The sequence below is a fragment of the Lissotriton helveticus genome, chromosome 4_1 (genome assembly GCF_964261635.1).
Source record: "Lissotriton helveticus chromosome 4_1, aLisHel1.1, whole genome shotgun sequence".
Lineage (NCBI taxonomy): Eukaryota > Metazoa > Chordata > Amphibia > Caudata > Salamandridae > Lissotriton > Lissotriton helveticus.
In genome coordinates, this window is record NC_136063.1 from 15,499,489 (window position 1) to 15,643,667 (window position 144,179).

Here is a 144,179-nt window from a genome sequence, read left to right on the forward strand (position 1 = left end):
TGTACTATGCCGGTACCAGTGTTACCTGTACTATGCCGGTACCAGTGTTACCTGTACTATGCCGGTACCAGTGTTACCTGTACTATGCCGGTACCAGTGTTACCTGTACTATGCCGGTACCAGTGTTACCTGTAGTATGCAGAGTCCAGTGTTACCTGTAGTATGCAGGGTCCAGTGTTACCTATGCAGGGTCCAGTGTTACCTGTACTATGCCGGTACCAGTGTTACCTGTAGTATGCAGGGTCCAGTGTTACCTATGCAGGGTCCAGTGTTACCTGTACTATGCCGGTACCAGTGTTACCTGTACTATGCCGGTACCAGTGTTACCTGTACTATGCCGGTACCAGTGTTACCTGTACTATGCCGGTACCAGTGTTACCTGTACTATGCCGGTACCAGTGTTACCTCTACTATGCCGGTACCAGTGTTACCTGTACTATGCCGGTACCAGTGTTACCTGTAGTATGCAGGGTCCAGTGTTACCTGTAGTATGCAGGGTCCAGTGTTACCTATGCAGGGTCCAGTGTTACCTGTACTATGCCGGTACCAGTGTTACCTGTAGTATGCAGGGTCCAGTGTTACCAATGCAGGGTCCAGTGTTACCTGTACTATGCCGGTACCAGTGTTACCTGTACTATGCCGGTACCAGTGTTACCTGTAGTATGCAGGGTCCAGTGTTACCTGTACTATGCCGGTACCAGTGTTACCTGTACTATGCCGGTACCAGTGTTACCTGTAGTATGCAGGGTCCAGTGTTACCTGTACTATGCCGGTACCAGTGTTACCTGTAGTATGCAGGGTCCAGTGTTACCTGTACTATGTCGGTACCAGTGTTACCTGTACTATGCCGGTACCAGTGTTACCTGTAGTATGCAGGGTCCAGTGTTACCTGTACTATGTCGGTACCAGTGTTACCTGTAGTATGCAGGGTCCAGTGTTACCTGTACTATGCCGGTACCAGTGTTACCTGTAGTATGCAGGGTCCAGTGTTACCTGTACTATGCCGGTACCAGTGTTACCTGTAGTATGCAGGGTCCAGTGTTACCTGTACTATGTCGGTACCAGTGTTACCTGTAGTATGCAGGGTCCAGTGTTACCTGTACTATGCCGGTACCAGTGTTACCTGTAGTATGCAGGGTCCAGTGTTACCTGTACTATGTCGGTACCAGTGTTACCTATGCAGGGTCCAGTGTTACCTGTACTATGCCGGTACCAGTGTTACCTGTACTATGCCGGTACCAGTGTTACCTGTACTATGCCGGTACCAGTGTTACCTGTACTATGCCGGTACCAGTGTTACCTGTAGTATGCAGGGTCCAGTGTTACCTGTACTATGTCGGTACCAGTGTTACCTATGCAGGGTCCAGTGTTACCTGTACTATGCCGGTACCAGTGTTACCTGTAGTATGCAGGGTCCAGTGTTACCTGTACTATGTCGGTACCAGTGTTACCTATGCAGGGTCCAGTGTTACCTGTACTATGCCGGTACCAGTGTTACCTATGCAGGGTCCAGTGTTACCTGTACTATGCCGGTACCAGTGTTACCTGTAGTATGCAGGGTCCAGTGTTACCTGTACTATGTCGGTACCAGTGTTACCTATGCAGGGTCCAGTGTTACCTGTACTATGCCGGTACCAGTGTTACCTATGCAGGGTCCAGTGTTACCTGTACTATGCCGGTACCAGTGTTACCTATGCAGGGTCCAGTGTTACCTGTACTATGCCGGTACCAGTGTTACCTGTAGTATGCAGGGTCCAGTGTTACCTGTACTATGCCGGTACCAGTGTTACCTGTAGTATGCAGGGTCCAGTGTTACCTGTACTATGTCGGTACCAGTGTTACCTATACTATGCTGGGTACCAAGTGTTCCCTTTACCGTGCAGGGGTCCAGTGTAGCCTGTAGTATGCAGGGTCCAGTGTTACCTGTACTATGCTGGGTACCAAGTGTTCCCTTTACCGTGCAGGGGTCCAGTGTAGCCTGTAGTATGCCGGGGCCAGATATTACCTCGGTGTGTGTGTGCTCGTGTGCGAAGCTCAGTCAATACTGTAGGAGGGTGCAGGAATGCGGGGCAGTGAGGCCAGAAGGGCAGAGCTGCGCAAGTCCACACCTAATATCAGTGAACCAGGCTCAGGGCAGTTTTTCGTGGTCCAGGCCCAGCAGCAAACATATTTGGAAGAAGCAAGAATTCAGGAAGGGCAGGCTCGGGGGAAACTGCAAAACTGTAGAAAGTGCTGCAGAAAACGAAGCAGTGTGAAATGATGTAAGATGCCTCAGACTGCAGCAAAGGAAACCGGACCATGAAACCCCTGTGCACTTTGGTGATGGTGGGGAGGCCAATAAGAGGACGGGGGACACGTGGAAGTGTTGTTTGGGATCGTAATCCCTTTTGTTTATTGTTTTCTGGAATAAACAGAGAAAAAACGAAATAAAAGGTAGCTGTAGGGAAGTAGGATCTGCTTCTTATGGTTACCCCCACTTTTTTCTAAATGTGATGCTGTTTGTGACTAGTCTGACTTGGATCCTGCTAATCAGGACCCCAGGCTCTGTGCTTTCTCCCGGATGTATGTCAGTACAAAGCGATCTAAAAGATCGCGGTACTTGACAACACGGGTATTACAACGCAAGTCGTTACAACGACTTGCGTTGGAGGGCGTGGATTTTGAAAAAATTATAATTTTATATTCCAACACCAGTCCACGTAACAGTAGGGAAGGTGTTGGAATATAAAATTACAACATTCCTTGCCCAACAGCGCCATCCAGCGCAAGTCGCAGTAACGACTTGTGTTGTAATGGCATCGTTGTAAAAGCACTGCGTTGTAAGCACCGCGTTGTAAACTATGTTTACCCTTTCTCCCTAAACTGTTGTGTTCAGTACCTAGGTACATCCCAGATTATATCCTGGGGTACCCTTGTCAGTCCCTAGTATATGGTACCAATATAGCCAGGGCATAGGTACTCCGGAGGTCCCACATGGGCTAAAGCAAGTATTATGCCACCCATGAGAGGCCATGCAAAATGGAACTACAAGCCTGTCATTGCAGCCTGTGTAAGTCGGTGCATGCACCACTTACTAAAGATAAAGGTTCACTATATCCAAGGGTCATTTAATTCCTATAAGTCACCCCTAGAGCAGGCCTTTACAATCTTAAGTGCAGGGTTCTTGGTTCTAAGAGAGAGGGTGCCTCTGCATGAGCAGGACACCCCTGCAGCCTTCAGAGGCCATTCTCCCGGGTCAGTGATGTGCCATAGATTAACATATAGGGGCATTATGCGACCGCGTGATGATCATCTTGAAAATGGCTACAACGCACCCCTTTCATGTTTGGTGTCAAACATGTTGGAATCATACCTCCAGTATGGGAGGCATGATTCCACCCATCAGAAGTGTCCTTCGTGGGGCTCCTGGTGTTCCTGGTATCAGCCTTCGAGTCCCAGACCGCACAACATGGTTCCTGCCGTTCAGATACACATTTCTGCCCTCCTGCTGTGGAGCCAAGCTTGAACAGAGGAAGGCAGCACAATAGGCATCCTGTCACAGGGAGGTGCGACCACCTCCCAGACATGATTTAGTGTATTGGGGCCGGGTGGGTGCGCTTATCAGCGCCTGAAAGTCTGCTCACAGTACTCAGTGGTTATATACAGGGTCTCCAATGTTTCCCACACTGGCAGACTTACTGATTATGTATCGGCAAGAAATCCACAGCCACCCGTAATGAGAATGTTGAGTGATCATATATCTGTAGGGTCTCAATTATTCTCCCAGACTGACAGTATTGAGTGACAACATATATGCAGGGTCTACACTGTGTAGGAAAGTGCCCCATTTTGCATGGTTACCCTCCACACTTTTTTTTTATTTTTTATTTAATTACATTTGTAGAGCGCTAATCACCAAAGGTCTCTAAGTGCTGTGTCATAGAGCGGCCGTCCGCATTCCGTAGTGCCACTGAAGCCTAACAAAGAACCTAATAGACCTAATCAAATGCCTCTAAAAACAGCATTGTCTTGAGCCTTTTCCTAAATGGAAACAGTCTATCTTCCTGGCGCATGTTGTCAGGTAGCTTATTCCACATCTGGGGGACACAAACTGAAAAGGCTCTGCCACGGAAAGTCACCATGCTGACACGAGGACAGGCAAGGAGACTAGCCTGTGATGAACGAAGCTGACAGGCCGGTACATAAGGCTTCAGATGGTCCTTGATGTATTTAGGGGCTGCACCAAACAGGGATTTGTGTGCGATACACAAACCCTTGAAACTAATCCTTTGTTTAATAGGCAACCAATGCAGTTGACGCAGCAAGGGAGTAGCATGTGCTCTGCGAGGCAGTTTGAAAATCAACCTGGCAGCGTCATTCATCACCACCTGGAGCTTCCTCAGAAGAGTGCCAGGCAGACCGATGTAAACTGCATTGCCGTAATCCAAACGAGATAGTATTAGAGCAGTCACCACCGACTGCATAGTGGTGGAGGACAACAAAATCAATAGTTTCCGGAGTTGGCGCAACAGCCCGATGCAGCTTCCCACAACAGCTGACACCTGAGTCTCCATAGTCAAGCCGGAGTCCAGTTTGATGCCCAGGCTTTTCACCACTGGCACTGGTGTTGGAGCAGTGCCAAACTCTTGGGGCCAGAAAAGACTGGACCACGGAGAGGAGGCTGGGGAAAGTACCAGAACTTCTGTCTTATCAGGGTTCACCTTTTGCCTGGCCTCTGAGGCACGTTGTCTTGATGTGCCCAGGGTAATGTCAAAGATTCACAACGGCAGACCACTGTTACTGCACCTCCCACTAGTTCCAATATATTGTATTCCTGTGCAAGACTGCCCTGCGCCAGCTGTTGCGGACGCCCCTGTTTTCAGATCAAAGATTGTTTTTAATGAGATGGGGGTGCACCAGGAGAATGAAGTCCAAAAATCATTGAGTAATGTCAATAAAGTTCTTTATTTTCAAATGTCACAGATTGCATCAAAAGTATGTAAGGCTCAGCCAACGCGTTTCATTCCCTCACGGGAACCTTCATCAGGGCTCAAAGATAATAAGAGTCAAAATCAGAAGCTCCAACTGGTTCCACTGAGGATTCCGTAGTGGCACACAATATAGGAACTCCCTGTTGTGTCTAAAAGAACCAAAGATCCAGAGTTCAAGCACCTGTACTGTCAATGGGCCGGAATAAGAGATTCATGTGGTCAGTCCAAAAATCGAAATCCAGTGTAATATGCTGGAACAGTCTGAAAGGCTTGCAGGTAAAATGAGTCCTGCATAAGTAAATCTGTAATTTCAAAAAGGCAGAATATAGGAGTTCATAGGGTCAGTCCACACGGATGGTGTGCAGACGGGAGGTACTTGTCTTGCTGTGCAGGACTTACTATACCTGCAAACTCTCCAGAGTGTTCCAGTCTAATACACTGGTCCGAACTGACCCCTGTGCCTCTGATGGTGCAGCTTTTTTGCTGATCATTGGCCCCTGCAGTTCTGACCTTAACCCCAGGAACTTTGCTCCCACACCCAATTGGCCGGCTCATAAGCAGTCCCTAACCGAAGGCCCCCTTAGCCCCATTGGCTAACATAGGGCACCCTACCACCCCAGTGCCACTGGTGGTGCAACCTGAGTACCTACCTAGACCTTGAGGAACCTTGGTCCTAACCCCCAACTCCCACTTGTAAGAAATGTACTTACCTTTGAAACCGATAACCATTTCTTCTGATAGGGACCTAAGGTATGAGTTTTTGGGCATGAAATGTTCTAAGTCTTTAACTGTGTTTTGTATGAAGGAAAGCGTCAGTATAACTTAACCAAAGAAAGCCTTGCTTACTTTGTATTTTGAGATCCCTCGATGTGTTATCTAGGCATACCACCCCGGTACTCGATGTAGAGACAGAATATCAAGAACTTTTCGTGTGCCTCGGTAGAATCGAAGCACAAGCCAAGAGAAAAACTAAGGCACAAAACAAGAAAAGTGGGACCCCCTATGCCCCCTAAGCCTGGTCAGGGGGCCCACAAGGACCCCAGGGCCAAAAAAGCATTTTATTTTAAAATCGCCCTAATTCGCGATGAGTGTGTGAATCCGGCCGTGAAAATGGCGAATGGCGCATTTTAAGTTTGGGAATTAAGTCCCCTTTAATCCTCAGAGTCCCTGGGTCCAAATAGCCTTTCTAGACTCTGGGAACCGGAGCAGGGAGATGGGTCTGTAGTTCTTGAGGTCGGCGGGGTCCGCAGAGGGTTTGTTCAGGAGGTGGTTGATCTCATCATGCTTCCAGTCATAGGGGAAGGAGGCATTCACAAGGGAGCGGTTGATGGGGTGGCAAAGTATGGGGGCGATGGAGTTGAAGATGTGATGGGCACAGATGTTCATGGGGGCCCCGGAGTGGATTGACTTAATCGTCTTTCATGTGTCTTTGGTGGTGAGGGCTGTCCAGCTGTCAATCATTGGCTTCAAGATGTCAGGTGGTTGGTGAGGGTTCTGTGTGTTGGCTGTCTTCATCAAAATTGATGATAATGTTCTTGATTTTGTGGTGGAAGAAGGTGCTGAGTTTGTCGCAGAGGTCTTGTGAGGGAGGGATCTCTGTAGACTCGCTGATGGGTTCGGCAAACTCCTTGAGGATGCTGAAGAGTTCTAGCTGTTGTGCGCGTGATTGGAAATTCTATCTTGGATCGCTTTTTTTTTGGAATTTTTAATGAGTTGGTGGTGAGCGTTGGTGGCGGCTCTGAAGTTGTTGTAGGTTTCTGTAGATTTGGAATTCCTCCAGGCCTTTTCGGGGCTGCAGCATATGAGTCTGGACTCTTGGAGTTTGGTGGTGAACCAACTGGATTTCCTGATGTGCATGTCCTCTCTACTTGAGGGGGGCTATGGTGTTGGCACAGTCAGAGATCCATCTGTGCATGGTTTGGGCTATGGAGTTGGGGTCCTCGTTGTCCGTGATGGTTGGGGTGGAGTTGCAGAGTGTGGTGGTGAGCTGGTCATTGGTGGTTTTAGTCCAATTTCTTCATCAGAGAATGTGTTGGGTTCTGTGGATGGTAGGAGTTCTAAAGGGAAATGGATGCAGCGATGGTCTGTCCACATAAGTTTGGTGGTGTGGCTGAAAGTGATGAAGTTTCCTGTGGTGAAGATGGGGTCGAGGAGGTGTTCTGCTTGTGAGTTCGTGAGCTCAGTCACGATCTGGAGGAGTCCTATGTTGTGGAGGTTTTCCCGGAGGGATGTGGTGTTCGGGTCTTGTTGGCTGTTGAGGTGGAAGTTGAGGTCTCCCAGCAAGGTGTAGTTGGTGGACGCGATGGCCTGCGGGGTGATGCTGTCTGTGATGGAGTTGGTGAATGGTCTGTGGGGTCTGGGGGTCAGTAGATGACGGTTCCCCAGAGGGTGGTGGTAGGGCTGGCCTGTATCTTGAAGCGTAGGTGTTCAATCGGGTCGGTGGGCTCGTCAAAAAATGTGCAGAGTAAGAGGGTGGATTTGTGAACTATGGCGATTCTCGCCCCAGGCTGAGTCGGGCGGTCCTTCAGGGAGATCTTTTATTCTTGGGGAATGGTGATGGCGATGTCAGGTCCCAAGGTAGTGTTAGTCCAGGTTTCAGTGAGGAATGGGTGGTGCTGTTGAGGAGGTCCCAGATTTCTGTGGCATGTTTGCGGAGGGCTATGAAGATAAGGAGGATGCATTGCAGCGTCTTTGGTGCGGCTTCGTTGTTCCGAGTGGGTTGTGCTGTATCGGTGGTCCTGGTGGTGCTGCAGGAGTGGCCGCAGCGGTGACAGCTGAAGGGTCTGTGGATGGCGGCTGGTGATGCTAGCATGCAGTTGTTGTTTGGACCAGGATTGAGTGCATAGAGTGCTGCTGCGTTATCGTGTTGGTGGTTCGGAGGTCCAGGGTTCCTGGCGCTGGGTGCGTTCAGGTCGCAGATGGGCACAGATGGGCGCAGATGGGCTTGACTTTGGCACCCCAGCGGCGTGCCGGCGCAGCAGCCACCATTAAGTAGGGAACAGTAGAGGTACAACAATGATAGAATATAGACCGCGTTGGGTTACTATATAAATCCAATGTCCAGCCGGACATGGAGCCGGACATGGAGTTTTATTCATACAATGTGGAAAATAAAGTCAAAAATAGTTTTGAACAACAATAATAGTGGGGCACCAGCCTGTACCCTGAAATGAACGGGAAGTGTCGGGGAATGGGGTAACAATACACTTGCTTAACACATCTCGCAATTATTCAGGTACAACCCGTTACGCTTGTAAATCACTTCCCAACGTAAATTCACGTACTCTATAGCTCATAGACCTCTTCCGCAACCCCGTCGCACTCTCGCCGCACTCCTGACTTCAGGAATCCACCGGCCACAATTAGTACTGCATGTTCAATTTCCGACACGCGTCCTTAGACTTTATTCTTGTTTACCCACAAATGCTCGAATGATCACCAGGTGCAATTACGCAACCAACTCGCTGGAATTTATGTATTTCTAACAAATGTCGCTCATTGGTTCTCATAGGCCATCTTCTTCTCTTTTTTCTCCCTGTTTTTATTCTGACAGGCACCAAAATGTTCTAAACCAGGCAAATGTTATGTTCTAGTCCTGATGATGATCTCGTTTTAACTAATGAGCATGGGATCGAAACATCGACATTTCTAAATAGTGCCACAGATGTCCACTGTCTCTAACTATTGTGGTATCTATTTTGGTTGAACTTGCTGCTATTTACCTCTGAATTCAAGTTACCGCAGCTCAAAGTCTTTTGCCTGTATTTGTATTTGTTTTTGTTTCTTGACTCTATTGTTTGTATTGTTACCCCATTCCCGTTCATTTCAAGGTACAGGCTTGTGCCCCACTATTATTGTTGTTCAAAACAACTTTTGACTTTATTTTCCACATTGTATGAATAAAACTCCATGTCCGGCTGGACATTGGATTAATATAGTAACCCAACGCGGTCTATATTCTATCATTGTTGTACTTCTACTGTTCGCTCAGGACCTTTGTTCACTGAAATATAATTGCAACCCGTGGTCCTCAGCCATTATTTCGGGTCCCCCTTGTTTGTTTAAAAATACCATTAAGTAGGGGTCAGGGAGGGCTGGACAGCTGGAAGGCGGGAGCGGGGAGGAGAAACTTTCTTGGGCTGGTCGCGAAGGGTAGGGGCCGTGGGAGGAGCAATGGCACAGAAAAAGTTAAAAGGAGGATGGAAAGTGCTAGAAAGAGAGTGACAGTAAAAGGGTGAAAAGGTGAAAAGGTGAAAAACGGAGGTGAAAGGAAAAGGCAAGCAGGAAAAACAGAGCAAGAGAAAGTGTGAGAGGTCCACTGGACCACCAGGGATGAGGAGCAGGTATAGCCTGAGGGTGGAGGAGGGCCTGGAACACCAACAATCAAGAGTGCCGAGGCTCAGGAAGGTTGATGGTAGAGCCTCGAGGGTGGGAGAGCAATTTTACTGAGTCCACACTGAAAGTATCCTCAGATTATGCATCTGCAGGGTCTCCACTGCCTCCCACACTGACAGTATTGTGTGATAATATATTGTCAGTGTCTTAATGACTCTCATACTGACAGATTGAGTGCTGATATATCTGCAGGGTCTACACTGCCACCCACACTGACAGTATTCACTGACTCTGTGTCTGCAGGGAATCCTCTGTCTACCACACTGACATTAATTCATGATTATGTATCTGTAGAGTTTCTACTGCCTCGCACACTGACAGTGTTATGTGATAATATATCTACAGCATCTCTACTGACTCCCACACTGACAGCATTGGGTGATAAAATAGCTGTAGGGTCCTAATAAATCTCACGCTGACGGTGTTGATTGTTTATATTTCTGCAGGGTCTCCACTGCCTCTCACACTGACAGCATTTACTATTTATCTATCTGCAAGGTCCCCACTGACTGCCTCCTCTCTGACAGCATCTCTTAACTCCCACACTGACAGCATTTACTGATTATGTATCTGTAGGGTCTCAGTTGCTCTCACACTGACAGTTTTGAATGATTATATATCTGCAGGGTCTCCACTGCCTCCCAGTCTGACATTATTTACTGATTTTATATTTGCAGGACTCTACTGCCTCCCACATTGATAGTATTGAGCGATAATGTTATGTTATGTTATGTTAACCGGATTTATTACGCGCACAGATGCCCCAGCAAAGGGGCGTCCTGGCGCGAGAACACAACCAAAAACCGGACAGAGACTAAGAACACAACACAGCAGATAAAACTAGGGGACCAGGGGAAAGAGGAAGGTTTTTACTGCCTTCCTAAAAGCAAAAAGCCCCTCAATGGCACGGATATGCACAGGCAAAGAGTTCCACAACTTGGCGGCAAGAACTTGGAAGGAACGTCCGCCTGTCCTGGATCTCTTAAAGCGAGGAACAACAGCAAGATGAAGAGCAGAGGACCTCAGAGTACGAGTTGGCACATAGGGAGAAATTAAGTGCTGAAGGATCGGAGGGGAAGAAAGTTTAAGAATCTTGAAAGTTAGGATCAAAGATTTAAACTTTATTCTCTGTGCCACCGGGAGCCAATGAAGATTATAGATGGTTTTCCTGGCTGAACAGAACTTGGGCAAGCCAACCAGAGCCCTGGCGGCGGCGTTCTGAATACGTTGAAGGCGAGAAAGCTCAGCCTGGTTGACTCCAAGAAAAAGAGAGCTAACATAATCCAGTTTGGACAGGATCATGGCTTGCACGATAAGCTGACGAGTGGGAGCGTCGAAAAATTTGAAGGTGGACCGAAACTGACGCAAAATCCCAAAGCAGGAAGCAGCGGTCTTTTTTGTGTGGGTGGTGAAACTCAAATGGGAGTCAAACCACACCCCAAGATTCTTTACTTCAGCAACAGGGATAGGAATAGGTCCGAGCTCTTGAGGCCACCAGCTATCATCCCACAGATGAATTTGCTTTCCCACAATGAGCACCTCGGTTTTTTTTGCGTTCAATTGTAGGAAATTGTCATTCATCCAATGTGCCACAGAGATAAGTCCCTCACGGAACTTGGCAGCCTCGAGATCGGAAGCCCCACTAATCGCAACCGCCAGCTGAGTGTCGTCTGCGTAGGACACGATGGAGAGGTTCCCACGCATGGCGACATCAGCTAGCGGCTGGACATAAAGATTGAATAGTGTGGGGCTTAGAGCCGATCCCTGTGGTACTCCCTGGGCAATCGCATGTGGTTTAGATTCGAAGGGGGGAATGCTGACCCTGAAGGAGCGATCAGATAAAAAAGATCTGAACCAATCAAGGGCCACCTTATCTACCCCAGCCTCAACCAGACGTTGGAGTAAAATGTCATGGGAGACAGTGTCAAAGGCGGCACTTAGATCGAGAAGCACAAGTGCCGCCGTATGACCCGAATCAACCAACATGCGAAGGTGTTCAGCCATGTACAGGAGCGCAGTCTCGGTACTGTGACCGGGCCTAAAACCATTCTGCGTAGGATCTAAAATATTCGCAGAATGGAGATGGTTTGCAAGAATGGCATTTACATGAGCCTCAGTCAGTTTGGCAGCCCACGGGAGGAGAGAAATGGGACGATAGCTTTCAGCTTTACCAGGATCTAAAGTAGATTTCTTCAAAATAGGAATTACCTGCGCCTGCTTCCAGGCGCAAGGTACGGAACCCGAGGATAGAGACAGATTGATAAGCTCACAAAGCGGGGGAAGACAGAGAGAGGAAGATTCCCTAAATTGTGAGGGCCGCAAAGGATCTTTAGGCGAGCCTGATTTCACTCTAATAGCGAGCTTATCAACTTCTTCCATAGAAAGCTCTGGAAAATAGGATAGTGCCATGGAGGTTTTAACCGTAGCCGTACTATACTGCCGAGAGCCAGTAGAACTGGGAAAAGTGCGATAAATCCCTTCCACTTTATTGATGAAAAAGGTGGCCAAATCCTCGCAATGAGAGGGGGAACTGATCGCCCTATTGGAAGCTCTACAGGTGGCAAGGTCTTTCAGTGCTTTAAAAATAAGTTTGCTAGGATTGCTACTCGCACTGAACTCACGAGAAAAATACGAAGCCCGGGCCCTACAAATGGCTCTATGGTAATTTTTGGTGGTAGTGCGGTACACAGCTTTACTAACCGGGTCGTAAGACTTACGCCACAGTCTTTCGGCTAGTTTACAGGATTTTTTTAGTAGCCGAAGAGCGCCATCATACCATGGACTGGAGTGGTTGCGCTGTTGTTTGGTCAGAGTAAAGGGAATAAGTTTATCCAGCGCATTGGTAAGCCAGCTACAATAAGAATTGTAGCCGGACTCCACATCTATAAAAGGGGCCAAAGGGACCTCGCCTAACAACTGGTGAAAATCTTGGAGTTTTAACTTTTTCCATGAGCGCCTAAGAATGGCAGGAGTAGAAACAGCTATAGGAGGATCACTCAGTAGAAGATGACATTCAATTAGGTGGTGGTCTGTCCAAGGCATCGGTCTGGGAGGTAATACTTTGGCCGATGTTATAGAGGTGAAGAAAGGATCAAGGATATGACCACCAATATGTGTACCATGTTGGACTAGTTGAACGAGTTGGAGAGCCTCCAGGTCAGCACAAGTACTGCTGGCTCCCGAAGGACAAGGAGAGTCAAAATGCCTGCAGGGTTTCTTCTGACTCTCACACTGACAGTATTGAGAGATTATGTATCTGTGAGACTCCACTACCTCCCACACTCACAGTATTGAGGGATTATGTATCTGCAGGGTCTCCACAGATTCCCACACTGGCAGCTTTGAGTGATTATGTATCTGCAGGTTTTCAACATCTCTCAAACCGACGGAAATAAATGATGAGGGATCAGAACGATCTCCACCGACTCACATTGTCATAAGTGACTTTTGTTTCTCCAGAACCTCCTCTGATGGTCACATGGATAGGACCGAGTGACCTGAATCTGCCAAGCATCTGCTGAGACTTGTTTTGACACGAATGAGTGCTTTTGGGTCTTTATGGACCTTATTGCCTCCTGTACAGACAGGAATGAGTGATTATGTATCTGCCAGGATCACACAGACTCTCACAAAGAAAGTAAAGAGTTACACAGATCTGAAGGCTGCCCACTTACTTTTGCATTGTAATGAATGATTAGGGACCACATTTAAGGCCCTCAGTCGCTCAGGGTAGTAGAGATCCTTGTCTCCACCACTGCGGGCGGACTACCACCTTCCCCATTAAGAGATCACATTGGGCCCTCTGAAGGTACTGAAAGCTTAGTTCATGAGTACTAGAAACAGAGGGCCTTATTTATGAAGGCCTTGTGCCGCCGGTGTGTCACTTTTTCCCATTTTAAAAGTAGCGCACCGGCGGCGCAAGGCCTTCATAAATAAGGCCCAGAGACTCTAGTTGGAAGTGGTGTGCACCCTGTCCAAGTAGGGTAAGGGTATTACACACCTAAGATAGCCCCTATCACCCCATGGTAGTTTGGCACAAGCAGTCAGGTTTACCTCAGAGGCAATTTATAAAGCATTTGAACATACACACAGTATACAGTGAACACACTACACATGGATGCCACACCAGTTTAGAAAAACAACCAATATTTAAAACAAGATCAAAACGAAAAAAATCCAATATACACAAATCCAGATATCACTTTAAAAAATATTACTGTAAAGAAATATAGCTCTTAGAAAACAATAGCTCCATCCAGGGCATTCTTGACGTTGTGACATGTACTAATCTAACAGTTTGGCGCTGACCCCAAGGAGTGTGGGCGGCCAAGGAGTAACATGGATCCCAAAGTAACAGTACCTTGAAAGCGATGAAATGTTGCACAGAGTCGGGGAGGTGAGGCATTACTTGTACCGGTTTGGCATCCTTTCCTTACTGCCAAAGGGAAGGTAAGGTGTTGGTTCCTTACTGCTATGCAGGGGAGGTGAGGAGACATTTCCTTACTGTGCAGAGAACCTTATGCAACGTTAATGGTGGTGCATTGGTTCCTTACGACAGTGCAGTGTTGAGGAGTTCGGGAGGTCACTCACTTCGGTTTTCTACTCCACAATGATGCAGTTGAGACGCTGGTGTCGGCAGGCGTGGGGGCTGCAGTGCAAGTCAGGGCAGTGAGTGGTGCATTTCACAGGCAGTGTCCTCAGCTCACGTGTAGGCAGTGGCCTCGATGACAAAGTCAATGTCAATAAGTTGCTGTCCTCAGCAACACCAGGGCTGTGGTATAAGTCGAGGTAGTGCATCGTGCTCTTCACAAGCAGTGCCCATGGCTCCAGTGCAGGCACCGTCGTCGCTGACAGAGTTGATGTTGCTTTTCTTTTGTTGCAGCTTCAGGCACATGATTCCAAGGGCCTAGGAATAGGGGTTGGCACCACTCGGCAATCATGGCTCCCTGCAGAGAAGCCCAGGTGCTGTTAGTAGTATGCAGGTAAAGTCTTTGGTGACCCTGAGACTTCATAACAGGGGACAAGCACGCACAAGCCCTTGGAGAACCTTGTAAGCAGGAGTCAGATAGCAAAGACTAGTCCTTTCTCTCTCAGGAAAGAAGCAGCATGCAGCAGGTCAACCCAACAAGGAAAAAGGCAGAGTGGCAGTCCCTCCTACAGCATCAAGTGCTTCTTCCTAGCAGAATATCCTCAGTCTAGAAGTCTTCTGACTTTGGGGTGTCAACGGTTCAGTACTTATTCCCCTTTCTGCCTTTGAAGTAGAATTTCCATGGAAAGTGTTTGCAGTGCACAGCACTCTGCCTTTTCCTGATCTGGCTCAGACACACAACTGGGAAGGGGGAAGGAGGAGAAAGCTTAGTGTGAGTGATTATGTATCTGCCAGGATCACACAGACTCTCACAAAGAAAGTAAAGAATTACACAGATCTGAGGGCTGTTCACTTATAGAGTAATGAATGATTAGGGACCACATTTAAGGCCCTCAGCCCTTCAGGGTGATAGAGATCATTGTTTCCATCACCACAGGTGGACCACCACCGGCCAAATTAAGAGATCAAATTAGGCCCTCTGAAGGTACTGAAATCAGGCACTGCCCTATTTAGGTGTCAGTGAAAACTTCTCCAAAAAATCAAGCTCAGGAAGGCCTATCAGCCTGGTGATGGGCCAACAGGATATGAAGGGCACACCTCGGCTTCCTTTGCTTGACTCTCTAGACGGAAAGCACAAAGCCCAGCTGTTACCCTGACCCAGATGTGTGTTCTAGGGACAGACAGAGGCAAAGAATGGTTAAAGTAAGAAAATGCTAACTTTCTAAAAGTTTTTTTGTATACAAAACAACAGATGGTTGTGAGAATTAAACACATCTTTACTTATCCATGAGATACATTTTACTCAATAATCATGACCTCAAACTTGTTTTAGTAATGATAGAACACATTTTTTTTAAACTTTCACATTTAGTGCGATAAAAGAAAGGACAATACACATTCAACTCTAGTCATGTGTTTCTGATTTATTAACCGTCATCAGTAGAGAATACAGTCTTGTATTTTGGGGTTTGCTGAGTAAGCTGCCAAACATTATATCAGGTCCGGTACGTTTCACTGGTGTGCAGGTGCTTCATCCACGAGCTCGTCAGCTCAATGACTCACGGGAGTACTTTAAATAGACAACAGGATGTGGGAGCACACCGCTGACCTCTCAGGCAAGGTTCGCCCCTGGCATTCTGGGAAATGCATTCTCTTGTAGCTCGCTCCGATATTTTCGAGTATTTCGCCAAGGTTGGCACAGATAGTGCTGATTTCTAGACACGTGTTTCTGGTTTTTTAACCGTCATCAGTAGAGAATACAGTCTTGTATTTTGTATTTGAAGCACCTGCGAGCCAGTGAAAGGTACCAGACCTGATATAATGTTTGGCAGCCTACTCAGCAAACCCCAAAATATAAGACTGTATTTGTTGGGATTCAGGGGCAGCGGGTGCCATCTGTCTAGTTTCCCGTCCTCCGGTCTTTCCCTGTGTACCAAGTGCATGCATAAATTTATGGACGCTCCCTTGGGGTTGCTTTAAAAGGGCCTACCTCCAGGAAACCGGTGCTTGGTTTCTTTAATGGTCCCTTGCCTTGGGTTTCCTGTTCCTGTTTTCTTCCCTAGCTCTTTCCTGAGAGAGGTCTACATCTGTTGTCCTCTGGAGGGCGGTTTGCTGATTCCCTTTTTGCCTTCCCTCCCTTACTTGTTTCTTATCCTACCCCTCTTGCTTTTCTTCAAGTCAGTTGGGACCTTTTGTTATCAAGAGACGCCAGTGATCACGCGGCTGCGTGTTCCCTTAAGTTCTTGGCGTTTCTTTTACTTCCTGGGTTTTTGTAGTCAACCGCCTTGTTGTGCTTCATTTGGGTGGTTGTACGAAGGGGCTGAACTACGGCCGTTTTTTGTGCCTCCTACGTGTATTTATAGCCAAGGTTTTTTTTTGGGTGTTTTCCTAGTCTTGTGGACACCTTTTTTCCCCTTTTCTGGCCCCTACCTTGCCCCCCTCCTGTTTAGGCCACTTCCCCTTTTTTGCCACTCTCAATATTCAGCTCAGAGGGTGTGGCTGGTCTGGGTTACCGGGCGGAGCCTTGATACCGGTAAACGTCATTCCCCGGTGTTTGTTAAGGCTACTCCTGAGTAGTGACCAGGGTAAGCGGGGAAGTGGTGGGTTCGTGTACGTACTTGGTACACAGTAGGTGGGTTCGGTGTGTGTAATCTTGTTCCCCTTTTTGTTTTTAAGGTCCCGGCTGAGGTCGAGTTGTCTGCTGCTGGGGGATCTGAAGAGACACGCCGCGTTACCCAAAACCTTGTGTTTCCCTGTTTTGTTTACCCACCCTCTCCCTGCGTCGTGGTTTTCCAGCACCTGGAGTTATACTTGTGGGTGTTGGAGGGCCACGGTAGAGGTAGGGGATTGGGACATTCTTCGCTCCTGCGGTGTCGGGCAGGTTGGCAGGCGGAACAGAAAACCAAGCCCACGAATTGAAACACTGCCTGAGTGAAGAATGGATGAAGAGGCCGGAGGAGGGATTCCTTCTGTACAGGACTTGATGCAGGCCATCGCGTCCTTGCAGCCGGAAGTACAGTCCCTTAGACAGGAAAACCATGGGTCACAGGCTGCCCTGAGTAGTGTTAGTGCTAAAGAGAACACTTGGGGGAAAGGGGGGAATCCCTCGGTCAAACCCAAGTCCCCAGTGTTACAACCTGCTACCTTCCAGTATGAGCGCGGTTTGGGTCAGAGTGGGCCTCCTGTGTCGGCCACCGTTAATACCCCTATACCGGTGCCATTAGCAGCTCCTGAGAGGTTTTCTGGGGATAGCAGCAGGTATGCCATATTCATGAATCAGTGCCATTACACTTTATGTGTAGGCCAGCTGCTTTTCCCGATGACACCTCGAAAGTCGCTTTTGTGATTTCATATCTCTCGGGGACTGCAGCCGGCAGGGCGGTTCCCTTAGTGGAAGGAAATTACCCTGTATTGAGTAGCTTTCCGGCTTTTAAACTCCAAATGCATAGCTTGTTTGCTAAGCATGCGTTTATGCAAGCAAGCGATGCAGAGTTATCAAAACTAAGGCAGGGAAAGCAGGAACTCCTCGTGTATGTGGCCACCTTTAACCCCCTTGTAGCAGAAACCCAATGGTCTCCCGCTAAAAGGACGTCTTTATTTTATCAGGGCCTGTGCGAGGAATTAAAAGATATCGTCTCGCAGGTGGTAGATCCCCCCTGAGGACTGCGTTGAGTTTATCGATATGGTTGTAAAGCTCAACCATAGGTTGTCTGAGAGGAAGGGGGAGAGGACTAGGTTTCATCCATCCCATATCATTGTGACCAAGAGAGAGACATCTGAGGTTGGGGACACAAAGTCGGACCCAGAACCGATGCAGTTGGGTGGGGTACGGGGTCCCTTGACTAAGGAGGAAAAGGAGCGGAGAAGGCTACTGCAGTTATGTTTATACTGTGGGAAGAGCGGACATTATGCCCGAGAGTGTCCAGTGAAGCCGTCTTGGTTGAATTTGAATAAGGCAGTGGCCTTTGTAGAAAGAGAGGCCTTCTATCCTGGAGAGTAGCAGTAGCAATCCTTACGACATACAAGGGGCAGTTCAGAGGGTCCCCCGCCATTTCACTGTGTCTGCCTGCTTTGCTTTTTCATCTAGCAGTAGAGCCACCTTGTTGGTGTTATTGGATTGTGGGGCCACTGGGAACTTTTTGGACATTGCCTTGGCCGAGAAATTGAGGGTTCTGTGTGTCATGAAGAAACACCCTGAACCAGTAAGGGCCATCGATGGGACGGAGCTTTCCTCTGGGTCTATCGTTCGGCAAATGGAACCTTTGTTGATGACCTTCGATAACGGGCATTCCGAGACCATTTGTTTCGATCTTATCGACGCACCTGCGTTTGGTGTGGTTCTTGGGGTGCCATGGTTACAGGCCCACAACCCTAGTATCGATTGGGCACGGAGGTTGGTCACGCTAGACTCGTAACACTGTCTTCTGCACTGTTACTGTGAGGTGACCGATTGGGTGACTCCTTTATCTTGTGCGGCAAGTGGTAACGTTGAGAATAGGCTACCTTCTTCTCTGGTTGCGTTCAAGGATGTTTTTGACAAAGATCAAGCTTGTATTCTGCCGCCTCATAGGGCTTTTGACTGTCGCATCGATTTGGTACCGGGGGCGGTTTTGCCCTGTAGTCGGGTATATGAGCTGTTGGAGCCAGAGGAGAAACACTTACGGCAGTACTTGGATGACATGTTGGGTTTTGGTTTTATTCGTCCTTCTTCTTCGCCTGTTTCTTCCTCTATCTTTTTTCATACCTAAGAAAGAGGGAGATCTCCGCTTGTGCGTGGATTACCGGGGGTTGAATAAGGTAACGATTAAAAACAAGTACCCACTGCCTCTCATACCGGTGTTGCTGGACCAGCTGCGACATGCCAGGGTTTTTACGAAGCTTGACCTGAGAGGTGCTTACCATCTCATTCGCATCCGTGAGGGCGACGAATGGAAAACGGCGTTTCGCACTAAATTTGGTTTATTTGAATATTGCGTTATGCCTTTTTGGTTTATGTAATGCCCCTGTCGCTTTTCAGTTCTTTATTAATGAGGTTTTGCGTGAGTTTTTGGATATCAGTGTGATCGTTTACATTGATGATATTTTGGTTTTTTCCCACTCCCATGAGGAACATGATACTCATGTTGCTCAAGTTTTGTCTATTTTTTTTTTTTGACAAGCAAGTCAAGGAAATCAACATATCAAATACATAATCTGAAAAAATAAATCGAATTCAATTTGATGCAGATACATATTGGAAAACTAAAAACACAAAAAAGTAAAAGGAGTAGTTCCTACTCAGGAGAAAAAAAAAAACATACATGTTTCAAATCATTGCCGACATAGCAAAAAAATTACCCCACATTTTAATAAACTTAATTTTGGCTTTGGTTCCTCTATTCCTGGCAATAGCTTTTTCCATAGTATGAATTTCATAAACCAATGACCACCATTCAGTTGTATGAGGAGGATTCTGAGAAATCCAGGCCCTTGCTACCACCAGTCTTCCACAAGCCAATGTAATATTTAGCAAATCTTTATAAATAGGACTAACCGGGTATATAGCCAAAAGTACCGCAGCGGCATTTAATGAAAAATTGATCAGTTGATTATGGATTAAAATATTTTCTATGTCCAGCCAAAATTTTGCTAATAATGGGCACAAATAAATCATATGTGTAAGGTCTGCTGCCACCAGACCACATTTAGGACATTTAGTACGATCATTGTTGGAATTATTTTGCGCCCATTTTGAAATTTTTAATGGAGTGTAGTACAGTTGGCTAATCGTCCTATAAGATTGGAGTTTCAAACTGGAAGACTGGACGGCTTTACTGATATTGACTAAGGCAGCGGAGATATTCTGGGTTGTCACGTTAGATCCTAAGCTGGTAGTCCATTTTAGTGCCAATCTAGGGGCTTCATCAGAGCTATTTTGGCTGAGACACTTATATCCCAAGCTAATTAGTGATTTTCTATGCACAGAATAGAAACATGTCCATATATCTGAGCTGGTAATTTCTACCAGATTCATTTTGCGTATTAAATAGTCCTTAACTTGAATGTATTTGTATCTCATTTTTTCGGGCAATTTATACAAAAGTTGTAATGTTGGAAATTGTAGAAACCCATCCGTACCATAGAGATCACCTAGTGTCTCAATACCATAATTGGCCCATTCTCGAACAGTTTTATCTCTAAAAATATCTGGAAGCCCAGGATTATCCCATATTGGCAGCTCTTTATGAAAAAACGAAGTATTGCATTTAGTCAACATCTGTTTCCATATAAATACCGCATCTCTCGCGGTCTTAAATTTTACCCGTTTGAAGTAATTTGGGTCTTGTACATTGGCCAGGAATTGTTTTGAATAACCACTTAGCATAAATTGGTGAAAAAAATTATTGGTTATTAGCGACAAATAAACTACGAAGCCGGCCTAAAAAAGAAGCAATAAAATAAGCTTTGAAATCCGGGAAGTTTAAACCTCCTTTCTCAGGTGGGAGTATTAATATTATCATAGACCTACGAGCCTTCTTATAGCCCCAAATAAAACTACTTAAAATGCCGTCTAATTTTTTAAAGAATAAGTTATTAACGCGACAAGGTATTGAACGGAAAAGATATAAAAACTTCGGCAGTATGTTCATTTTGATCAAATTCATACGACCTATGAGATTTAATGGAATCTTGTGCCATTTTTTCAAAAGATTAGTCACTTCTTTTAATAAAGGATCATAATTTAATGAGTTTATATCAGCGATATTAGATGATATCTTTACCCCTAGATATACTGCAGATTGACAAAGTCCTTGCACTGGTAAATTGGCCTTATAGTTCATAATGACTTGTGTTTTGTTTATATTTAATTTATAGCCAGAGATAGATCCAAAGTTTTTAGCTTCTGTCGTGATCCCTAATAGTGCATCCACGACGTTGGTGGTGTAAATAGCTAAGTCATCTGCATATGCGGTAATTTTAAGAGATTTACCTTCATGGAAGATCGGGGCAATCTTAGTTTGAGCTTCCAGAGCGTTGATAAATGGCTCCATGGAGAGAGCGAAGAGCAGGGGTGATAGCGGACATCCCTGCCGCGTCCCTCGTAGGATTGGAAAAGCTGATGAGAGAGCCCCAGCATAGCTGATTTTGCCATTAGGGTCCTTATACAACGCCTGTATACTTCTCACAAAACGCCCTCTAAAACCAAATTGCCTTAAGACGCCCCACACATAATCCCACCCCACTCGGTCAAACGCCTTCTCCGCGTCTAAAAGTATCATACCGAGTGGGGTGCGATCAGTTGTAGCAAAGTCAAAGGCAGTAATAGCCATATTGACATGTGTAGTGGTGTCTCTCCCAACAACAAAGCCATGTTGTTGATCATTTACCAAATGGGGCATAAGGGGAGCTAATCGCATTGCTAAAAGTTTAGAATAAACTTTTGCGTCAGTATTTATCAGAGAGATAGGTCTGTAAGACCCACACTCCACCGGAGGTTTATTTTTTTTTAGAAAGAACATAATTTTAGCTGTCTTCCATGAATCTGGAGCCTTCCCAGTAGCAGCAATTGAATTAATGACCAAACGGAGCAGTGGTAGAATTTCATCTGCGCAAGTTTTATATAGCTCTATGGGAAGTGTATCCTCGCCAGCCGCTTTATTAGATGGAAGAGAGGTAACAGCAAGACTAAGCTCAGATAATGTAACCTCCTCTTCCAATTGGTCAATTAATGTTTGTTCCAAGTATGTTCCTGCAGGCAAATTCTTATTACTATAAGATTGTTTCTGGTCTTCAGTGCATCTGCTCTCGGGGGTATATAAATTTTCATAGTATGAAACAAATTGTCCCAGAATTTGAGCCGATTGAGTATATAAGATATTATGGGGACCCTTAATTGCTTTAACTAGGGTTGTTGCGCGATCATCTGCGACTTTATATGCCAAAAGCTTCCCAACTCTATCACCACATTCATATTGAGATCATTTATATTTGATAATTTTCTGAGAGTTTTTCTCCCTAAGAGAGCTTTTAAGAATTGAGCGCTGACTTGCAAGTTTAATTTCTAATTGAGCTATACTTTGCGCATTCGTCTCATCAGCTCTACGTTTTTCAACTAACTGATTTTCTAATGATAAAATATTGGCTAATTGAGCCTTGGTCTCTGCCTTACGGATAGAGTTTTGTCTGAGTACATATTGCTGCGCAAATCCCCTGATAAAAGCTTTACAAGCGTCCCAAACTGATAGAAGGTTAGCAGTATTGATATTAATTTCAATATATTCTTTTATATGTTCCTTAAGCTTAGCTACGAATACTAAGTCAGTTAACAAATATCTAGGGAACGTGAAGGGTCTAAAATCGGGTGCCCTTTGAGCGATATTAAATATGAAAAGTATAGGGCTGTGATCGGATGAGATCCTTGGGAAAATCTCCATATGTCCTGTATTGATAATTTCATCCGACGCCCAAGCCAGATCTATTCGTGAGCACCGTTTATGGGGTGGGGAGTAGTATGTGTATCCAGGTATATCGGGAAATAGATTTCTCCACACATCTTTAACATTGTGTATCCTTGCTAATTCTAAGATTGCCGCCCTAGTTTTACGCATACCTCAAAATGTACCTCTCTTTGTAACATCTTGATCATAGTCTAACACACAATTAAAATCTCCCATCACAATAAGTTCCCCCTCCCATGCAAGTAGTTCCAAATTTAACCAATCAAAAATATGTGGGTCATCAATATTCGGCCCATAAATAGCACAAAAAACAAATTTGGGTAATTACCCAACGGCCACCCTTGTCCGCCGCAGATTTAATTACTTCTGCACTTAATTGTCGCTCAAGTTTTGTCTAAGATGCAGGAACACCGTTTGTTCGTAAAGTTGGACAAGTGCACTTTTGGTGCCGCACACGTGGAGTTTTTGGGTTTCTTGATCTCGGCGGATTGAATCAAGATGGACCCTCGGAAAATCGATGCCATTATCAACTGGCCCATTCCCGCGTGTGCAAAGGATATACAGGTCCTCCTTGGTTTTGCCAACTTTTATAGGCGTTTCATCAGTCATTTCTTGGAAATTGTTTCACCTATGACATCTTTGTTGAAGAAGGGAGTTATTTTTGTGTGGACACCGGCGGCACAGTCTGCGTTAGAGCAGTTGATTGGGCATTTTACATCTGCCCCGGTGTTGATGCATCCTGATCCTGTTCTACCGTTTTACGTGGAGGCTGATGCGTCTCAATTGGTAGTAGGGAGTGTATTGTCCCAGCGCGACAGTGTAACAGGGCTCATGCATCCTATCGCGTTCTTCTCCAAGAAGCTGTTACCTGCAGAGCAGAACTACACGGTGGCGGAGAGGGAGTTACTGGCCATTAAGCTATCGTTTGAGGAATGGCGCCATTATCTATGGGGGCTCGGCACCCCATTACGATTTAAACCGATCATAAGAACTTGGAATTTTTCCGGTCTGCCATGGCTTTGACACCAAGGCAAATGAGATGGGTGTTGTTCTTCAACTAATGCGATTTCATCATCACGTATAGGCCAGCTGCCCAACAGGGGAAATCCGATGCCTTGTCCCGGATTCATGTAAGTCCAGTAGAGGGAGAGCAGGGTAGTGAGACCCAATTAATGATACCTCCTGAAAAGATCGTAGGATGTGCCTACATGGACAAATTCTTGGTTAAGGTACAGGAGGAAGTGGAAAGGGTAGATCTGACTCCGTGGTTGTCTGATCCAGGGTTTACGTTACGATACGAGTTGTTATACAAAGCAGACAAGTTGTTTGTCCCCCCTGAGTTGCATACACTGGTTCTTACATGTTGTCATTCTTCGTCTTTGGTTGGGCATCCCGGGGTTAATAAGACCAAGGAGATGTGTCAGCGTTGGTTCTGGTGGCAGTCCTTAGCACATGATGTGTAGGTGTTTGTGGCCTCTTGTCCTGTGTGTGCTGTTAGTAAGTCCTCGCACATGTCTCCATCCGGGTTGTTGCATCCATTGCCGGTTCCTCCCTCTCCCTGGCATACTATCAGTATGGATTTTGTGACCGATTTACCACCTGATTCGGGGTTCACGACCATATTGGTTGTAGTGGATCTTTTCACCAAGACGGCACATTTCATCCCCTTACTCAAGTTACCTACGTCCAGAGAATTGGCCGAAGTATTCATTGCTCAAGTGTTGCGACTGCATGGGGTGCCTTCTGCCGTTGTGTCAGATAGGGGGGCCCAGTTTGTGTCTAATTTTTGGTCTGCCTTATGTCTGGCTCAGCAAATAGAAGTAAGGTTGTCATCGGCCTATCATCCACAAAGTGACGGGCAAACGGAAAGTACCAATCAAACCATGGAACAGTACTTGCGATGTTTGTTGGCATCGTTGACGGGCAGTTGGGTACGTGCCCTCCCTGTGGCTGAGTTCGCCTATAACAACAGTATGCACTCAGCCTTAGGGATGTCACCGTTTTACTGTTCCATGGGGTTCCACCCTAAAACGATTCCCATTCAACCATCTGAGAGGGTGCCGGCTGTGGACACCCTCAGTAGGGAATTGGTTACGATCTGGAAGACGGCCCAACTACATTTGCTAGCCTCCAAGACGAGTATGAAGGCTCAGGCAGATAGGCATCGACGTCCATCTCCCCCTTACGCGGTGGGTGACAGGGTTTGGCTCGCAACGAGACATCTGCGATTGCCGGGGCCGAGGAAATTACAGCCACGAATTGTTGGTCCCTGTGTCATCCAGAAGGTGGTGAATCCTGTCGCCATGAGGCTGACTCTACCGCATGATTATAGTATCCACCCGGTGTTCCATACATCATTGTTGAAGCCATATGTCATCACTACTCAGGTTGTGCCACCACCTCCTCCTCTCTTGATTGATGATATCGAGGAGTATGATGTTAATGCAGTTCTTGATTCTAGAAGGAGAGGGGGCGGTTATACTATCTTATAGACTGTAAGGGGTAGGCCCCTGAGGATCGTACCTGGGAACCGGCGAGTCAGGTGCATGCAGCCAGGTTGGTGCGGTTGTTCCATCGTCAGCACCCTGGAAAACCTAGGCCTGTGGGAAGGCTTTTGGGGGTGGGTACCGTTGGGATTCGGGGGCAGCGGGGGCCTTCTGTCTAGTTTCCGTCCTCCGGTCTTTCCCTGTGTACCAAGTGCATGCATGAATTTATGGACGCTCCCTTGGGGTAGCTTTAAAAGGGCCTACCTCCAGGAAACCGGTGCTTGGTTTCTTTAATGGTCCCTTGCCTTGGGTTTCCTGTTCCTCTTTTCTTCCCTAGCTCTTTCCTGAGAGAGGTCTACGTCTGTTGTCCTCTGGAGGGCTGTTTGCTGATTCCCTTTTTGCCCTCCCTCCCTTACTTGTTTCTTATCCTACCCCTCTTGCTTTTCTTCAAGTCAGTTGGGACCTTTTGTTCTCAAGAGACGCCAGTGATCACGTGGTTGCGTGTTCCCTTAAGTTCTTGGCGTTTCTTTTACTTCCTGGGTTTTTGTAGTCAACCGCCTTGTTGTGCTTCATTTGGGTGGTTGTACGAAGGGGCTGAACTACGGCAGTTTTTTGTGCCTCCTTCGTGTATTTATATCCAAGGGTTTTTTTGGGTGTTCTCCTAGTCTTGTGGACACCTTTTTTCCCCCTTTCTGGCCCCTACCTTGCCCCTCGCCTGTTTACGCCACTTCCCTGTTTTTGCCACTCTCAATATTCAGCTCAGAGGGTGTGGCTGGTCTGGGTTACCGGGCGCAGCCTTGATACCGGTAAACGTCATTCCCCGGTGTTTGTTAAGGCTACTCCTGAGCAGTGACCAGGGTAAGCGGAGAAGTGGTGGGTTCGTGTGCGTACTTGGTACACAGTAGGTGGGTTCGGTGTGTGTAATCTTGTTTCCCTTTTTGTCTTTAAGGTCCTGGCTGGGGTCGAGTGGTCTGCTGCTGAAGAGACACGCCGTGTTACCCAAGACCTTGTGTTTCCCTGTTTTGTTTACCCACCCTCTCCCTGCGTCGTGGTTTTCCAGCACCTGGAGTTATACTTGTGGGTGGTGGAGGGCCACAGTAGAGGTAGGGGATTGGGACATTCTTCACTCCTGCGGTGTCGGGCAGGTTGGCAGGCGGTTCAGTATTCACTACTGATGACGGTTAATAAACCAGAAACACGTGTCTAGAGATCAGCACTATCTGCACCAACCTTGTCGAAATACTAGAAAATATCGGAGCGAGTTTCAAGAGACTGCATTTCCCAGAATGCCAGGGGTGAACCTTGCCTGAGAGGTCAGCTGTGTGCTCCCACATCCTGTTGTAAATCAAATATACATTGTGATAACACAACATTAATACATGAACTAGGCTAAAATTGCATCCACAGTGGTAAGGGCCGAACCCGCTAATTCAAACAAACCCTTTTTAAAGTGGTATTTCCAAACACGCAATTTAAAAACCAACTTCATCAAAAAAAGATGTATTTTTACTTTGGGAGTTCAGAGACCCTAATCTCCAAATCCCTATGTGTTCCCAATTGGGAGATACACTTGTAAGATGCTACAGGCAGCTCCAACAATAACCTATGGGAGACATAGGCCTTGCTGTAGCGATAAACAAAATTAACAGTATTTCACTACCAGGACATGTAAAGCACAAAAGTACATGTCCTACTTTTAAATAAATTGCATCCTGCACATGGGGCTACCATGGGTCTACCTTAGGGGAACCATACATGTAAGAAAAGAGAAAGTTTGGACCTGGCAAGTGGATGCACTTGTCAGGTCGGCATGGCAGTTTGAAACTGCTCACACAGATGCTGCAGTGGCAAGCCTGAGAAAAGTTTATAGGGCTGTTCTTGTGGTTGACACAACCAGTGCTGCAGGCCCACTAGTAGCATTTAATTTACCGTCTCTTGGTACCCATGGTGCACTTTACTATGGACTTACTGGTAAAACAAATATGGCAATCATGAATAAATGAATTGCCATTATAATTTACACAAGTAGGCATGTGCACCATAGCACTGATTAGCAGTGGTCAAGTGCCCAGAATCCTAAAGCCAACAAAAAACGGTTAGAACAATTACAGGAGGAAGGTAAAAAGTTTAGGGATACCCCTACAATAAAAGCCAGGCCCAACAATGACAGCCATCGTGTATGTGTCTGTGCGGGAAAGCTTTTGGAAACAAACTTCCAAAGAGAAAATAAATATTGACCTTGACATTGTGGGAATCTGTTGGTCTGAACGACTTGCTGCGACAGTCCCTTCTCTCCTGGGTCATTCCCTCTCGACTAACAATGGAGTGGGCATATCCAGAGACGGACTGGCGGAGCACTCCATCACATGTATGACTAGATTCAACCCATATGCCTGCGTGGACCCACACACCGGCAGATACGACTGATTATGGATCCCCAGGGTCTTCACTGACTCTCACTTTGACAGTAATGAGTGAATTTTGGAGTCGAAGGATCTATACTGACTCACACTGAAAGTCCTTAGTGTTTAGTGAAATCTTTTCTAGAGCTGTCCAAGACAGCATGCCCACCAGCACCCATCAGGTATATGTCTGAGTAGCTGAAATGATAGGAGAGTAAACTAATCCTTGTGAATTTTTAAAATATTTTTTAGCTGGATCCATGTTGAATTGATGGCATCAGACGTTTCTTCCATCATTACACGAGCAGCACTTGGCCGGCCAATTCACCTCGGGGCGCTGTATGACTGCCGCAATGATGTCATGATTCCAGGTAAAGAATAGCAGGATGTATATTTCTGATTCATTTTTGGTCTGACACCATTTCTTAGTATGGTACTTTACTGAGAGAGAGAAAGAGGGAGACAGAAGAAAGAGAGAGAGAATCATTGTCTCTGACTCTCTTCCTCTCTCTTTCTTTGACTAAGTGCCATGTCAAAACAAATATAAAGATAATTAACTGACCTTTTGATAGGGCTAACATCTTGCATTTGCAGACTTTCGTGCTGACCGCCACTTCTTCTGACGGGCACCAAATGATGCGGTTTGAGCCTGAAATCCGCTCTCCTGACAATCGCACTTTGCTACTTGACTATTCTCAGAAAGGTGTTGTTTGGTGTTTACTGCTGCAGCCACGTGCTTCATGGGAATAAGGGGCTTATTGCACCACCGCAGAGTCATTTTGTTTTGAGGTACTGGTGGCACAATGGGCTTCCCCATATTTACAAAGCCATGTTAAAATTATGGTGCATGACTTTTCACGGTCTTGTAAATATGTTTCCCTTTCACACATATCTCTGCTGGAAAGGAGCGTTCCATGTGTGTTGCTGTGAGTGTTCCCACACAACACCCATGGATTGTGCTGCATCCCCTTCCTGCACAAAAGCAATCATCCCCTCAACGCAGGCACCCTTTCAAAATGACACTGTCTGTGCACAGGCGCAGGGGAGTAGGAAGGAATGCTCCGTATCTTGTAGATACAGCTCATTGCTCCCCTTGTATTTGATGTACTGCAGTGCATCAGGAAGGCTTGCTGCACTGCTGTGTGTCAACATATTGTGAATGAAGCCTAAATACCAGTCCCTTCTATTTCAGTTACTTGTTAAGTTGTGTTTGTCTTTTTGATAAATGTAGTTCCTACACACAATCACAAGTTAAAATGTGCCTAATTAGGCATTACATTGATGCCCATGTACAATCCATTCACCAAAGTGCTGCGGTTTTACCTCGCGAGAAGTGACAACATTTGATCGCTTAGCGAGTGACATGACAGGACTCAATGTGAGGAGTCACTCCCCAATGTGGTTCCTACTTTCTTCCAGGGTCCAGCTTAGCTTGGATATTCTAGCTGCAGAGCAAGTACATCTCACCATAAAATAGTTGACGGCAGCTCATTTAGTATTCTAGATTCATCTTCAGTATATTGTAGTAAAAGTAAACAATTGTATAAAAATTGTAAAATGGGACGAAAACTATGTAATTTAAAATCTCAGTTTAACCCCTTCCGTGCGGGGCTGTTTCTCCCCGCTGTGCTGGGGGGCGCGTACAGCGCCCACATGCTCATGATGAGGTCAGCTCGTCATGAGCCACGGCGCTCCGGTGCTCATGACGAGCTGAGCTCGTCATTGCCACACCTGTTCCCATGGAACGCTCAGCACAGCAGGGGAATCAGCCCAGCGTGCGAGCGTTCCACGGAACGGGCGCGGTCATGACGAGCTCAGCTCGTCATGAGCACCAGAGTGCCGTGGCTCATGACGAGCTGACCTCGTCATGAGCACCCAAGGAGTTAATCCCAGGGACCGGTTAGCCAAGTGTGAGCTATCGTTTGGAGAGGAGATATGTTCTTATCTCATGTTGGTTGTAATGCATTCTCTGCACACCTTCTCTGTTTCCCTGCTCTGCTCAGCCTGTGTATGATGTAATGGAATGTTGGTGAGAACTGAAGGAGTTAGAGAGTGGGCTGAGCAGAGAGGGGGCTGCTCCAGCTGGGGTTCCCTATTAAGTAACGTGTAACCTTTCCAATAACCCTACAACCTGCTATCCTAAGTGAACTGCCTACTCAACTTCTACTTATAAAGATGAATCCTTTTTAATTACAAAACTGGTGACGACTGGTAGACGACTTAAAAACTAACCTACGAATGGAGATTTTAAATAAGATGGGGCTAAGGCTCAACCGAAGTTTCCTGCATCACTGCGCATTATGTGGAATAACCACATGTATATGTTCCCCTGAGTTGAAGAGGCGGATGCTCTTATAGAAAAAATCAAACTGGGGTGTAAGTAAGAGTAGGTGGAAGTAAGGAGGGGCCCCTTGTTATTGAGACCTGTGATAGTAGCATTAAATCATTCTTTCCTATGTGGTCCAAGGGACCGAGGCCGAATAGGCTCCAGCCTAATAGAAGGGAGGGTTTCCCAAGGGGGTGGGTCACATGGGGGGAAGGAGGGTGTGGTGGTGAGGTGCACCAGGTGGGGAACAGTGGGTAAAGAATTTTAAAAAATCCTCAATCTCACATTTGTAAGTGATTGGCTACTTTGGATTTTACCACCGGATGGCAGGTATACCCCCTTTGGGTAGCGAGGTAAAGTTTATCTTGTGGAATGTCAATGGGTTAAGGTGCCCCCGGTAGACATCAATTGGTGATGAAATATTTAGAACTATCCCCTGCTCAAATTTGCCTTATCCAGGAGACAGATTTAAGCCATGCAGCGTGTTCTATTATATTCTCTAAATACTCTTGGGTAAAATATTTTTGCTCTTCTGAGCAGATAGTTCATAGCAAGGGGGTGGCCATATTGATAAAACAGGGGGCAGGATGCTCCATTAAATCCATTCATTCCGACCAGTCAGGGAGGTGGATAGTGGCCATTTTAATTGTGTAAGCCTAGAACTAGCATGTGCTTCCTTCTATGGTTCCAATACCGACAACCCGATGGATATTTTAAAATTACAATCCAAACTGTTTGAAATTGTCTCACCAATAATCATAGGAAGCGATTTTAATGTTCTTCTTGACCCCGTAAAAGACAGATCCAATATGAGCCATTATTTGGGAGCCCCTAGAGTACAACAAGCATTGGAAAACATGTTACACGATCTGGAGCTTGTGGACGTCTGGCGGGAAAGATGGGTGATAAAAAGGGATATACAATTCATAGTAAGAAGCACGGCCATTCTTCAAGAATTGATTATGTTTTAATGGATAGGCCAAGCTTAGATAATATGAACCGTATACCTGTCTTGCCTAGTCACATACCTTTCCATGCCCCCAGTGTTGTTTTCTTATGCAGGAAAAAAAAATGATGGATTTAGGCCCAGATCATTGTACTGGGGTGAATGTATGACATTGTTCTACATTCTTTCCATCAACTGTGTTTTTGCAATTTTCACCCCGAGTGGGCTGGGTATGCTCAGACGTGAGTCCCAGGCTCTCCACACCACTGGAGTCAAGCTATCCAGGCTGATGAAGGCTGATAGCCAGAAACCGGTCCTTGGATGCTTGATTCCGGTCTGGGAAAGACATGGCTTGGTAGTTCGGACTGGACTGTTCCCATGAGGCACAGGGTCAGAGCTGATTTGCATAGAGCCAGTGTCTAACCCAGGGTGGTGTGGAGTGCAAAAAAACGATGGATTTAGGCCCAGATCATTGTACTGGGGTGAATGTATGACATTGTTCTACATTCTTTCCATCAACTGTGTTTTTGCAATTTTCACCCCGAGTGGGCTGGGTATGCTCAGACGTGAGTCCCAGGCTCTCCACACCACTGGAGTCAAGCTATCCAGGCTGATGAAGGGTGATAGCCAGAAACTGGTCCTTGGATGCTTGATTCCGGTCTGGGAAAGACATGGCTTGGTAGTTCGGACTGGACTGTTCCCATGAGGCACAGGGTCAGAGCTGATTTGCATATAGCCAGTGTCTAACCCAGGGTGGTGTGGAGTGCAAAAAAACGATGGATTTAGGCCCAGATCATTGTACTGGGGTGAATGTATGACATTGTTCTACATTCTGTCCATCAACTGTGTTTTTGCAATTGTCAGATGTGGATATAGCAAGGGCTCTCAAATTGGCTACCCTAGACTATTTTTCTATAAATATGGGTTCGTCTTCTATGGTCTATGTTTAGGATGCCTTTAAGGCTAATATAAGGGGCCTGTTGCATAGTCTTATATGTTCAAAGAATAGGGCAGAGACTCGGGAGCTACGGTCCTTGGTGGGGAAAATCCTTTTACTGGAGGAGGAGAGGTCCTGGATCAGCTATGGGAATCTTGAAAGACTCTCATTAGTCCAGAGAGATCTGGAAAAGTCTGTCAGGAGTGTATTGGTAGGTTGGATCATAAATGTAGGCACCATTGAGAACTAAACACATGCAAAACTTTGAGTATGGAGATAGGGCAGGTGCCCTCTTGGCCTGGAAAGCAAGAGTAGATCGCTCAAAGAATAACATTAATGAACTGATAACACATGGAAGAGGGGAGAAGTCAAGTAACCTGGAGGACATGCAATCCTGCCTTTTCTCTTTATTCTCAGATCTATATAGGTAGGAGACGGTGCCTAATACTGAAATCCTTCAAAATTGGCTTAGAGAGAAAACTTTGCCATCTTTAACTAATGAGGGTCGTGAATGATTAGATGCTCCAATTACTGAGAATTAAATAGGAGACCAAATAAGTAAGTGCAAAAACAGTAAGGCGGCCGGCACTGATGCACTTCCCAGTGAGGTTTATAAACGCCTCCTGATGAACTGGTCCCAATATTGGGTATTCTATTTAATTTGGTGTATAGGTTGGAAGGACAGGCTGCTAGCTCTTGGAAAGAAGCAACCGTCGTATTGATACTGAAACTAGGGAAAGACCCCCAAAAAGCAGACTCCTATAGACCAATCTCCCTGATGAATGCCAATTTTAAGATCTTCATGAGTGTTCTTGCAGGAGATTAGTGAAGTAGTGTGGCTCACTGGTTAGAGGCGGCAGACCCGAGAGCAGAGGACGGCCCGTGACCAGGGTTCGATTCCCGGCGCGGCAGGTTTCTGGACCAGGGTCAGCGGACTCGATAATTCTCTCGCCTCGGTGCCCACTCTGATCAGCGTTCACACTCGGCAACTCTGGGCATTAGCTTGCCTCATCTTCACTAACGGCCCCACCAGACCGCCGGGGATGCCTGGTCTCACCCTGGAGATACCCATTAAGGGACCATCTCTCAGGGAAGCCAGGAAGGGTTTCGCAGCGGTCGAAGCGCCTTGGGACCCTACGGGTAAGTAGTGCGCTATATAAATGCCTATACATACTATACATTTACATTGGTCAAGTTGGACCCTCGGCTGTGAAATTCTGACCAAAAAAGTTTTATTCCCAGGAGATATATACAGTAGCAGACGCACCAGCTAATTGGAAACATCGATTTGGCAATGGGGTGATTGGATCCCCTGGCCATAGTGGCACTTGATGTGGCTAAGGCGTTCAATAGAGTATGCTTGGTATACCACTGGGAGGTACTTAGGGTGATGGTTTTTGGTCCTACCTATGTTCAGACCTTAATGAAGTGTTATCAAGGTGCCCCCGCAAAAATTTTGTTGAATGGTATGTTAACTTCTAGTTTTAACATCCATAGAGGAACAAGACAGGGTTGTCCCATTTCCCCATTGTGTTTTGATGTCTACATAGAGCCATTAGCACAAGCAATATGATTGGATGACCTGATTTCTCTTTTTTAATCTCAGCAATATAGCAGCAAGCTGGCTCTTTACGCTGATGATTTGCTGTTATACACCAATGATACGGGTGGTTATACCTAGGGTTGAAGCATATTAGGAGAATTTGGTTCCCTTTGGTTTTGGTTTGAGGTGATGTGTTGGAATATCGACAACTGGGAGGGTATTACGAGCAATGAGTTTAAATTCCCTGGTATCATCATTGTTAACGTTCTAGATAAAAACCCCCAGCTAAACCTGAATAGGACTAAGTAGAATGATTATTTGCTAAATGGAAAAATCTCCCCTTAACAATGTTCAGTCGAGTCAATTTGGTAAAAATTGTCATTCTACCGAAGTTGACATATCTGTTTAATCCGATCCTTCTTGATTTCCTTAGTAAAGATATTTGTAGAATACAAAGTAAGATTGGAAGCGTCATCTGGGTAAATAAAGGTGCTAGATTGTCTGGAAAAAGCAGAGACACAGGCTTACCAAAGGGGGGCTAGCTGACCCAGATATTAACTGGTACTCTGTTGCTTTACAATTTAAAAACATCCAGATGTTACTTGTTCAACCAGAAGAGACATCCTGGGGGAGACTACTTGGGGTAATGGTGAAAGCAGACAGTTTTGGTGGTGGGGAAGGTTTCTTGTACAAATTTCGGGCACCTAGGTTCTTCAAAAGGGTACGCTTGAAATTTCTGAGGGCCGCCTGTAGTCTTCGGTACAAGGTTCTAAGTAGATGGAGGATTGGGTATTATTCAGATCTTGCCCAGATCTTGCCCCGATTTGGGATTCCCCGGGGACACCGATATGTTTGAAGGATAGCCTAGCGATCCCTATTAAAAGGGTGGCTATTGCTATCTGGTCGGAGCTTAAATCCACTGATGGAGTGCACCCTTGGGAGGTTTTAAGAGTGAAGGTTGGCAGTAGCGTTTCGGGATTTAAATCCTTTCAACTAATCTCCTAGTTTACAGTGGAAAAGGAGGACACAAGAGGAGATTGGGAGACAGCACAGTCCTTGCAAGATGTACATCCCAAAAGAAAGGAGGTTCCCATTTGGTATAAAAAGTTACTGGTGGTGAAAATAGGGAACAACCTCCGCAGCACGCAGTTTGGAATCAATCTCCCTTTGAGTCCGAGATTGAAGACCTATATCAACCCTCCTTTAAGCTCCTTTATAAATACGTGAAACCAGCTAGCCTAAAAAAGAACCATTTCTTTGTCATCAATAGGCTTTATTATACAACTGCAAAGATTGCTTAGTTTGCACCACTATCCTCCCTCAAATGTCCAGGATGTAACCTCCTCAACACTGTTGATATCCAAATTTTTCATGAGCGCCTCGAACTTAGAGCTTTCTGGAGGGTGAGTGGGGGAAGTTCTAAGTGGTATTTTTAAAATTAAAATCAAGGTAAATGTCTCACTGGTAAGTTTTGGGGATGATGGGGTGGTTCGAAAGAATCTTCAGCAAAAACAAAAAGGCTGGCTATTATACCTGGTTTTAATAGCCCGAAGAGAAATCTGCATGAAGTGGAAAGAATCGCTGCCTCCAACGCGTGAGGATTGTTTAAAAGCTACGTTTGCCATGGCCTGTCTGGGCCAGGGGGAGAGATTGAGAATGGGTTGAATATTTGGTTTGCCCTGGTATCCTGGGGTAGAGAGTGGAACCTTGTGTAGCTCCTCTTTGGCTCTAACTGGTCCAATGATTACACCAAGCTTTCAACAAAGGAGGTGGCCCAGTTTGACCTAAGCAAATGCAGCAGCCGCAGGGCGCACAGTGTCGAACGACGGCTTTTTTTAAAGAAATGGCAGACGCTTATTGGTGAGGACAAAAAAACAAAAACCTAACCTACGCATGAAGGGAGCTCATGCAAAAAATAAGTGATGGTACACTGAAGACGCAAGAAGAGAAAACAAAAGACACAGAAACAGAGAAGCCCTGAACCCCACCACTGTCTTTTCCATCAGACAGCCTTCCGCCGATGAAACCAATGATTGTAAGCCTAACAGAGTGGCTTCTGGACTCTGTACGTTTACAGAAACAAAGAGAATCAGCTAACCAGCACCAATATTGAGAGAAGCTGGCTTGTCATTATTGAAATTGGAATGGTATTTGAGTTTGACTTTCAGCACATTTGTGGCAGTGAGTGAATTCATGGGTTATTGTGGAATTAGTCTCACGCCTGTGCTAGAATAATTATGTCATGTTATGTTACAACCTATTCATAAAATGCACCTACACCAAGAATAATTCTTGGCGCTACAAGCACAGCGGCAAGAGAGATACTGATCTTAGCCGTACGCTTGTCTTATAAGCCAGAATTTTAGCAGAGACCTAAAACTCGCATACGTGGTCATGCGTCTGGTGTTAAGGGGCAAGGAATTCCAAAAGAACCTGGATCAACCCAGTCCCTTCCTATTAAACATAAGGCCTCTAATCGGTTTTGGAGCGCAAACTTCAGATTGCAGTTGAGTAAATAGTTTAGAAATTCTGGAGGTCACGAAAGATGGGCTTTTGCCATAACTAGATTTGAGACGCGTACACCCTGTTATAAACAAGGGTTCTCTGGGCGACTAGAAACCATTGTAGTTTTCCATAAAAAGTCTAGCGTGACAGAATCCGGGCTGATGACAGGCAAATCCAGCCGCTTGGTTTTGGACCAGCTGAAACCTCTAGCTCAAACCCTTGATGAGGCTCAGGTAGAAAGCAGTTGCATGATCAATTTGTGATATGACAAGGGCAATTATAATCTAAATGATGGCCTAGGTGGAAAATAATTTCCTATTTTTTCCCCTTTTTGGAGGAGAAATAAACAGTACAAGGTCACTGCACCTATCTGGGGCTTCAGCGAAAGGTCTCCATTGACTAAAATCCCAAGGCTTTGACTGAAGGCGCGTCCACCTCCAATAGACAGAGGGATTCGAACTATGCAGTTTATTTCTAGTCATAACAATCTGAGTTCAGCTTCAGCTGACGACAGTTCAACCAGTCACAGATGTTGAGCATAGTGCTCGGAATGAACTCCATAGATTCTGGTCAGTCATCAACGTTGAAGAGTAGCTGCATGTCATCAGCGTAGGTATACATTTTCACTCTTCGCTTATGAACAGAAGTAGAAATTGAATAGCAGGACAGACTGAGAAGAGCCCTGAAGCACTCCACAATCACGTCTGACCTTGGAAGAGCAGAAGGGAAAAGGGTGGACCGACTGGTACTGGTCTGAGAGAAAGGATGTCAACTAATGCTATTCCCTGCAAACCAGTGGCCTTGACATAGTCAATTAAAATGTCATGCTCCACTGTGTCAAAGGCGGCTGATAAGTCCACAAGGACTAATGCCTGAGCCCTTCATTTGACTGCTTCGTCTCTCATATGACAACTAGGGAGAGTATGACAGCTTCTGTAGGATGAGTGGGTCGAAACCCGCCTGATGAGAGCCCAGGAAGGAACGGTATTCTAAGAAAGAGGAAAGATGATGGGGAATGTGAACCTCTAATATCTTAGCTGTTAGAAATGGGGTAGCGTGGTGCAGAGCGGGTGGGCCAAACTCCAGAGGACATGTGTAAAGCATCCACGCAGCACACACATACGACACACAAGGCACACTACAAAAAGAGGCCACACCAGTTGGGTGAAAAAAGTTTAAAGGCATAACCGTGTGGCCCTGAGTCATATAAGGCAATCAGACCCAACATGCCCATGGGTACAGACTCATCTCTGGTGCCACCACACTGGTGGAAACCCCTACTCTGGGTCTCTCCAACGGGAAGATGCCAATGTTGCAGCCTCCCGGTACTTTGGTGCAGCTTTGACCAAAAACAAGGACTGGGGTGGTGGGGTCCCTCTCCGGGGACTCTACAGTACAGAAATGTGCACTTGAAGCAATATCCAGCAATGTTGGTGTCCCCTCCGGGACTCTGAAATCCCCAGTGATGTGTCCCACAACTGTGCAGCGGCCCATATCTGCGGTGCTGCTATATGGTTCTATAATCCAGGTACCGGGGCGGGCACCGGCAATGTGTCCTGACACACCTCGAACACAGACTGACTGAGCCCTCACTCCGGGCGGCTGTCAGCATGCGGGTACTTCAGTGCGGTGTGGGCAGGCACCGACCATGTGCCTCGAGCCCCCCCTCTGCCGTACTTCTCCTGAAGGCTGCTCTCCTCTGATTCCCAGGTGGCTCCGAGCTCTCGGCTTGACTCGGGCAGGGAGCAAATCGGAGCGCGGCTTCCTGGGGGCGCGGCTGAGGATGCGGCCAGCACCTTGGTCACCTGGCAATGCTCCTCTTGCGCTCTTCAGGCCTCACAGACACCTCGGCGGCCCTCTCTTCACTCCGGGGGGCCGCAGTGGGATTCCGGGTCATGCAGCCATCTTCCTCCTCAGCACCGATCCCGGCCCAATATGGGCCCCAGGCGGCAGCGGCGGTAAGTTTGGGGCCAAGCAGCGCTTCTTCCTGCCTTGGGGCAGCAGTCCCGGCGTGGCTCTCCTCACGTCTGCAGGGTCGGCCGAGGTGATCCAGGGCAGACCAGAAGTGCGGGGTGGCCTCCCACCTTCCGATTTTCAAGGCGCCAGCATGCGGGTGGGCACCCACTTTTCTGCATGCACGTGGGGTAGGCTCACGCTGTCTTTTAAGGCAAAAAAAAAGGCGCGAATATGCGGAGTGGGCACCCGCTCAATGTAACATCACTCCAAAAATGCCGCCATTACACGGGGTTAGCTCCCGCGGCGCTCTTCAATAAAAACAGATCTTCCTGGCCCCACAGCGCTACTGGGTCCTGAAGTATAGCGCGTAATAGGCGCTAGGCAGCCCCACCAACTTTAGGGGCAAAAGACAGTGCTCCTCTTCTACCGGGCAGTCAGTACATAGCGCCACCTACACCAAGCATAGCGCCCCCCAATATAGCGCTCTTCTTCCTCAGGCACTAGTCAGCAGAGCAGCGACACTACTGGGCAAGGTCAGCAGTCAGTGGGCACTCATCAGGACAGGGCTGAAGGTCCTAGGAACCATCCTCCTCTGCAACGTGGCACTCCTCCTGATACAGCAGCCTTTACTCCGGCAGCGTGGCTCTCACTTAGCCCTGTGGTCAGCAAAGGCGTACAGTTGGGCACAGGGGCGAGCACATAGGCCCAGGTGGTGGTACCTCCCGGCAGTAGGTACCCACAATCACGTCCCCGCTCTGTCTGTGCACATGGTGGTACAGCCCCCCTATTTATACGCCCCTCACCCCACCTACCAGACAGTGCCAGAAGCTTCTAGAAGCATCTGGGGAAACCGGTTCTAACTGGTGTAGGGGGAGCAGTAGAGCACCCTGGGTGCCAGGCTTTCCCTCCAAAAGCTGGGATGGCTGGGAACCGAACAGCTAGACTGCTAACCCACCACAGTCAGGTGGCACCACACATAGCTATGGCATTCATTTCAATAAGGTGCATTCTTACAATGGAGGAATTACAGGTGTGCACACCATTGCAGCACATTTACTATGGCATCTCACACCACACATGGCCTATACATTTCTCTACCATGGTGAAGACATCCTCTAATATGGGGGGGGGGGGTGAAAAGCGAAACAATTCAGGGAAAAGAGGGCCAAGTACAACATTAGCCAAATAGAGAGGTAAGGAGATGGATTGATAGTTCTTTAAAAGTGATGAGTCAACCTCAGCTTTTTTTTAGCAGTGGAACAAACACTGCTTCCTTTCAAGTATGGGGGACCATGCCCTGACTTAACGATAGGTTGGGAACCAGTGTGGGCAAGTATCATTAGGTGAGCCAGATTTTACTGTAGTCATCAGCTTTGAGAGATCATCTTTGAATATTGCTGGAAATGCTGTAAGTTTGTTGGGTTTATGTCTTCCACTGGTAAGCGGGCTAGGAGGCATATTATCTTTTACCATTGGAATTTTTTCGATAAAGGATAGATACAAGTCATCACACAATTTTTAAGTGGGGACCACCAGGCCATTTAAAAGGTCAAGTTTGGAGAGTTCATTAAGCGTGTCGAATATTATTTTGGTTTTATTTTCAGAAATGAATTGTGTAGAAGTAGGTAAGTTTAGCCTCCCATGTCAGTGCTTCAAGCTGCATTTGTATGAGTGGCAGTCAACACTTGTTGATCAAAATTCAGACTAAACAGAATGTCAGTAAGATCAGAAGTAATGCAGCCACCATTTTCCTTAGTGGTCCACAGGATAAAGTCTTCAAGGAATAATATTTTTGCATGATCACTAGCTAGAGCTAATAAAGTATCAGATGTAAAGCAAACTGGGGCATATATCCCAGGGGTCTGTACATGACTATGCATGTTAGATGGGAGGTGGACGAATCTAATTTATTTGCCAAATTTTCTACCATCGGAGCGGTTGGGGGGAAGAGTTTTGCGAGGGAGAGGTGCTTTTTTATAGCTGCAGCCACACAGCCACCTTTTGTACCCTGAGGTCTGTTAAAGTTAACTAAATAATAATTTTGTAGATGTGCCGCTTCAATATCAGACTCAGAGTTCTCTGTGAGCCAAACTTCCATTAGAAAAAATATAGCAGGGGATTTTACCTCAAGAAGGTATTATATCTCACGTTGAAGCTTAACCAAAGAGTATGTATTGGGGAAGGCACTGTTTAGATTTCTTACATTAGATTTTGGCATTTAACGAGGGCCATTATCCACTGTGGTAGTGGTGTATGTCAGCAACCTCTCCGACAGTGAAGAGATTGATTGTTGGAGTTTAAACACGCGTATTTTATCCAGTTGTTTTTATAAGGGGTACTACAAGATGGAAATTAATAGTAAATAAGTGATCTGAGGTCTTTGAAGAGTACACCAAGTTTTGTTCATAATGACTGGCCCCTGAACCCAGACGGATATGATGGGCACAGCCGGGCTTGCCTTACACGCCTTCAGCACACTAGTGGCACGTCAGCACTTCTGCCAGGTTTAAGAGGGCCGGGCGCTCTGACTGACACTTACCACACAGCAGCCCGATTGGCCAACCCCCAGCCAATCGCAGGCTATTTCAGCGTGTCTGAAGGAGTGCAAAATTGCATTTCCCTTAATTCTGGAAGCACAATCCCTGAGGGATCAGGGTTGGCATGCTCGATAGTTACAAGAAACTATTCGCTCCTTGGTAAGGTTGTTTGGCTGAGAGTGGCACTGTGAGCTAGCTGGTCGACAGACTAACATATACTTTGGGGGTGTCTAGAATCAGTCTGGACAGCAATACCTTGGTTTATGTTGTCTAAACACGGAGATCCTATATAGATTTATAGGAACTACACAACACTATCATACCCCTGGACAAATATTGTCAGAGCTGATTCAGCATTCAGTCCCCGAAGCACAAGTCTGTTTGCTAGGCAGACCTCATGGAATCACTTGAACACACAGCTTCATACCCGGCTCCCCTGTATATTGAGCAAAAAGTGACCCATGCAGTTTCTTCTACACACATTTAGAGAGCATGCACTGTAATACAGAGGTAGTTGAGTACCTTTAGGTTTCTGTACATGTGTCACCATGCCCTTAAAAAGGCACCAACACACTCATTGAGAACTCTCGAAAGATGCTGGCACTGAGAAGAAAGGCAGGACGGGAATCAGCCTTTCATTTTGGATTAGGCCTGGCATGGAAAGCTTTACCTCTCTAATTAAAATGGTAGACAAAAGTGAGGTTTAAAAACATGTTGCCAGACATATGAACCTCTATCCTAGTCCATATAAGAAAGGTACACTGCAAGAAAGCAATAGATAGTGAGGTGTGTGCTATAAACTGAAAGCGTGCCCTGCCAAGTTTGAATGTCTGACTGCTACCATGTCTCGGGTTTGTCTCTATGTCTCTACTTGTATGTGCAGTCAGACACGTGTGCTGCAGCTGATGACCTTAACTTAAAAACTAGACAGTATATTATACCCCTGCACGAATTTGTCAGAGCTACTTCTGCATTCAGTCCCAGAAGCAGAGATCTGTTTGCTAGGCAGGACTCATGGAAGCACTTGAACACACAGCTTCATACCCGGCTGCGCTAAATAATGTGCAGAAAGTGACCCGTGCCGTTTCTTCTACATACATTTAGAGAGCAGGCAGTGTAAAACAGAGGTAGTCTAGTATCTATTGGCTTCTGTACAAGTATAATCTTACCCCTAAAAGGCACTCAGAAGAGTGATATGACAGAAGTCAACCTTTTATTTAGGCTTAGGCCTGGCTTTCCGGGCTATTTCTATCTGGACTATCCTCTATCTGAGTCCAAATAAGTCTCTGCAAAGGAACAATTCAAGAAGGCAGAGATGGAGTGGTACGTGCTTTGAACTGAAGGCATACTCCGTCAAGTTTGAATGTCTGACCCCTACTATGTCTCAGGTATGTCACTACTTGTATATGTAGTCTGACGTATGACCTGTAGGTGATGACCCTAACTTACAAATTATACAGTCTATCATACCTCTAGTTAAATATTACCGGGGCTACTTCACCTTTCGGTCCTAGAAGCACCAATCTGTATGTTAGGCAGACTCATAGGAGCACTTGAACACACAGCTTCATACCAAGCTGCCCTGTATGATAAGCAGAAAATTATCCATACAGCTTCTTCTACATACATTTACAGAGCATGCAGCGCGAAACAGAGGTAGTCTAGTACCTATACCATATTTTACATGTGTCATATTACCCCTAAAAGGGGCAGACACTCTCATTAACGGCTCTAACAAAGAGGATGACAGTCAAAAAAGCAACATGACAGGAAGTGATTTATCATTTTGTACTAGGCCTGGCACAGCAACATTTCTCTTTAAAGAAAGTAGTAGAGAAAAGTGAAGTTCAAAACTTGTTGCTAACTGTATTAAACTCTGTCGTATTCCATATAAGTCTCTGTTAAGATGCACTGCAAATAGGCTGTAGATAATGATGTGTGTGCTTGAAACTCAAAGAGTACACTGTCAAGATTGAATGTCTGAATGCCACCGTATCTCGGGTATGCTTCTACTTGTACATGAAGTATGACATGAGGTATGATATGAAGTATGACACGTGTGCTGCAGCTGATAACCCTAACTCACAAACTATACAGTCTATCATTCTCCTGCACAAATATTGTGAAACAGAGATAGTCTAGTACCTATAGGCTTCTTTACATGTGTCATTTTCCCCCTAAAATGACACTCAAAAACTTATTGAGATCTCTACCAAGATGCCAACACTCAGAAGAGCGGCATGAAGGGAGTCCGCCTTTCATCTTGGCTTAGGCCTGGCATTGTAAGCTCTGCCTCTCTATTGAAACTGGTAGAGAAATTAGAGGTTTAAAATATGTTGCCTGGTTTATAAACCTCTATCTTAGTCCATTTACGTCTCTGCAAAGGTACACGACAAAAAGGCCATAGATAGAGAGGTGTAAGCATCAAACTGAAAGTGTACTCTGCCAAGCTTGAATGTCTGGCAGCTACCATGTCTCAGGTATGTCTCTAATTGTACGTGTAGTCTGACAAATGCCCTGCAGGTGATGACCCTAATGTAAAAACTATACAGTCTATCACACCTCTAATTAAATTTTGTCAGAGTTACCACACCTTTCAGTTCTAGAAGCAAAGATCCATTTGCTAGGCAGGCACTCATAGAAGCACTTGAACATACAGCTTCAAAATGGAACTTCTAAATGGAATCATAAAGAACATTTTACCAGCAACTGTGATCTTTGCAATGGGGGTGTGCAAGACTTGAAGCATGCACTGTCGGTATGCCCAAACCCAATACTGGTTGAGGCAAGAAGGTACTATATAAAACCAATAAACCCCGCCACCCCGCCCTTTATTCACTTTGGTACAGCCCAGTGCAGAATATGTGAACATTCCATAGCTGATTCTGGCTGACTGGATCCTGTGATGGTGTTGAGACTGAATAAAGAAGACTCCTGATAATCTACCTGTACGCTTCTTCTTTGTAACACTGGCGACAAGGATGGGATAGTCGTTAGGGAATCAAGTTGTCTTGGATGCTAAAGGACCTTGGGGATCAAAAGCCCTCCTGGTAATGCCTATAAGTCCTACTCCGCTCAATTTCTGAGAGCTGATCAGAGGCCCTGCCCCCTTTCCACACCATTCTGCAAAGACCATTGCTACTTAAAGAATCATGGAAAATCACTGAAAAAGCAAAGGTCACAGTTAAGTTACAGTTAGGAATTAGCATTTTAAAAACCTTAGAAATTCACTGAAAAGACAAAGGTTACAGGGCTGTTATAGTTAGGAAATGGGATTAAAAACACCTTAGATATTCACAGAAAAAAACTGGGTTACAGGAACATTTCACTCGTACAAAACCAGAGAAATTCAGCAGTTATAGTTAGCTGTGCTAACTATAACTCATGCCCCTTCAATGCACTACTTACAACCTCACATATTACATCACTCATGAAATGGTTGGTGACATCACTGAAGACATCACTGATGAAATCTCAAATGACCTCACTGATGACATCCCCAGTGAGTGTGAGTGTTTCTAAAATGTTTATGAGTGTTAAAAATATTTACCAAGGGGTATTGAGGAATCAGTGGGTGCATGAGTGCCTGTATTGATGATCTCAGTGAATGTATGGTTCACCGACTAGGTTGTCTGAATGTCTGTATCAGTCTGTCAGTTGGTGTGCAAGTGGCTGGATGCGTTGGTGAGTATGTACATGTATTGGTGTATGGATGATTGCTCTGTTGTCTGAGTACCCATATGGGTGTATGAGTGTCTATGTGTGTGGGTGAGAGGGTGTGTTACTGAGTGCAATAGTCGAGGTGGCTGGAGATGAGTGCCTGCGTGATGGTCTTTTGAGCATTGATTGGGATCCATTTGAAAACTCTGCAGAGCATGCGAACGGTGTGGAACCAGGAGGAGGTGACTGCATTGGCTTTTCATTTCGTGTTCAGTTGGATGTCGAGGATGATGCCCAGGTTGTGTGCATGGTGTGTCAGTTTGGGTGTTGGTCCAAGTTGTGGTGGCTAACAACTGTCATCTCATATGGAGGTGTACTTCCAGAAGATTAGTACTTCTGCTTTGTGTCTCATCCAATCGGCACATTCTTTCCGGTGTTGCAGACGTTGGTTTTGGTGTTGGTGGGGTCCTCTGTGAGTGAGAGGATCAGTTGAGTGTGGTCTGCGTAGAAGATTATGCTGAGTCTGTGGGATCTGCCGGTGTCTGCAAGTGGGGTCTTGTAGATGTTGAGCAGGGTGGAGCTGAGGGATGATCCTTGGGGCACGCCACATATGATGTCCTTGGGTGCAGAGGTGAAGGGGGTAGTCAGATACTCTAAGTGTGCTCTGTGAGCTAAGATGTGATCCACATGAGGGTACTTTGCTGTATACAACTGCTGTACTGTCTGTCGATGAGGGTGTCATGGGAGACAATGTCGAACACAGCATAGAGAAGGTGGAGGATCAGTGCCAAAGTTTCTCTGTGGATAACATCAATTGCTGGTCATGGGTCCAGAGGTAATGACACATTTAGGCAGGACTTCGAGGGTGATCTACCTGTCATATCATTCAAACCATGCCCACTTTTGGAGTTTGATCGACGGTATCCCTTCTTAGTAGTCATATTTCAACAGTTTGCATTCATCTTTACCTCAAAAGCACAATGTAGCATCTAAGAAAGACTTAGGTACTCTGATCACCAGTGAAAGATTTGTAAACGCTAGTGAACATCTAGTAAAAATCTTGTGAATTATCACAACATGATAAATACTGAAAAGAAGACATTACTTCCAATTTGGCGCAAAAGAGTGGAACCTATTGTAAATCACAGTACTATTGGAGACTAAATGAAATGCATGTTCTTGTTTTTTCAGGTGTTACTCTATGGGATAAGAAAAAAATTGAGAAATACGCTACCCCTCAACCGAAAACGGATTTTCACATCATTGCCTCTGACAGCATAGAAGACAAAACATCTGCCCTCAATGTGTCCGCCTCCCTAAAGGCAAGTTTCCTGGGGGGCCTAGTTGAGGTGGGAGGAGCAGCAAAATATTTAAAGAAGACAAAAACTTCTAAGCAACAAGCCCGAGTGACCCTACAATATTCAACTACAACTAGGTATGAAGAACTGACCATGACACAGTTAGGACAAAACAACATCTCTTACTCAGAAATATTTGACCAAAAGATGGCAACCCATGTGGTCACTGCTGTGTTGTATGGGGCGCAGGCATTTTTTATGTTCGATCAAGAAGTGTCTTCATCTGAAAAAATTAAGGACATCCAAGGAGAATTAAAGGGTGCAGTTGACAGAATACCTAAGATTGCAATCGGAGGGCAGGGAGCTATTAACTTTTCAAAAGATGACAGTTCTAAATTTGAAAAATTTCGCTGCACGTTTTGCGGGGATTTTGCTCTAACAAAGAACCCGTCCACTTATGAGGAGGCCATTAATATCTATAAAAGCCTTCCATCACTCCTAGGTGCAAATGGTGAGAATGCAATACCCTTAATGATCTGGCTGTATCCACTGAGCAAGTTCTCAGCTGATTGAAGATGCTCAAGCTGCCATGGAGGAGCTAAATGATGTTGAAATGGTGTGCAATGACCTGCTGGCCCAGCCGGCCGCAGTACACTTCCCTCACATCAAAAGTAGAATCGAAGAACTCAAGAAGCTATGCAGACAGTACAGAATGGCCTTCCAAGCCGACCTCGCTAGAGTCCTGCCCGCAGTTCGAGGAGGCAAAGAAGAAAGCGCACTGGTGGACATTTTAACTGCCAAAGAAATATCCCCATTCAATTGCACACAACTTTCTAAATTTCTGAAATCAAAACAGAATGAGGTCAACTTTGTCAGTGGATACATGGACTTCCTGACAGAGTCAAATGCAGTAAAAATTGTACCTTCTCAGCTGGAAATGAATAAAGTGTTACGTGACCTCAGAGTGGAGCTTGTGATCGCACTCATGTTCACTTCCCTAGGAGAAGAGGAACCATTTTTATCAGAATTAATTTCCTGGATTAAGGAAAAAAAGTGGGAACCCACCCACCCATCCTCTGGAGATTGGTTTAATGATGCTGATGTGAACCAAAGATCTAGATCCCTCATGAATGAGTTCATGGAGTTTACAAGGCTCAATGCCTCAAACAAGAAGATCCAGTTTGTGGTGTCCTCCGTTTGTGATCCAAGCAATCCAGGGGCTTCAATTTATTTGTTTGAACATGGGGAACTAAAAGACAAAGCCTTCCACCCCCCAAGGCCTGACACCCCTAAAATACCTCAAGTATCTCATGACAGTGTGCAGGTCACCTGTGCACCACTGCCTGCTGGGACAGACTCGGTGTGGAGGTATCAGGTGGAGTACAGGACCAGCAATGAAGAGAGCTGGATTTGTGTGGAAGGAGGGGATAACAACCACATGGTCGCACTGAGAGGTTTGCGCCCTAACTACCTGTACCAGGTCAGACAAGCATTGGTGTCTGCTCGATGGGTCACTCTACCAAGTCAACCTACCCACATGATCAAGACCCTTCCATGCAGCCCACCTGAGAAGGTGACAGGCCAGCTGAAAAGTACTGGAGGCATCACCCTCACCTGGAGGGAACCTGACACCATTGGTGCTGGCACCAGAATAAGTGCCTACAAGGTGGAATTCACACAAGAACCTACAAATACAAACACCTGGAAGGAGCAACTGACTTTGATGAAGGTCGAGACCTGCACTATCGAAGGAGTGAAACCCAAATCATCCTACAGATTCCGAGTGTCTGCAGTGTGTGACAACGCTGGAAGCAGTGCCGCGAGTGAGGAGTACCTCTTTTGTAGAGATGAGGGTAAGTAACTGTGCTGCACCTGGCTCACGTCAAACATCTCAGGAGCACTATGCACACTGCACTTACACTTAGACATGTTAATCTGCCCAGATCACAGTACAGCATCTCAGCGAATTAAACCTACAGGGCCCGATATACAAAGGGCATTTTGTAGTAAGTATATTGCTACATATGAAGACATGTGATTCACACACTTCTGGTTTTATACATCTCCTATATTTTTTGAGGGGAGATTCTCACAGTTGTACGTTTATTATGTAGTAGCAAATGTGGATGAGACACAGGGCATACGTACTACTTAATAGGAAGCAGATTGCCTTTCCCGAGGCGGAAAGCCAGGAATAGGAGCTAAGCTGTTCTCATTTTTAACTGTGTGTGATTTTAAACTTATCGCACTTTCTTCACTCACTTGCACCTATGTGCGTCTCATACCCTCAGCCAATTAGGCACTGTCGGGGAGATCAGGACGGAACGCTGCTCATCACTTGAGCCGCCATCTTGGGGGAGAATGTAAGGTGGAGGACTAGTTGTCTTGGCACCACCTGCCCTCACAAGGATAAAATGATCTTACCAGCCCGGATGTGCAGCGGACGCGCCGCCGGCGCGCTAAAGGCACGCCAAAGGCAAGCCCGTCTGCACCAGACCGGGCCCAGGTGCCAGTCCGCCTGCTCGAACGACTACCTACTCCTCCGAGGACCTAAGAAGGATACATCATGTAGACCTTTCGCTCTGCCCCGCCACTCACGCACGCCTCAAACACCTAGCCATCCTTCAAAAGCAGAATACACATCTAGGACTCCTGCCTACCGTCCCTCGCCATGGCCAGAGGCTCATCCCGGTGCAGGTCAGAGACTCAAGGTTACGCATTTCCTACCTCAATACTCACTCCCTAGTTAAACATCAATTAGACATCTTCCTTTTCCTCCTATCAGATTAACCTGACATCTTTTTTATTACTGAAACATGGCTTAACGCTGACTCCTCCCCGGACATCCTGGCAGCCCTCCCAGACACTTATCACATTCTGCATGTCGACCGGGCGTCAGGAAAGGTGGGAGGTGGAGTAGCGGGCATCATTCACAAAGACCATGTCTTCACTTCTATGTCCCCCTTAAACCTCCCTGCAGCAGACAATCTGATTATTAAACTCGATTCTAAGGCTGGCCCAATAATCTGTGTCCTAATATACAGACCCCCTCAATACATGTCCTCATTTCCTCTCTCACTGTGTGAGCAGCTGGCAACTGTGGTCAAGGATTATGCAAAAATACTCCTACTTGGCGACCTTAATTATTGGTGCAACGATGACTCTGGCGGCCCCCATGCCAGCGAATTAATGGAACTCCTCTCTGATCTCAATTTCAGTCACCATATCATCTCCGCTACCCATGTCAAGGGACACACTCTGGACCAGGTGTGGAGTACTAACCTCACTTTCTCCACACCTACCATATCTCCTTGTATATGGTCCGATCACTAATTCATTTTACCAGCTCTATCCCTACCTGTAGCAAGCCCCCAGCAATTGAAGGGGGTCTAATCAGAAAATGGAGCACCCTTGATAAACAAGCTTTCCTGGACAGTCTAGATAGCTCCACTCCTGCAGACAATCTAGAGGTAGATGTGGCTGAAGCCAACATTTCGGACTGGCAACTAGCAGCAAGTAACACACATGTTCCTCTCAAAAAACTCAAAATCGCCCACTGCACGGAAGCCCAGAAGTGGTTCTCCCATGACCTGAGAGCTCAAAAATTAGACATCCGCCAAAAAGAGTGGAAATGGAGACGGCCCTATGACCCGGACGCTAAACTTCTACATTCGGCCGCACGAGCAGACTATAAAAAAGCCATCATCTTAACTAAAGCCGCCTACTTCTCGGAAATAATAGAAAACTCAAAAAATAAATCCAAAGACATATTTGCAATTGTCAACAAGCTATCTAACACCGAGAGTACCCTCCCTAAACTCGTGGTCACCCAACATCTGTACAACTCTGTAAAATCACCACCAATAAAGCCAGTATCCCAGGTACCGATTTCAAGTCGGATCCCCCGGTGCTTATACCTAGCACCCCTACCTTTGACCACTTCCCACACTTAGGCGTACATTCTCTACAGGCCCTACTGACCAGGGTAAAATCCGGCTTCCGTAGGGACTGCTGCCCCCGTACATCCTAAAGGACATCTTTTCGGTTCTCTCATCTCCCATCTTGACCTTCCTCAATGAATCCTTGTCCCAGGGCAGGGTTCCTAAAGCCTTTAAGGAGGCAGTTGTTGTCCCCCTCCTGAAAAAGCTGGGAGCAGACCCCTTAATCCTTTCTAATTACAGGCCTATCTCCCTTCTCCCCTATCTGGCTAAATTCCTTGAAGCGCACGTAACTACTCATCTCTCCAACTTTATAGAGCAGTCCAACTACCAAGACCCCCATCAAGCTGGGTTTCGCCCTGCTCACTCCACCGAGACGGTCATCACTGCAGTCATGGATGCCCTTCGAGGTAATGCAGATAAAGGAATCCCACAGGCCCTGGTCCTTCTGGACCTCTCGGCCGCGTTTGACACGGCCGATCATACCATCTTATTGGACCGTGTCAAACAGGCCGGCATCTGCGACTCAGCTTACAGTTGGATCAGGTCCTTCCTTAGTGACCGCACTGAAGCGGTCCGCCTGACCTCTTTCACTGCAACTCCATATATCCTGTGGGGTCCCTCAGGATTCCTCACTGTCCCCCTTATTGTTTAATCTGTATTTGTTTCCTTTGATTCAGTCCCTGAAATCATTTAAGGACATTACATACAAATATGTCGATGATCTTCAACTGATCTTTACAATAGATACCTCCCCTGAATCCATCTGGGTGTTCCAGGGCACTATGCTTCATATCCGTCAATGGATGGATCTTAACCATGGAGTTCTGGACTTTTCGGTACCTTCCAGAGGTGTCAGGGACAACACCCGAAGACCCCTGAGTTCTACCTGTCTCGGTGCACACATAAACAGAAACACGGGCTTCTCGATGGTGGCGTCAAAGACCAAAGGTTTATTACTGCAGGGACACAGAAATCACAGAATCTACACACGGGCAGAGTCTAGGAGACTGTTCAATTTGTACAAAATGGGTTGCTCCTTAAATACTATATTTTCAGCTTGGGGCAAATTCTTTACATACTAGTACGTTTCTAAACCTTTGTGTCTTAAACAATAATTATTTGGCGTTACACGAGAATCGTCCACAGTATCTGATGTCAAAATATTACGAACGAGGGGTTCCCACTGTTCCATCACAATCCCACGTCAACTTTTCATTCACGAGCCGGACCGCCTCATCGTAAATTTCGTCATCTCCCCCTAATAAAGGCCCAGACGGGGAAGAGCCGAGCCAGGTGCAGAAGATAGGAAAGCAGGATAAGAGATGTTTGTGGGTCGTAAATGGGCAAGGCTACCAGCTTCGGTCGCTTTATCATGATCAGGCCAACGAACACGAAAACCAGTATAGCAGGACTGGCCTCAGGCTGGGGAGGCAGTTATTTGCCGAATCATGCGGCCACAGCGTTACTGACCTAAGGTGCACGTGTCACTAGCAAGGTGAATCGCCGGCTAAAGCCTACGTGTCCTTAATTGAAATCAAATAATCAGAGGTCACTGTGTGTTCATTGGCTATGTGAGGGCAAAAAGACAAGATGGATGCCATGATCTAAAATGGATGCCCTCGGTGTATCGGCAATGTGTTTATAACAGGAGTGCTCTTACTCGTAACGTAGTAGAAACACCAGGATATACTAAATGGATCATTTGCGGTTCAACGGTACCAAGATTATGAGTTTACGACAATGTTGAAAACACGGGTTCAAATCGTCTCGGAACCTCAGACCCTCCTTTTGCCCTTACATAGGCAATTACTCAGTCTATATCCGAGTCTATCTCGATGTTCATCAGGTCAGTGATATGCTGCTGTGTCATCATCCTTTCTCGTACCTTGTCTCCAAACACAGGTAGTTTTCTGAAACAGATTGCGGCACAGAGGCTACACAAAGCAGGACCACATTGGATAATAAGGCAGCACGAGAACAGGAACACTAGAATAATACCTACGACCATTGAACCTTCCATCCCCACGCTGACAGCAGAGTCCAAAGCCACTCCATTAAGGACCAGTTTCCTTTGTCTACGTGAATAGAGTCGGAAATCTTGTGTAGCTTAGAGATCGCTTCGTATACTGTCGGAACATTATTGGGTATAAAAACACAGCAGCTCGATTGGATCATTCTACATACCCCACCTCGAGTATTACGTCTAGAACCATACGATTCTGCAGCGTCATGAGACGATCCGCCTGAAGCTCAGCTGTTAAATTACTAAGGGCACCAGCAGTTTCTGTAATAGTAGATTCAACTACCCGTGTTAGCTGGCGTAGATTTCTACTATTGGCCATAGGCCCCCAGAACGGAATGAAACCTTTGAAGAAGTCTCCAGCTTCCTGACCAGCGGTATCTTCCTTGCTGAAAACACCTCTTGCTACTCTAGTCTTGTGATAATCTGGAGAGGCAGTGTATGTCGGAGGCAACAGTCGAGCAATATAGCATGAACCTGAAAAGTCAGCAGGCAGCCATGTATATGCTCTATCCTGACAGATGAAGTAGGTACCCCTAGCAGTCAGAAGGGCAGGGGAAGAGTTAGACGGATACACGTAGGTCTCAACGCACTCACTCTTCCCTAGCTGAGCTCCCGGATTTCTCCCATTTCCTCGCAAACACACTTGACCTCGGTGAGGTACGACCCAAATTGGAGTGGAGCTCTTACGCTTGCTTTCACCCAAACTAATGCTATACTCCGTAGAATTCCAACTCAGATAAACTCGTAGTTCATCTCTAGGGATAGGTGGTGAGTTATTGACGTCTCTAACCATGTCAGTTACTCCCTTTATCAAGGCTTTATTAACAGATGTATACCTAGTGGAGCGAGGAGGGCGCGGGGGATAGGTTTCGAGAGCATAGACGAATATGGTTTGGAAGGCCCAACATGATCCATTATAGCTGAAAGGCAAGACCAGATAGGGAATGCCTTTATCCATAGTGTGGGGTATCAAACCACATACCCAGCAGTCTGTTGTGTTAACTACCAGTTGGTGTTGGTGCAAGAGCTGTACAAAAGTGTTGTTTATGAATTCAGAGCGTCGAGCTTGTTCGTGTTCAGGAAACGGATGAAAGGAATGGTAAGAAGAAATAGTAGAAGGCATAGGATCAAAGGGAGGCACTGTGGTTGCTACCGGTGTAAAAATTAAATGCACACCAAAGACGATTCCACCCACCAACGTTATTAAAACGATCAAAAACGTAATTGCACATTGCATCAAGAAACATTTGTTATGAAGAATCTTGTAAAGTCTATTTCTGCAAGCATAAATTACATTCTCTCGGTGCAGCCCAGGAAGCTCCATCTTCTACAACCGCTCGCGACCACTGATGATGTGTACGTAGTTGAAAATGCCTCTATCAGCCCTGGGAGTTCCCAGAACTAACAGAAAGGCCGACCTTGTGTCTGGCCCCCGCAGATTCAATTAGGCACACAGCCACGACCCTACGGCTACCCAGACGGCAAGGTAAGTCAAAACAACATAACATGCATGTTAGCAAACTTCCTGGCTGGAGGTAATGTATCAAGATTCAAATATGTAAAATAGGCAGTTTCCTGCTTTATTTGTCCTTTGGGTGAGAACGTAGGTTATATCTCAATTTTCCTGTAGTTGTTTGATCCGGAAACAGTTTATCCTCAGCAGGGGCGGCAATGTTCAAATTCGCAGATGGCGAATGTTCTGTTGATGCAGAGGACAAATGTTCAGAGTTCAAAAGAGTAGTTTTAGAAGGGGGGTCAGAGTTCCGTGAATCAGTGATCAGTTCTGCATCGCTGAACGGTATGTATTTTGGAATCGGTTCGACTTCGGAGGCACCAACCCCTTTCCTCCCCCAATTATCATACGGGAGTGGTAAGGGCACACGCTTGGTGTGTGTCGCGTGGATCCAATTTTTTCTACCGGCCACTCGTACAGCAGTTCTTGTCGCCAAAAGCACCTGATATGGTCCAACGAATTTTGGTTGAAGATTTCTGGTTCGTCCAAAATTCTTCACAACGACGAAGTCTCCAGGTTTCAGCTGATGGCCTGGACTTTCCGGAGGTTTTGGCAATGCATCGAAAACCTGTTGATGAATAAGACTCAATTTAGCAGTCAAGTCAAAAAGATAATCGATTAACATTGGGTATTCCAGCTGCTTAAACTCCCTTGGTCTCGGTACTCCCCAAACATTTGCGGGTCGACCGAACACAATCTCATAAGGGCTAAGCCCTACTCGAGAATGTACAGTCGCTCTTGTGGATAACAGGGCCATAGGTAAGGCGTCTGGCCAGGACAAGCCCGTGGAGGCTTGTACCTTAGCCAGCTTCAGTTTGAGGGTGCCATTGTACCCTTCAACTAAACCTGCTGACTGGGGATGATTCGCACTGTGGAACTTTTGCTTTATGCCTAAGCCTGCACACACATTCTGCATGACTTTCCCTACGAACTCACTTCCATTATCTGACCATACAATCCGTGGCATACCAAACCTAGGGAAATATTCTTTGAGGAGAATTTTGGCAGTCGACAAAGCAGTATTGTCCTTAAGTGGATAAGCTTCAATCCATCTTGAAAAGGCACAGACTACCACTAGGACGTACTTGAGATTATTACATCGGTCCATGTGAATGAAGTCTAACTGAATCACTTCAAAGGGACAGGAAGGTGGAGCGAAATGACCAGCAGGTGTTGGGGTTCCCTTGCCAGGATTATGCATCAGGCATATCATGCAGTTTCTCACCACTCGCTCTGCACACTTACTAATTCCATCATTCTTCCAAACTGGGGCCAACATCTTACAAATCCCTTTCGAACTGATGTGCGCTGTTCCATGCGTCATCGTTACTACCGCAAGCACATACGCATCAGGCAACATCCAACGCTGCTGTTCCGTCAAATCAATCCAACATCCATTCGAGTCCAACTTACTCGTATTCTCTTTCCATGCAAGCTTTTCCTCTTCAGTCGCTTCTTCTTGAATCATTCTCACACTTTCCATTGTGTCTTCACACATTCCCGAATCAGTAACCCACTTTGCAGACGTTGCAACATACATCCTACTCATCAGATTCCTAGCTGTCTGTTTTGCTGTTCCATCAGCAAAGGCATTTCCTCGACCAACATCATCCGTGATTGCTCGATGAGCACTGCACTTCACAACCGCAACTTCCATTGGTAAGGTTAGAGATTCCAGCAAGTCATTAACTAGTTGACCATGCTGTATTTTAGTCCCATGTGACGTAATAAAACCTCTTTCCTTCCACAATCGTCCAAAACTATGGGCTACGCCAAATGCGTACTGACTATCTGTGAACACATTCACTCTCTTTCCCTTAGCTAAAACACACGCTCTAGTCAACGCAATCAATTCTGCAGCTTGGGCAGAATTCTGACTCACTCTTGCAGTCTCCACAATTGTATTCAAAGTTGTTACTGCATAGGCAGCTGTCACATCACCATTCTCCAATTTAAAACACAACCCATCAACATACAACGTGCCATCTGGATCTGACAACGGAGTGTCTTTTAAATCAATTTGTCCTTTTGTCTCTTCCTCTGTTCTGAAACAACAATCATGTGGTTCGGAATCACTCGACTCTTGACCAGTCGGTAACAATGTTGCTGGATTCAATACATTGCATCTTTTGATCTGAATATGACTTGCAAGTAGTGTCAGCTCATAGCCTGATAATCTAGCACTGGTAAGGTGTTGTGTCTTTGTTCGGTTCATGAGTGTGTCCACAGCATGAGGAACCATGACCACTAGCATGTTGTTCATAACCAACCCAGCAGATTGTCGAATGGACGCTGCAGCTGCCGCTGTAGCTCTCAAACAACTAGGCAACGCTCTGGCTACCGGATCTAACGTTGATGAAAAATACGCACAAGGGCGTTGTTTATCACCAAATTGCTGTGTCAGAACACTCAACGCGCAACCTTCTCTCTCGTGGACATAGAGTGTAAATGGCTTACTGTAGTCAGGTGTACCCAACACAGGAGCTGAACATAGTGCATTTCGTAACTCAGAAAAGCTCTGCTGACATTCGTCAGACCATGGCACTGGATTTGGAACACCTTTCCCCGTCAAAGCCACCAACGGTTTTGCCAGGAGGGAAAAATTTGGGATCCATTGCCTACAGTATGAAGTAATACCCAAAAACGCACGCACTTCTCTCTGTGTGCTAGGAACATTCATCTGCGTAATTGCTTTTATTCTCTCTGGGGTCAACCTTCTTCCCTCTTTTGACAAGAGATGACCTAGGTAGGTCACTTCTTGGCAACAGTATTGCATTTTTGAAGGTGACACCTTATGATTTAAATTAGACAAATGATGCAATAAGGAAATTGTAGCTGCTTTGCAAGTTTCCTTGTCATCGGCAGCCACTAGAAGATCATCGACATATTGCACTAGGGCAGAACCAGGAGGAAGGACAAAGGAGTCTAACTGACTTTTTAATGCCTGACTGTAAATGGACGGGCTCTCACAATAGCCTTGTGGAGTACGTTTAAACCTGAAGCTTCGTCCTCCTAGAGAGAAGCCGAAAATATCTCTGCTTTCTTCGGCTATCGGAATGCTGAAAAAGGCATTCTTCAAGTCGATCACTGAGAACCATGTGGCTGTGGCAGGGATCAGCGTTAGCAATGCCGTAATGTCTGGAACCACAGGAAACTGTGGAATCACAATTTTATTAACCTCTCTAAGATCGATTACAAATCTATATACTGGAGGCTTTGTTGGGTCAGTTCGTTTCAGAATAGGCAGTACAGGACTATTACAGACATTTCCTCGGGTTTCCTCTATTACATCTCTTTTTATCAAATCTTGCACTATTAATAGGAGCGCACGCTCACCTTCACTAGAAATTTTGTATTGTGGGATTCGTGGAAATTTAACATTTGCTTTCAACGTCACTACATATGGCGGGATTTCCAAAAGGCCTACATCGTTAGGACCAGTCGCCCAAAGAGTATCGGGGAGAGAACGCAGCTCAAGTGGGAGCGCATCCATTGATAAGTACATCGGGGAGATGATTCTCTTACCTAATGTAAGCTGTACTCCTGAAGGAGAACAGTACAATGTCGCATATAGGCGTTTTAACAAGTCTAAACCAAGCAGGTTTTCATTACAACCAGTCGTCAAAATCAAGGGTGCTTTTAATTGACGAGGCCCAACAGAAATAGACAAAGGACCAGAAACAGGGTTGTGAACGGGGGCGCCTGAAAAACCTACAGAAACATTTGTTAAGCCGGACAAGGGTGCGCCAGGGAGTTTCGCATGTATGATAGAACTTTTTGCTGCACCAGTATCCAACAGAAACGGTTCGACTACACCTGATGTGGCTACTGCGACATAAGGCCCACTCTGGTCTACTGGAACTGATACTACTCCCTCTCTTTGTCCATGGCTGTCCTAGTATTCATTTTGCTGGAATTCCTCACCAATTTCACAGTAATCTTCCACGTGATACTGTTGAGATCTAGCTGGCTGTGTAGACTGACCATTTCGTTGATCAAAATAATTAGAAGGGCGGTCACTTGTTTGTGGGGGCATAGCACCTCGTCCTCGACCTCTAGAACCTTGCATAGAACCACCACGACCTCTCTGAGCTGTAGCAGCATTATTCTGTGCTAATACCGGACACTCATTCTTGTAATGACCTTCCTTTTTGCAATACGCACATTGATTCCATTGGTATTGCGGTCTCTGTGAACTATAGTCATTTCTCTGATATGACCCTTGCTGCGTATTCGTTTGATTCGTGCGAGGCGGATAAGCTTGTTGCAAAAGGACCTTAGTTTTTAAATCTTTCGTCTTTTTATCTGATTTTTCCTTCTCTTCTTTATCCCTATTTTCATAGTACTGGGCAGTGGCAAGTATCTGCGCAGTCGTAGAGACAGCCCACGCACTTTCAGAATTCTTTAACTTATTACTGAGCTCTGGTATCAGATTGTGCACAAATTTATCGACAAATAATCTCTGACCTCCTTCCGTGCTCATATCTTGACCACTGTGATCTACGAAAGTCTCTTCGAATCTGGTGAAAAAGTCGGAGACGCTTTCGTCTTTCTTCTGCCTGCATGCGGACAACTTGTCCCAGTTAACGCGCAACGCTGGCATCAGAGTTTTCATTAAGTCAATTATTCTACCGGGCAAATTAGCAATTAAAGGTTCAGGTTTAGATGCCCAATTTGTTGGCCATCTGCCGCAATAATAGCTGCCCAGTCCCCACCCAGGGCCACTGGATGATTTTCTCTACGAATTTTAGCCCAAATTGGTTGTGGTACTACGTTACCAAATAGCATATCAATGTCCGCTAGATTCATCACACAAGCTTCAACCGTCTGAGCCAATTCCTTGTAATATCCACCTGGATTTTTACGCGGATCTGGCAAGGCTTGTTTTAATGCTAACACTTCTGCTCGTTTCCACGGGATGTGTATCCACACTCTCTGAAATTGGGCTGGAGCGGCTGCAATACCAAGGTTTACATTAGCTTGCACAGCTTCACGCCAAATTGGTGGAACCTCTCTCATTGGATATTGACGATTTTGTTTCGTGTTACGTTTCTCTGAATCTCTTGGTGAGTGCCGGGAAGGATCAAATCTAAAATCTAAAACTAATTCCATTGCTTCCTTTATCTCTCGACCAACTATCATACCTGCAGCAAATTTCTGCTGAACCTGAATTAATTCGTCTGGAACTTGTTCGGAATCGTTCTCTTCCCACTCTTCACGCAAAAGAGAACACATGACATCAAACACATAGCGTTGTGTCGGCTCGTTCCATTGCATAAATGTATCTAATACATCTTGTATACTATATCTTCCCACTTTCGAAACCCATCTAAAAGCAGTGGAATCCAATAATCCTCGTTCTTCGATACTAGGAAGCTGACTGCGTCTCTGAACAGATTCAGAGGCAGGACTCCTAATCAAAGTTTTGTAGAAAGGAGAGAGAATATTAGAGACAGAGTCAGTGATTCTCCGACGAACAGAAAGCGGAGTCACATAGCTTGCGGAAGTCTGAAGTAGTGTAGTAGTTGGGACAAGAGAAACAGCACTAGTAGGAGTAGTAGGCAAAATAGCTTGCGAAACAACAGGTGTTAGCTGTACAGGCACAGGCAGAGGAGCTGGCAACCCTGGAAGAGGGGGTGCCGGAGGAACATTGATAACCACGGGGGGTGCAGGAACTTGATTTAGGGGAACAGGAGCCGGTATACCAGGCTGTCCAGCAACCGGTAACACGACATTCGGCAAAGGTGGAGCTGTAGCACCCTGTGCATACGGTGGAGGTGACCTCAACAAATAAGACAGCAAAGGATCATTTTCCGGATCCTCCAATATCTTAGTTGTACTAGATGGCAAGGCAGGGTAGCACTTATCTATCGCTAAATTACGTTGTCTATCGGCTACCTCTATCGCTTTCTCAGATTCATTGAGTTGCAGCTGCTTGGCAGACTGTTCCAAAGTCAATTCCTGTTCTTTCTGTTCTTTCTTCAACTTTTTAATCTCTCTCTGTTTAGATTCTTTCCGCCAATAACGGAAAGAATCAAACATTGCCGTCCGGGCTTTTTTCTTAAACAACCTTCTTTCTAGATTATCGAGAACTTCAGGTTCGAAACTACCATGTAGTGGCCAACTAAAGACACAATCTTTCTCTGTATAGCGGATCCATACCTCGTTATAAGAGATAGGGCCCACACCAAATTTGCAATAAAGATCATAAAGAGGAGTTCCGATCGGAGGGACCGAACACGAGTCCTCCAACCGGGAATCGCTGTTGCAACCAAAGCATGAAAACACAGAATTTTTCCGACTTACCATTTTTAAAAACCGGAACACAGAACAAACACAAATAACAGTGCGCACTCGAACTTAGGCCTACCAAAGAGAACAAAATGTATCGATACCCAGACTAAACCAAAAAGGTTATCGTGACCAGAACAACCAACGATAATCTCACAAAACCAAACCAAACCAAGGAACTAAAAAATTATCTGAACCTTTACGAAGTAACAAAGCAACTCACAATCGCTTAATACTTAACTGAGGTACTGAAGACGTCACCAAGGAGAAACCCGTCACGTCTCGCTGTACTAAGGTCTGCACCTCGGGTCCAAGACAGGGCGACGGTCAAGGCAACGGACCACTGCAGCCGTCCGAACGGGAACCCTCGTGGAAGAGAACGTCAGGCCACTTTTGCGATATACCGGGATCGATGAAGTGGGGCGCCTCCCTCCGGAATCTTCACACAAAGTTTCTCGAACTCTTCAGGCTTTTGGACCGGAACCAAATGACGTCGCCCCACGTTGGGCGCCAATTGGAGTTCTGGACTTTTCGGTACCGTCCAGAGGTGTCAGGGACAACACCCGAAGACCCCTGAGTTCTACCTGTCTCGGTGCACACATAAACAGAAACACAGGCTTCTCGATGGTGGCGTCAAAGACCAAAGGTTTATTACTGCAGGGACACAGAAATCACAGAATCTACACACGGGCAGAGTCTAGGAGACTGTTCAATTTGTACAAAATGGGTTGCTCCTTAAATACTATATTTTCAGCTTGGGGCAAATTCTTTACATACTAGTACGTTTCTAAACCTTTGTGTCTTAAACAATAATTATTTGGCGTTACACGAGAATCGTCCACAGTATCTGATGTCAAAATATTACGAACGAGGGGTTCCCACTGTTCCATCACAATCCCACGTCAACTTTTCATTCACGAGCCGGACCGCCTCATCGTAAATTTCGTCACCTCCCCCTAATAAAGGCCCAGAAGGGAAAGAGCCGAGCCAGGTGCAGAAGATAGGAAAGCAGGATAAGAGATGTTTGTGGGTCGTAAATGGGCAAGGCTACCAGCTTCGGTCGCTTTATCATGATCAGGCCAACAAACACGAAAACCAGTATAGCAGGACTGGCCTCAGGCTGGGGAGGCAGTTATTTGCCGAATCATGCGGCCACAGCGTTACTGACCTAAGGTGCACGTGTCACTAGCAAGGTGAATCGCCGGCTAAAGCCTACGTGTCCTTAATTGAAATCAAATAATCAGAGGTCACTGTGTGTTCATTGGCTATGTGAGGGCAAAAAGACAAGATGGATGCCATGATCTAAAATGGATGCCCTCGGTGTATCGGCAATGTGTTTATAACAGGAGTGCTCTTACTCGTAACGTAGTAGAAACACCAGGATATACTAAATGGATCATTTGCGGTTCAACGGTACCAAGATTATGAGTTTACGACAATGTTGAAAACACGGGTTCAAATCGTCGCGGAACCTCAACCACCTGAAGCTGAATCCCGGTAAGACCGATTTAGTCCTTAACAGCCCACACTACTGGCCTCCAGAACTTGGCCCTCCACCTCTTCCTTCCCCCTCGGTAAAGAGCCTGGGGGTGATCATTGACAAGGACCTCTCCTTAAAAACTCAAGTAGGCAAGGTAGTGTCCTCTTGTTTCTTCCAGCTTCGTAAGATCAGGATGATCAGCCGGATGCTAACTCAATCGGCCCTGATCCAGGTGATGATAGCTTTAGCACTATCGCACTTGGACTATGTCAATTCCATCTATTTAGGTCTTCCACTTTTCCTCAACAAACGTCTCCAATTGGTTCAAAATCAGACCGCCAAATTGATCCATCAGCAACCGCTTTGGCAATCAACCAGACCTTTGCTAAAAAAATTCACTGGCTCCCAATCCCCCAACGAGTTGCTTTTAAAATGGCCTGTATCAGCCCCCAGTTCATTAACAACCTTCTGCCTAGGTACATCCCCTCCCGCAACCTACGGTCTGCCAACCTCCATCTTCTGGCCATCCCCCCTTGTAAACTTCAACGCCAGGGCGGACGCAGGTTCGTGACTTTAGCTTCCAGATTCTGGAATTCCCTCCCTTTGAAATCCGTTCCTGTAATAATCTCCTAACTTTCAGGAGACTGCTCAAAACTTGGCTATTCACACAGGCCCACCTGTAACTCCGGCTGGCCCCGGCACCTGCTAGATCTAGCGCCATGAAACCTCTGGATGTACGTGCGCTCTATCAGAATTTGTTAACATAACATTAACAAGGGGTTTAGTGAGGAAAAAAGACAAGTATAGGAAAGGGTTTACACAGGTTATGTTACCCAGCCCAAATTTACCACAGTCGAAAAAGACCCAAAACAGTAGTAAATGTACTCCAGGCCAGAGCAGCGCCACCAATACTCAAGCACTGGTACTTCAACACTCTCCGAAAGAAAATAATGGAGAAAGGGATGTAAACTAAAACTCCATAGGAAATAAAGTTAGATTCAATATTTTAAACTAGTCATCCCCATCAAATCTTCATTGATACTTATAAGTGGTGAATAGATAGACAGATGTATCTTCAAAATGTATAAATTCCTATCTTGATTCTAATGGTTTCCCCCACAGCTGCTCCATACCTTTGCCGGGGGTCAGGGCCATTTGGGCCCCTGACTTCAGGACCTCACGGCACTGGCTCAGCATTGACATCAGCTTCCCCTGTAACCTGAGCCACACATTAATTGGAGCCTCTCCCTAATCGGCAGACAAAACTAAGCAGAGTGCTACTGCTAAGGAAAAGGAGCAACTGCAGTGGTGAGAGTTGTTTAAGATGATCTTTCTGCCTTGAGTCTCACCACGCATCTACAGTGAGCCACAAAGATTGACGGTGGGAGTGACTAAATGCATAGAATCCTCAGCAAAAGATGAATTCCCAAACCGGTAGAAGTGGACCAGCTAAGACTGTGTGTGACTTGTGAAGGTGGAGCATTGGCACTCACTGCAGACTCAGGGGCAGGTCTACAAGAAACTAATGCAGCGCAGTGCTACAAGTAATTTTACTGCGCCATGCTGTGCTAGTTTTGAAGAACAGGTATGCAACATATTTACAACAATACATCGCGTGTCTGTGCTTCCCGCTGTGCTGGCGCACAAAATGCAGCCATGCGCCAATGCAGTCATGGTGCAAGGATGCCTGCGCCACGGGGATGATTGTTTATGTACAGGAAGGGGCACCTTCCTGCATAAAAACAATCAATTGAGCTGATTTCCTCTTCCAATGCCTGCTGTAGAATGCAGCACGTATTGAAAGAGGAAATAAACAAGATGAAATGACAACATTTCTCCTCGTTGCATCTTGCTGCGTCACCCCTAAGGTGGCGTAACATTCTGACGCATTTCCAGATTCATGATTTCTCGTAAATCTGTAAATGCATCAGTGGACATGAATGTTGCGTGGGGACGGCCACAGCAACACCCATGTCACGCCCCTAACATGCAAATTGGTGCGTGAACAGGGGCAATATTTACAAGCACAGGTTAAGTCAAGCAGGGTGACTTTACCTCTGCTTGTAAATATCACTCAGCAGGCTGCACCACCGGTGTGTCACGCAACGTGATGCACGGGTAACGCGAAGGGCTTGTAAATCTGCCCCTCACTGTTTAGCGATAGAAGAAGCGCCGCCTTCACTGATAGCCTATCATATACCATCACCTTGACTCAATTTGAATCCACAAGTAATCATCACCTAATTTCTTATTTTATCCTGTGAATATGATTGTGCTCATGCCTGCCCACTAACTCAAGTCTCCCCCTAGAGGTTTACTACATGGATCCCAGTTTCGAAAAACTAATCTTACTATACTAAGATATATCAAACGTTCACTAAAGTGGGTGACTGGGGTGATCAATCACAGCTAAGAGGAAAAAAAGTCGTCCGTAATGCATGACATCTAAAAAGCTAAAAAAATCTCACCGTTACAATGAAGCGGCAAGGAGTGGTACAAAACTGAAGAGAGGCAAGAGAAAATCTGTGCATTTATATGCCCATTTATGTTCCCACTGGCCCAGAATTGAACTCATTGATGAATGAGATGTTTGATTTATTAGAGTCCATCCTTGAGTCAAGAGGAAATTCTCAAACGATGATAATGGACGATTTTAACACAAAAATGTCAAATGCCACAATTAAAGTATACAACAATAAGGATCTGGAAGAAGCCTGGTCCAATCCTAACCCTGTCTTTCTGCCCAATATTAAGACTGATAAACGCAGAAGAATATTACTGGAAACGCTGAACACAATAAAAGGGTGACACTAAATAGAGGAACAGACAGGGATGTCCAGGCTACTTTTACCAGAAAGGGGACCACTGGCTACTCTGTTCATGATCACATCATAACCAGTCAGGGCAAATGTCAGAAATGTTTGCTCCTTGAAGCTGAGGGGCATATTCTCAAGGAGCTATTGCCGAGTTATCAGCACTTTATCGCAGCAAAAGTTGCAATAAAATTACCGCCCTATTCACAAACTGGTGCCAATAGCCGATATTACCACTTTTCTGGCGATAGCAGCCGCAAAAGAATTCGCCAAGGATGATCCCTGCAACTATCGCTAATGAGATGCAGAGTAGGAGTTCCCGAGCAAAAACCTGTGACAAGACCACTCCACAACATTCTCAACGACCAGCCAGATTGGCGATCAGATCACAAAACTTGGGATAAGGCGCGTTAGCAGCAGAAAATTAACACCTGCTCTTCCTTGCTCTCACCTGGTGTAAAGTTGGACGACAACCAGCAGCAGCCAAGGGAGCACAGACCAAAGACAAACATGAAGAACAATAGGCAACAACACCCACCGCCAACACACTCAGGACCACAACCCACCCCGGAATCCCCTCCCCGAGACCACCACAGAGGCAGCATGGAGAAAGACAGTGGGTCCACAGGAAACATACCAGCCTCACAGACACAACATCAGAGGATGCCATTGCCCACTACCGGCTCAATAGGGCAACCATTCTACGCATCCTGCACATCATTGTCCAACAGGCTGACGGCACCAACACAGCGGACAACCAACATCCCACCCTACACAAAACAACTGGCTGTACCCCCCAACCAAAACCTGAGGAGTCTCAGCCAGCCACATCAAAGTCCCTCACACCTGTCCGGGATGCCAACATCAGCTTAGTACCCCAGTATCTATACATCCACCACAATGCGCAGGATCCACTGGAAACCAAGCAAGGACCATACACTATAGCTAGATGCACGCACATGTTGGGGGCAATCGACAGCACACATGTCCCACTTGTGCCCCCTGGTGACACAGCACACAATTACGGCAACAGAAAGCACACATCTTACATCAATGTGCAGGCAACATACGAACACCGTGGCATCTACACCAACGTCATCAACAAATACCCAACCAGTGTACATGATTCCTTCATCCTCCGACAGTCCATTATCCACCAGTACTACCAGGATGGCACCAAGGGAAATGCACAGCCCCTATGCAAGTTCAAAATGAATACCCCACACACCTCAACTCCACAATTATGCAACTCACAACTCTGGCAATGCACATGTCACAAAATCACATACAACATGTAAAACAACATGCCCAGACACAACAGCACAACTTACTGTGGCAACCTGGGCCAGCCATGTACATGAGCCATCAATGGCATGGAAGCTCAGCCACAATATAGAGGAATGTGGGGAGAGGTAGGAACCAAACATGGGTGAAGGAGGCAGGAGAACTATGATTGTCAATGTACACAATGCCGAGAGTTGTGGCAATGTGCTGGACAGGCCGCAGTATGCAGAACACACGCATATCCATGGCTACATACACCTCTGGTGTATGGAGTGTAGTGGACAGTGGATGCAACCATGTCATCCCAGCCAGTGGGGGAGTACGTGAAAATGTTGCCTGTTAAAAAGCATGTTTGTCTGGGTATGGTTCTCTTCCGGAATGCCCAAAGTCTCTGCCAGGGCAGCGCCTCTCACCCCGCTCATGAGGCCAATGCTGGCCTCATGAGCAGAGTTGGCTGTGATCCTGTGCACCTGCTTTACCCCGGCCCGCTGGACCCCAATGACGTCAGGCCCGCCCCTGGGCACCCAGGCCCCACTGATCACCTGCAGACACAAGCGTGTGTCAAGGAGGGCCCACTACGTGCCGCTGAAAGCTCCAAGCCAGAGTGCTGTGACCATGGCAGTCTTCTCAGACCATCACAGCCTCCACGACACAGGCCTGCTTTACTCCTTTCTCATTGATGTACTCTTCTGCTGCACCCGGCCTACAAAACGGTCAAGTAGGTCACACATTTGGAACTGAGTCTTGATTACAGCATGGCAGAGAACATCAATTACGGCAGATTTTATCTCACTACACTCCCATTGATGTGGTGCCACCAAGTCTGTGCATAGCAGTGCGTCCACAGGTGTTCCGTGAACCCACGAGGACTACCACCCTTGGGCTATGCTGCGTTCGAGTGGTTCGCACATGTGGGTCTGAGTCTTTATTTGTCAATGGCAGAGTACATATCATTGCACGCAAGAAGAGGTGTAAGAGGATGACACATTTCAGACCAGAGGGTAAAAGGATCATCATTACGGAGGTGATCAAGCTCTACCAACAACTGTCCTGGTGACACTAACTCTGTGCATCGTAAGCCGACGACACGTGCCTGTGGGCCCCTGATGACTGCTGCCTCCAGCCTCCACTGCGATTGAGTAGGTCACACTTTTTTGACTGAGTCTTGATTATACAATGTCCGAATACACACATTAATAAAGAGGTTAAATCCCTATGATGTGGTGCCACCCAAACAAATGTGTTGGTGGGCCCTTGATGACTACGCTGACGGCCTACACTGCGGTCCAGCAGGCCACACGCCAATCCAATCCAGTCCGTACCAGGTAGGACACATCATTGTCGCTGACTAAACACCCGCTCCACTCAAGTGCTTTTGCCGACGTCAACGACAAGTCACTGTCATGGTTACGGGCTGGTAGCGTGACCTCCGCACGCATGCATAGCATCACTGCTGCTGCCCGAGGGGAAATCGGGTTAGCAGCATGTGCCTCGGAACTGAAAGCTGACATCACCATGCCTCATCACTTCCAGGCAGATGCGCTTAACAGACGGGGATTCCAGCTGCCTCGGCGCTTTGGATTAACATCGATGCCACCACTGAAGACACGCCGAGTCTGAGACCGTCCACCATCAGGTATCGTGCTTTAAGAAGCAGTTCCTTTATCTGGTGCCAGTTTTGACACCCTAGCTGAAGCGCTGTACTCATGAAATCTGCTGCCTGCCAAGTGCTGTTGCCCATGTAAGCTGTGCTTTCGAGACTGCCTTCACGTGCAGGCATTTTCCATGTCTATGCTGTTATTTCATGCCACCTATGCACAGGAGTGTGTTAGGTGAAGTACATATTGTTTCTTCTTTATTATTTGCACAGGAGCACTGGTTTTTCATTTTGGTTCTCACGTACAGGAGCGCTGACTGTTCTAGACTGTCGTTACGTGCAGGCGTCCTAGTTGCCTGTTCATCCCAGTAGAATCCTTGATCCTTTGTCCCTTGCCACTTACGCACAGGAGTGTGTTAGGTGGGCTACTGTGCAGTTCTTCTTTATTATTTGCGCAGGAGCTCTGTTCTTTCATTTTGGTTCACACGCAGGAGCAATTCCCCATGCCGATTAAGTGCACTGAAGTACGCATTGTTTCCTGATACTGACGCAGGTGTGCTGGTTGGCTGTTTGCCACTGATGACTTCACGGGTCTCACGTATGAGGTATTTATATGTGACAGTCCTTAGAGCAGTAGGGAGTTGGAATGCATTGAATTAATAGTTATTCCCTTATTACCTATTACAGAACTAGTGTCAAGAAAGACTCCAGAGACGTAGTGAGATCCTCAGATTTATTACTAGAATACCTTTACTTCGCCTTGCCTGGCTTCTACCCCCGCTACCCCCTCTATCCTGGTCAGTATCCACACATCTACTAGGTTAAGGCGGGAGACGGTGGTGGTGGTTCATTTCACCTCTGCAGGATTGCCTCACAAGTAGAAGGTAAGACTTGCGGGACTCTGACAGTCACCCCCAAATGCCATGTCGTGTGTTAGAGTTCCAGTAGGAGCTCGCTGAACCGCACTGACCGGTACCTCAGGCCTCCACTGCGGTCAAGTAGATCACACACTATTCGAATTCAGTCTTGATTTATGTATGGCTGACTAGAGGTCATTGTACAGGCCTCAACACAGACAGCCCCGGTGCCACTAAGTCTGTTCTCCGATATTCATGGACACTCACTGGTCGTACATTGGTGGCATCTGAGGCTATGGACTAGGGGGTAGTTTACTCCTCATATATCTGATGCCATATGTGGTCTGACAACAAGGGTGTCGCTTGCCACCCCACTATTTGCTGCTTCTGGATAAAATAAAACCTTCCGCATCATGCCCTGGAGGACACCTTCCACGGGCCCCCACAACCCTCTGCCACATTCACCTTCGACATCGATAAGGACCCACCCTTTCAGCATGGCCCTACCTTAGTGCACCGCAAGTCACCATCCCGCGGCAGGGTGCCTGTGCCGGCTGCTGTGCATCCGGGGCCACTAACTCTGTGCAGCTCAAGTCAGGGACCCTGTTTGATCCAATATTTGATGGCCTCTGAGAAGATGGACTTGGGGTCGTCAACGCAATGTTTCAGTGGCCTTGTGCTGTCCACTGCCTCCAGCCTAATCTGCGGTCCACCAGGGCTCACACATCCAATCGAGTCCTGACTGGCCCGGATGTGACATCACCGCAGGAGGCACACACCACCATCGCCTGGGCCACCTCCAACCGCCATCTGCCAGGGAAGAAATAGTGGTCTTGACAGACTAACAAATTTGCTCACACCTGTCGTGGGTGCCATCATCTGCATGGGGCTCAGCACTCCAGGTGCCACTAACTCAGTGCACCACAACCCATGGACCGTCACTGATTGACTTTTGTGCCGTGGAGAGGTTGTGCTGCAATGTCACCTCAGGGAGTGTGGGAGACCTGAGACATTGATGTGGAAGATGATGCAGGTCCAATACACCCCACTGCATCTGCATCAGGAATATCCTGAAGGGACACAACCCTAGTCATTTTCATCACATCAGCGTGCTCAGCTCTAGTGCCCCAACCTCAGTGCCCTGCAACTCACTGACACTTTTGTTTGTATGTTGGGTGACCTCTGTACTTGTTCCGGCTCCCTCCATGTTGCTCAGAATTTGACTCTGTTATTCACTTACCTATGTTACCGTTGCACTGGTGTCCACTGTTTAGGTTGTTGCCAGCACCAAGCACTCTGTGCGGGCTGGCTTGCACTACCCCACACACATCCAGCACAGGCGTCACTGTACATGTGGCCCTGCCAATAAAAGGGTTGGGGGCACATGCCCGTAGCCAGTTCAACCTAATATCTGCATGTGTCTCTGTTGTTTTGTTGTATGCATGAGTGCCCTGGGCCCCACAACATTACATGGGGCTGTGTACAGTGGACGCAGACTTGTCACTGCAGCCAGAGGGTTAGAGCTTGGACAAGTAGCTTTGTCATCACCAACTCAATACGTAAGGGGAGTGGACTGGGCCATCGTACGCAGAGCCAACATAGGTGTGGCACTGATATTTGCGTGCCTCTGGGTGTGGTTCTGTACTGGGAATGTGCATCTGCATGTGTCTCTATGGTAGTGTGGATCTCCTTTGTGGGGTGTAGGTGATCCCTGAAGGATATTAGACTCCCAGGTATGTGATCTGGTTTGCCTTCAATGGGTTTGGAAACCAGCCACAACTATTTGACCACCTCCTTTTAGAGTTCTGACACCGGCCATTGGGATGGCATAGATATGTGGGTCAGTGAAGTGTTGTGAGCCAGCCGTGCTTGCGGGTGCTTCCTGCTATGTGGGTTATTCCAGGTTCTGCATTTCCTCCGAGTAGCTTGGATGCCCTGTTCCTGGTGGTGGGTTGCATGGGATGTCTATGGGCTGTTGTAGGGCGTTGGTGTCGGAGGTGTGCTGGTCCTCTCCGGCATCACTGATGTGTGGTCTTCTCTGCCCTGCTGGGGGTGTTGTGTGTCCCTCTGCAATATTAAGGGAAGATGCACATTGACATTGTTTTGACATGTATGTTGTCACATTTTCTTATTTACATGCAGACTGTATGACAATATACATTGTGACTGTTTGGGAGGTGCAGGATTTGGATGCTGGACCATGTACATTTGGACTCCATGACGGATGTGAGGTTGTACGCGTACATTTCCATTTCGCAGTTTCCAGCTCTGTCGGATGTAGTAGGCCTGTTTCTGTGTGTGTGGACCCAGTGTCCTCTGTTATGCACAGTTGTGTTTGTGCCTTAAGTAGTAGAATAGGATCTGCTTCTTATAGTTACCCCCACTTGTTGCTGATGTTTCGCTGTTTTTGACTTTAGGCGCTTTCTGGGCTTACCTGCTTTCTGTGAGGAGCCAGACTCGTGCTGTGTGTTTTCTGCCATCTCCTGCAACTGTTCGCGACACCCGCTCCGCGGGTGCCGCTCATCGTTCCTTTTGCCTCGTCCTCCCTGGTGTGAGCGGATCCACAGTCCGTGGTGAGTAACGCGCTCCCAGGTAGAGGATTTAATCTACAGACTGTGCGTGGAGCCTACCGGGGGACTGCGAGGTCCAGCAGCCTCAGCGGCACACAGCTGCTGCCTCTTCCCCCGGCGGCCACGCCCCCAGCCTTCGCTTTAACATCGCCTGGTTTCCCTGGTCAACTGGCGCTTTCTGGGCTTACCTGCTTTCTGTGAGGAGCCAGACTCGTGCTGTGTGTTTTCTGCCATCTCCTGCAACTGTTCGCGACACCCGCTCCGCGGGTGCCGCTCATCGTTCCTTTTGCCTCGTCCTCCCTGGTGTGAGCGGATCCACAGTTCGTGGTGAGTAACGCGCTCCCAGGTAGAGGATTTAATCTACAGACTGTGCGTGGAGCCTACCGGGGGACTGCGAGGTCCAGCAGCCTCAGCGGCACACAGCTGCTGCCTCTTCCCCCGGCGGCCACGCCCCCAGCCTTCGCTTTAACATCGCCTGGTTTCCCTGGTCAACTGGCGCTTTCTGGGCTTACCTGCTTTCTGTGAGGAGCCAGACTCGTGCTGTGTGTTTTCTGCCATCTCCTGCAACTGTTCGCGACACCCGCTCCGCGGGTGCCGCTCATCGTTCCTTTTGCCTCGTCCTCCCTGGTGTGAGCGGATCCACAGTTCGTGGTGAGTAACGCGCTCCCAGGTAGAGGATTTAATCTACAGACTGTGCGTGGAGCCTACCGGGGGACTGCGAGGTCCAGCAGCCTCAGCGGCACACAGCTGCTGCCTCTTCCCCCGGCGGCCACGCCCCCAGCCTTCGCTTTAACATCGCCTGGTTTCCCTGGTCAACTGGCGTTTTCTGGGCTTACCTGCTTTCTGTGAGGAGCCAGACTCGTGCTGTGTGTTTTCTGCCATCTCCTGCAACTGTTCGCGACACCCGCTCCGCGGGTGCCGCTCATCGTTCCTTTTGCCTCGTCCTCCCTGGTGTGAGCGGATCCACAGTTCGTGGTGAGTAACGCGCTCCCAGGTAGAGGATTTAATCTACAGACTGTGCGTGGAGCCTACCGGGGGACTGCGAGGTCCAGCAGCCTCAGCGGCACACAGCTGCTGCCTCTTCCCCCGGCGGCCACGCCCCCAGCCTTCGCTTTAACATCGCCTGGTTTCCCTGGTCAACTGGCGCTTTCTGGGCTTACCTGCTTTCTGTGAGGAGCCAGACTCGTGCTGTGTGTTTTCTGCCATCTCCTGCTACTGTTCGCGACACCCGCTCCGCGGGTGCCGCTCATCGTTCCTTTTGCCTCGTCCTCCCTGGTGTGAGCGGATCCACAGTTCGTGGTGAGTAACGCGCTCCCAGGTAGAGGATTTAATCTACAGACTGTGCGTGGAGCCTACCGGGGGACTGCGAGGTCCAGCAGCCTCAGCGGCACACAGCTGCTGCCTCTTCCCCCGGCGGCCACGCCCCCAACCTTCGCCTTCATCACTGGCTTCAGTTCTACCGCGACGCGGGACGCGCGCGGGGCGACGACCGGGGCGAAGACCGGGCAAAGAGCGGGCCGTTTAAGGCCGTTCAAGGACGGCAGAGGACGGCCCTGGCCCAGAACTCTTGTGTCTTCACCCTTGATAACCATAATCGTCTAAAATGTCGACCATACGTAGCAGAACTCGAAGTTGCGCGAAAAAAGCTACGGCGGTAGCTCAGGTGACAGGACCTATTGATCTTTTTATTTCACGCGTGCACGAGACAATTGACCAAAGTATTGTATTATTGGAAAAAAGAGTCTCTATGGACCTTGCTAATGCTAGGCGCTCATCCTTGGGCCCTTTGGCAAAGGTTAAATCCCCTGCTATGCAGACTCTGAATAATAACTGCTCCTTACCTATAACCATGCCTACCAACAGTGTTCCGACTGTACCGAATACTGTTGATTTATCGGTTGCCCAATCAGACTCGGATCCATCTTTCGAAGACCTGGAGGGTACACCAGATCTAGAATCATGTCAGTCGCCTGATAAAGAGGAGCCGAGTCTGAGTGGGTCTAATGATGTGGAAACAGCCCCTGTACCCATTGTTCCCCGGAGAAGGGCTCCTAACCCTCCTAAGGTTACATCGAAGGGCAAAAGTAAAGCAAAAGCACCGGTTAGGAATCACAATTTGATTTCCCCTACCCCACAAATGATATCAGGTATCCCGTGCTGGGTGCAAAATATGGTTACAGATTTAAAACTAGATCTTGAAGCCACTTTAGCAGCACAAATCAAACCTTTAATTTCTAAAGTGGACAGGCTTACTTCGTTAATACACTCCAAATGGCCACAAAAAAAGCAAGGACAAGGGCATGTTCAATTGCAAGGGACTACAGACTTAGTCTCTGAATGCTTAACGAGCATCCAGTCCCCTAAAGACGCTTTAAATAAGGTCCAAGGTAGCGTAGCCCTTGGGAACTCTGTATCTCTTGAGTCGCAAACAGCGAACAACTCCGTTCAACCAATAACTGTACCGATTCCAAAGGGGAATGTCCCTGTACAGGCGATTCAACACTCTGTTGTTGCTAATATTGCCACCACATCTATTCAAGCTAAAGAAGTAGCAGGGAAACCCAATTTAACCACCGCACCTCTTTCTATAAATAAACCTGAAGGGCCTAAACCGAAGCAGGCACGTTTCAGGTCCATCAATCTACCACCAGAGGTTTCTCCTTTTGTTGTTGTGTTGACAGCAGTTCCCCCATTGAAAGAGGGAGTAAAAGAAACGTTTACTGAGCTTAGAAACAAATGTGCTCAATGGCTCCATCTACATAAACCCCTACCTAATAGCATGAACGGCGAAATTCTTACCGTCCGGAGAGGGGATTGGGTGGGCAGAAGTAAGAAATCAATAGTAGGGGACGTAATAACTGTCAATTTTAGGGATGTAGGGGCAGCTAGTTATGTATGTAATGCACCCAATAGTGGTCCTGCGACTCAAATTAAACCACTTCCTTTGTCACATTTTTTATCAAAACCCGCACGACCTAACCCCCCCTGTCCCACTTTTCAAAGTAACAGTGGACCGGGGTTTTTTCCACAGCAAGCCGTTAAACCTTGGCTGCAACCACCTTATCCGCCCCCTCCTTTTCCACATTATGTTAATTTACAGCAGCAGTTATCAAATGCCTCACCTTTTCCTATGCAGCAAGTTAAAGTACATTGGCAACACCCTTTTCATCTTCCGCCACCTTTACACCAGCCTGCTTATCAATGGCAGCAATCTTTCCAGCCACCGCAATTAGACAAACATCCGTGGCAACAAATGTGGCAGGACCCGCCCCACTCCCAAAACCCAATGTCTTCACAATTCGCCCACCCAAACAGATATGCCGTGCTAGATGAGGTAGACTGACTTAGCCCTCTAGATGCACTGGACCTAAACATTCCTAAGCCCTTTCTTGATATGGAGCGTTCTTCTTCTTCCTCTGCCACACCCTTTGCTGTACCTCACGAATTCACTACATCGGCACTACCAATACCTCCCCAGTACATAGGTAATCAGGGTAGCTCTGATATATGTATAACTACTACTAGTCCGAGCCTGAGTCCAGTTACCATCATTCGGGAAGAGGGTCCTGCCTTTTTACCACCAGCAAATCAGTCGGAGATATCTGTTGGTGGTAATCCTGGTAAACCAGCAGGAATTTCTCTTATTTCTTGGAACATCGCTGGTCTTACCGGCAAATTAGGTACACCCTTTTGGACCAGTTTTTTGGGTGAGGGTTTTGATTTAATCCTACTTCAGGAAACTTGGTGTCCAGACCCCATTAACATCGAAGGGTATGTATCCTTCTGCCTTAGAGCAACTAAATCTAGCTCGGGTAGGGCTAAGGGGGGCCTTTTATTGTTAATGTCAACCAAGCTGTGTGAATGTACGGTTAAATACAGTACAACCGTGGGGACATACAGCCAAGTTATTAGGGTGGAGTGCAGGAAGAACATTGATTTAGTTATTGTTAATTTCTATAATAATATTTTTGATGCTACTAGGGGGGATATTTTACTGCCTCTAGAAAGGGAAATCAATAAGGCTCTTGATATCTCGAAAAGAAAGGCTGAGGTGGTTTGGGCTGGTGATTTTAACTTGCAGCCCTGCCATCTGTCCAATGGGAATAACTGTGGTTTCGATGCAGCATTAAATAGCCATTGGGGAGATCAGGGGGGGAGGGAGGACTCTCCCCACTTTCAACACTGCAGTTATGGTTCCACTTTAAATAATATGCTAGTCATGCTAGATCTGACCCTGTTAAATTGCAATGTTAATAATCAGGCAATTATATGCCCTACATTTACAGGCAGGGGTGCAGGTTCATTTATTGATCATATTTTGATGTCCAGCAGTGGAGCCTACACGGATTTGTATGTGAATGAAGAAAGTCTCAGTGACCACAATAGCCTACGTGTCACCCTCTTGGGGCATGGTACTTCATTAGTTCCAGGTGGTAAATGTACAACTGATATAGTGCCTGTTAGACCAAAGGGCCTGAGGGTTAAATGGACTGGTTTAAACTCCAAAACCAAGCAGAAGGAGGTCGTTATGCTTTGCAAGAACCAAATTAGTTATTGCTTGGATGATGACAGTGATTCTGGCTGCTTAACAGATTATTTTGTATCTATGAATAGCTGTATTGATGGTATTTTTACTAAGACCCCGTCAGCCAATAGTGGTCCAAAACAGGGGTGGTTTGATAAGACATGTATAGTCGCCCTCCGTGACCTAAAGAATGCGCTAGGCACTAAACCACGTGTTAAGACGGACATACAATATCTCAGGGCCTGTTATAAAACAGCTATTAATAAAAGGAAAAGGGTTCTGCAGTCTGAGGCGTGGGATAAGTTGAGGGAGGCGGCTGAGACCAAAAATAGTAAACTCTATTGGGAAACAATTAACAGCCCGTTTCTCAATAAAGAAAATGTCCCAGAACTGACCTCATACGTGGCATGTAGCGATTGGGTTAACCATTTTTCTAAAATATTTAATCCAGAAAGGTCAACCTCTGAGTTATCACCACCAGTTATAAACCCATGGTTGCCCCTTCCGATGGCTATAACACTAGAAGAATGTCAGGAAGCTATCTCTTTAAGTAAAGGAGGAAAGGCCCCTGGCCCCGATGGGGTTCCGCTGGATTTATACAAAGACGAAACAGCGTTATGGGCTCCCATTTTGGTGAGGGTTTTCAATTGTGCGGCCGAAAGTGAATTTCCTTCTACTTGGGGTCAATCGATTATCATTCCCTTACACAAGAAAGGTGACAAGGCAGAGGCTTCTAATTATCGTCCTATTTCATTACTGGACGCCTCTGTAAAGGTGATGAGTAGGATCTTGCTGAAGAGGCTAGAAGACTGGGCAACGGATTTTAACATTCTAACTAGAGTCCAATATGGCTTTCGCAAAGGCCTGGGTACACTGGACCAATGCGTAAATCTGGACCTTTTAATCAGTAAATATACTGTGGCCAAAAGTGGCAACCTCTTTTTATGTTTTGCTGATCTGAGCAGCGCTTTTGATTTGGTTAACCATAACATTCTCTGGGAGGTTCTGCTTGACGCCGGGGCACCAAGGGAAATAGTGTACTTTTTAGCTAGATTGTACGAAAAACTCTCATGTAAAGTCCGCTATGGCACCCTTGGCGAATGTACCCCGTTCTTTAGAGTGTCACGGGGCATACGTCAGGGTTGTGTTTTAGCCCCGCTTTTATTTTCCCTTTTTATTAATGGTGTCGACCGATCATTGACTGACATCCCAGCAGATGCCCCTTTGATTGATGGTAAACCTGTTCCGCTGTTACTTTATGCGGATGACGCTGTTCTTTTATCGCGAACACAGTTGGGCCTACAGCGCCTAATTGATAATTTTATGCAGTTCATTCAAGCTAGGCGGCTTCGTGTGAATAAAACTAAGACATATGTAATGTCATGTGGTCAGGCAGCCAAGCAGGTAAAGCACACTTTCTTCCTTGATAAGGAAAAGCTAACTTCTGTTAAATCCTTTTGTTATCTGGGAATAACATATAATAATAGAGGGTCTTGGAATGCGGAATTTGAGGCCGTAAAAACAAAAATGCTACGGTCCACTAGTAGCATATTTCGTTTTGCCTCTAAACTCGGCTCACGAAGTATTCTAGATATGATGAACATTTATAATGTATGCTGTGTTTCCTCTGCTCTGTATGGGGCAGGGGTATGGGGTCATTGTGAGGGTATTTCCTTGCAGAAGGAGGAAAACAAGTTCTTAAGGAGGATGTTATGTGTTCCCCCTTCTGCCTCCATCCAGCTGATCCACGAAGAAGTTGGGATCGAGTATATTTCTGACTTAGCAGCAGTTCGGCCACTCTTATTGTGGCGTTCTATTTGGGCTAAGCCAGAGACTCGATTCACCAAGGACATTATCCTTGACTGTATAGGCTTGGATCACTCCTCACGTGTATCATGGTTAAGATACATTCATCGTTGGTATCTACTTCTTTTTAATATTGATGTGTTTCGTGAGCCTGAAAAGGTTGTCTCCATTTCAAAAAAAGAAATCAAGATAACGTTTCTTAATTTTCGTAAGGCTGAACGAGACAAAGCCGTTGGCAATCTTGTTACTATAAAATTTTATAAAGACCTAAATCTAGCTCCCGGACTACAATCCTATCTTGTATTTGTGACTCGCCCTTCTCACCAGTACGTTTTAACACGGGTCAGACTGGGCATAGTACACCACTTGGTTGCTTTTCCAAATACAAAGACTAGTTCAAACATACCCTGTCCATGCGATAGCACCTCTAGGCAGAGTAGTTGCCATTTTTTGCTTTTTTGCAAATTTTATCAGTGCTTTAGGCTAAAATACCTTAAACCTATCTTTATCAAATATAACATTTGCACCACACAAACAGCATTGATATTTTTATCTTCATTAGAGAACGAGGAGACTTGTTTTTTTTTGGCTACTTTTATTCTAAAATGTACAGCTGCCAGGAAAAGTATTGTATTATAATGTTGTCTACTTACCTGTCTGTACTTATGCTCTACAGCTGCCAGGATCTGTTTATGATGATATTACTGTTTAACGCTCCTGTCTGTATAGATATGCTCCCACTTTTAAATTTTATATCAATTTCTGTAAATAAGGTATTACTAAACATGAAGTTGACCACAGTATTGATTGATTATAATAATTTTTAATGTACAGTTCCCCATGAAAAGTCTAGCGAGTAACTCCTACTGATCCCCAGCTAATCAATGTAAGAATGTTTGTATTTTATAATAATGTTGGCCTATAGAGGCGGGATCACTTCCAATTTGATGCACTTTAGCCTTCTTTTCCTTTTTGGAATAATTATATGGTGATTTTTAATATTTCAATCATGTATTTCTGCTTGTATGATTTGTATGTACAAATCGAATAAAAGCTTTTGAATTGAATTGAATTGACTTTAGTCTGGCTGGGGCCCTGCTATCCGGGACCCCGGGCTAGCTGCTTCCTCTCTAAAATGATTCCATGTACTCCAGGTACACTCCAGTGGAGTACCCTTATGAGTCCCTAGTATATGGTACACTACGTACTAAGGGCATAGGTACCACAGAGGCCTACCATGGGCTGTAGTATGTATAATGCCACCCCTGGGCAGCATTCCAAAATGACACCACAGGTCTGCTAAAGCAGCCTGTGTAAGGTGGTGTATGCACCCCTTACTTAGATATAGGTTCCCTATATCTACCTTGAATCACTACACATATAAAGCTTTCAGTCGCCCCAGGGCAGGCCTTATCATTCCTAAAGGCAGGGTGCTGGCTTTTCTGTGAGAGGATGCCCTTGCATGAGTAGGGCCCCTCTGCAGCCTTCGGAATCTATTCTCCAGGGTTGTTCTGTGATGCAGCCAGACCATATACTCTTAAGTGCATTATAACCTCTCGGTACATGCTAACTTTGGAATGGCTGCAAGGAAACATGTAGTGTTTGGTGTCAAACATGTTGGGATCATACCCCCCACCAGTCCTGGCGGCGGGGGTATGATTCCAACCTTCTAGAGGGAAAGACATGTACACACCGGTACACCCGGTACCAGTTTAAAAGAGCCCTGGTATCACAAAATGGATGCCACTGACACAAGTCTAGCCTCCTGCTGCTGGATGAAACTCCAACAGGGGAGGCCTGGACAATAGGTTTACTGTCACAGGGCGGTGTCACCACCTACCAGACAGGTTTTAGTGTATTGGGGCTGGGTAGTTGACTCCAAGAGTGCTTTGAAGTCAGCCCTGGGGGCACATTTGGTGTCCCTGTGCATAGCCCAGTTCAAACCGGTTGTAGGGGCTACCAGCCCCTGCTCTAGCATGAAACTGGACAAAGGAAAAGACCCACCCATAGGTGGGTCCCCAGAGTTTTCCTACCCCTTCCTTCGGTGTAAGATAGGAACCCCTAGCAATAGGACTTTAGATTATGCCTGGATGAAACTCTGATACTGAATCCTGGAAATCCGATGATCTGCACGATGCTGGATGACTGAATAATCTCCCTTGGAGTAAAGGAGTTACTCCCCTGTGTGGCAATCACCAAAGATGCATCTGACCGGTTTGCATCTCTGAAGCTCCCGCCAAACTCCAAAGTATTTGCAATACAGGAGGTGGGTTTACAGACTTCCCAGAGGCCGACCCGAGTCTCCAGCAAAGCTGAGACCTGTAGCCCTCGTGGGTACCATGGACCTGCAACCCCTGGACACGTGCACATTTGCAACTGCATACGCTTCTTGATGTTCCTTGAGGCTGTGCATTAGGTTACTTGTAGCCCAGACCCCGAGCACTTTTTCCACTGAATATTGCTGGCCTACACTCCACGAGTGTTCCGTGAGCCGGCCCTTTGTGTTTTTGCTAGAGGTACCCTTACAATCCCTGGTCCATTGACTGGTGGGTCCCTGAAAAGGCAACTTTAACTTTACTTGTGCTTCCCTATTTGCTTTAGATGTACCCTGACTCTCCACCACTTGGTGAGTCCCCTGGACCTTGCTGGTCCACACAAAATAATCTTTTCTCTTCCTGCATGGCTTGCTATTGCCAAGGCTTTTTGGGTCCAATCCGGGCACCGACACCGCAGCACTCAACATCCTTTGTGGTACAGCTTGAATCCAGCTTCTGATCATCATAGACACCTCCTGGTCCTCGTGGCTGCAGAGTCAAGCTTCACCTCTTTGCACCTGAAGCACCCAACATGGGTGGGCATTCATCGATCGTGCCCCTGGTCACTGGCAAGTGACCCAGATTCTGTTTCCTCTGCTTTCAGGTTCCTCACATCTTAGATCCAGGCTTGGATCACACCGGAAATTTTTCTTCTCCATGGCAGCAGCACTTTTCTGCAGATTGCCATTGAAATCATTGTCGATTCCCAACACCATTTGACACCTATGCACCCGGCTTCCCTGGGTGAGGTAACTTGAGTACTCCAGTTCTCGCATGGGTGTTGGACCTAGAACCCCTTGAGTCTAAAGGGGTTTGCTCAAAGTCCTCTCCTAAGCGTCCTTTATCTTTAAAATTCCACTCCAATCTTCCCCATAGAAGCTAACGGCGTCCTGCAGCTGTGTTCTCACACTGCATGCGTCCCCCGTGGGTCCAAGGTGTCACTACCTTGGGTGGTTCCTTGTGGTCCCAGCAATTCCACAGGCTCTAGGCCTTGTGTCTAGTCAAGTCGTGGTTCTTATACCACTTTCTTAATATATGGTTTGGTCTCCCCATGGGGCCCCTTCTATATTGTGCTATTTACTGAAGTTCTATTGTGTTTAACTTGTGTACCTTGCTCTGTAATCTCGTAGAGAGATTACTAGAGAGTGTTTAGTAATAAATACATATATTTTATATATACCTGGTGTGGTTCTCCTTTTATTTAACCATTCAAGGCATTACAGTCTGGTAAACCAACCTGCTTTACACTTCTTCAAGACTTAGCCTGAAGGCTGCTCTCCACAGCTACCACTAGGATATCTTTCAATAAAGGTTTTCTTAAACCAACCATCAATAAGGGACGTTTGGACTGGTGCAAGGTGCCCACTAGAACTAGTAGACAGCATATGCCAGGCCAACTACTGCAGCGGTGGGATTCAAGCTTGCTATTGCTTTACCAGATAATCTCTTTGAGTGACTAACTGAAAACCACTGATCCAGCGGCCCTATAGAAAATATGTCATAAGCTGCACTACCTAACTCCACAATACTCACCATTAATCATAAATCATTCATAAGGCCCATAAACTAACATGACATATTTTGAGCAACTGAATCATGTGACCTAATTGATAAACCTATTCACAAAATATATATACATTTATATACATCTGCAGAAAATCGACTTCATCACACTTATTAAACCATATAATTAATTAAGCCACTTTGGCAATAGATCTGCTAATGGCAACCTAGACACATGAAATAACATGTCCAGCTTGTTTTTCAAAGATTATTATTTATTTAAAGAAAGTGCATTAGAAATCTTTTTATTCAAGCATTATTATTAAAATTTAGCGAAGGTAATGACAGTTGCAAGCTAAATCAAATAGCAATAATCAAATTGGAATATAATTTGGCATCATCTAAACCCTAAGTCCCTAGCTACACTTGCCCCATTAAAGAAAAGGGAAAAAGTCTTTTAGCCTAGAAGGTTTCTTACGTGCTCCAAGTAAAGTCCAACAGCACGATACGCCCTTCTGGAAATCAGCAAACAGCAGCGCTCCCCCTCCCAGAGGGACAGTTTTTATACCTTTCTGACTAACTAATCTAAGTAAAATTGAATACTTTTCTGCCATACAGAGTCCTCATTGGCTGACAAGTGACAGACCATAGTGTCACCACATTCTTTGGAGCCCAGTACTGACTTTTTAAAGAGTCTATTGTCCTTTATTCCAAGTCACGAAGCTTCCTCCAGTTTGCAACATTTAATAATTCAGTACGCGACTTCCTTAGCTTGAAAATCCTTCTGCCGATTCCTGTCCTTGGCCACGTTGACCAAAAGTACAGACAGTTCATTTGCACAACCACGTTTGCATTTCTTTCTTTCAGAAACTTGGCAGGAATTTTTCCACACCGGACTCTTGTTTTCACTGAGCAAAATTCTGCCAACTGCTCATTTAGATGCACTAGGCCTCAAACCCTCTTTTCGTTAACTAGTGTATAAACAAACACAAAAGAATAATTAATGCAAGAAATAAAGTTCATTCTGTTACCCACCCACCTTTGATAATTGTTAACCCATTAATCTATGTTACCTGGCATAGGCAAATGAAAGCAACAAACAGATTCGTGCAACATTTAAGACAGAAAAAATAAAACATGAGCACACAGAAATAAGCACATGCCATTAATAAACAGCCGCATTTAGTTCTGACATGACAAAAGACAGGATTAATTCATTATTTTCACACACATGCAAATGCAACATATTGCACATTTATGAGCACACATTTTAGTTTCCTGCGTGTTCATGTGGATGCAACTTTTATTCTAGGTTGGTTAATATTTTCACCGCACATTTTATTAATAATATTAATTAATTATGGAAGTTAAACTTCACGGGCAGAAATAAATATATTTCTAAATCTAGCTCCATCAACTCCCTCATCTGGTGATTTCCAAATCACCACACTACACCCAAAATTTTAGCAAAATTTTTAAAGATGAACATGATTTGATTTCACTGTATTAGTATTTCTAAAGACTTGTTTCAGCTGTCTGCCTGCAACTTTCATATTGAGCTTTACGGAACTCCTCCAGTTCTATCTCTTTCTCTTGTTCCTTTCTGATTTTGTAAATTCTCTTCTTTTCCCTCATGTATTTCTTTCTCTTGTGTAACATGCAACTGATCTTCAACAAAAGTATCACAAAAACTATTACAAATAAAGGTGTTAGAATCTTGCCAAGAATTGAACCACCAATCTCTTGAAACCAGGTTTTGATTGCCTGAAATCTTTTTGATAGACGTTCTAAAAAATCATCCTCTTCTAAAGGAACAATTTCTGAATGCATCTCTGTAATATTTTTGATGTACATCTCAATGTTTCTACTCTCATCGGGGATATACGTACAACAGTGTTGGACATGTAAAATCCCACAGACTCCTCCCTCTTTTGCTAGGAGTATGTCTAAAGCAAGACATTTTTTCATTACCATAGATCTAATTGCAATAACTTCGGTATCCACTAATTGGAAACCACCAGCTGTGTCAGTTGACAATCTGTCAACAATTGTGGACAATTTTCTGATTCTTCCTGCATTCAGGGTTATTCCTACCAAAGGTATCACTGCCTCAAAAATGTCTCCCAAAATTTCTGAGAAACTTTCTCTTTTGTACCTATTTACATGATTACTGATTTCAAATGAGCCTTCTGCGTTTCTGTCAACATGAAATATTTTTGGAAAAACAAGTCCAACAAAACACGTCCCATACCAATTATCTTGGAGGTTATAATAAGCTTTGTCTCCACATACAAAATAAATTCCAGGAAAAATTGGGTCTCTACCTTCCTTGAAACCCCAACCCCCCATGATTTGATAAGTGTCCTCACAATTGCTAGCTCCAATAAAATAATTATCAAACAGAGTGTTATCTCTTCTAATACAAAACTTGCCACTAATTGGCTTGTCTATGTGAATTGCAACATTGTCAAAAGATTTGCCATTGAGTTTTTCATCCTCCTTTTGCCAGAATTTTGATTTGGTCTGCTTGACCATCTCATGTCTTTTATAGATTGCCCTTCTCTCTTCAACAAGGTTCAGGAAAGTCTATTCCTCTGCTCTCAATCTGCATGTTAGATTATTTCTAAAAGCATACTCATAAGTGAGTTCGTTAGTTACAATGAAGAATTCCCTCATCTATTTAGCTTGCTTATGTTTATTTAAGCTTTTCTCAATTTTTAGATTTGCAAAAATCTCGTCATAATTAGAGTAGTAATACTCTAGACGACCAGTCTGATAAAATAAGCTAGCTATCACACTGCAGGTTATGCCATAAGTGAGAGGATTCAGAAAGGGGGTGGTGATGGACAGAGCATCTGAGTTAAACAGAACACTCATACCCAGTCAAAAGATCAGGGCTTGATCCATCACCGTTTTTTAGCTCACTGCACCATCCCAGCTCAGAACCTGGCTACATGCAAATTAGTCTGTCCCTGGCCCAGTGCATCATGGGAACAGGGCAGACCAAACTACCAAGCCAATTCTTTACTGGAAAGGAAACAAGCTTCCGTGGACCGGTTTCTGGCATTGCAGCCGTCTTCGGCCCGGCTTGCTTGAATCCTGATGGTGCAGTGAGCAAGGGACTCATGTCTGAGCATACCCTGCCACTCCTATAGTGGCCAAAACGATTCAGAAAGTGAGAGGAAGCATATTGTACGTCACTCCCTCTGACACAGAAGCAGGCAACTTCACACAAATGTAGCAATCTTTGACTTCCATAACCTTTACATATTCAGCCAGAAGCCTTGAAAAAGTATTACTAGAAAAATCACCAACAGACCTATCTTGGTGAGCCTGTGGTCTGTGATCAATAACTTTGTTAGCTTTGCCTGTTGCACTATGTTTGTCTTGACTAACTGAAGCTTTGCTTGTCATATTAACCTTGTACATCTCCTTATCGATCCCGAAAGGAAAGATGACAGCTAAAACTAACCAGAGCAGAATTATCAAGAGCACACATATCAGAGACATCTTGCAACACCTTTTAAAGATGGAGCATCTTGAGCTGTTGTTTACAAAAACATAAGGCATTTTTCACTACATTTGTTATAGAAAAAGAAAACAAAAATTTAAAAATATCTCAAAAATTTGGCTAAAAATATCTACATTTTTATCTCTAACACCCCCCTATTTTAAGTTTTTTTTTTTTCAAACCCTTTAACAGCTTTTCTTCGACCTTGCGTCACAATTTGTTTTCAAGCTAACACAATTTCTTCGACCTTGTGTCACCTAACACAATTTCTTCGGCCTTATGCCAAAAACAATGAACCTAAAATTTCAACAGGTAAGTATTTCAATCATTGTCACTATTGTCTTCAATCTCTTCCTGACTACTACTGTTTATCTCCACTACAGGCGGAATTATAATGTACGTCCACTCAGGCGATTTATATTTTTGATTTGGCCTTAGCGTTCTCTTTGTCTTTCTTGAAATGACCTCTATTTTCTTCCCAGTCTCACTTTTCTTTTCAGGATCCTTTTGACTGGTTATTTCATTTATTTGTTCAGTTGATTTCTTTATCAACTTAAATTTCAACCCTTCACTCTCACTCAGCCAATTATCACCTTTTCTTGGTAATTTCTTCTTTGGCTCAGTCACATTACATTCTGTTCTCCAAGCTCTTTTTTTGAATTTTCTTATTTGAGAATCTTCATCACTCTCATCAGTATCGGTGTCAGAAATGTCAATTCTGGACTCAGGATCTTCTCTACTAGGCAGCCTCACTCCGTTAGGAACATCATCTCTATAACTGGTACTTGGTAATTCGTTCTCCTCCTCTTCTTCAATTACCTTCAACTTCCCAGCTTCGGATTTCTTGTTCCTGCTTTCAGAGCTTCTTTTCTGCTTTTCAATCCTCTCCTGGTCTTGATACTGCGCTTGATCAGACTCTTCTACTATTTCTTTTTCTAGCAAATCTTCATTATTTTCAGAGTCTACAACTATGATCTCCAAATCCCTTTCATTTGTTTCTCCGTTCGCAGTTGAAATTTCCAGATGTCGACCAGCCTGTCGATCTTCAGAATCTGGATTTCTTTCTAATTCTTCTTCTTCTTCTGAATCAGCTGTGGTATCACTTTCTTCATCAGAGTTTTCAGGTGTAGGCACACGAATGGTATGACTAGCATGAATCCACCTTTTTATGCCTCTACACTTCACTGCATTTGTTGTCACAAGAATCACTTGTCTTGCTTTCTGCCATCTTGGTACCAAACAGTTTCTTCTTCGGTGAACTTTTGTCCTCACCCAGTCACCAGGTGACAAATCATGTACTTGCTCTTTTTCTCTTGCCTGTACTTCAGTTCCCACCTGATTAGATACAGAAGTCACAACATCAGAAAGTTTCCTGCAATACTCTAAAATTGCACTATCATTAATAGTCAACAATTTCCCTACTGGTATGAATGCCTGTCTCATGACTCATGCCCATAAGAATATCATGTGGACTTAAACCTGTCTTTTTATCTGGTGTACTTCTTAGAGTCATCAAAACAAGTGGAAGAGCATCTGTCCATTTCATACCTGTAGCTAGACACATTTTTGCAATTCTGTTCTTGATCGTTCCATTAATTTGCTCAACAACTCCAGATGCCTCTGGTCTGTATGCACAATGCAACTTCTGCTCAATGTGTAAGGCTTCACAAATCAATTTTAATAGTCTGTTTTCAAAATGCCTTCCTCGATCACTCTCCACAGTCACTGGAAAACCGTACCTTGGTATAATTTCCCTTAAAAGTAACTTTGCAACAGTAATTGCATCGTTGTGACGTGTAGGAAACGCTTCAACCCATCTTGAAAACAAACAGACAAACACCAAAACATAATGCAGTTTATTATGTGATGGCATCTCAATGAAATCCATTTGTAACCTGGTGAATGGACCACCCTCCCGTCTTATGGTTCCCATTCCCACAACAGTTTTCCTTAATGGGTTCATTTGCTGGCAAGTCAAACACCTCTGACAAAGAGATTCTGCAATCGTTCTGAATTTGGTATTAAACCAAGTTTCTCTGAAAAGTCTGACCATTGAATCCCTACCAATATGTCCCAGGCCATGATACATCCTGGCCATATCAGCAATCATACAATTTGGTAAAACTATTCTGCCATCTTTGTAAGTCCAAACTCCATCCTCATCTCGCTGTCTACAATCTGCTCTCAACCATGTGTTTTTCTCCTCATCATCAGCTTCATCTTGTAAATCTTTGACTTCTTGCCATGTCTCAACTATTGATGTTAGCATTAATGAATTCAAAGCATGCTCATCATTTCTTTCCCGATTAATTGCAAAATTGTTTCTTGCGCAGTATTTGGCTATTTCATCTGCGTAAGCATTTCCTTTTGTTATAAAATCGTCTCCCTTTTGATGCGCTGCACATTTCACAACAGCAATTTTCTCTGGTAACTGTATGCCATCTATTAATCTTTTTATTAATTTTGCGTTTCTAATTGGTGATCCTGCAGATGTCAAGCAGCCTCTCTGAGACCAGAGCTTTCCATAATCATGCACAACTCCGTACCCATATTGACTATCTGTTATTATAGTAATTTTCAAATTTATTCCTCTTTCACATGCACGAATTAAAGCAATCAATTCTGCTACTTGAGCTGAACGAATTCCTTCAAGACATGATGCTTCCACAACATCTGCAACTGTACAGACAGAATAAGCTGCTCTCAAAAAGCCCTCCTCTGTTCTCAAACAAGAACCGTCAACAAAATAGACACGATCTGAAACAGGCAACGGGACATCCTTAATGTCCTGCCTTGGCTTTGTACAATATTCCAAAACATCCAAACACTCATGATCAACATCAATTTTGTTTCTGATTTCTGTAACAGTACCATCAGGCAAAAATGTGGAAGGATTTAAATTCACACATCTTGCAATCGAGACATTATCTGATCCCAGAATAATTTTCTCATATTTAGTAAGTCTGTTACTTGACAAGTGTTGCGTTTTGCTTCTAGTGAGAAGAATTTCAACAGAATGGGGAACATAAACTTTTACAGGAAACCCCATTATAATTCCATCACTTTGCTCAAGACTTACACTAGTTGCAGCTACTGCTTTTAAGCAGCCTGGTAATGCCTTTGCAACTGGATCAAGCACTGCTGAGAAATATGCTATTGGTTTTCTCAATTTACCATGTCTCGGTATTAACACAGACAATGCACATCCTTCTCTTTCACTGCAGTACAGCTCAAAATCTTTCTCATAATCTGGCATGCCCAAAGCAGGAGCTTCACACAAACCCCTTTTTAACTTTTCAAAACCTTCCATCTCAATTTCTGTAAGGACAATTGGATCTTTTATGTCAGATTTTGTCAGTCTCTGCAGTGGCTTTGCAATTACTGAAAAACCACTAATCCATTGACGACAATAACCAACCATTCCTAGAAACATTCTGACCTGTCTCTGTGTTTTTGGGGGCTGCATTCCTTGAATCATTTTAATTCTTTCAATTGTCACCTGTCTTGTTCCCTTTGCAATTCTATGACCGAGATATTTTACCTCTTGCTTACAAAACTGCAATTTTGCAGGCGACACTTTACGTCCCTCATCTGCCAAGTGATTCAAAAGAGTAATTGTATCTGTAACACAGTTATCTCCTGTTTTTGCTGCAACAAGAAGGTCGTCAATATACTTGACCAATGTTGATCTCCCAGGTAAATTTAGATTTTCCAATGATTTCTTTAACAATTCATTAAAGATAGAAGGACTCTCTGTATACCCTTGAGGAATACGACACCATGCTAGTGTACGACCTTGGAACCGAAACGCAAATATTTCCTGACTCTCTGGATGTAATGGAACAGTAAAGAAAGCATTGCACAGATCAATGACAGTGTACCACTCTGCATCATGTGGAATTTGGTAAAGAATCACTGCTGGATTTGGGACAACTGGGCAACAAGGAACAACTATCTCATTAATCTTCTCAGATCCTGAACTATTCTGTACGTTCCATTTGGCTTTTTGATCCCCATAATCGGTGAATTACAAGGACTACTCTTAATTTCTTTTAAGACACCTTGCTTTATGAATTTTTCAATCACAGGAATTACACCTTCAATTGTTTCAGTTTTCATTTTATATTGAGGAATGTTTGGAAATTCTATTCCTTGTTTTACAGTAATTTTAATTGGATCAACATGTTTCATCAAACCCATTTCATTTCCTGACAAATCCCAAATTTCAGGTTTGACTGTCTTTTTTAATTCTTCAGGTAAATTTTCTTTGTCAAAAACAGGAAATAATTTTATTTTCTCTGCTTCGACCATTAACATTGTTAATTTATAAAGCCCATCTTCCTCCATGGTTTGTAACTCAGTACCCTCCGGTGAGCAATATATTTTGCAGTTCATCTTGCATAGGATGTCTCTTCCCAGCAAGTTTACAGGACTGCTATTACAAACTACAAATCTGTGTTTGTCTTTAAACTTCCCAATTTCTATTTTCACAGGTTCTGTCAAATCTGTTTTAATTTGCTGATTAGTTACACCAACTACTTGGATGGTATCTCCAGAGAGAGGCAGGTTTTCAATTTCCACTGATCTAACAGTAGAACGGGTAGCACCAGTGTCCACAAGAAAAGTGATTTCTACATCATTCACTTTACAATTTACAAATGGACCAGACTGGTCAACCTCAAGAGTGGCTCCAAGTACATACTCTTCCCCCTCTCTCAGGCACCGTCATAAGTAGTCATCAGAATCACTCCCTTGATTCTCTGTTAACAAAAATTGTCCAGAAGTATTTGACGCATTTGCTCTTTGTGTTCTAATTACCTGATCACCACCGCAGAATCCTGTCTCAGAATTAAACCTTTGAACACCTCCGCAATTTAGAAGAGAAGGCTGTCGAATCTGACCCTGCTGATTCATTAACTGTCGCTGTAGCTGTTGCTGAAGACTCAATTCATTGAGTTGCCGCTGTAGCTGCTGCTGCAGATTTACTTCATTCTGCATCTGTGGATTTAATGATGCATTTTTTAAATTTCTGGGCGGATTTTTACACTCGCGCTTCCAGTGTCCAATTTCGCCGCAATTAAAACAAGGTAATTTTTGTTTTAACTCCTCAATATTAACATTACATTTTGGTTTATTAAAGTTTCCTTTAAACTTTCCTTGACCCTGATTCTGGTTAAAATTTACATTTTTATGTTCTAAACTAGCAATCTGATGTTCAGCCACTTTCACCTGTGCCCACATTGCTTTTTCTTTTAATTTCTTTTGTTTTGCTTCTAATTCATCACTACAATATTTTGCCTTTCTCAAAATATCATCAACTCAGTTTGATTGCCATCCGACAATATTATTCCGGATCATTTCACCAATTTCAGGTCTAAGACCATAAACAAATCTGTAAATGAAGTGGCTCATGTCCTTTTCATTAAATTTTTCATAGCCTCTGTATTGTTTGAAAACCAACAATAACCTTTCGTAGAATGAATGAACTGATTCTTTTGGCTCCTGGTTTGTTCTATCTATTTTTACCCAATCTTCTTCTTTTGGGGGAATCTTTTGTTTTAACCAGTAAATCATCTTGTCATACAGTCCCATTACTTCTGATGATGGAGCACCTGTCTCTTTGTCCCGAGCTGGTTCTAATTTAGGCCAACTCACAGCAATTTTACATTCTGTCCAAAGATCTGATGGGACAACAATGTCGAAAAATCCATCAAGATCAATCCACAGAGCTTTCGATACTTTGATGAATCTATCCACCTGTCGATACCATTCCACTGGCTTTTCTCTCAGCTGAGGAAAATCATTTGTGAATAATAAAATGTCTTGGCCAGGGAACATGAACATAACCACCACCAGCAATTTCTCTCATTGGGAATTGTTTTGCTAACTTTTCTTGCCTTTCCTCTTCCTTCTTTTTGGTCCATTTCACTCTCCATTTACTTAAGTCACCCAATTTTTTAATGTACACAATCAAATCTTTTATTTGCATAATTCTTCCCATCGCATTGAAATTTCCAATGTCCTTTTCAGAAAACTCTAATCTGTAATGTTTTCCCAAATTCTTTTGTTTACTAATATCAATTTTAATTCTGCAGCTAATTCTTCTAATTGATCATATTTATTTTTTGTTTTCCATTGAATGCTCCTACAATTGAATAGGAGTTCATCATCTTGATAAAGCTTTAAACTGTCAGGACCAATTGTGCCAATTATTAATTCTTCTAAATCTGCCTTTAGTCTCGCAACATCAAGTTTTGAAGTAGAATCTGTTTTCTCTGATAATTCAGTATCTGATTCTGCACCTATTGGAGTTTTACATAATGAATCTGGATTAAAAGTTAAATCAGGCATCTTTGTTTTTTCTCGATGTATTTCAGCTAATTCTGAATAAAAATTTTCAGCTACTTTTTGAATTTCTGCATTTAATGGAATTGTCAAACCTGTTTGCTTATTTTCTCCTTGATCAATAACAGGTTGGACAGGACCAATAGTTACTGGAACTGTCACTGCTTCCATGCCTTTAGTTAGTTGTCAAATTAATTCTTCTTTTGATCGTAAATATTCTGAATTATTTGTAACTTCTTCAATATCACTAACTCCCATCAATGTTCCAGAAGTTTCTCTTCTCTTTGGGGTTTCAGAAAAATTTCTACTTTCATCGAATATACTAGAATTTGTTCTTGTTTCTAACCTCATAGGAATTTCAAAAGACTTAGAATTATTTGGATAATATTTGGGTGTTTCTTCATTTAATGGAGGAGCACTCGGTGTGGTTCCAGTAGAAACCATCAGAGTAGACCAAGAACAAGCTGGTTTTAAAGGAGTCTGTTTTTTATTTACTAAATAAATATCTTCTAGAACTGGGTCTTCTGATTCACTTTCAATAACAGTATTATTTTTCTTTTGGATATTCTTTTGACCTGGTATTTCTGTAATCATTTCTCTCACTATGTAGAGACCATCACACATATCTGCCTGTCTCCACCGACGCATTCTATCTTCGCGAGTTTCATGTTTAAATTTTGATGAATTTGGAGATCTTATCATGCCATTTGCTTCCCGCTGAAGTTGAAACATCTCATCCTCCCATTCAACTAAAGCTTCAAATTGAGTCGGTCTAGGCTTCAGCACAAGAGCTGTCATCTTTTCTCTTAAGTTTTTCAAAATTCTCATATTAAATGAACCATCTTCTGCCCAAGTTAAAACGCCATCATTTTTAGTGTACTGCATCCAAGCATCAAACCAAAGGCAAGTATGATAACCATATTCACCTTCCATATAAGCTGCGGGTGTTTTGTATTTATGAAGTAACTTTCCACCTCGCGTTTCAATTTTTTTATCCGGTGAAATAAAATGTTTAAATCTCTGGAGCAATGTAAGTTTTTTCTCCTCTTTTTTGTAATAATAACTCATGTTTTAACCTATTTTGTTCAATTTAAAATGATCTTAAATGTTTTCTAGATGTTCCGCTAAACCAGCCAATCCGTGCGCGAAACACACCAACAAGCCAATCAGGTTAGGCTACGTCACCACTTTGCTTAACCAATAGATTTACTACTTTCCCAAAGAACCAGTCAACTATCAGCTCATCAGAGTCACATGAACCAATCAGTACGCTAGCTGTGACGTATGTTAGCCAATCACAGCGCGGACCCTGTGACATACACAGCCGCTGCGGCTTCTCACGTCTCACTCTTAGAGATCCCCCTCCTTCACAAAAACTTTTCACAGCGCCATTTTAAGAACGCTTTTTAAAATGAAACTCAATTAATAACAACAAAAAGAACAAATCATTCGTCTGTTTCGCTAAAATAAAGGATAGTTTTTACAATTATGCAAGTATTCTTTGCGTGGAATAGACGACGCTATTCTCACAGAATATACATTCGTTGATAAAGTAAACCTTTACTCTACCCTTCAAACAAGTAAAACCGATTTTGTTTCCCTCTGAATGCACATAAAGTAGCAATTCAAAGTTTGACTCGAACAGAATTACAAAATCATTTACACACTTTCAAATGGAAAGTTTCCCTAACCACATATACATGAAATCCTGAAAGGACTTTAACCCACCATCGAAATCCTGAATCGCCAGTAAAATAAACAACGTTACTTTACCCTTCACTCAAGTTTGAATATATTCTATTACCCTTTTCACAGTAAGTTTTAGAACAGGCTCTCAGTCCCTATACTCAAATCTACAATTTCATAGACAATCCTCACTATACATTCTACCCTAACACGCCTATATCCCTAACATGTGTTGTAAGTTCACAACACTAGTGATATAATATTATATCTATTCTGAAACAGATCAAATGTATTGTGTAACTTCACTCGTGTCACACCACTCTGTACCGGTACAACTAGGATTTTTCACACTGCAGAAAAAAACCTTTCGACTACATATAACAAATGAACAAAACTCAACATGTGTTAAACATCGATCCTATGTAATTACCATGTAGCATGTTGGTTACCATAGCAACCGTATCTCTGCTACAAGTTAATTGATCAAGCGGCCCTATAGAAAATATGTCATAAGCTGCACTACCTAACTCCACAATACTCACCATTAATCATAAATCATTCATAAGGCCCATAAACTAACATGACATATTTTGAGCAACTGAATCATGTGACCTTATAAATAAACCTATTCACAAAATATATATACATTTATATACATCTGCAGAAAATCGACTTCATCACACTTATTAAACCCTATAATTAATTAAGCCACTTTGGCAATAGATCTGCTAATGGCAACCTAGACACATGAAATAACAAGTCCAGCTTGTTTTTCAAAGATTATTATTTATTTAAAGAAAGTGCATTAGAAATCTTTTTATTCAAGCATTATTATTAAAATTTAGCGAAGGTAATGACAGTTTCAAGCTAAATCAAATAGCATTAATCAAATTGGAATATAATTTGGCATCATCTAAACCCTAAGTCCCTAGCTACACTTGCCCCATTAAAGAAAAGGGAAAAAGTATTTTAGCCTAGAAGGTTTCTTACGTGCTCCAAGTAAAGTCCAACAGCACGATACGCCCTTCTGGAAATCAGCAAACAGCAGCGCTCCCCCTCCCAGAGGGACAGTTTTTATACCTTTCTGACTAATTAATCTAAGTAAAATTGAATACTTTTCTGCCATACAGAGTCCTCATTGGCTGACAAGTGACAGACCATAGTGTCACCACATTCTTTGGAGCCCAGTTCCGACTTTTTAAAGAGTCTATTGTCCTTTATTCCAAGTCACAAAGCTTCCTCCAGTTTGCAACATTTAATAATTCAGTACGCGACTTCCTTAGCTTGAAAATTCTTCTGCTGGTTCCTGTCCTTGGCCACGTTGACCAAAAGTACAGACAGTTCATTTGCACAACCACGTTTGCATTTCTTTCTTTCAGAAACTTGGCAGGAATTTTTCCACACCGGACTATTGTTTTCACTGAGCAAAATTCTGCCAACTGCTCATTTAGATGCACTAGGCCTCAAACCCTCTTTTCGTTAACTAGTGTATAAACAAACACAAAAGAATAATTAATGCAAGAAATAAAGTTCATTCTGTTACCCACCCACTTTTGCTAATTGTTAACCCATTAATCTATGTTACCTGGCATAGGCAAATGAAAGCAACAAACAGATTTGTGCAACATTTAAGACAGAAAAAATAAAACATGAGCACACAGAAATAAGCACATGCCATTAATAAACAGCCGCATTTAGTTCTGACATGACAAAAGACAGGATTAATTCATTATTTTCACACACATGCAAATGCAACATATTGCACATTTATGAGCACACATTTTAGTTTCCCGCGTGTTCATGTGGATGCAAATTTTATTCTAGGTTGGTTAATATTTTCACCGCACACTTTATTAATAATATTAATTAATTATGGAAGTTAAACTTCATGAGCAGAAATAAATATATTTCTAAATCTCGCTCCATTTTTTTATTTTATTTATTTGCACATTTGTACCGCGCTGGGAATCGACTCCCTGAGGAGTATCTCCGCGCCTTTGGCATCATCTCAGAGCATTATCCTATCCTGTGTTTTTAGAAAAGTCCAACGGAAACTAATAGTTAAATAAAAAAGTTTTTAGTTTTTTTCTAAAGGGGAGGAGTTCCCTGCATGATCTAAGTTCATAAGGAAGTTCATTCCAGAACTTCGGTCCAGCTACTGATAGTGCCCTTCCCCCTTGTCTTGTCTTCCAAAACCTGGGGACGGCCAACAATTCACGGTCTCCAGATCTCAAAGATCTTGAGGGAATGTAAGAATGAAATTTTTGTGACAAGTACTGGGGACCATTACCCGAGATACACTTGTGAATAATGCACCCAGTTTTAAACAACACTCTCTGTTTCACCGTGAGCCAGTGGAGTTTGTTTAGCAGAGGTTTAGAGGGAGTGCGGGCTGGGGCATTAAGAACAATGCGAGCGGCCGTGTTCTGCACCACTTGCAGTCTGGCAGTAATCCCCTCATTCGCGGCTAACAGCAAACCATTGCAATAGTCCAGTCTGCTCAAAACGAGCGACTGAACTAAGGTTTTCCTGGTGGTATCTGGAAGCAATGGAAATACTCGTCGGAGAAGCCCAATTACATGGAAACAGGAACTCACCACTTGGTTGGCATGATGTTTAAGATTGAGTTCCTGGTCCAGTTTCACTCCCAGATCTTTCACAACCACCTTGGGTTCAGGGACTGGGCCTAGGTCATGAGGCCACCAGTCAGGGGTCCACAAACGTTTGGCTTCCCCAAAGAGCATCACCTCCGTCTTAGAGACATTACACTGGAGGAAGTTTGCTGCCATCAGTGTGCCACCTCTTTCATCCCTAGGGCAAAGGAGCTACGTACTTGCGGAGTCATAGTTTTAAAGGGGAAGAGGAGTTGGGTATCGTCTGCATACGATACAGGGATAAACCCATGGGATCTTATGATGTTAGCTAGGGGTGCCACGTAGATGTTAAATAATGTTAGGCTCAAGCAGGAGCCCTGTGGCACCCCCTTAGAGATCTCCATCTCCTCAGACCGGTAAGGGCCCAGTATGACTCTTTGGGTACGTCCTGTAAAAAAACTCCTTAACCAGGCCAGCGCCTTGCCTCCCACACCGATGTCACACAACTCCCTCATCTGGTGATTTCCAAATCACCAAACTACACCCAAAATTTTAGCAAATTTTTTAAAGATGAACATGATTTGATTTCACTGTATTAGTATTTCTAAAGACTTGTTTCAGCTGTCTGCCTGCAACTTTCATATTGAGCTTTACGAAACTCCTCCAGTTCTATCTCTTCCTCTTGTTCCTTTCTGATTTTGTAAATTCTCTTCTTTTCCCTCATGTATTTCTTTCTCTTGTGTAACATGCAACTGATCTTCAACAAAAGTATCACAAAAACTATTACAAATAAAGGTGTTAGAATCTTGCCAAGAATTGAACCACCAATCTCTTGAAACCAGGTTTTGATTGCCTGAAATCTTTTTGATAGACGTTCTGAAAAATCATCCTCGTCTAAAGGAACAATTTCTGAATGCATCTCTGTAATATATTCGATGTACATCTCATAGGTACATAAACATCAAGTTAGAATAAAGTAAGTTCTACTGAACTTAGAGTTGTGTGTCAAGGGTCTAGCACACCCTTTTTACAACTCAATAGAGAGTTTAGTAGTCCCACTAGAGTAGGTAGGTGCATACACCACACCACACTAGTATGTCTTCAAAGGCTGAAGCCAGTGGCTCCCGATTAACTAAGTATGACCATGTCTCATTTCCAGAATTGAGTTACATGTGCGCATCTGGAAAATTGAAGACAGGGAAAAACCCTAACACTCAACGCCTCATAGAAGTATTGCTTTTAGATGATCTTAGAAAGACCCCTGGGTCTGATAAGACAGGTAGGTTGGTTGGGGCAGCAGAAGAGGAAAGGCAAGGAGGTGAGAATCTCCAGGACCTGGACCTTGATGCTGACCAGGAGGATCAGAATGATTCTAACCTGGACAATCCAACTCTCTCAGTGGAGGAATGAGAGAACCCCCTGGGGCCTCTCTTCACCCCTTCAGGAAGAGTTAGCAGTGTATCTAGAAGGTCTAGAACTCCTTCAGTGGAATCTAACCTTTCTGGTTCATATTTAGTGACCTCTGTCTCTCATAGGACCTCATCCTCCTACCGGAGAGAGTCCTCCCAAGAGAGAAATAGCAGACTGCTTGCCTTTGAAAATGAGAAACTCAGGATCAGGAGAGCACAGTCGACTTTAGATAGGGAAGCCCTAGAGCTCCAAAGAGCTTCTAAAAACTCCGAACAATATTGTCCCTCCATACCAGAGTGGGGATGACTTCCACAAATGGATAACTGCACTTGAGAGGGCCTGTAAAGTACAGAGTAACCCTGGGCAAAGCACTACATTACACTCGCGTAGTTTGCGAAGTTTGCGAAGTTTGCGCTACTTCACACAATGCGAACTGCACTTAGCACAGTGCAAACATGCGTAGCAGAGTGTAGCGGTCATTTTTTGCTTGCTCGCGGTCCTCAACGTCAAGTTGGTGACCGCGAGCAAGCAAAATAGATCCCGGCGAGACTTTTTCCTCATTCATGATCAGCAACATCAAGTTTCCGATCGAGAGCGTGGAAAATAAACCTCCCGGCAAGATTCTCAATGCGGGGAGGTCAGGTTTCTCATTGCAAGTAGTTGCCTATGCTCGCGACCACTCGCGAAGAGAAACTACAAGTCCACGTTGAGAAAGCTGCCGCTCGAGTAAAAATCTACTCGAGCGGCAGAACACTGCAGCTCACACTGTGCAAAATGCCGTTTTCAATGATTGCACAGAGCCGGATGCTTGTCCGCACTGTAACAATCGCCGGCCAGCAGAAAAGCGGCAGAAGCACTTTGCATCTGCCTAAAAAACCCCTGCCATTTTAATAAGGCGGGTGTTTCACTTGTTGCAATGTCGTGACGATTGCCACCACTGTCTCGGCAGTGGCGAAACTCACAACATCGTAATGAGCCCCTAAGTGTTTTGGTGCTTGTTACCAAGTATATTGGACAAAGGATGCATTAGAAATTGGGCTACTGGTTGACTGGGGTGTGAGCCCTGGTCAAGCAGACCCCACAATCATACTCAGCGTTAGGCAAAAGGAAACTCCAAATGAATTTGTGCTCATCCCCTGGTATCTTGCCACAGAGCAGTAATGATTGGCTTAGAGGCAATGTGTAACATATTTGTGCAACACTTCAAACAGTAAAACAAAGAAGACACCACACATAATTATCCTACACACTTGTTTAAAAAACAGAACTTAGTCCAATGAATATACCAATTCCAGAACACCACATATGCAATTAGTAGAACCAGAGTTATTGAGTTTAGCGAACAATAGTGCCAAATGGCGTAAAGTGCAAACTCTGGATATATGGTAGTGGCGGACTGGCTCAAAGTCACAAGTTCAGGCCGTCTGCAGTGGAGTGCAGGCTGGATACAGGTACTCAGTTAGGCCCACTGAGCAAAGTACCTTAAATCCTGGTTGGCGGAGCATTGCGTGGGTCTACGTCAAAGATGCATCAAAGCTATACATCCGTTCTGAGATGCTGTGAGGTTTTGGTGCATTTTCTTGTTACGTTGATGCTTAGCATCCCATCTACGAAGGCTTGCGATGTGAAGTCTGGAGTTGGGGATGCATTGTGGAGTTGAGGTGATGCATCAGTTCTGATGAGCTTCGACGCTATTATGCGGAGTCTGTTGTCGAGGCTGCTGCTGTTGAGAGATGTGAGAGCCTGGGCTGAGGAGTCCAACGGTGATGCGGCTTGCAGAAGTAATGCAAGTTTTTGCAATGGGTCCAATCCATGCAGTAGCAGAGATGCCTCAGTTCTGCAAAGAATAGCACAGCAAAGCAAAACAAATGTGTCGGTCCTACTGGATCCACTGAGGCTAACAAATCACCTTAGGTCCACTTTCAAGGCTCCAGGGCTGGAGTGGCACCACATGCCAAGGAGGACTCACAGTTGGCAGAGTTCAGGTGCAGATGCAAGGTGATTGGAAATATGTTATGTCAATGAGGCTTCAGATTAGGAGACCAGCCAACTAGCCCTTGGAGTCATTCTGGGCTGCAGGCCCAGTCCTTCCCACCCAGGCAAGAGTGCAGAAGGCAGCACGTAGCACAGAGGGGCAGCAGTTCTTTAGAGCAGCAGTCCAAGTGTTGTGGTGGGCCTCAGCCACGCTTACCAGTGCTAGCGGTTCGCCCTTTTCTCCACATAAGTCTTCAGACCAATAAATAGAAGTTGGTATGGAAACTGAAAAATAAAACAAGATCTCTATCAGACCTCATGAGGTGGAACTACATTCACACAACACCCTTCGGTAGATTATGAAGTAGCACACGGAGTAGAAGGATCATGGACCTTTTATACCCACAAATGGGTTCAAAAGAAGGCGGTACAAGCACACATAGGTGAGTTTACGTACATAAATGGCCATACAAAAAGGCACAGTCAACAGTAAGGAGGAGCTAGCAGTTTCCTGACTCCGATAACAATAACTTGACAGTTACAGACTATAACATGTGTATGAACAGTTATAGTTTATTCTGCGCATGTGTAGAGTAGCAAAGCCTAAATTTAGCCAGTCCATAAGCAGAGCACAAGGGTAAATGACAGTAAAGTAGTACAGAGCACATGGTGAGCACATGGCAGACAAGATGACTGCCGGAAACAAGATGGCTTCAGCTAAATGCTAAAAGTAATCGCTGCCAATTTTCAACAGACAACCCTTTTAGCATTAGCTAAAGACATTTATGATTTAGTATAATCTGAATATACATCTTGTATGTTTAACTGCATCATATTATCAATTTCCTTAATTAGCATATGCTGGGCATTTATTTTTGCAACATTCTGCTTAGCAGGTGTACAGGCAGTGACACAGATGGAGCAAAGCATTGGACCACATTGTATACATACACAGGTTGTAAATAAAATTACAAGTATTATTCACAGGATGGTTAATAGCTTCTAGCCCCAGGTGACAAATAATGTCCAGAACCAGCTGGCAAAAGTCCATGTGCCAGAATCTGGGTGGATTTCAGGAGAAATGTTGTGCAGATTGGAGATTGCATCAAAAACTGAAGGAGAATGATCTGGAATGTAGACACAACAACTACTCACGATGATGTGACATGCACCACCTCGATCAGCCAAAATCACATCTAGAACCATACGATTTTGAAGCATCACAATCCTTGCAATCTAGTTCCTCTGTAATGTTCCTAAGTGCCATGGCTGTCTGGTTGGTAACAGCTTCCACAACACAAGTCAATCGTCTTATTTTCCTGCTATTTAGTGCAGCACCAACAAAGAAGAACAAGCTAAAATTAAAATCAACATATTGTTTTAAAGCAGTGTCAGTCTGGTCCACTTCCCCATTGCTTATTTTCCTCTTATATCTGTTCTTAGAGATATCATTAAATAGTCGATAGTCTTTGTGATTTGATACAGGTGCTAAGAACACAGGAGGTAACAGAAAGGACACATAGCATACTCCCGACCATTCAACAGGTATATGGTAATGTCCCTTGTTATCGCAGGCAAAGTAGGTGTTATGTGAAGATGTGAAACTACTGTTATTTGCACCTTCAATAGCTAAAACCAGAGTATACTCACTTCTTCCGACTGAAATTTTCCCTACACTGCTTATGCACAAGTCTGCTTTAGCTCTAGTAACAGAGATTACAAATGGTCCATTACCCTTGATAGTTCGCATATTTGGGAAGACATAAGGCGCAGAAATGTTTCCAAGTCGATACTCCTCCCATTCCCATTTTGACACTTCAGCTCGGGATAACCATCTTCATCTGGGTAACATACTTTATTAAGATGGTAGTTTATTCTCCCTACAGTCATACTGGTAATGTTAGCTCTTCCGGAAGCAATTAAAAGCGCAAACTAAGCTTGACAAGAACCATTGTGAGAAAAAGGAAGAGGAACAAAAGGTATTCCTCCCTTTTTCTGTTGAGCAGGTATCATCCCATACACCCAACAGTCAGTAGTGTTGGTAGCATTGTGATTGTGATGTAACATCTGAATAAACGTGTTGTTTAGATAAGATTGTCGATGCTTCTGCTCATGGAATGGAAGAGTAAAGTAATGATGTTCAGCTGGTACTGGGGTAGTGGCAATCAGCAGTAGCCGAGCAGGAGCCACTTCTTCGACAACCCAAGTTATCACTGCCATAGCATCCATAGTGATAACAAATCTTGCAATGCATATGGTCTTTTTATGACAAATCTTAGCAATAGTTGATTTTCCCACAGACATGATCGCTTCGTCGTTGAATTTATCGTGTAGCTCTAAAGTCCCGGGCAGCTGTTGGTTTTTTCACTGAGGGTCAAGACGGGTGTCACTAAGTAGGACTGATTCCCCCCCTTGCCACATCAGCTCTCTTTCACAAACCCAGGACGGTAGCTCAACCAGTCTTTTTCAACAAAGCAAGCTCTTTCCGGGGTCTCAGTTGGTATTGAGATACTCCAGGGATCATGTGGTCCGGAAAGACTTCCTCAGGTTCGCCAGGCGATATCCAGAATCTCTTGATGATCAGTCAGCGCAGTGCACCAAGGTAGACGGCACCTTTTTAAAATGGGTGCTGTACACCCAGTTCTTTCTGTTTGTCTCTCGAACCACGGTGCTCATGGCTAGGAGTACCTGCTCCGGTCCTCGCCACCTGGGCTCCAAGCTGCTCGAGCTCTCGAAGACTTTGATCATCACGTGGTCACTAGGCCGGAATTCATGGGCCTCACCTGTGGACCTGTCAGGAAGAGCTTCTCGAACCTGTTCATGAATAGAAATCAAACTGTCAGTCAACTGTGATGGGTAGTCACTCATCAAAATGCATGGTACATCATGTATGGGGCGTGGCTTAGGAATTCCCCAAATGTTCATTTGTCTTCCAAATGCCACCTCATATTGTGTAAGCCCAGATCGTGAATGTGGCAATGATCTAATGGACAACAAGGCCAAGGGCAGCACATCAGGCCATTTTAAAGACATAGAAGCCTGTATTTTCCCTAGTTTCAACTTTAGAGTAGCATTATATCTACCCACTAGCCCTGCTGATTGTGGATGGAAGAACGCATGAAACTTCTGTTTGATCCCTAATCCTTTCAGGACGTACTCGACAACTTGCCTAATAAAATGGGGTCCGTTATCACTCCATAAAAGCTTGCAAACACCAAATCTGGGAACAAATTCTTTCAAGAGCACTTTTGCTGTGTTTAGAGCTGTATTATCCTTTGTAGGGTATGCCTCTATCCATTTACTGAAGGCACAAACCACCTCAAGAACATACTTTAAGTTGTTACAGCGTTCAAGTTGGATATAATCCATTTGCAAAACTTCAAAACTTGTGGTTGGTGTAGCAAACCCTCCTGTAGGAGTTTGTGTCCCTTCACCAGGATTGTACTGCAAACAAATCAAACAGGACTGTACTGTCTTTTTAGCCGTGCTTAATTTCTGGATGCTCCCAACCCTGTATCAGTAGTTTTGTTATTGCGGAGGCTCCAACATGTGCCGGCCCATGTGCCATATGAACCATAGGTTGTAAATAGGCTATGGGCAGTTTCTATGAATTCATCTCTTTATTTCATCATCCAATGTTCCCTCCTTAGACCATTGATCAAGTTCTTCCACAGAACAAGATCTCTGTATGTCTAACACTTCTTGTTTAGCATCATGCCAACGTTCAGCCTCGACTTTACTACATGGATGTAGTATTTCACTGCATTGCAGTCTCACGGGCTAACCGATCTGCAATGGTGTTGCCTTGTCCTGCCTTATCAGTCACTTTCTTATGTGCGCTACATTTAACAATGGCTATTTTCTTCGGGTATGTTAGTGCAAACAAAAGATTATGCTCCAATTCTCCATGCATTATTTGCATCCCGTGGGATGTAAGAAAACCTCTTTCCTTCCAGAGTAGGCCACTCCAAAAGCACAACTGCTATCTGAATAGTTGTTCACACACTAGTCAGTACTAAGTTCACACGCTTGTGTCAAAGCTATTAACTCAGCTGCTTGGGCTGACTTCTGCGGTATACGAGCTGTCTCCACTACCATCTGATGTATTGTAATTGCAAATGCAGCTGAGGTCGTGCCATCTGGTAACTTCAAACAAGACCCATCAACCTATAGTACCCCATCTACGTTTGAGAGGGGAGTATCTTGCAAATCGACCCAACCCTTTATCTGTTCCTTAGTAAGGAATATACAAACATGAGACTCCCGTGACTGAGGCTGAGTAGCTGGATAATGGCAACAAAGTAGCTGGGTTCAAAGTTGAACATCTTTCAAAGTAATGTGAGGGGCTAAGAGTGTCAATTCATATCCTGTCAAGCGAGCACTAGTTAAGTGCTGCATTTTAGTTTGGTTCAAAAGGGCATCAACTGCATGGGGTACTAACACCAACAATCTATGTGACAAGACTATCCCTTCACTCTGATGTATGGACACTGCTGCTGCTGCAACAGAGCGGAAGCACCCAGGCAATGCACGAGCAACGGGATCAAGAAAAAGTTAAAAAATATGCACAGGGATGCTGCTTGTCACCGTGTGTCTGTACTAAAACTGACAATGCGAACCCATCTCTCTCGTGTACATAGAGTGTAAAAGCCTTTGTGTAATCTGGAGTGATTAACACTGGTGCAGAGCAAAGAGCTTGACGTAACTGAGAAAAAGCATTCTGGCATTCAGTCGCCCATGGTAGGGGCATTGGAGTGTCTTTAGTCCAATCCAAACTAGCTTTAATCGATATGTAATCATAAAAGCACAGTAAAACAACATTTAAATATACACACTTAAAAATGTCTTAGCTGGGTTATACATAGTCCGGTTGGTGGAAACATTGATTGAACTAGGATCTGGACAAGTAGAAACAATACAAATGTCATGTTAGCAGCTTCCTTTCAGTAAAAATCTGTTTAGAATGAAACTAAAACAGTTTAGTATTGAATCAGTCACATTCTAACTTCGAGCTAAACAAACTAGACATTTTGCTCAAAATTGGTTTACCCAGATATTGAATTTAGCCTTATTACCCACACCCACCTTAGATATTTATCAACCACCATTATATTACATGGCAAAGTACTGGTGCATATATGCCTTTCAGCTTCAGGACTCCTGTTTGTGCCAAGTAGTTTGCACATAGGGCTCAGCCAAACCCTCCTTGGGGTGGCATAGGCAGAACAGGCAAAGATCATATGGGCGACTGTTTCTTTGTGGGTCCCATAGGCCGGGCAGATGTTATCGCTTGGTGGAGACCACCTGGAAGTAAGAGATCGTAGGGGTAGTGAATCTGCCCTCAGCTGAAAATACAATTTCATGTCCCTTGGTTTAGTGATAAAGTCCCCGTAGGTTTCAAGTCTGGGAATACATTTTGATTCCAGGAAGATTCCCGCCATTGAAGATGTATCAGTATTAGTCCAAACATTATGGGTGACCCTTTCCCAATACTTCTCTTTTAAGATCTTTTTAGAGGGGAAAGAGGCCTCTGTTGGATTCTCCCATAGTGTTGTCATACCTAAGCCCACTAGGCTATTTCTACCTCCCCTTAGCCAGCCAATTTTATGGAAGCCATCAGATTCTATTACATCGAGGAAACCTGTGGCATATGATGACAGTTCAGGTGTTGTCCACAACCTGCGCTAGTATAGAATAGGGAGCAGTTTGGCAACATCTGTAATGGCATTTTTACCCACTGGCCTAATCATTTGTAGGGCCCCGGAGGCTCCAACGTGTTGGGCATACTTGAGTTCTAGAGCCTAGAGGGCTCCAACGTTTGCATCAGTTGTTTCCAGAGCCTAGATGGCTCTAACAGTTGGCTATATTTACTTAAAGGGCCCAGTGGGGTCCTCAGGGGTCCGTGCTACCCCAGTTTGAGCATAGTTATTTCAGGAGCCCATGTGCTCCTTGGGACATAGGTGTTTTCAGAGCTTAGAGGGCTCGAACGTGTGGCGCATTTGTTCCTACGGGTCAGTGAGAGCCCATACCGCATATTCTAACTTTCACAGCAGCCCAGCAAGTAGTGGGCAGTTACACCGTTTAGGTCTTTTACTTTTAGGGGACATGTTCTTTTAATCTAGGAGTGAGACACACTCGTTTGCCCCATCTCTGCCTGCACAGCTGCACAGCACTTAGTGCCAGCTGCTACATTTAGGCCCTTCATTGAAGACTACCAGCTACCCAGCAAGTAGTGGGCAGCTGCAACATTTAGGTTTGCGCCAGGTGCGCACCCTTGACTGTCGCTGCATTAGGCAGCGCACCCTGACTTTGGACAGAGGGCATTTGAGCCCCTTAGAGATGTCCAGTGGGCCCAAAGGGCTATTAAGTTTGAAGTGCACAAGGCCCTAGTGTGCTAGGATATCATGTTTGTTGTATGTTTTATTCACCTTAATTTATGCTTATAGATGTGCTTTTATGCTCATTCGGTTTTACCTACTGACTTATGTTTTGTTTGATTCTCTACTGTGGTCTAGGTTTGATTCATTCTCTACTGCAGGTTATGTTGTTCAGCTTATTTCCTAATGCAAGTTACGTTTAGGACATTATGGTCTACCAGGTTTCAGCTTATGAGGGTGGTGCAGAATAGATTTCTCGCCTTATGTGATACTGTGCATGATATGATTTATGTTACAGGTTGACTCTGAATATAGTGTCTGCCAGTGGCTAATGGCTGTGTTCTGAGTTCATGATATATTCTTACTTTTACTATTTTTACCAAGTGATAATTCTGACAGTGGCCCACGTGGCCCTGTCATGCGTAAATAATCCCCTGTAAATATTGCCCGTGCCATATGGCACAATGTATATTGTGTGATTACTATCTGATGTGTTTTATTATTATACAAAGGCTATTTTTATCTATAACGTTGTGTGGAGTTCCTTTTTGGGGTGTGCCTAGTGTGTTGCTGGTGTGTGTGTGTTGCGCAAACGCTTTACACATCGCCACTGGGATAAGCCTGACTGCTCGTGCCAAGCTACCAAGGGGGTGAGCAGGGGTTATCTTTGGCGTTTAACTCCCAAGCCCTGACTAGAGTGGTGGTCTCTGCCTGGCTTTGGTGCAAGCCTTAGCCAACCAGAGATCCCCATTTCTAACAAAAGGTGAATGTGTGAAGCTCATTTTTGTGACGGCACATGCATGTCACCAGATGTGATTGTGCGACATAAAGCAGATTAGTTGGTACATGATTCTATGTAGTTGATGTGGCATGTCTTTGGCCGGGGGGCTGAAGAGGGGGGTCCTGGGGGTGGTGGCGGTGGGTGTTGGGGTCCTGTTGGGGCTCCCAGCTGCATATTCAGTGGCTCCATGGCATCTATTGTCGTTCAGGTGTGACTCTGGGCTTTGCTCCCTTTTCTGTTGCAGGCTGTGGTCAGACTTTACACCAGGTCAGAGCAGGTGTTAGTTTCCTGCTGCTAACGCGCCTTATTGCATGGTTTGTGGTTGTATTGCAGATCTGGCTGGTCATTGAGAATGTTGCAAAGTGGTGTTGTCGCGGCTTTTGGCACGTGAATGCTATTGCAGGTAAACTGGTGCTATGGGCTGTTAGCACCACATTGTGAATGGGGTGATACGTTTATTGCGAATTTAGCTGCGATAAAGTGATGTTAACTCAGCGATAACTCCTTGAGAATATGCCCCATTGTGCTTAGTTGTGCACAACTGTGAGTAATTTTCGGAACTTTTAATATTCCTAACATAACAAGTACTTACCTGGGAATTAAGTTGTTGGTGTTAAAATTTATATAAAAATAAGTATTCTTTTTGCAAATTGGTCTCCGATGTATTCTTGAGTGTGTGTCTCATTTATTGCCTGTGTGAGTACAACAAATGCTTTACACTGCCCTCCGGTAAACCTCACTGACCGCCCACACTACTACAAATAGAGCATTAGTATTATCTACTTTTGTCTCTGTGTACAAATCTATGTTTTCACCGAACTCTGTTTTATAGTCCTGGAAGCCCCGCCTTTCAGTACTTCATATTGCACTTCTGCGTTCTTAGCACTTGTGAAATGCAGCATGTGTGAGCTGTGTGTGACATGTCTGTGACTTATGTGTGACCTGTGTTAGCTGTGTGTGAACTGTGACCTGTGAGAGCTGTGTGTGACCTTTGTGAGCTGTGTGAGCTGTGTGTGAGATGTGTGAGCTGTGTGAGCTGAGTGTGAGATGTGTGAGCTGTGTGAGATGTGTGAACTGTGACCTGTGTCAGCTGTGTGAACTGTGACCCTTGTGAGCTGTGTGAACTTTGACCTGTGTGTGTCATTTGTGAGCTGTGTGAGATATTTGTGAGATGTGTGAGTTGCGTGAGTTGTGTGAACTGTGATCTGTGTGAGCTGTGTGTGACATTTGTGAGCTGTGTGAGATGTGTGTGAGATGTTTGAGCTGTGTGATATGTGTGTGAGATGTGTGAGATGTGTTTGAGATGTGTGTGAGATGTGTGAGCTGTGTGAGATGTGTGAACTGTGACCTGTGTGAGCTGTGTGCGACATTTGTGAGCTGTGTGAGATGTGTGTTAGATGTGTGAGCTGTATGAGATGTGTGTGAGATGTGTGAGCTGTGTGAGATGTGTGAACTGTGATCTATGTGAGCTGTGTGAACTGTGATCTGTGTGACCTGTGCTCTCTTCTCCATTTACAGATGCTGTGTGTTTCGTTCCCGTGCCCCCTGAGCTGAGGATCGTTTTGGTCGGGAGGACGGGTGCGGGGAAAAGTGCGGTCGGAAACACCATCCTCGGGCGGGGTGAGTTTGTTTCCAGAGCAGGTCCAATTCCAGTGACAAGAGAATGCGAGAGAGGGTCATGTGAGAGGAATGGACACAAGATCACAGTGATCGACACCCCCGGATTGTTTAATCCCAGGGTTCCAAATTCAGTGATTATGCAAGAGATCGCTAAATGTGTGAGGTGGGCGTCCCCCGGCCCCCTCACCTTTGTCCTGGTGATGCAGGCGGGACGGTTCACCCCGGAGGAGGCGGATGCTGTCCGGGACATCCAGACTCTGTTCGGGGAAGAAGCAAACAGGTTCATGATAGTACTCTTCACAGGGACGGATGACCTGGAAGCGTGTGCATGGACCCTGGAAGAGTGCATTGAAGACTCGAGTCCCGAGCTGAGAGCAGTGGTGGGTGTGTGCGGGGGGCGCTACCTGGGCTTCAACAACCGGGCTGAAGGAGCCAGGAGGGGGCAGCAGGTGGAGGAGCTCATCTCATTGGTCCAGAGGATGATGAGGGAGAACAAGCTGACAGGAATAGATGATATGTTGTGCGAAAAGCTGAAAGGGCCAACTAGGGGTATCCGCTACCAGCCCTCCAACAACCGGGTGTGAGGATGCGCACGCGGATCTCATTGGTCCAGAGGATGGTGGAGGACATTGGGAGAGTCATACTACATCACATTCAGGGTCACAGACACTGACCTTGGAAGCATGAACCCTTCAGCACTGCACCAAGAAACTGGTACTTTTGTTTGTCACTTTATCCCCCGTCCATCCAGAGAGAAAAGCCTGCAGTGTCCATATCTGAGCCCCTACGTCACTGAACTCGGAGGTATTGCCCCAGTGACATACACACATTACATGCAGACTGATGTCCGCACATCTCCACCACGTCATATCCCATGTGCGGCACCACACGGCCAGATACTACTCTTGCAATAACTCTTATTATTAAATGCTGCTTGAAGTTGTGGAATATGAAAACAGAACATGAAAATGTGTCAGGAGTGTGCACTGCATCCAGTTACATACAGGAGGATGAAAAATAAGCACAGTAAAATAGTAATACAACATCAAACTATAGAATTATATTAAAATATCCTGTACAGATTCTAATCTGTGGGCACGTGTTGGGGGCGGGGCTCTCACTGCTTTTATGGGAAGTGCCTCCATCTTCCATTTCGATCACCTGCATCCTATTGGTAGCTGTGGAGAGCAGCCCTCAGGCTAAGTCTTGAAGGAATGTAAAGCAACTTGTTTTACCAGTCTATAATCTCATGAATGAACCTGCCTATAGTAAGGAATGAGTTTTACCAGGAACCTGCCTCGAAACTCATCAATAAATAACATTTTACAAGTAAATAGGGATATAGCAGACTTATAGTGTAAGGAATTGCCTCCTCCACCCTCTACAGCCCCATCCTGGATGGATTCACGTCCGACTGGAGGGCAGCCCTGCACCCTGTTGCATCTTCTTAAACATCCCTTTGATAAGCAATATAGGCAATTCAAGAATGAAACTTACTGGTGCTACAAAACCACGTTCCTTTGAATTGATTTATATGTGTGCAGCAACAATTAATTTGTGGGAACAGTTTGTCATATTTGTGATTAGAGGCATAAGCAATCATGTGAGCAAATATTACATCTGAGGCTTGGGGCTGGTGTGAGAGAATAAGGCCACTCTATTCCCACCAAGATCATTATGAAAATCTGTCCTGAAATGTACATCTTCTGCTGATCTTACAGGACTGCTGTTGTATAATGTGGAATACTGATTCCTATAATTAATACATATTTTCTCTTAATACTAAATATTTCTGGATTACACGCCTGTTACACATTTCCCGCGGAGAGTCAGATGGTTAAACGCAGGAAAGCTGCAATATACACCGTTGACTAGAAACCCAAACATGTCTTTTTACTGTCAAATATCTAGAATCCTAAAGTACTTGCTAATGAGGCACACACATAATAGATGTAACATAATGTACTGATTGAAAGGACCCCTGTTCAGGGAGTGAGTTGCTTCCTGAGGCCATGGAGTATGGTCAAGTCAAATATCTGCATCGGTTTCATATTTAATAAAACCACAAACGCACAGGATAAAACACAGGAAGAAAATGTAATGAAAAACAATATATAGAAAAGCAGAGCAGATATGGACAACTTAACAATTAGTTTTGTGTGTAGATATTGCAACTAGTATCCTGGGCACCCAAAAAAAAAGAAAGGTTAAAACTCTTAAAGTGGAGAATTAAATCCATTAAATTAATCAACAAGCTATTAGCCGATAGGATGCCTGAAACCGGTAATAGTGACAAGAAACCAGCGATATTGACATGAAAAAAGCAAGTTAACCACAAAATAAGGAACATTCGCTAAAGGAGAAAAGCAGTTTTGGCATGCTTGGACCCAGCAACACCTCAATTAAACTGTAGACTAGTGAGATTCCTAAATGCAGCTGAGGGAAAAATGTCATCAAATGCCTAAACTCCACCTAGGGTAAAGAGAAGCCACAACTACTATGTGCACTCTTAACTATGACATGAGGCTGCCGCCATTTAGGTCGACCTGGGAAACCTCCATACAAGCATCTGGATTGGGTTCTAAATAACATCTCCTTTTCGATAATAGCACTGCCCAGACAGAGTAATGAAGCCGGGCAGAATTCATAATTTACATCGAGAACTAAGTGTATGAATAACAAAGCACTTGAGCTGTTTTAACTTTTTTAAGGATACATTAATTTTGCAAATATGTAAATATTATTTTATCATGATTTTATTGTATTATCTGAAATTCGTATTGCAATGGTTTTAAGAAACTATGCAAATGTAATAAAAACCCAGTACCCAGTTGAACAGATAACAGTTGTCTAATACATTTATTTTCCTCTACTTGAATGTCCTTTTTTATCAATGTATACCCAGATTTCGCTGACACAAAGAGCCTTTGGCATACACTTGGCCCTATAGATCTCCAGGAGAGCCCCCACTGGTCTTTTCCTCATCTAATGGCAAAGTTAAAAATTGCTGCTTTCTCCCTATTGAGGTAATTTCTCTTGCATATAAGTTTTGGCCCCCATTTCATTTTATCATCCAGGAGTACCTCCAGGAAGGAGAACACGGACATTTTGGGAATCGGGGTAAGCCCTACCATAAAGGTATATGGTCTGCTGGGCAGCGCAACCACCTGTATGATATATGATTTGGAATTATTAATTGTCAAATCCAGATCTCCCATATACTGGGAAAATGTGGTTTGAAGAGTTTGCAGGCCCCTCGCCGTCCTACCTGGGGGAAGTCTGCCTTAGACTCGAGGAGGATTTTCTCAAAATTATCGATTTAAAGGTTAAAAAGAAACAGCGCCAAAATACAACCCGGTTAGACGCCACACCTAACGGAGAACGACCGAAATACATTCAGACCAGCTGAGTAGAGCACGACCGCCTTGGTGTCTCGATGAAGATTGTGTAGAAAGGAGAATATCTCCCTTTGCACCCCTAGGGAGGAAAGGATCTGCCATAATTTGCCTTTGTTCACGCAATCAAATGCGGAGGACAGATCCATGAAGGCTAAAAAGATGGTACCCGAATGGGCGACTGAATATTTATTTATTGTGAGGAATTGGTTCAAACATTGGTCAATTGTGGAGCGACTGGAGCGGAAGCCGTATTTTGCCTCTGACAAGACGTTATTGTCAATTGTCAAGGTCGATAACCTACCCAACGAAGGGCCCGGTTCACAAAACTAACTCAAGTCAAAATCCTAAACTTACTACCATGTTGGTATTCACAAAAGGCACTCGCTCATTTAGGTATTCACAGAAGTTAGCACTCCTAACTTTAGGACTACTAAATGCCGTCCGTGAATACCGAAAGTCTTAAAGTTAGGATTTTTCTCAGTTTAGGAGCAGTAAAGTTAGGACTCCTAACTTTAGGACTCCTAAATGTCTTCTGTGAATACCGAAACTCTTAAAGTTAGGATTTTTCTCAGTTTAGGAGAAGTAAAGTTAGGACTCCTAAATTTAAGACTCCTAAATGCCTTCTGTGAATACCGAAACTCTTAAAGTTAGGATTTTTCTCAGTTTAGGAGAAGTAAAGTTAGGACTCCTAAATTTAAGACTCCTAAATGCCTTCTGTGAATACCGAAAGTCTTATAGTTAGGATGTTTCTCAGTTTAGGAGTAGTAAAGTTAGGACTCCTAACTTTAGGACTCTTAAATGCTTTCTGTGAGTACCGAAAGTCTTAAAGTTAGGATTTTTCTCAGTTTAGGAGTAGTAAAGTTAGGACTCCTAACTTTAGGACTCCTAAACTGAGGAAAATCCTAACTTTAAGACATTTGGTATTCACAGAAGGCATTTAGGAGTCCTAAAGTTAGAACTCCTAACTTCTGTGAATACTGAAATGAGTAAATGCCTTCTGTGAATACCAAATGAGTAAGTCCCTTCTGTGAATACCAAAATGATAGTACATTTAGGATTTTGTCTTAAGTTAGTTCTGTGAATCGGGTCCAATATTCTCTGAACCACTTTTACCACAGAGTCTAACAGGGCGATAGGTCTGTAACAAAGAGTGCTATCCCTGTCTTCCTTTTTAAAGACTGGCACAATCCTTGAGGTCGACCATGAAACAGGGATACCAAACCTTGCAGATGCATTTATCACTTAGTCAAGCACTGGTGCCCAAAGCGTCATGTTGGACAAATAAAGATCAGGAGGGATTCCGTTGGGTCCCGGGGCCTTATTGTGAGTCATACCCATGATACCTCGCCAAACATAGTCCTCCATTACTGATAGAGCTGTGGGTGTACCACCATAATTGGGTAAAAGTGACAGGGCCGAAGCTCCCTAAAACATGCCCTCAACATGACTGACCCAGTCGTTCTCTGACTTGTGTGCATCAAGGACATTGGCAGTCTCTACACCTGAAAAAGGGGATTTTAATGATACTCGAAACTGAAGTAACTGCACTTAAAAGTTGATGCTTCCATGAGTTTACCCCAGGCTTCCTCCTTCAAAGTCTCGTTGTTATGGCTGAGGGCTAGCTTATACTGCTTTCTTTGAATTTTAACTAGCACGGGGTTCCTGGGGTGCTGTGCAGGGCTAATGTAATCCTCCTAGCAGCAAGCAAGCATTCTGGATTAACCCATCTAGGTGCCTTTTCCTTATGGGCTCCATGGCCAGGGGGGTTCAATAGCTTAGCAACAAAACTAGAGATAGATTCGAAGGCATGACTGATTGACTCATCTGTCTCAGCCTTCCCATTCTGACAAATTTGGAATTCACTCTGGCACATCTCCAGAAGGGACTCATACAGAGAGTCTGAGGAGATCTGCCCCATCTGAGCTCTCTCCCACCATCTGTAGCCCGCAAAACCCCACCTCCAGTGCTCTACTTTTTTAAAATCTAATATGGGCCAAATAGCCTTAATGCAAAGGGGGTTGTGGTTGCTGTAATTACTAGGTATTATTAAAAAAGTCAGAGATCAGATAGAAGAGGGGAGTGGAGATTAAAATAAAATCAATAATGGAGCGTTCTCGGCCTAGCCCCATGAAGGTGAGGATCAGAAAACTCCTATTGGGGATCATTTCTCCAATGGTTGGTTGCAAATCTAAATTACAGACTAGGGCATTTAATTTATCCCCTGTCTACTATGTTTGAAATGCACACTTTCTACACGTGGGCAAGAGATACCCTCGCTAACCCCCAAACCCACCCGCCTTAAGTCCCCACACACATGAATGTTAAAGTTCCCAAACAAAACTATATTCCTGGTCTTAACATGAAAAGGCCATACAATTAATCAAAAATGAGCACAATCGGGTGACACCCCGGGGAGAGAAGATGTTGCATTATAAAAGTTCAGAAGCTATAATCTATGCGACCCTGAAGAGAATGTTACCTCCTTAAGACATGGGTTGTCCATGTTCAGTACCACTGTACCACCTCTTAGCCTTAGAGACACATGGACTGCAAGACCCTCTTTTGGTCGACCAGCCCTTGAGGGGGTTGCAGGAATGGTAAATGGTAAAAATCTTGAAACCCTTTAAAAAGTAAGTGTTATCAAGAGTCGAGGTTTCTTGCAAGCAGATAATGTCATATTTTTAAATGAGTAATAAACGTGTCCTTTGTTCCTCAAATATTGTAGGTCTTATTGATTCAAACAGCATATCTCAGACTCAGATTCAACCATAAGGAACACAATTACTATTGCAATAACAGTATGCCAATACACATATGATAGTGAGATTATTATATGTTAATGTATTTAAAATCATTAAAACAATCGTTAACAGGTTAAAAACAACAAGACATTTGGTCATATATAATTCATATACTTATATACTAAATGGTCACATAATTGATAAAAAGAAAGGAAGAAAATCAAAAGAGAGTATCAAGAGACAATACACTTTGTCATTGAAAAACTATATCTATGTTGGGATGGCGTTGAGGCTGGGGCCTGATATACAAAAAACGGTCAATATCTAGTATAACAGCTCACTACACAGATTATGTACCTAGTGCGTTGACGCGTGTCAATGGTGTTTTCTGATTAAACCATCTTTGTCAAGACATTCAAAATTACTCACTGATAATATATATGAAGAGAATTTTATGCTTTTCAATGAAGCGCAAAGATTACTGTAAATCCAAAGGTACCACGTGAGTATGTCCTGTCCCCTCTTCAGGAACAAGAATAAATCAATAAAGTCTTGCATATTAAGGAAAGCGGTATACATAGATAAATCATAGATAAAACTCCTGGGTTCTTGAGTCACGTGATTACGACGTGACGACGACGCCATCTTGGGAAGGCTGGTTCCTTCCTTGCTGGGGGTTAGCGCGCTAGCGCTTGTTACCGCCATTCGCCTACTTAAGGTGAGCTTTCACTCGGGGTCAGCCTGGAGAAGGTGACCACCGCGTTTTGTGCGCTCAGTGCGAATTACTGAACTGCGCTGCGCTGTGACTCGCGCCTCACATTTTAAAATAACCTTATTTGTATTTACGTTATCCTGTGTCCTATTTAGCCCCGTTTTTATTCCGCTATTGCCGCGACCCCCCCTGGCCCTTACCGCACTATAATACAAAGTACAGCACCGCAACTTAGCGGGTCCGGGCTCCTGGGTTCTTGAGTCACGTGATTACGACGTGACGACGACGCCATCTTGGGAAGGCTGGTTCCTTCCTTGCTGGGGGTTAGCGCGCTAGCGCTTGTTACCGCCATTCACCTACTTAAGGTGAGCTTTCACTCGGGGTCAGCCTGGAGAAGGTGACCACCGCGTTTTGTGCGCTCAGTGCGAATTACTGAACTGCGCTGCGCTGTGACTCGCGCCTCACATTTTAAAATAACCTTATTTGTATTTACGTTATCCTGTGTCCTATTTAGCCCCGTTTTTATTCCGCTATTGCCGCGACCCCCCCTGGCCCTTACCGCACTATAATACAAAGTACAGCACCGCAACTTAGCGGGTCCGGGCTCCTGGGTTCTTGAGTCACGTGATTACGACGTGACGACGACGCCATCTTGGGAAGGCTGGTTCCTTCCTTGCTGGGGGTTAGCGCGCTAGCGCTTGTTACCGCCATTCACCTACTTAAGGTGAGCTTGGAGCGCAGCGGTCCAGCGCAGCGGTCCAGCGCAGCAGTCGCGCCTTCGCTACGCCTGAGTCACCCCAGAGTCCTGCCCGTCTGCGCCCGTCAGCGCTAAGGCAGGGCTAGGGCAGGGGACTCTGGCGTACTCAGGATGATAACCTCTGAGAACCTGCGATTATTGCAACATCAGGTATGTGACTGCTGCCATGGTTTTATGGATCCTCTTAGTGGACCTTTCCAGTGCCCTTCTTGCCTTTTTAAACTTCCTATGCCCTTGCTTATTAGGAGTCTCCGCTCGAGGCCCTCATCGGACAATCAATCAGTAGATACTGTAGGCACAGTTAATCAATCGACTCTGAAAGTCATGCATTTGAATGTTAGATCATTGTCATGTCACTCCCTGGAAGTTCATTCTCTGATTACTGATGATAATCCGGATATCTTTTTCTTTACGGAAACTTGGCTACATGATCAGTCTATGGCGGTCATTAACCTAGCCCTCCCTGTGGGCTACACTTTGCACTCTCTTCCCCGCAAGGCGAGAGGTGGAGGTATTGCAGTCGCAGTGAAAACATGCTACCCCTGCATTTGGAAACCTATCGCCATAGCTGGTTGCGAGAGTGCTCTTTTTAACATCTCTGTGAATCCCCATTTTACCTTTTCGGGACTACTAATTTATAGGCCTCCTGGTCCTGACGCCGCTTTTCGTCAAAGCCTTCCGGAGGTGATTTCTTCCTTAGCTTTAAAAACTGCCAACTTTACAATCATTGGTGATCTGAACATGCATATGGATATTCCTCTTTCTAACTCGGTCCATAGCTTGTTAGCTGATCTCGAAGCGTTTCAACTGATCCAAATGGTACAATCACCAACTCATACCGGCGGACATCTAATAGATCCTGTCTTGACGAATCTTGGTATGAATATCTCAGTGTTCCATCCCAGACCTATGGCTTGGACCGACCACCATCTGATTGAGTTTAGTATCATAACTACCTTTTCTCTTCCAAAAAACAACTCCCCAGCCAGTTTCAGACGCCCTTGGAGAAACTTAAACTTAGAGCATTTCCATCAGTTATTGATGAAATTTCATCCTCTACCGCCTATTGAAGTTTCTCGTGGCTATGACAGCTTCTGTGAGTGGTTAAATCACTCATTAGATTTGCTTATCCCGGTTAAATGGAGTAAGACAAGATCTAGTCCTTCCAGCCCCTGGTATGATGAGTCCCTAAAGAAACTTAAAGTCTCTTGTAAAAAAGCCGAGCGCGCGTGGCGCAAAACGTATGATACTGACCTCAAGGCAGCCTACAGGGCCTGCACTAGAGTGTATCACCGGGCCATATGCGCGGCTAGGGCTGCTTTTTACTCTCAAGAGATAAAGAACAGCACTAACCCTACCAAGGTCATCTTCAGGGTGTGTAAGGACCTTACTAGCAAAAGGAGTGATGCTGCTGCTCTTCAACCTTCTATGACCCACTGTGAGGATGTAGCCTCGTTTTTTGTCGAAAAGGTGGAGGCTATCTATAGGTCATTCTCTCAACTCCACAGTGTGGAGGAAAGTCCTACGTCATTGGTTCATAAACCATTATTGATCATTCCAAGTCCGACCTTAGATGAGTTTCTAGCCTTGACGACAAAAGTTAAATCAGGCTCCCCAGACGACCCCATGAGACCCATTCAATTCAGGGAATCTGCTGAATGTTGTTACCCTGTTCTGCATGATCTTATTAATCTGTCCTTCAGTACGGGTAGTGTTCCTAAGGCGTGGAAACAGGCGACGGTTGTTCCAATTCTTAAAAAACCCGCCCTTGATCCCACCAAGCCTGAACACTATCGACCCATTTCTCTTCTCCCCTGGCCAGCCAAATTAGCAGAAGCACATGCTAACGCTATTTTATCATCTCACCTGCAGGAAGTGAATATATTGGATAATTCCCAAAATGGGTTTCGTGCAGGTCATAGCACTGAAACTGCCCTTTTGGCTGTGGTGGAGCACATCAGGAATCTGTTGGACATGGGTCAGACGGCGACACTGATCCTTTTGGATCTTAGTGCCGCCTTCGGTACGGTGTCTCACCAGATTCTTTTACATCGCCTGATGGAGGCAGGAGTTGGAGAGGTGGCACTCGAGTGGTTTCGTTCCTTTCTTAAGGATCGAGCCTTCAAGGTTTCCACACCTCCTTTTGTTTCTGCTTCTCGTCCCATACTTCAGGGTGTTCCCCAAGGGTCGGCCCTTAGCCCTACCTTGTTCAACTTATATGTTCAGCCATTAGCGGAGGTAGCCCATAATTTTGGTCTCTCCTTGGTGTCATACGCCGATGACACGCAGCTGGCGGTGGCACTTAATGGCGACTCCAATATGGATGCCCCCACTTTCCAGTCAGCTCTAAAAGCTGTGGCAGGCTGGATGGCGAACAATCGGCTCCAACTAAACGCCTCTAAGACTGAGGTCATTATCTTTGGTAGGGAAAGTGGACTATGGGGAGATCAGTGGTGGCCTTCTGATCTTGGCCCCGTTCCTTCCCCCGTGACTGAGGTTAGAAATCTCGGGGTTTGGGTCGATAATAAGCTATCTTTTACCTCCCACACAAAACGGGTGGCTGGCACTTGTTTGGTACCTTGCAGTGTCTTCGACCAATTTTTAAGTTCTTCGATGCGGAGACCAGACAAATTATTGTCCAAGCTCTGGTTCTCACCAGGCTGGACTATGCTAGCTCCTTGTTTCTGGGCCTAAATCAGGCAGAGCTATCTCGTCTTCAGAGAGTCCAGAACGCGGCAGCTAGGATGCTTGTCGGTCTCCCGAAGTTTGTCTCGGCTCGTCGGACTATCCAAGATCTCCATTGGTTGCCGGTGGGGCAGAGAATTAAGTTTAAAGCTCTTTGCTTAACTTTTAAAATTCTCAAATCAGCTTCTCCTCCCATTCTTGCACAGACTATTCAGCACTATGTCCCAGCAAGAGCTCTTCGCTCCGCCGGATCCAATCTTGCCATTGTGCCACGTTTTAAAAAATCTAGAATGGGCGGACGCTCCTTCTCAGTGTTGGCAGCAGCACTTTGGAATTCTCTGCCAGCTTCTCTTCGCTCCATCTCTGACTTACTCCCTTTCAGGAAGGCACTTAAAACTTTTCTTTTTTCCACAATTTAGGCCTTTTTTCTTCTTCCTTTTCTGATGCGTTGTGTTATTGGTCTCCAGAAGCGCTGGGACGCCCCTTTGCTGTGGCATCCGTGCGCTATAAAAAAAAAAAAAAAAGAAAAAAAGAAAGAAAGAAAGAAAGGAGTGTGCCTCATATGTTGTAGTAGTAAACCTCAGCTAAGCTTACCAGTGCAAGGGGTTCGCCCTTTCTGCACAAAGTCCTCAGACCATAGGAAGAAGTTGGCATGGAAACTGGAAATAGAAAAACAATATTTATTACACCTCAGGAGGTGGTTCTATGATCCAAACAACACCCTCCATTATTGTATGAAGTAGCACCCCGAACTAAGAGCACATGGCCCCTTTTTTACACATAGAAGGGGCTCAATCGAAGCCGGTATAAACACAAAAGCAAGTTTCATGTACATATAAGGACATATTGGAAGGCACAAACGATGAGTGGGCAGAGTTACGGTTCTCGAGAACTAGTAAACACATTCCTATCTGGAACTAATTACTAACAGCTGCAGACCCTACTGGGCATGCGCTAGAACAAGAGATGCTAAATATAACTTGTTGCTGGGCAGATTTCAAGCGCAGTTAACAAGAAGGTAGGACAAAGCCAATGGTGAGCACATGGCAGCATATGGCACACAAAATGGCTGCCACAAATACAAAATGGAGACCACTGAATTGGTACGATAGTTGCCAAATACAGCATGTCTTCTGCTAATGCTAAATCTAATCACTGTCAAATTACAACAGACGACCCTTTCCGCATTAGCTGAAGACATTTGGCTTTCTGGGATTATCTAAATATTCATCCTGTATGTCTATCTTCATCATTTCAGCTACCTCATTGTCTAAAATATTTTGCACTTTTATGTCTGCAGTATTTTTCTTGGCTAGTAAACAAGCAGTAATACATATAGAGCATAGCATTGTACCACATTGAATACATATTCAGTATGTAAAAATTATCGCAATTATTATACACAGGATAGTCAGTATTTTCCAGCCCCAAGCAGAAACCAGAGTCCAAAACCATCCCGCAAAAGTCCAGGTACCATTTTTTATATGAATTTCCGTAGCAATCTTATGTAACTTACTTATTGCATTATATACTGACGGTGAGTGTTCAGGGATAAACACACAGCAACTACTTCCAATAATGCGACATGCACCACCTCGAACAGCCAACATTACATCTAACACCATGCGATTCTGAAGAGCGACAATTCTAGCAATCTGCAATTCTTCAGTAATGTTTCCAAGCGCTATAGCTGCTTGATTTGTAACAGCTTCCACCACCCTAGTCAATCGTCGCACTTTCCTACTGTTTAATGCAGCACCCACAAAGAAGAATAGTCCTAAATTAAAATCCATATATTGTTGCAGACTAGTATCTGTCCGATCTACATCATCTCTATTTATTATCCTTCTGTATCTATGCTTGGTGATGTCAATAAATTAATTTGAAACCTCAATGGTATGATGCAGGTGACAAGAATACAGGAGGCAATAAAAACGATACATAACATATGCCTGACCACCCAACTGGTAATCGATAATATCCATAATTACCACACACAAAATAAGAATTGTGTTAGGCTGTAAAAGTACTGTTATTTACACCATCGATATTTAAAGTCAAAACACAATCACTTATTCCCACTGGAATTCGTCCTGTATTGTGCACACATAAGTCTGCTTTAGTCTTTGTAACAGAAATCACAATTCGTTCACTTTCAGCAGAGTCCCTTGTGTTGGTGAAAACATGTGGCGTTGAAATATTGTCCGGTTGGTACTCTTCCCATTCCCATTAGGTCCATTAGCTTGGAGGTACCCATCTTTGTCCTGATAACATACTTTATTGAGGCGGAAAAGAAGTCCACCTACTGTACGCGTTCTAGATGCACACAAAATCGTATACCAGGCTCGGCAAGAGCCATTATGCGAGAAAGGAAGAGGTATAAAAGGTTTTCCTCCTTTCTTTTGATGAGCAGGTATCATCCCACATACCCAACAGTTAGTAGTGTTCGTGGCATTATGAGTATGATGCAACATTTGAAAAAAAGTGTTGTTGAGGTAAGATTGACGATGCTTCTGCTCATAATACGGAAGAGTAAAGAAGAGATGCTCCTCTGGTATTGGCATAGTAGCAACAAACAACTCACGAGCAGGAGTTGTCTTCTCAACAAACCAGGTGATTATTGCATAACCATCAAAACAGCAATAAACCCTATAGCACAAAAAATATTCTTTTTCTCCATTTCAGTAACAGCACTAAATAAGTCTTCCAGAAACTAAAGTAGTTGCCAGAGCTCTTACCCCTGGGTAGCCATTGGTTTCTTCACCATGGGCCAAGATGGGTGTCACTACTCTAATGCATGGCTGATCCCCCCCCCCCACTTGCCTCATCGGCTCTCCGTTTCACTAACCCAGGGAATGCTCAGACAACTTTCACCGGCACTGCAGATTCCTTTCTCGGTCTCAAATGATATCTTGTTGCTCCAGGGATTGTCGGGTCCGGGAAGAACTCCTCAGATCCGTCCGGTGTCACAGCATTGCCTTTCTCCGCAGTCAGAACCTCTCGATGGTCGGTCAGCACAGCAGGCTCCACCAAAGCAGGAAGTACTCGCCGACAATGTATGCTGTGTATCCAATTTTCCCGGTTTGTAACTCGAACTGTGTCCTCGTGGCAAGTAGCACTTGCTCTGGCCCACTCCACCTCGGCTCCAGACTGCTCGACCTCTCAAACGACTTCACCATAACGAAGTCACTAGATCGGAGTTCATGGCCTTCACCTGTAGATCTGTCAGGAAGTGCTTCTCGAACCTGTTGATGAATAGAAACCAAACTGTCAGTTAATTGTGCCAAATAGTCATTCATTAAGACACAAGGTACATCATATACAGAACTCGGCTTAGGAACTCCCCAGATATTCATTGGTCTCCCAAACACAATCTCATAGGTAGTGAGGCCCGTTCGAGAATGCGGCACTGATCTGATAGACAACAATGCCAGTGGGAGCGCATCTGGCCAAGTCAAAGATGTAGAAGCCTGTATTTTCGCTAATTTCAACTTCAAAGTAGCGTTGCATCTTTCCACCAATCCTGCTGATTGTGGGTGAAACACCGCATGAAACTTCTGTTTGATCCCTAATCCTTTCAGGACATACTTAATAACTTCTCCAATTAAATGAGGTCCGTTATCACTCCACAAAAGTCTACAAACACCATAGCGAGGGGAAAAAGTCCCTCAAAAGCACCTTCGCTGTAGTAATAGCAGTGTTGTCCTTTGTGGGGTACGCTTCAATCCATTTACTAAAGGCACATACCACCACCAAGATATACTTCAGATTATTGCAGCGCTCAAGCTGAATATAATCAATCTGCAAAACCCCAAAAGGTGCAGTTGGTGTAGCAAAACCTCCTGCAGGAGTTCGTGTCCCTTTTCCAGGATTGTATTGCAGACAGATCAAACAGGATTGTACTATTCTCTTAGCTGTGCTAGCAATTTCTGGATGCTCCCAAACTTGCGTAAGCAATTTCGTTATCGCTGAAGCTCCAACATGTGCTAGCCCATGTGCCATCTGAACCATAGGTTCTACAAAAGCTATGGGAAACTTCCATTTATCCATTTGCTTATTTCGCCTACAACCTTCGTCATCCAACTCTCCATCTCTGGACCATTGCTCGCGTTCTTTCTCAGAAGCAGCTTTCTGTATCTCTAATACTTCTTGCCTAACATCGTGCCACCGTTCGGCTTGTGACTTCACTACATACATGGAAGTAGTGCTTCTCTGCATCGCAGTCTCACGACCCACACGATCTACAGAGGCATTACCTTGTCCCACCTTATCTGTTACTTTCTTGTGGGCGCTACACTTTACAATAGCTATTCTCTTTGGGTATGCTAATGTAGTCAAAAGATTATGCACTAGTTCTCCATACATTATCTGCATTGCATGTGATGTAAGAAAGCCTCTTTCCTTCCAGAGCAGGCCAAACTCATGCGCCACTCCAAAAGCATAGGGGCTATCCGTATAAATGTTCACACACAAATCAGTGCTAAACTCACATGCTCGTGTCAAAGCTATATATGCTGCTTGCGCTGACTTCTGTGGTATGCAGGCCGTCTCCACTATCGTGTGAAGTGTGGTGATTGCATATGCGGCTGAAGTTGTACCATCTGGCAACTTCAGTCAAGACCCATCAACCCACAGTTCTCCATCTACTTCTGGAAGGGGCGTATCTTGCAAGTCAATACGACCCTTTGTCTGTTCTTCAGTCAAGAATATGCAATCATGTGTTTCTCGGGCCTCGGGCTGAGTCACCGTAAATGGCAACAACGTGGATGAGTTTAGTGTTACACATCTCTTCAAGTTAATGTGAGGAGCTAACAGCGTCAGCTCATATCCTGTCAGACGAGCATTAGTTAGATGCTGCGTCTTTGTCTGATTCAAAAGGGCATCAATCGCATGGGGTACCAGCACCAACAGCTTATGTGACAAAACTATTCCCTTCACTCTGGCGGATTGATACAGCTGTTGCTGCAACTGAGCGAAAACATCCAGACAACGCTCGAGCAACAGGATCAAGCACTACTGAAAAATATGCACAAGGACGTTGCTTATCGCCATGTGTCTTTACTAAAACTGACAATGCACAGCCATCTCTCTCGTGTACGTACAGTGTAAAGGGCTTCGTGTAATCTGGAGTACCTAACACTGGTGCTGAACAAAGGGCTTGTCGTAACTGCTGAAAAGCATTTTCACATTCATCTGTCCATGGAAGGGGTATTGGAGTACCTTTTGTCAAAAGTGCTAACAAAGGTTTAACAATGTATGAAAACCCTAATATCCATTGCCTACAAAAGTTTAAGTTTAAGTTTAAGTTTAAAATATTTATTAAGCGCAACATACACCTGAGCGGTTTCTTGGCGCTGAGATAGCAAACAGCCAGCTAGGCAGAGTCAGTCGCTAAGACATAGACTGAAAAGGGGAACAAAGTTTAAGACAAAAAAGCCTGAGTGAATAAAAATGTTTTTAATGCTTTACGGAAGATGGAATACTGGGTGAGGGACCTAAGGTGGAAGGGGAGAGAATTCCAGAACATGGGGGCAAGACTGGAAAATTTCGAGCCACCCTGTTTTTTTTTCCGGTAGCGAGGGACTGCTAAAAGATGTTGTGCCGAGGAACGGAGGTCTCTGCCAGGGACATAAGCTTTGATGGCTGAAGAGATAAAGAGAGGGGCCAAGCCCGTCCTGGCCTGAAACGCCATGCAGCCTAATTTGTACAAAGCGCGTTCCCGAACGGGAAGCCAGTGAAGGGTCTTCAGGAGGGGAGAGGTATGATGAAATTTGTGGAGACCGAAGGCAAGGCGGGCCGCCTGGTTCTGCACCAGTTGCAGTTTGCGCAGGCTGTACTGAGGGATGCCATTGAACAAGATGTTCCCGTAGTCCAGGCGGGACAGGACCAGTGCGGACATAATTAGTTTAAGTGCAGAGAAGGAAAAAAAGCGAGAAATAGAGCGGATAGTACGGAGAGTAAGAAAACAGGAAGAAACCACCGAACCTATCTGGAAGTGCATAGTGAGTTTGTCATTTAGCTTGATGCCAAGAGTCTTAAAAGAGGGAACTGGGGTAGGAAGAGAACCGAAGGAGGGGGGCCAAAATAGAGAATTCCAGGGACTGGAACAACCACCCGTAACCACAAGTTCCGTCTTATCGGGATTGAGCTTCAGGTGGTTGAAATTCATCCAGTCCCTGATGAAAGATAGAATAGATTGGAAGTTGGAGATGGAGTCAGAGGAAGAGGACAGATTAAAGATGAGCTGGAGGTCATCAGCATAGTTATATACCGTGACCTCCAGCTGCTGTAGAGCAAAGATAAGAGGCGAGATGTAAAGATTGAATAGTAAAGGAGACAGAGAAGAACCCTGGGGAACACCGCACTGGACCTGGCAGGGGGTAGCTGAAAACTCCCCAAGATGAACCGCCTGGGTCCGGTCCCTCAAAAAGGACGAGAGCCAAATAAGTGCTGAGCCTCCTATGCCCGCCGCCCTGACACGGGAAAGTAAGATGGAATGATCCACCGTGTCAAAAGCGGCGGACAAATCAAGGAGGACCAGCGCCTGAGATTTGCCTACGTCCATACCCTCTCTGAGGGTATCTAGTACTGACACCACCACTGACTCTGTCGAGTGCTTGGGTCGAAACCCAGCCTGAGACGGGGCCAGCCTTCCGTTCTCCTCGACGAAGGAGCTGAGCGCAGATGTAACATGTCGCTCAAACACCTTCCCCAAAAAGGGTAGAAGGGAGATGGGGCGATAGTTGGCCATCACGGAGGGGTCGGCTCCTGGCTTTTTTAAAATGGGAACGATGGAGGCGGATTTTAATGATGGAGTGACAACCCCTTGGGCCAGTGAATCATTAAGGAAGCCAAGAGGAGGCAAAGTACAGACAGAATAGACCTGCCGTAAGGAAGGAAAGGAAGTAAGACCAAGAAATGCACAAACTTCTTTCTGTGTGGAAGGTACTGGTGTGTCTAAAATTGCCTGAATACGATCTGATGTGATTGCACGTCCCTACTTAGACAAAAGGTGACCTAAATAAGTTACCTTTGGTCTACCATATTGCAATTTCTTTCGCGATACTTTATGATGATGTGAAGCAAGGAAAGAAAGCAAAGATAAAGTGCATTTTTCACATTGCTCAGGGGTATTGGCTGCCAACAAGATATCATCTACATATTGTATGAGCACCACACCTTCGGGCAGAGCAAAAGAATCAAGTTGTCTTTTCAATGCTTGACTGTAGATACTAGGACTCTCAGTATAGCCCTGAGGAACTCTACAAAATCTATACGATAGATTATTCAAAGTGAAACCGAACAGATATCGGCTATCAGGATGACTAGGGATCGAAAAGAAAGCGTTTTTAAAGTCTATAACAGAGAACGTAGTTGCTGTTCGAGGAACCAAAGTAAGAAGGGTCCTAATATCAGAAACCACAGGGTATTGCGGCACCACAATCTTATTCACTTCTCGCAAATCAATTATAAATCGATATATTCTAGTGTCAGTTTTTTTTTCAAAATGGGGAGAATCGGACTGTTACAAACATTAAATGGAACCTCCTCAACAACCCCAACTTCAATGAGATCCTGTACAATTTGTGTGAGTGCTTCCGCCCCCTCATGTGAAATTCTAAATTGGGGCAAACGTGGCAACACAGCTCCCTCCTTAACGCTGATATGTACCGGTGAGATAACCATCTGTCCCACATCGGTATCTGAAGTGGCCCATAAAGTATTGGGGAGTGAAGCTAATGCAGTATCCTCCTTAACAAGACAAGCTCTTTCCATCACAGGGTAATTATTACTCCTTCAGGGGAATATCGTATTGTAGCTCTGAAATACTTAAGCATATCAAGACCCACAATATTATCCGGTGTATTTGGAGAGAGCAAAAACGGACATGGAGCAATACATTTATCAACATGCAATGCAAGTGGTTTTGACAATGAGGTAAGGGAAGGTGTTCCATCGAACCCTATTGATGTAATCGTTAAGCCAGACAGGGGAGCCCTTGGAACCAATTGTTCGAGTAGCTCCTGTATCAACCAGAAACTGATAAGTAAAACCCAAAACTTGTGCTGTAACATAAGGACCCCTCTGATCTACTGGAACTTCAACTGATTCCTTACCCCATCCTAGGCAATCCTATGCATAAGCAGAATCATGTAAATCAGGCTGCACATAATCCGACATTTGATATTGATTACGTCTGTCAAAAGCATTGAACCCATTCTGTGCTTGTGCATTAGAATCAAACCTAGCGCGTTCCTTCATGTTTCCCCTGGGCCCTGAATATCCCACTCTATTTCTCAATTGCCCCTGACCACGTGTATACTGCTGTGAGCGCAATACAGGACATTCAGATGCCCAATGCCAAAATTTCCTACAATACGCACATTGATCAACGGGCAGATTCGAGCGAGCGTAAGGAGAACCATTAGATCCACGTCCACCTCTATCATTACCTCTAGAAGACAGACCATAAACTTGAGTTAGCATAACCTTCGTTTATAATTCCTTAGACTTCTTATCCTCACTACCCTTCGCTTCTGATTCCAGTCGTTCGTAATACTGAGCCATCGTCAGGAGATATGCCGGTGATGAGGTAGTCCAAGAGCTTTCACTAGCTTTCAAACGTCTAGCCACTCCTGGTAATAAGTTTGCAGCATATTTGTCAACAAACAAATGTCGGCCCGTATCGCCCGTTAGCGACTGGCCGCTAAAATCATGAAAGGCTTCCTCAAATCGTGTAAAGAAATCCGAAACCGATTCATCTGCCTTTTGCTTACACAACGCTAAAACAGTCCAATCAATCTTTTTAGGGGGAATAATCATTTTCAACTTAGTTAATATCGCTGCAGGAAGATCTAAAATCAACTGACACGGCTTTTGTGCGGGTTTCCTCTCTTCATCCGCTAGCTCTATATCTCTCCATATCGCCCCATCAGCTGCGCGATCATCAACTTTACACACAGTCCTCCACATATCAGGTGGTAATATCAACCCAAAAAATTAAATCAATGTCAGCCAGATTCATAGTACAAAAGTTAAGGGCCCCCTCAACTTCCTCATAAAAAGCGGCCGTATTTTTCCGCAGGTCAGGTAATGCTGTTTTAAGTGTCATTACATCTGCCCTGTTCCAGGGAGTATATACCCAATTATAAATAAAATATCCTTTAGCATCAACAGAGCTTTTATCATCATTTGTACCCATTCCTTTAGGAGGAACATACAAAGGCGCAGCCTCTCGCATAGGCTTCGCATGAACTATGATATTCTTATCTGTTCTGTAGCTCGATGATTGTGCCCCGCCGGTCGAAGACATCCACGCAGCTGCGTCTGCTTTCTTTTTTTCCTCTCACAAATGAATCGCGTCATTTCTTAGTTCAAACAACAGCTTGATCGTATCAGCCACCTGGGAGAGAGTAAAAAGATCATCACGCATTTGTTTAATATCAGCCGCTATATCATACTGTCAGAATATTTCCGAAACAGCTCAGTAACTTCTATAGCAAATGACTCAGTAAAATATAGCTTCTCCCTTTCCTGCCACCTTTGCATATTATCTAAAATGTTAGAAAGAGAAGCAGTGCTATGAAGTGCTTTACAAGCGGCCTGTCTGAGTTCAGATGCGCGGTCAGCGGTCAACATAGAGCGAGTGCTTCGTTTCTCTTGTTCCGGGTCGGGGTCTGCATTCTCGTCAAGCGGGGCGGACGGAACGGCATACGGAGGCGGAGGACGATCTAATAACAAAAAATCATTTTGCGGTTTATTAAGGACAGGATAGAGAGGTTGCCGAACAGAGTATTGGCCAGATACCTGCAATCTGCGTTCTTTCTCCTCTCTCTCTTTCAATTCTTTCACTTCTTTCTTTTGCAACTCCACTGCTTTCTCATACACATTCTTCTGCTGTCCTTTCTCAATCAACACTTGCTCACGCCTCTCTCGTTCACGTAGTTCTTTTACCCACATTCGTATACATTCAAACATATCTTGTCTGGATTTCCGATCAAACATACACTGCTCCACATACTCAATTTTTCGCAAATCAAATGACCTATGCATTGGCCAACGTAACTCTGGATCCGCACAAGTGTATTTATTCCATAATGTGCTGTACATTTTAGAAAGACCATACTTAACATACATATCTCTATTAGGTGTCCCCTCTGGGGGAGCCGGTTGCAATTCCCCAAGCCTTAACCGAGTACCATTACAAAAGCAGCACAACCTACGAAGTGCGCTAAAAACAGGCATGACAAAAATAATGCAAAATATGCAATATTATAATCAAAGTAGCACTTAAAGTACCTTTAGTACGTCGTGCCGTTCAAATCGAAATCAAATTGTAGAAAAGCCTCGTCATTACCTGTCCATATGGGTTGCAACTCATATATGTCCAATTCCAAACATACAAATCTGACTAGTCGTCCAAATCAAATTGCCACAGCAAGCGTTCCTAAAACTGCCTTGCCACTCCCAGGCTTCCAAAACCCACAGCAAGTACCGATAATGGTTCTTACCAATCACAGGGCGTCCAGATTCCAACTGCCAAGTTCTAAATTTGACCAAACGGTCACTGCCCAGCAAACCAACAGAAAGGATCTCAGTCGAGGACCAGCAACACCTGGATGGTCAGATCGGAAAAAAAAGGAAAAACGCCGTGGGTGCCAAGACTCGGGTGTCTCGTGGCATGCGATCGCGTCCGCAGCGAGATTCCAATCCTCTGTCTCGACCCCTCCTTCGGGCATCTGAGTCGCCAATGTGCCCCACGTGTCGGGCGCCAATTTGTAGTAGTAAACCTCAGCTAGGCCTACCAGTGCAAGGGGTTTGTTCTTTCTGCACAAAGTCCTCAGACCATAGGAAGAAGTTGGCATGGAAGCTGGAAATAGAAAAACAATATTTATTACACCTCATGAGGTGGTACTACGATCCAAACAACACCCTCCAGTATTGTATGAAGTAGCACCCCAAACTAAGAGCACATGGCCCCTTTTATACACATAGAAGGGGCTCAAAAGAAGGCCGTATAAACACAAAAGCAAGTTTCATGTACATATAAGGACATATTGGAAGGCACAATCGATGAGTGGGCGGAGTTACGGTTCTCGAGACTAGTAAATACATTACTATCTGGAACTAATTAGTAACAGCTGCAGACCCTACTGGGCATGCGCTAGAACAAGAGATGCTAAATATAACTTTTTGTTGGGCAGATTTCAAGCGCAGTTAACAAGAAGGTAGGACAAAGCACATGGTGAGCACATGGCAGCATATGGCAGACAAAATGGCTGTCACAAATACAAAATGGAGTCCACTGAATTGGTACGATAATTGCCAAATACAGCATGTCTTCTGCTAATGCTTAATCTAATCGTTGTCAAATTACAACAATGTAAATGTAAGATAAAGTCAAACTGACTTCCTCGCTGGTACTTTTAAGCGTGAAATCTCAAAGGTATCAAAATAATGACAGTGTTGTGTAAAGAAAATCTATAAACCTTGAGGAAAGGATAAAACTGGCTGCTTGTTCACAAGTACTGTAGAACAACGTTCCTGATCACACCCTTTATTCAAATGGGTCTAATAGGACAGGATACAGCGCTGATCCACTTCTGTCTCATTTAGGGGCATATTATCAAGCACAGCGTTAAAATTATCGCCGCTTTAGCGGCAGGATACTACTGCTAAAACGGCGATAATGGGCTTGATAATACGCTGTAGAGAATTCCCATGGAAGCCCAGGTTCACACCAGGACATGGGCTTCTATTGGAATTCTCAAGGGCGTATTATCAAGCCCATTATCGCCGCTTTATCGGCAGTTTCCTGCCGCTAAAGTGGCGGTAATGTTAACGCCGTTTCTTGATAATATGCCCATTAGTATTTTTAATGTTAAAGTCCCCTTCCCCTAACAAAACTATATTTCCGGTCTTACGTGGCAAGGCCATACAATTCATCAAAAAGGAACACAATCAGGTGACATTACATAATGTTATATTAATTTTTAAGGAAGCATAGCCATGCCAGATCCACAAACTTACTGGCCAATCCATGAAATTATGTTACAAAAGTTATTATACAATAAATGACTGCTTGAAATCCCCTGAGCCAGCTGGTCCTTGGGATTAAAATGTAAAAAAACGCAACATGGAATACATAGGAACTGGCCCGTCCAGTCAATCACAGGTGTCAAGTTGTCCCAGTGTCGAAAAAGAGTTGAAAAGAGGGACCGTTGAGGACACTTGAGGCCATTCGAATTAGATCGTGGTCACTGGTTTTCTAGGCTTCAATGCCACAGGTAGGGGTAAATAAAAAAAGCCCTGGGGCAGTGCCCTAATGGAGGAAATTGGGCCCGTACTATTACAGTGGCTAGCTGCATGGAGGATTCTTTCTGCCAAATGTGGTCGATTAAAGTTAATAATTATGCAGTCACCTACAGAGCTCTTTTGTGCACTTCCTAGCCAAGACACACTCCGTACTATGATAATGTGCCTCTCCACTCTGAGACCCCTGGGTGTGTTGCTGTTAAGCAAGTAAAGGACCTTATTCTTCAATTGGTGGAAGTCCTTCGGGCCTTAGGACTGGCACATTTCCTAAAACGACAACCACAGAGTTGCTTCCGTGGGTAGATAGATAAAATGTGTCCCCCTGGAGGTATGTCCTGAGAACCAGAGGCAATAGTTGAAGCTTCCCATCTGCCGCCCTCATGTATGTGGCCAACAACCCCATTCCTAAACTGGCCTCTGTCCTAGGACAAATCTGAGGGCATGCCCTCTCCTGCGGTCCACCTGCGGGGAGTAGATGTTGGCTGTTGCGGATAGAGGGGCCAGACAGAGGGATGATACTCCCAGGATGCGTGGTTTGTACTCTATTAGTCTCCTTTATAACAGGAACCTGGACTGCAACTACATCAGCTACATCGCTAGTGCTAGAAATAAGATTGGAGGTCTTGATGAGTTGGGGCAAGTTAGAAAATTCCCTCTCAATAAAGGGCAACCTTTGCTCTAATCGGTTCCAATTTGGAGTCCAAATGATCAAGAAGATGGCCCACACATGCTTTAAGCATTGCTACCAGATATTCTTTTGAGACAGGGACTACACACTTGGTACGAGGCATTGGAGTATTCACTTTGGGATTTTTTGCCCTTAACCCTGGGGTAGAACACTTGCGCTCGGCCCACCGTGAAAGCGTCTCTCCTGCATGTCTACTCAAAGACATGCTTTTGGGCTAGTGTCCTACAACCTGGCATAGGCCCCAATGTTAACTGATCACTGTCAGTCTGGCAGTATCGGGGGCCTCCTTTCTCTTCAGGATGTCTAGTCCTTGGTTTATGTGGTCAGTAGCTGGAGAAGAAATAGCTACCAACTCAGCTATCACCGGGGAGCACTGTGAGCGACTTGCAGGAGTACAGACTGAGGGGTTGTTAGATTTGGGGGTCTCTAGTTGGCGGAGGTAGGTACCTTTGACAAGTAGGGACCCTTGCGTCTAGTAAGGGTAACGGGTAAACTCATAAAATAATCCCTGCTCACCCCCTTGGTAGCTTGGCACAAGCAAACAGGCTTATCTCAGAGGCAGTGTGTAAAGCATTTGTGAAAACCTACAGTAACCCAGTGACAATACTAAAGATGGACACCACACCAGTTGTCTATTAAAAATATTTATTCTTTATACAGACTTAACACAAGACCATAAACGACAAAAATCCACAATACTGTACTTCAAAAATGGTAGAATTAGCTCAGTTCTCTTAAGATGTAAAATGCGACACTTTGAGTTCAATGTACCTTAGGATGCGTAACGCTATACAACGAAAGTGTTGCAGGATAGGTGATGCGTCGGTTCCTTACACGCAAGAACGGTGATGTGTTTGTTCCCTACTGCTGCATAGGCGACGGTGATGCGTTGGTTCTTCTTTGCAAGGGGAGGTGATGCATCAGTTTCTTACTGCGCTTCCTTTGCGATGCGACCAGCAGTGTTGTGATGCGATGAAGATCCAGTGCAAAGAAACAAAGATGACGTCTTCTTCTTGGTGTGACACGATGGGTGCACGCCCAACAGCCATTCAGCGACTCAATGATTCTTCTGAGCCACGACAGGCCTTGCGACATGCTTCCTGGTGATGCAGCGGCGTCTGATGTGATGTCGATACTCTTGGACGGTGATGCGACAGCTGCAGCGGTGGCGACAGGCTTCTCCATTGATGAAGCGGCGTCTGATGCAACGTCGATCCTCTTCTCCGGTGATGCGACGACAGCGGCTGCGGCAGCGACACACTTCTCTGTTGATGCAGCGGTGTCTGATGCGACATTGATCCTTTTCTTCGGCGATGCTGTGCCAGCGGCTGCGACGGCGACACACTTCTTCTTCGTGAGTCGCGCTTCCAGCTCCCTGCGACACGTAGTTCCTCAGAAAGCCCAACACAACAGCAGGCACTTCAGAAGAACTCTTAGGGAGCTGGATGGTGAAGTTTTTTTAAATGTTACTTAAGAACAATATAGGTTTCAGGGACATTGTGGTGGAAAATTAGCATTTATAAAACCTTTGAAATTCACATAAAAAAACATAGGTTTTACACACGCTATAGTTAGAAATTAGCATTTAAAAAAACCTTTGAAATTCACGGAAAAAAAAATAGTTTCTGGTGCATCAATGACCATGTCATGAATGATGTAATATGTGACATCATGAGCAGTGTATTGCGGGGGCGCGAGTTATAGTTAGCTAAACTAACTATAACAGTGGAATTTCTAGGGTTTTGTACAAGTGAAATGTCCAGCTAACTATAACACCCCTGAAACCTATGGTTTTTTCAGTGAATTTCTATCAATCAATCAAACAATCAAGGCATTTATAGAGCGCACTACTCACCCGGAGGGTCTCAAGGCGCTTGGGGGGTGGGGGTGGGGTGCCGCTACTGCTCGAACAGCCAGGTCTTGAGCTTCTTCCTGAAGGAGAGGTGGTCTTGGGTCAGGCGAAGGTCGGTCAGGAGGGTGTTCCAGGTCTTGGCGGCCAGGTAGGAGAAGGACCTTCCTCCTGTTGTCGCTCTTCGGATGCGGGGGACGGCGGCAAGGGCGTGGTTGGTCGATCTGAGGTGGCGTTTGGGAGCGTAGAAGTTGAGGCGGTTGTTGAGGTAGCTCGGGCCTTGGTCGTGTAGGGCTTTGTGTGCGTGGGTGAGGAGACGGAAGGTGATTCTCTTGTTGACGGGGAGCCAGTGCAGGTCTCTCAGATGTCCGGAGATGTGGCTGCGTCGGGGGATGTCGAGGATGAGTCTGGCTGAGGCGTTCTGGATCCGCTGGAGTCTCTTCTGGAGCTTGGTGGTGGTTCCGGCGTAGAGGGCGTTGCCGTAGTCCAGTCGGCTGGTGACGAGGGCCTGGGTGACCGTCTTCCTGGTCTCGGTGGGGATCCACCGGAAGATCTTCCGTAGCATGCGCAGGATGTTGAAACAGGACGCGGAGACGGCATTGACTTGTCTGGTCATGGAGAGGGAGGAGTCCAGGATGAAGCCCAGGTTGCGTGCGTGGTCTGTCGGTTTGGGTGCGGTGCCCAGGGCGGGGGGCCACCAGGAGTCGTCCCAGGCGGAGGGCGAGGAGCCTAGGATGAGGACTTCCGTCTTGTCTGAGTTCAGTTTCAGGCGGCTGGTCGTCATCCACTCGGCTACGTCTTTCATCCCTTCGTGGAGGTTGGTTCTGGCGGCGGCGGGGTCGTTGGTCAGAGAGAGGATCAGCTGGGTGTCGTCGGCGTAGGAGATGATGTTGAGGTTGTGTTGGCGTGCGATGGCCGCAAGGGGGCTCATGTAGACATTGAAGAGGGTGGGGCTGAGCGAGGAGCCCTGAGGAACGCCGCAGATGACTTCCATGGCTGCAGATCTGAACGGTGGCAGGCGTACTCTCTGTGTCCTTCCAGCGAGGAAGGAGATGATCCACTCCAGAGCCTTTTCCTGGATTCCGATGTTGCTGAGGCGCTGCACTAGGGTGCGGTGGCAAACAGTGTCGAACGCCGCGGAGAGGTCTAGGAGGATGAGGGCTGCTGTTTCACCGTTGTCCAGCAGGGCTCGGATGTCATCGGTGGCAGCGATGAGTGCGGTCTCGGTGCTGTGGTTGGCTCGGAAGCCAGACTGTGAGGGGTCGAGGGATCCATTTGTCTCGAGGAAGGCGCCAGCTGCTTGTTGACGGTCTTCTCGATGACTTTGGCTGGAAACGGGAGGAGCGAGATGGGGCGGTAATTCTTGAGTTCGGTGGGGTCCGCTGTTGGTTTCTTTAGTAGAGCGCTGATTTCGGTGTGCTTCCAGCTCTCAGGGAATGTGGCGGTGTCGAAGGAGGTGTTGATGATGTCCCGCAGGTGGGGTGCGATGACAGCGTCGGCCTTGTTGAAGACGTTGTGAGGGCAGGGGTCTGTCGGAGATCCGGAGTGGATAGAGTTCATCGTGCAGATGGTGTCTTCTGTGTTGATCTGGGTCCAGGTGCTGAGGGTGGTGGTGGGGGGCGTTGGTGCGGTCGTGGGGAGCGTTGTTTGTGGGATGAAGCTGTTGTGTATGTCAGCGATCTTGTTGTGGAAGTAGGAGGCGAGGGAGTTGCAGAGGTCTTGCGACGGGGTGATGTCGTTGATTCCGGCGTTGGGGTTGGAGAGCTCTTTCACGATGTTGAAGAGTTCCTTGCAGTTGTGTGCGTTGTTGTCCAGCCGGTCCTTGAATGCTGATTTCTTGGTGGCGTGGATCAGTTGATGGTGCTTCCGGGTGGCGAGCTTGAGGGTGGTCATGTTGTCCGGTGTTGGCTCCCTTCTCCAGGCTTTCTCGAGGGCTCGGCAGTTCTTCTTGGAGCTCTTGAGTTCGTCGGTGAACCATGGGGCCTTCTTGCTGCCGGGTCTGCTAGGCGGGGTCCTCAGTGGGGCGAGGTCGTCTGCGCAGTTGCTGATCCACTTCGTGAGGTTGTCGGCGGCCTGGCTGGGGTTCGCTGAGCTGGCGGGAGGGTGTTGGCTCAGGGAAGTGGCGAGCTGGTCTGCTGTGATCTTGTTCCAGTTTCTTCGAGCAACCTGTTGCTGGTGGTGGTGGATCGTGGATCTTCTGAAGGTGAAGAGGACGCAGCTGTGGTCCGTCCAGTGGAGTCCGGTGGCGTGGCTGAAGACGATGTCCTTGCTGGAAGAGAAGACAGCGTCGAGTGTGTGTCCGGCGAGGTGGGTGGGGGTGGTCACCAGCTGCTTGAGTCCGAGGATGGCGAGGTTGTCAAGCAGGGTGGTGGTGTTGCGGTCGTTGTTGTTCTCCAGGTGGAAGTTGATGTCCCCCAGGAGGATGAAGTCAGCGGAGGGGAGGGCGTGCGGGCTGATGAAGTCGGCTATGTCTTCGCTGAATTGTGTGCGTGGTCCTGGGGGTCGGTAGATGAGGGTGCCTCTGAGGGTGGTTTTGGGGTCCGTGTGGATCTGGAAGTGCAGGTGTTCGGCGGTTGTCAGGGTGTCGTCGGTGTTGGTCGCGATGCGGATGGTGTCTCTGTAGATGCCTCCTCCAGTCTGGTTGCCGCGGTCTCTTTGGGTGATCTTGTAGCCCTCTGGGATGGTGATGGCGATGTCGGGCGCTGAGGAGTCGTTCATCCAGGTTTCCGTGAGGAAGGCGACGTCAGGAGCTGTGGTGTCGAGGAGGTTCCAGAGTTCGATGGAGTGTCTGTGGACGGAGCGGGTGTTGAGTAGGATGCACTTGAGGTGGTTGCTGCTGGTGTTCGGCTTGGCGGGCGCTGGTGCGGGGCAGGTCCGGATGCAGGTGAACTTGCAGGCGTGGCAGCTGAAGGGTCCGTGGGTTCGTCTCGGGGTGGCTCGGTAGCATCCCGGGATTTGGCCGGTGTTGAGTGCGTTGAGGGTGGCGGCGTCGTACGTCCGGCGGGGGCCAGGGGTCTTGGCCCTGGGCGCGGTCCAGGCGCGGACGGGCGCAGACGGGCTTACCTTTGGCGCACCTTCGGCGCTCAGTCGGTGCTCCCGCTGCGCGCGTCCGCTGCGCGGTCGCTCTGGTCGGGCTCCCCTTAAAAAGGGAGCCGGTCGGGAGGGTCTGCGGGAGGGCGGGAGCGGGAGCCAATCGGCTGGCGGGGGGGCGGGGCCGCGGGCTAGGGCGGCGGGAAAAAAAATCTTTCTAAGGTGTTTTAAATGCTAATTTCTAACAATAACAGGCCTGAAGCCTAGGTTTTTTTGAGGGAACTTCAAAGGTTTTTTAAATGCTAATTTCTAACTACAATATCCCTGTAACCTATAATGTTTTTTAAGAAAATTTGAAAAACATATGTATAATTTTTACAGTGAAAACAAACTCGACAGTAGTCTTTTATAACCTATAATTATGGCGCCTGGTTTTATGGTATTTATTTTTTGGGCATTTCCGTCTGTATTTATCCATATTTTTTTTAAAAATAATTTTAACTGTATTTACCAATATATATTTTGGGTTTTGTGAAAAAATGAATCTGAAATGAGTATATTTCCACATATATTTGTCTGATAAATATGCACTCATGAATGAAGGACTGACCGTTTTCAATCATATAAACACTCTTAGATGATAAACTATAGACAACCTTGATATTAAAATGTGCATGTTTTCATATACGAGCATATATATTGCTCTTTAAGGCTCTTTACTAAAAGTCTTTTATTGTTTTAATCCTTTTACTTTTAGAATGACAGACCTATTGACCTGGTACTCATCATTGACAGCTTTTAGAATCGCTCAAAAAATAACCACGTTTCCGTTTCTATCCACATTTTAAAATAAATACAGAGAGGGAAATAAATACTTTTCTGTTTCTATTTATCTGTACAAATCAGTAAAAATGGAAAACAAGGAGCCCTACTTATAATTTAACAATGTTTTCAACTTAATTAGCAGTAATTAACATATACATGTGGTAAAAGTATGACACAGCACCTATAATACCTGACTTCGAACAACAGCATTCACAGTTCGATTCTCGACTCCAGCAGCATCTTAGCCCACCACTATCTCACTGTGGGTAACACCTTGCTTAATCTTCCCCATGCCCTGAGCGCCGGCACACCTTTCCGGGGGTAGCTTTTTGCTTTACAAATGCTGGCATTTTTAAAATTTAACAGCATAGTGATGACAAATATTAGCACATTTTTTTTCTTCTATTGTGAACGATATTTTTTGAATGTCTTCTATTTAGATTTTTTTAATCCTGAGAATGCAAAGGACACAGTTTACCAGGTAACACTTTTTAAACTCTCCAACGTATGTAGATATTAAGGACCTTATACGTGTTACGATGGAAATCGAAACCTTTACAGCTTTACAGTTTGTAACTTTTCCCTACACATGCACAAGTTAAACAGTTAAAACGTGGGCACGTCTAAACTGTAAAACGTGACATCTAAATGGGCGGAGCCGCATCTTCCTTCCATAGACTACTCAATAACCAAAAACTATATAAACCACACCCGTTATGTGATTAGTTTCGTTTACGCGAGTTATTTCTCTGTGCCCATTCTGTGATGCAGGTTCCCTTTTCTACCATCGGATTCTTGTTTTGCGTGAACAAAACATGTTCGGGAGTTGTAAGTTGTTTGATTATGGCATAGTAGATATTTATAATTCGTAGCTATTTGTCAATATTTAAACATTTATATGTAGAAAAAAATGTTATTCCATGCTTTTGCCTTTTTTTCCTGTAATGTCATCAGCTTGTTTTCAGAAACAGACAGATTACAGCAAACATTGCTCCTTCTCTAGCTCCTTTGAGCTCCTATACTGTGACTTTATATATTATAATATTGACACTGTACTTGACCTCAGAGGTGTTGGTGACCCGTTGGTGCAAACCCTAAACATTTACAATGAACGTCACCCTCTTCCAGTTGTTAATCTGTTTTCCCCTAGGTATCATATACTGTTAATATGTATATTATAATATGAACAGTCATGGTGATCTCAGAGGAGTTCATGACCCGTCGGCACAAAGAGTAAAGATATATAACCAACGTCACCAGCTTCTGGTATTTAGTCCGTTCCCCCCTTTGATCATATACTGTAAATATGTACATTACAATTTTCACAGTCATAAGGATATCAGAGGAGTTTATTACCAATCGCCATGAAGATCAAACTTTTCGACGTCCCGGAGAAAAGAAGCTCAGAAAATAATTATTGCTCGAAAGTATTTAGTTATGGGTCTTCTGTTTTATAGATAACTTTATTTTCCTTTTCTTTTTTGTATAACAATGGTGTCATTTGTTATATTGTAATAGACTGTCCTATTGTTACAGAAGAGGAATTTGAGATTTGTCGACGCCATCTGTAATACAGCTTACAAAACATTAAAACTTACCTGATCAGATATTTTTTCAGTGAGCATATTTTACGAAATTGCAGTATGAAAAATATAGCTCTCATACATACTTTGTTACTTTAAGTATTTGATAAACTCTACATTTCTGAATGTTATTTTCGTATTTCTATTCTTCTCAGTTATATATAGGACCAGTACTGTATATTACAATAGACCTATCCTATATATTCTTAAATGAGTATGTGATTTGTTAGCGGAACAGTGTGCGACCTCTAAGCACTACGACAGAACGTTCCCGAATTCTACAAAATACAAATTTGAAAAATGATAATGCATACATTTCTATCTAATATGAAGTCATTTTTATTTAACAGTTTTTTACTTGTTCTTCTGACCCCATACAATGTAGTGTGGGAATGTTTGTTGTAGCACTTCTATTCTACTTTATCTAAAAGTAACTGATGCCCTCTTATATTATCAAGAATATGGGGCAACACTTTTACAAACTATAGCAGAAAAAAGGAGGGTGTCGCCACGCTTAACTTATATTTCATGAAATTTAATTTTTATTTGTCACCCCTTTGATATACACAGCGTCAGTTCCCAAAAAAAGTTTATTTGTAATTGCTAACTAAAAACTGTTTCGAACCTAGACTAAAATTTTTGCTCGGCAACCACACCTCCCTGTCAGAAAACTAAACATCACATTATAAGTAAATAGTGCTCCTGGAAAGTATCCCACCCACAAACTTGATAACAAAAACACCGTGAGACACTGTTATTTTTCCGCCGTGATTTGTACAACCCACGGCAATTATATATATGGCCCTTAAAACATAAAAAAACAATGTTTACCTTCACAATCCCTGGCCACCACCTTGTGACCACGGTACAGAGTTAATAGTGTTCCTACCCTCCCCTCTACTACTTTCTTTTCCCCCTACACCTTTGGAAGTGCGTCACAAAATGACTGACAACAGTGAATCGTTCCCACCCAATAAGGAGCAAACTTGTGCTCAGAACACTTTAGCCAATAAAATGTCCTGTCCATGTTATTCTGCAGAGGAGGAAGGAATGGCTGTCAACACTTCTACTTTTAATGCTTCACAGCCAATGAACATTAAGCTTTGGAGGGTCCCGCTTGGAACACGTTACCCAATGAAATCTCTCTAATACTCCACGGAGAGGGAAGAAATCGCTGGCAACACTTCTACTTTCAATGGTTTACAGCCAATCAACATGAAGCTTGGGAAAGTCCTCCTTGGAACACATCAGGCAATCAGATGTCCCTCCTACAGCGCAGAGCAGAAGTGAATATCTGCCAACACTTCTACTTTCAATAGTTCGCAACCAATCAACATTAAGCTGTGGAAGCTCCTCCTTAGAACACGTCAGTCAATCTGATGTCCCTCCTACTCTGTGGAGGAGAAGGGAATACCTAGCAACACTTCTACTTTCAATAGTTCGCAAGCAATCAACATTAAGCGCAGGAAGGTCCTCCTCACAACATGTGAGCCAATTAGATGTCCTTGCTACTCTGCGGAGGAAAAGTGAATGGTAGAAAACACTTCTACTTTCGATGGTTCTCACCCAATGAACATTAAGCTTGTTGTTCGAACACCTCAGCCAATTAAACATTCATTTTGTTCCGTGCACACATACAGAACACGCTCTCCGACATATTAATACATTTCCCGTAACAAAGTGACTCTATCCGTAACAAAAATGAAAACTGCCTAATAAATAAATATTATTCCACATTATATTAAAGAAATGCCGCAATACGGCGCATTGTTGTTTTCCAGATATAATTTCCACAGCCGACTGCACCCCCTCCGAACATGAGTTAAGCCCCAGGGCAGCAGGGGCCCGATATAATTTCCACAGCCTACTGCAACCCTCCCAACATGAGAGAAGCCCCGGGTGTGCGGGGTCCCCGGCGAGCCCCCTCTATTATTTCTTTTAACAAATACACCAAGGACCTCTATCTACAGCCTACTGAACCCCCCTCCCAATATAACTGAAGACATGGGACTGCGGAGGCCCCAGCGAGTCCCCGCTATTATTTTTTTAACACATACTCCCTAGACCTAGCCCACCCAGGGGCCTCATTAAAATAAAACACAGGAACCCACAACCCCTGCGCCAATTGCTCGATTTATTTTTATTTTTAAGTTTTTGGGGCCCAGGGGGTCCTTCTGGGACCCCCTAAGCAGGCCTAGGGGGTCAGGGTGTTTCTATCCTACCCCCTTTTCTTGTTTTATACCTTTGTTTCTCCGTTTTCCGGTGACTCGCTTCTACCAAGCCACAAGATGGCTGCCAACACTTCCTGGTTTGGAGTGCTGGCAGCCAATCATAGTGAAGCTCACACACAGGACTTAGGCTCCGCCCAGATGTCGAAACTTTTATTTTTCCAATTTCTCAGCAACTACTGAACGTATTTACACCATTTGTATAAAAGGTTGCTTTCTGGCCCAAGCACTAACTTTCTGCCAAATGTGGAGTAATTCCGTTCAGTAGTTTTGGCTGTATCCTTTCACAAACTTTCCTATGGAAAAAAAAAAAATCACTCTTATTTTTTCAATTTCTCAAAAACTACTGAACAGATTTACACCATTTAAAAAAAAGGTAGCTTTCTGCTCTACCTTTCTGCTAAATTTGGGGTAATTCCGTTCAGCAGTTCAAGCTGTAGCTCGTCGCACAGTTTCCTATGGAAATTAACATGGAGAAAATGACTTTTGGGACCCCCTTTTTCTCAGCCCCCGCTTGACGAATCAACCCCAGGTTTCAGGATAGGAGCTGTAGGAGAGTAGGGTCTGCTTCGTGCTTACCCCCACTTTTTGCCGTCATTCTCTAGTTTTTTTTACTTTAGTCTGGCTGTGGCCCTGCTAATCAGGACCACAGCCTAGCTGTTCTCTCTCTTAATTGATACCATGTACTTAAGGTACATACCAGATTGGTTACTGGGTCACCCTTGTGAGCCCCTGTATAGAGTACCCTAGGTACCCAGGGCATAGCTGCACCCTAGGCCTACCAGGGGCTGCAGCTTGTATTGTGCCACCCCTGGTTTGCCTTCCAAACTGACACCACAGGTCTGTTCCCACAGCCTGTGTAAGGTGGTGTAATCACCCCTTACTGTGATATAGTATATCTATATCTACCTTTTGTATAGACACATAGTAACCTATAAGTCACTCCTATGGCATGCCTTGACAATCCTGAAGGCAGAACGCTTGGTTTTATGTGAGAGGGTGCACTAGCATGAGCTGAGCACCTCTGCAGCTTTCGGAAGCATCTCCTTATAGCTGTTCTATGATATACCCATACCATATACTCTTAGGTGCATTATAATCCTTACGGTTAATGCTAACTTTGGTTTGGCTTTATCAGAACATGTCGTGTAAGGTGTCAAACACTTTGGAATACTACCCCCTGCCAGTCCTGGTGGCGGGGGTAGCATTCCAACCTTCTAGAGGGAGAAGACATGTAGATACTGGTAAACCCGGTTAAAGTTAAACAGAGCCTCAGCATCACAAAATGGATGCTTCTGCCACAGGCACGAGTCTGACCTCCTGCTGCTGGACGAAACTCTGGCAGGGGAGGCCTGGACAATAGGTTTCCTGTCACCTCCCCAGACAGGCTTTAGTGTATTGGGGCAGGGAGGGCTTCATTCAATGAATGCTTTCCAGACACTGCCTGGGGCAAACAAGGTGCTCCATGCACAGCCCGGTTCAAACCTGTTGCTGGGGCACTCATCCCCAGCTCTGGCGCGAAACTGGACAAAGGGAAAGGGGTGTAACCACCCCGTTCCCAGGCAAAATTATAGGAGGGAACTTACAGGTAGTCCAATCCCTAAACTTAGTATAAGTATAGGAGCTGTGTCCCTAGGACTTTAGATTACCCTGGATGAAACTTTGAAACATAAATCCTGTACCTTTGACGTTCCATTTCGACGGGAAGACGTCTCCCTTGAGGTCAAGGAGTGACCACCCTGTTCAAACAGGCACCAACAGCAACTTTGCCGGTCTGCATTTTCAAGGCTCCCGCCGGATCCTGAAGAATCTGTGACACAAGACATGGACTTCCAGACATCTCTGACCCGACCTTCGCTCACAGCAAAGTTGAAACCCGTGGCGGACACGAGAGACGTGGGACCGGAACTCCTGGACATCCTGCATTTTGCTAACTGCATCAACTCCCGAGGTATCTCGCAGTTGTGCATTGGGGTATGAGAAGCCCCAGCCCCTAGCACTATTTGCACTGAAGCTCAGGCCCCCACACTCCGCGAGTGTGTTCCGTGGGCCCTGCTCTTGCATCTTCCCGGTTCCTAGTCTGTTGGCTAGTGAGCCCCCTGAAGACTTACTTTTAAATCTAACTTGCTTTTCTGGTTGCTCCCGGCTTGCATAAGCTTTCCTACGCAGGAGAAGCGTCACAGACCTTGCTGGTCTGCACCTAAGCTAATCTCGACATCTGGCGTGGATTGCGTTTGGCAAGGCTTGTTGGGTCCAATCCAGACACCCACACCGCAGTCAACTAGATCCTTTGTGGGACAGCTCGAATCCAGCTTCTGGTTGTCGTTGACACCTCCTGGACCTCATGGCTGAAGAGACAAACTTCACCTTTTCACCCGAAATCACCCGACATTGGCTGGCAACTTTCCATCGCCATCCTGGTCACTGGCAAGTGACCCAAACTCTGTCCCTTCTGCTTTCAGGTTCTTCAGATCTTCGATCCACCCTTGGATCCATCCGAACCCTTTTCCTCTGGTCGCATGCAGCACTTCTTTGCAGCTCTCCATTGAAAACAACGACGAAACCCAACACCAAAAAAGCACCTATGCACCTGGCTTCCCTGGGTGCGGTAACACGAGTACTCCGGTGCTCCCGTGGGTCTTGACTCTTGAAGTGTCCTAGTCTAAAGGGGTTTCATCGTAGTCCATCCGGAAGTGTCCTTAAATTGTAAATTTGTATTGTGTTTGTTTCCCATAGAAAGTCAATGGTAACCCGCGGCTGTCTTTAGACACTGCACGCGTCTCCCGTGGGCCTCCTACTTCCTAACCTTTGGTTGTTCCTAGAAGCCCAGCGATTCCCTAGGCCCTAGGCCAGCTTTCCATCTCAGACATGGTTCTTATACCACTATTTTAGTATATGGTTTGTGAGGCCCCTAGGGCAAAAAGTATACTGTGCAACTTATCGTATGCTAATTAAGTAACTTGCATTGTACTTTTACCTCTGACCTCATAAAAAGTGCAGAGGGGTTGTGTTTAGAATAAATACATATATATTTGATATATACCTTGTGTGGTGTGCTTTCATTTGGTACTCAAGGGATTATATTTGGTATAACAACTTGCTTAATACGCTCTCTGAAGTCTTAGCCTGATGACTGCTGGTGCATGCTACCACTAGGATAGCTTTCTATAAGGTTGACTTTACAACCACCATCAATAAGGATCGATTAGACTGGTGCAAGGTGCCAACTATAACTAGAGGACATCATATGCCAGGCTAACTTCTCACATTGGTGCGCAGCGGATGGGATAAGAGCTTGCATTGTTTTACCAAATAATCTTGAGAATTTCATTTGAAAAATCACATCAAGGTACCTGTAGGTACATATGAATCAAGTCTTATAATACATAAGTTATACTGAACTTAGCAGTTGTAGGTGGTAAGGGCTTAGCACACCCTGACTACAACTTCTAGAGAGGTTCTAGTAGGAAAACAAGTAGTGTAGGTAGGTGCACACACCACACCTCACTAGTCATGTCTTCAGGAGCAGGAGGTAGTACCTCACTGCCAGATGTCAGGCATGTGCAGACAACTAAGTATGACACTTTTACTTTTCGCGATTTGAGAAGCTTGTGTGTTGTCAGAAAGTTAAGACGAGGACAGAGTCCAACAACCCAGCACCTAGTAAATCTTTTAGTGGCAGATGACTTAGAAAAAGCATCAAACCCAGAGGCGCATGGTAGCAGGGAGGGGGGCATCCCTCAACAGAGGAAGATTCTAGTGGGGTTCCCCGCCAGGATGATGATGATGATGATGAAGATGCAGGCCAGGATGAGGTTAATGAACCCAACCTGGAAGGCACAGGACTACCTGGGGTTGGAAGTCGCCTAGGAAGGCCTTCCTCCAGACCTCCAAGTAGGCCTAATGGTGAGAACAGAAGACACAGATCTCTTTCAAGTGGATCTGAACATTCTGACTCATCAGTAGGGTCCAATACCTCTGCTCATAGGAGTAAGAATTCCCCTCAGAGAAGAGAGCAGAAAGCTAGAATGAAAGAAGTCAAGCTTAGGATCAAGAGGCAAGAAGTTGCCCTGGCCAAAGAGACCCTGGCTCTTGAAAGAAAGAAGAAATTGTGTGGGCTAGAGCCCACTGGTGGCAGTGTAATCCCTAGTGGTAGGGATAGGTCTCATGACCATAGAAATCTGAACAAAATTGTCCCTCCCTATCAGATTTGGGATGACATCCATAAGTGGATAACTGCTTTGGAGAGGGCCTGCAAAGTACAGCAGGTACCCCAAAGTCAGTGGGCAGCAATTGTGTGGGTCTCCTTTGCAGACAAAGGCAGAGATAAGCTTCTCACTGTTAGAGAAGATGATGCTGGCAACTACTATGTCCTGAAGAGTGCTCTAATAGATGGTTTTGGCCTAACCACTGAGCAGTATAGGTTGCTGTTCAGAGGCACCCAAAAGACACAGACTCAGGACTGGACAGATTTTGTAGATTGTGCTACTAAGGCTCTGGAAGGCTGGTTACTGGGCTGTAAAGTAAGTGACTGTATAGGATTGTATAACCTTATAATGAGAGAACAGATTCTTAATAATTGTCAGAACCAGTTATTGCATCAGCACTTGATTTGACATCTCCCCAAGAATTGGGTAAGAAGGCAGACAGAACCAGGGTGAAGCAAAAGGTACAGAACCAAGGTGGTGACCAGAAGAAGCAAGACCAAAAGGGTGGCGAGAAAGCAAAAGACCAGAAGTCTTCTCAAGGTCCCCAAAAAGCTTCTAAGGGTGGGAGTTCCCAACAATCCAAAAAGAAAGAAGGTCCAAAGAAACCTTGGTTCAAGATTTGTAAAGTAAATACTCACTGATCAGTGATTGTGCCAAGAAGGAGACAGCTCCAGTCATCATTGCCCCTGAGGCATCGGTTCCCCCTAGTTCAGTTCCAATTGGTGGTTCTCAACAGAAGGGTGTAGTAGGGTTAAACCTGGGAACTGAGATGGATTCTGGCCTAGTCAGAATACCAACTCAAGCTGTTTTGATCTGTGATGTGGGCATACCCATGTCTTCTACTGTGAGTCCCAATAACTTGGGCAATTACAGACAAACTCCTTTATTTAATGATAAAATGGCTCAGGCCTACAGGGACACAAGTGCTAGTGTCACAATGGTGACGCCCAGCTTTGTGAACCCTGGACAGATCATACTAGGTGAAAATTACCTAGTGACCAATGCTAGCAATGTCACTACCACACACAGTATGGCAGTTGTTAATTTCTCCTGGGGAGGGGTAACTGGCCTTAAGAAGGTTGTTGTTGCTCAGACCTCCCTGTAGAATGTTTGCTTGGCAATGACCTAGAGACTTCAGCCTGGTCTGAAGTGGAGTATAGGACCAGTGCAGAAATGTTAGGAATCTCAGCACACGTCCTTGCTGTGACTAGGTCACAGGTCAAAAATTGCAATACTGAACAGGCACTGGATTCTGGAATAATGGACCAGTTGCCTACCAGGAAAAGGAGCAGTAGAGTTATGGCTTTCCCTTCCCCCCTGCCTCAGGATGAGGATCAGCCTTCTGAGGAAGCTGACT

At 45.1% G+C, this 144,179-nt stretch overlaps 1 pseudogene across 1 annotated transcript; it reads left to right on the forward strand.

Annotated features, from left to right (window-relative positions):
• Positions 1 to 27,535: 27,535 nt before the first annotated feature.
• On the forward strand, positions 27,536 to 106,531 carry LOC144826903 (verrucotoxin subunit beta-like; annotated as a pseudogene). The gene is made up of 3 exons (XR_013609966.1): positions 27,536 to 27,650; positions 44,881 to 46,840; positions 105,702 to 106,531. The product of XR_013609966.1 is annotated as a verrucotoxin subunit beta-like (transcript).
• Positions 106,532 to 144,179: the final 37,648 nt, after the last annotated feature.